Source organism: Macaca thibetana, chromosome 11 (genome assembly GCF_024542745.1).
Source record: "Macaca thibetana thibetana isolate TM-01 chromosome 11, ASM2454274v1, whole genome shotgun sequence".
Classification (NCBI taxonomy): Eukaryota; Metazoa; Chordata; class Mammalia; order Primates; family Cercopithecidae; genus Macaca; species Macaca thibetana.
In genome coordinates this window covers 56,900,351-57,044,529 of record NC_065588.1, presented here as the reverse complement: position 1 = coordinate 57,044,529, position 144,179 = coordinate 56,900,351, and positions in this window count along the sequence as shown.

The following is a 144,179-nucleotide window of genomic DNA, read 5'->3' as shown; positions in this document are numbered from 1 at the left end:
GCTTTTTAAATTTCCATCTTTAGTGCTTACTGCAGGAGCTCTTGTAAGGCAGGCCTGATAGTGACAAAAATCTCTCAGCATTTGCTTGTCTGTAGAGGATTTTATTTCTCCTTCACTTATGAAGCTTAGTTTGGCTGAATATAAAATTTCTGGGTTGAAAATTCTGTTCCTTAAGAATGTTGAATATCGGCCTCCATTGACTTCTTGCTTGTAGGGTTCTGCAGAGAGATCCGCTGTTAGTTTGATGGGCTTCCCTTTGTGGGTAACCCAATCTTTCTTTGTGGGTAACCCAATCTTTCTCTCTCAAGGAGTATCTGGCTGCACTTATCATTTTTGTCCTCTATTTCAGCCGTGCTCACTGTCCGCCTCCCGGTTTACGCCATCAGCCTCCCGAGTTCCGCGGCACGCAACTGCAGCTCCGCCTTTTTTTTTTTTTTTTTTTTTTTTTTTTTTTTTTTTTTTTTGACCTCGGTTTACCTCATCCTCCCGAGTAGCTGGGACTATAGGCGCCCGCCACCTGATTATGTGCCTTGGGGTTGTTCTTCTCAAGGAGTATCTTTGTGGTCTTCTCTGTATTTCCTGAATTTGAATGTTGACCTGTCTTGCTAGGTTGGGGAAGGTCTTCTGTATAATATCCTGAAGAGTGTTTTTCAACTTGGTTCCATTCTACCCATCACTTTTTGGTACAATGTAGGTTTGGTCTTTTCACATAGTCCCATATTTCTTGGAGGCTTTGTTTGTTTCTTTTCATTCTTTCTTCTCTGATCTTGTCTTCATGCTTTATTTCATTAAGTTGATCTTCAATCTCTGATATTCTTTCTTCCACTTGATCCATTTGGCTACTCATACTTGTGTATGCTTCACAAAGTCCTCATGTTGTGTTTTTCAGCTCCATCAGCTGTTTTATGATCTTCTCTAAACTGTTTATTCTGGTTAGCAACTCCTCTAATCTTTTTTCAAGTTTCTTAGCTTCCTTGCATTGGGTTAGAACATGCTCCTTTAGCTCAGAGGAGTTTGGTATTACCCATCTTCTGAAGCCTACTTCTGTCAATTCATCAAACTTAATTCTCCATCCAGTTTTGTTCCCTTGCTTGTGAGGAGCTGTGATCTTTTGGAGGAGAAGAGGCATTCTGGTTTTTGGAATTTTTAGCCTCTTTGCACTGGGTTTTCTCATCTTTGTGGATTTATCTTTGATGTTGGTGACATTTGGATGGGTTTCTTTGTGGACTTCCTTTTTGTTGATGTTGATGCTATTCTTTTCTGTTTTTCAGTTTTCCTTCTAACAGTCAGGTCCCTCTGCTGCAGGTCTGCTGGAGTTTGCTGGAGGTCCACTCCAGACCCTGTTTGCCTGAGTATCACCTGCAGAGACTGCAGGACAGCAAAGATTGCTGCCTGTTTCTTCCTAGGGAAGCTTTGTTCCAGAGGGCCAGCTGCCAGATGCCAGCCAGAGCTCTCCTGTATGAGGTGTCTGTCAACCCCTGCTGGGAGGTATCTCTCAGTCAGGAGGCATGGGATTCAGGGACCCACTTGAGAAGGCAATCTATTCTTTAGCAGAACTCAAGTGCTGTGGTGAGAGATCTGCTGCTCTCTTCAGAACCAGCAGGCAGGAACCTTTAGGTCTTCTGAAGCTGCGCCCACAGCCGCCCCTTCCCCCAGGTGCTCTGTCCCAGGGAGATGGGAATTTTATCTGTAAGCCTCTGACTGGGGCTGCCGCCTTTCTTTCAGAGATGCCCTGCTGAGAGAAGAGGAATCTAGAGAGGCAGTATGGCTACAGCAGCTTTGTGGGGCTGAGGTGGGCTCTGCCCAATTCTAACTTCCTGGAGGCTTTGTTTACACTGTGAGGGGAAAACTGCCTACTCAAGCCTCAGTAATGGCAGATGCCCTTCCCCCTCCATGTTTTCCATGCTTGGTAAATTTTCCTCCATTCCCGTTATTTTGAGCCTATATGTGTTTGCACGTGAGATGTGTCTCTTGAGTACAGCACACCAATGGGTGTTGTCCTTTTATCCAGCTTGCCATTCTGTGTCTTTTCATTGGTCATTTAGCCCATTTACATTTAAGGTTAATATTGTTATGTCTGAATTTGATATTGTCATCATGATTCTGGGTGGCTAATTTTGCAGACTTATTAATGTAGTTGCTTCATAGTGATTGGTCTGTGCACTTCAGTGTCTTTTTGTAGTGGCTGGTAAAGGTTTTTTCCTTTCCATGTTTAGTGCTTCCTTCAGGAGCTCTTGCAAGGCAGGCCTGATGGTGACAAAATCGCTTAACATTTGGTTGTCTGAAAAAGATTTTTTTCTCCTCCACTTATGAAGCTTAGTTTGACTGGATATGAAATTCTGGGTTGGAAATTCTTCTGTTTAAGAATGTTGAATATTGGCCCCCAATTTTACCTGGCTTATAGGCTTTCTGCTGAAAGGTCCACTCTTAGACTGAGGGGCTTCCTGTTGTAGGCAACCTTGCCTTTCTCTCTGGCTGCTCTTTACTTTTTTTCCTTCATTTTAACCTCTGAGAATCTGATGATTTTGTGTGTTGGGGTTGATCCTCTTGTGGAGTATATTATTGGGGTTCTCTGAATTTCCTGAAATTGAATGTTGGTCTGTCTTGCTAAGTTTGGGAAGCTCTCCTTATAGATATCCTGAAGTGTGTTTTCCAACTTGGTTCCATTTTCTCCATGTCTTTCAGGTATTCTAATCAGTCTTAGGCTTGGTCCTTTTACATAGTTCCTGTAGTTTTTTTTTTTTTTTTTTTTTTTATTATTATTCCTTTTTATTATTTATTTCTCTAACTTTATCTGCATGCCTTATTTCACCAAGGTGGTCTTCAAGCTCTGATATTCTTTATTTTATTTGATCAATTTGGCTATTTTTACTTGTGTTTGCATCATGAAGTCTTTTTGCTATGGCTTTTAGCACTGTCAGGTCATTTATGTTCCTCTGTAAACTTGTTATTCTAGTTAACATCTCCTGTAACTTTTAGTCATGGTTCTTAGCTTCTTTGCATTTGGGTAGAACATAGTCCTTTAGCTCAGTGAAGTTCTTTATTACCCACTTTCTGAAGCCTACGTCTGTCAGTTCATCCATCTCAGTTTCAGCCCAGTTCTGTGCCCTTGTTGGAGAGGTGTTGCAATCATTTGGAGGAGAAACAATATTCTGGTTTTTGGACTTTTCAGCATGTTTGCATTGATTTTTCCTCATCTTCATGGATTTATCTACCTTTGTTTTTTGAGGCTGTTGATCTTTAGATGGGAATTGTGGGGGTTTTGTGGTGTTGTTGTTGTTGATGTTGTTGTTGTCATTGCTTTCTGTTTGTTTCTTTCTCCTCTAATAGTCAGGCCCTTTTCTTGCAGGTCTGCTGCAGTTTGCTGGGGGTTCACTCCAGGCCCTGTTAACCCAGGTATCACCAGTGGAGGCTGCAGAACAGCAAAGATTACTGCCTGTTTCTTCCTACAGAAGCTTCATCCCAGAGGGGCAACAACCTGATGCCAGCTGGAATGCCCCTGTATGCATTGTCTGGCTACCCGTGATGGGAGGTCAGGAGACACGAGATCAGAGGGAAGAGCTGGTGCACTGTGCTGGGGGAAATTCCCCTGGTCCAGACTGTCTGGACTCTTCTGAGCCAGCATGAGGAAAGATTAAGTCTGCTGAACCTGAGACTGTGGTCACCCCTCCCCACAAGGTGCTCTGTCCCAGGGAGGTGAAAGTTCTGCTTGAAAGCCCTGGTTAGAGTTGCTGGAATTCCTGCATGGAGGCCCTATTTGGTGATGAGGCATAAATCCAGGTTCTACCAAAGAAGAAGTCTGGCCATAATCTGCCACAGCCGCTGTGCTGCACTGTGGGGAATACCACCCAGCCCAAATTGCGCAGCCTCCCTAGCACTGGCAAGGGAAACTGCCAACTAGTGCTGCAGTCATGGTGGTTGTCCTTCTCCCTGGCTACTCAGTCATCTTAGGCAGACTCCAAGCTGTCATGCTGACCAGTGGGGATTCCAGGTCAGTGGGTCTTAGCTTGCAGATTTCAATGAGAGTGAGACCCATTGAACTGCTTGGCTCCCTGGCTTCATCCCACTTTCCATGGGATTGGATGGCTCTCCTGCCACCTTGGAGTTCAGCTTAACCCTTATCCCTATAGCTGCCAGTCGGTGCAGCTGCCTTGGGTCTGCCTAGTTTTGTACTTGAGAGCCAAGGCCCTGGTGGTGTAGGCACATGAGGGAATCTTCTGATCCACAGATTGCAAATAGCTGTGGGAAAAGTGTAGAACCCTGGGTGGGTAGCACAGTCCCTCACCACTTCCCTTGGCTGGGGGAGGGAGGTCCCTTTGCCCCACACAGCTCCCGGGTGGGCCATCTCCCCAACCTGATTGTCCTCGATCTCCATGGGTCACGCTAACTGCCCAGTCCGTCCCAGTGAGAAAATCTGCATACCTCAGTTGCAGATGCAGAAATCACTCACCATTTGCATTTGTCTCAGTGGAAACTGCAGACCAGAGCTATTTCTACTTGGTCATCTTGGCCCCTCCCTAAAGTAAGCTTTCTTTTTCTTTCTTTCTCTCTTCTTCTTCTGAGATATTTGTTATGTATATTGGTTTACCTGATGGTGTGTCGTAGTTACTCTAGGCTTTCTTCACTCTTTTTTCCTTTTGGTTCCTCTGACAGGGTAATTTCAAATAGCGCTTTGACAATTAGTCTGTCCAGAGATTCTTAGAAGTTTGTGAAGTGTGGTTTGTATGTGGGATTACCATTGTAGTCCTAAGGCCACTCTCCTGGAGTAAGTAGGAGGATAGAGTCGGCATTTGTTTCTGTAGGGCTGGGCCTAGAATCTGGGTTTACTGCAGTGGGCATGAAATTGACTCTGCTAGGGCAGGCATGGGTTTCTTGTCCACAGAGGTCAACCTGAATCCTGGGTGCATGAGGGACAATATGCATCTGGGGTGAGCCTTGAACCTGAGTCTGTAGTCACTGGACTGGTTATAGAATGGGCCTTGAGGCTTGCTGCATAAGAACAGCCCTTGAGCCTGAGTCCACAGGGGGTAAGTCTTCTGTTGGGGAAGCCCTGGAGCTTATGTCCATGGGGACTGGCCTGGTGCCATCTTCTCCTGGACCTTGAATCCACTGAAACCAGATGCGCTGGGGATGATCCCAGAGCCTGGAGACATGAGTGCTGACCTAGTGCCTCAACCAACCGGGGCTTCCCTGGAGCTTGGATTTATGGCACTGCCCGAAATACTGAGGGCATAGGTCCTGGTTTGGAGGCTAGGTTTGTGAGGGATGGCCAGTAGTGTGGGATCCTGGTGACTGGCTTGGTTTTGGTGGGCCTGTAGTCTGTATCTGTGGAGGTTGGCCTGGGTTCTTGAGTCATAGGGTACAAGTCCAAAAGCTGTATCTACCAGGGTGTTCTTTGAGCCTGGCTCTGTGGAGGCCAGTCCAGCACTGAGGCTTACAGGGATGAGCTTGGACCCTGAGTCTTCTGAAGCAGTCCTAGCCCTTGGATCTGCATGGATCAACCTAGCACAGAAGTTACAGGTTGACCCTGCATGGGTCAACCACCATGAGGCTGCAAGAGTCAACCTAACACTGAGTGTGCCTGAAGTCTGTGTCCATGGAGGTTGCCCTAGAGGTCAGATTTGTTAGTACCACCTTGGTGCCATAAACCACAGTGGCCAGCATAGAGCTTCCTATCCATAGCTGTCAACCTAGCACTAGGGATGGCCTGGAGGCTGGGTCTATGTGAATCAGCCTGATGTTGGGCTGCTCTAGTGCCTGGGGTGGGGCTGGAATCTAAGTTCTTGGTGCCCAACCTGTATTTTGAGGTTGAGGGTGCTGGTGTGGTGCCTGAAAACACAGAAGTTAGCCTGGCACTGAAGTGGACTGGATCCTGGTTCAGCAGGTCCTAGCCTGGAACTGAAGTCTGTGGGTGCTGACCTGATATTGGGGAGGACGTGGAAGCTATGGGTCCTAATCTGGAGTCTGGGGCTGAGAGGCTGGCCCTGTGCTGGGGTAGGTATAAAGGCTGGGTCCAGGGGAAGTTCTAGGCTTTGCAACTTCAAATACTGGCTTGCTATCTGGGGCCAAGGAGCTAGCAAATAGGCTGGGTCCATGGATGCCAGTCTGGTAACTAGCACTGTGGAGACTGGCTTAGCCTTGGAGAAGGCTGGAAACCTAGAACCAAGGGGTCGGACTCAGTGCTGAGATCAGTCTGGAGCCTAGTACCACTGGTGTTGGTCTGGTAGTAGAGTGGGCCTTGACCCTGAGTTTGCAGGTGCTTGCTAGGGCTAAGCTTCTGGAGCTGTCGTAGCCCTGTGATGCGCCTGGAGCCTAAGGGTGAGGGGCCAGCTTAGTGAAGGGGTAGGTCTAGAAACTGAGTCTGCAGTTTGTTAGCATAGAGTCTAGAGTTGTAAGGGTCAGCCAGGTGCTGGGATGGACCTAATGCCTGAGACTGTGGGGGCCAGCGTGGCAGTGGAGCAGACCTGAAGGTTTTGTCCTCAGATACTGGCCTGGAGCTGTAAGGACCTGCTTGGTGTTAGATTTTACTACAGTAGGCTCAGTGTTGGGGTCCAAGACAAAGTCTAGTGCTCAGGTTACAGTCTTTTTCCTTGTGGAAGATATTTCTCTCCATACTGAGTTGTATGGGGTTGGGACAAGTAAAATGCAAGCAATGTAAAACTGTCCATCCCACCCTCTTTCATGCATCTTTCAAAAATCATTTTTGTACTACACTCTGGAGCTGTAATTTCTCACCTGGTTTCCACAGGTCTTGCAAAGGTACTTTTGTGCTTGAATAGTTGTGCATTGATATTTCTATAAGGGCAAGAGTCTTGGAAAGTCCTATTCATCCATCTTGCTGATGTCACTTCCCATTGTAATTTTAATATGAAGTTTGTCATGAAGTGTATCATGCAACGCTGCCTTGATGTCGTTTTAATCAATAAATATATTATCATGTAGCATTTTTTTTATTATTTTTATATTGGTCCTTGGGTTTTTCAATAGATTCATGCTTTAAGTATAATTTTAAAATCTCATCTCATTAACATCAGATTGCTGCACGTATAATCACATTCATTAGTTTAAATAGGTTATTCATTTTCTTGTCTCACATATGTAGATTTCAATTTTGAGAGTTGCTCAAACTCCTTGATTCATCACTCTTCATAATTTTCAGGCTATGAAGTTAGAGGTTACTGTAAATTTTTTTTATATCAAAAGTTACATTAGTAAATTCTTGAGATGTGACCAATATTTTCCCTGCTACTTGGTGACATAGTTGGTGCCTTTGAGAGTCCCCAAAATATCTATTTCATAAGCAAATTGAAATTTAATACAATATTTTATTTTTCTTTATTTCATATATCTTGTAAAATATCAAGTTTTTCATAAATAAGTATAAATTTACAATATAGAGCTTATGAATATAATGTAGTAGGTCAGAATCAATGATCAGTATATTAAATGAGAAAATATTTTCAAAATATTGAAGGAGCTGACAATTTCAACAAATAACTGGATTCCTTAAAAATCATTTAAAATCATATCTAAAATTAAACACTTGCTAAACTCATTGAACAGCAGCATACTTGATTAGTGAACTCAAAGGCAGATAAATAGAACATATAGAAATTGAAATGTAAATAAAATATTTTTTAAAAATGCTGTATAAAGGAATTATAAGAATCAACAAAACGTCTAATACACTTGTTATATGAGTTACATAATGAGAAACAAAAATGGGAGCAAAGGGACTTTCTGAGAATATAATGTATGAAAATTTTCCAAAAATTAAAGGTTTTCAATCATAGACCTCAGTAATCTAAGTGAACTCCAAGTAGAATACATTCTAAAACAAAATTAACAAACAAAAAATGAGCACAGTGTAGTTAAATGGCTTACAATTGGGAAAGTAAATTTGTACAGCCTCTATGAAAAATAGCACAGAGATTCCTTAACAAACTAAAAGTAGATCTACAGTTTGATCCAGCAATCTCACTACAGTCTTGTCCCAAAGGAAAATCAATCATTGTATTTAAAAGTCACATGCACATATATTTTTATTGCAGCCCGATTCACAACTGCAAAGATATGAAATCAAACTAAATGCCTATCAACTAATGAGTGGATAGAGAAAATATGGTATATATACACCATGGAATACTACTCAGCCATAAAAAAAAATGAAATAATTTATTTTGCAGTAACTTGGATAGAGATCAAGGTCATTATTCTAAGTGAAGTAACTCAGAAATGGAAAACCAAATACCATATGTTCTCACTTATAAGTGACAGCTAAGCTATGAATATGCAAAGGCATATACAGTGATTTAATGGACTTTGGAGACTCAGAAGCAGGTGGGTGAGAGGGGGTTGTGGGCTATAAAAATATATATTAGGTACAACATACACTATTTGAGTGACAGTACACTGAAGTCTCTGGATTTATCACTATATAATATATCCATGTAACTAAAAACCAATCATATACCAAAAGCTACTGAAATTTTAAAAATTAAAAAACGAGTTAATTTTAAAAAATGGCTGAAAATCAAAGACAAAGAGATAATCTTAAAATAGTCAGATGGAAAAACAAATTAACTTCAGTGAAACTGGTGTTTCAGCAGGAAAGCCAAAATATAATAATGGGACAACATCAACAAAGTGCAGGAGAAGAAAAGGGGGAGCTAACTTTATTTTTCTATACCAACATAAAACTCTGTTTAAATATTAAGGCAAAATATAGACATGTAAGACTAACCAAAACTGTATCACCAACTGTATCACCAAAACTGTATCACCCAACAGGCCTATACCAAAAGAGTTACTAGTAGTTCTTCCAGGCCTGAGAACAGTAAGCCAGGATCAAAGTAGTTAATGAGAAAAGAACAGTATCTAAAGAAAAGATGTGGCAAATATTAATATATATTGACAGTGTAAAATAAAATAATTCATTGTGTGAAATATACACACATGCACACACACACATTAGAGAGAGAAGGCTTACATATATGAAATAATGTAAAACACAGGAAATATGAATTTATTTCAAAGGTTCAAAATTTTTATTGAGTTGAGGATGTTCAAAAAATAATGATTGATCCTAACCCCATAATGACTAAGGGATGCATATGGTAGCCTCTAGTGTAATCACTAAAATCAGGTAAAAGAAAGTGTAACTGACAAGTTATAGGAGGAAAAAAAGCAATGATAATTTTGAACAATCTAAAAGTCATCAAAACAGAAAAGATACTAGAATATAAAAAGCATGAGACATATAGAAAATGAATAGTAAGACAGTAGATCTAAACAAAGATATATTATTAATTACAGTAAATAAAAAATATATTTAGTAAACATTTAAAATTGTCAGATCAGATAAAAATTTATCTCCATTTCATGTAGCTTACAAAAACAACACTCTATAAATCTGACTTTCTGTAAAACAGAATGAAAGCAACATACGTGCAAGCAGGAACCCAAAAAAGCTGGTAGCGTTACATCATATTATGGAACGCCAATTATAAGACAAGAATCTTTAATCCAGATAAATAGGAACACTCCATAATAATAAAAGGAATTACTTCCATAGGAAATATTATACATTCTCTTGATATATTTCCCAGAGTTAATCTACTCAAGGAATTACTATGCCAGTACATAAATATGCCATTCTGATCCAAAGTCTTTTCAGCCTATGAACCTGTCTCTAGGATACATATTGTTAACCAGTATGAACACTTAAGAATTAAAATTCATGAATCTTAATTGATTAGTTGCTTTATTCTTGAAGCTAGTTTGAAAGTCTCTAGGATAAATTAAGGATAAACACTTCTCAGATGTTACTTCTCAGATGACAATATTGTGCTGGATACAAATTTTTCTTATTGCATCTGTAAAAAATAGCAAAATACCCTTGGTTTTGATTGTCTGTTGTCTTATCTTCCAGAGGTATACATTTTGGAAGAGTTAATATATCACATTTACAAGTTTATTACTTACGTTTACCACATAGACATTTTTAATTACTTATTTATATATTAATTTTGGAGTAATTTTTTGGGGGGTGTTGGTGTTGATACAATGTTCCATGACATGGCTTTTTTCCATTACATTTCCTAGTTGTCTACTGCTGCTTAATGCAAATAATATTGACTTGGTTTGTTTTTATTTTCCAAGATATTCTGAAAAAAATGTGAATTTTCTATTTGGGGAATCACATTGTCTTTGGCATTTTAAAATTTAAATATTTGCACTTCGTATTTTGATTTTAAAGGTAAGAAATGGTTGCTGTAAAGCCTTTGACAGTACATGCTACAGAATTTTCCCCACACCTAAATACTAAAAATATTTTTAAAACATTTAAAAACATCATCAATACATTTTTAAAAATCTAATAACCAATTAATGGTGTGAACATTTTCAAGAAGTCATAGTTTAAAACCATTAAATTTATTAATTTGTAGAAGCTCCTTTTCAAGTAAAAAACAATACTAATAATTGCAAATTATTATCTTAACAAATTTTAAACTAATTAGTAAATCTTTTGCTTTGTCAAATCTACAAGCAGAGAATAATTGATTCAAAATTGCAAAGAATTTGTTCTAGTTACTAGAATTGTAATTGAGAATGGATACTCAAGTTTAATAGTGATCAGAGTTCTCTTGTCTACCAACTTGAAAATTTCAGAGATGTAGTTTATAATTTATCCAATACCTCCTGCTGTTATATTAAAAAACGTTTGGCTTTTGCGAGTAATCCAACTTGCCAATTAGTCCTACAGCTCTGTTGAGGGAATAAAGATATTAAACAAAGGCTGCTCTTTCATCGAGGAGATTCCCCACAGTGATTTCATGTACTGCTGAAACTCACAGATTGACATCTTATTATAATCCTACATAGCAAAGCAGTAATATTCACAACAGGTAGATACTTTGACCCGGAAAAGGGTTGAGAGCGTGAGTATAGTCTCTCCACTGCAATGAATGTTGATATTTTTTAGCCTATTATAAAAATAAAAGACATGATACATAATCTGTTCTACTGCAGCTTTATACTAATACATAACACACACACACACAAACACACACAAAAAATATCCTCTCACAATTTTGAAAAATAAATGGAAGTAGATGTAAGTGACATCAAATCCTCCTTGTTTTAGATAAGTATACTACACTAATTAATGGGCCATTTATTTGCAAATAACATTTATTCATGGGATGGTTATTATAGATGATATAGCCAAACCACTTATTTTACAAATAAGGAAACTGAGACTGATATTAAATATTAATAAAAGATATATCAAGCTTGAACTCAAACCCAGTACCTTGAATATGTCTGCAATATAATCATATAATCACTATTAATTCCTAATGCAAATAGGTATTTTCTTCTCTGAATGTCATGTCACAATTTGAGTGCTTAAAGAAAAGATACTAAGTTTCATGAATATTTAGAATTCTTAATATCTAATATAGTGTTTGGTACATTATAAGTGTTAAATATTAGTAAATAAATGAGAGATAGTCATCAAAAAAATCCATAGTTACATTTTGATTACTTAAAAAGCATACTACTTTTTAAAGCTGTTGAAATGTCACAATTTTTTTTAATATCTTCACAACATATAAAAATATGATAGTAAATTAATCATCAATAAAATTGTAATGGCACTTTATGGCCAATAACTAAACAGTTATATACTGCTTATTTTCCACTCAATGATTTAAATGGTTTAGTCTTTGAATCTTTAGTTAATCCTACCTAAGATGTAGATACTGTCGTAATCCCTGTTTTACAGATAAGAAAATATGGACTTAGAGGAGTTAGAATTTGAATGCTGCTTTTAAGAACCACATTATGATGCATATGGGTTTAATTTGAAGTACCTTAATATTGTCCTTATAAAGATGTAAATGGGATATTGAAAACACAGAATTGCTGGTTTGGGAGAGAGTTCAATTTAAAAGATATAAATTTGGGCTGGGCATGGTGGCTCATGCCTGTAATTCCAGCACTTTGGGAGGCCAAGGCGGGCAGATCACTTGAGGTCAGGAGTTCGAGACCAGCCTGGCCAAAATGGTGAAACCCTGTCTGTACAAAAAAATACAAAAATAAGCCAGGTGTGGTGGCATGCACCTGTAATACCAGCTGCTCAGAAGGCTGAGACATGAGAATCACTTGAACCTTGGAGACAGAGGCTGCAGTGAGCCAAAATTGCACCATTGCACTCCAGCCTGGGCAACAGAATGAGATCCTGTCTCTAAATAAATAAATAAATAAATAAATAAATAAATTTGGAGCCCATAAAAAAATCAAGAGGATGGCAGAGATGTTCAGAAGTAGTATAAATTGGAGGTGGGCAAAATATATCACTGCAATTTAAATTAGTAATGTGGGAGATGAATATAAGAGTCAAAACCAGATCAAGCATCCTACAGAAACATGATTAAAATGAAGAATATACTTTAGTAGCTATTTTTAAAAATTAACAAATTGTCAGATTTTGTTTTGTTTTCATTGTTAAACACAATATTCGAAGCTAAGTAACTCAGAATTAGAAATACACATTTTAGCAATTAAAGTTTCCCCTCTATATCTGTGTGTTCCACATCCCTAATGCAACCAACCACACATTGAAAAAATAAAAATAAAAAGATTATAATACAACAATAAAAATAAAACAAATTCTGTGTGTTCCACATCCCCAACGCAACCAACCAAACATTGAAAAAATAAAAATAAAAATATTATAATACAACAATAAAAATAAAACAAATTTTAAAAATACAATATAGCAAATATTTACATAGCACTTACATTGTATATGGTATTATAAGTAATCTAGAGATGATTTAAAATATATAGGAGGATGTTAAGAGGTTATATATAAATACTATATTATTTTGTATAAGAAACTTGAATTTCCATGGGTTTTGGTAGGGGATTTTTTTCATAGAGGTCCCAGAACCAACCCCCTGCAGATAATGAAAAATGACTGTGCTATTTTATTATGAATAAATCATAGAATTCTCAAAATAGAAATAGCTTGCTCACTTTATTTTTTAATCAAAAAACACATTAAATAGATTGAGTCTTCTATCATGTAGTTAGCTCACTTAATTTTTATAGCAATAGGTACACAGGAATAATTATAATTAAATTCATTTATTTTTAATTCAACAATTACTAAATAAGAATCCACTGTGTTTAAGATGTTAAATTATTTAACAACCTGTAAAAAAAATAATTTCTTGTTTCCTGTATGCTATGTTCTGGTGAGGCAAGATATCAGTTCAAATATAAATAAAGAATAAAATTAAAATTTCAAATATTGAGAATTTGTTAAAAAATTAAAACAAAGAAATGCAATAGGAAGTCGTAATTAATAGGTACATGGGAAATAATCTGCCCACTAACATCATTAGAAGAGGCTCTTTTGAATGCCTAACATTTGTGATGAAGAGTGAGTGATGAGAATGGAAGAATCATGGGAATCTATGCAGTGAGACTATGCGGAAGATGAAATATGCAAGTGCAATGACCAAGGTTGAACTGTTGAAAAGTTAGTAAGAAAGACACAGTAGCCACAGATAACTTAACGTGGGAGAAATTGCAGTGGTTGAATTTAGGCATATAGGCAAGTTAATAATAACAATTATATTATCATTATTGGGTCTATACAATATTCTATTCTATTTTTGTAGGATTTAATAAGTGTCTGTGTTTTATTCCATTGCTATGAAAAGCTATTAAAAGTATTTAAGCAAGACAATGACTGATAATCTGATATATATACTTTAGAAAAGGAAATGTCATCTTGTGTGGATTATAAACTATTGTGGGGATAAATAGGAAAACAAAGAAAGCTAGAGAGGAGACCATTGAATTAGGATATGTCAGAGATGATAAATTGGTCTTGGAGTAAAACAAGGAAAATCATGAGAAGTGACTAGATTAATAATCTATTTTAATAGTAATGCCAACAGGAGAACTAATGAATTTATCTAACTAGAGGGATACAAATTGAACAAGGGGTCACCTGAAGTTTTGGTCTAAGCAATGGGATGGATGATGCTATCTTGTGCTGCGATGGGGAAGACTGAAGAAGGAGCTGTCTTGTGAAATGGAAGTAAGAGGAGTGATATAACATGTTTTCAAATCTTTTTGTATTTTGCATTACTCTGATAAGCTTGAATAAATTATTTGGAAACCTGGAGGACCCATTTTGCTTTGTATAAAAGAGAGTGAGCAGTAAAGATGGGCAAGGGGACAAAGCAGAAAATTTAAATATAGGAAAGTCCTAACCAGGTTTAAAAACTGAAGGAAAGGAATGAGCAGCAATAGAAAGAATGGCAGAGAGTAGATGACTAATGAGCAAAGTCCCAGAAGAAAGAAGATAGGACATCAGATGCATACATACATGCATGTTATAATACTTGAGGAAGAGCAGTAAGGATTGATTTGAATGAAGTGTTGGGGGTATCAAGGGAGGAAAATAAAAAGGATACTATGCATAAACATAATCTACTGAGAATTACAAAAGAATTTAAGAGGAAATTTAAAGACTATAGTGTCTAAAATCATTGTCAAGGCAATGCCAGTAAAAAGATTGATGGAGAAGGCTGAGGACCAAACTAAAACACAAAGTCCAACATTTATAATGATGAACATTATAATTTTAAAATTATAATTTTAACATTATAATTTTAAAATTATAATTTTAACATTATAATTTTAAAATCATTAAAAATTGTACTTCATGGAGAAGTTTACAAATAAACTCTTTAGACTTTGCTATATCCTTGAAAGAGCATACTATGCATGTTCTCTGGAACAACATATATACTAATCAGCCAAAACGTATATCTATATCTGCATTTTTCTTTTACTTATAGCTAATCAAATTCATCAGTGGTTTTCTAAAAGCAACATCTTAAACAGGCACTTTGAGTTGTTAACAGCTTTTAAATTACTAAATGCCTTCTTTGAGATTCTAATATAAATATTTTATAATGGCCAACAGTCTTTAATCCATCACAGGAACAAATAATGACATGTAAAGAGAGCATAGGAAAAATACAGAAGAAGCACAGAAGAGAAAAAGAGAATAGGACATGCAAAGGAGAAAGAAAGGTCATTTAAAAATATCTCTTACTCTTATGGTACTCAGATACTTTTTATTCTCATATAGTAAAATATAATATTTGTTGATTTTCCAGTATTTTAGACACAGCAGACCCCTGTACAATTGTATAACTTATTTCAAATCAACTTCATTGTGTAACAGCCTATGTTATTAATGAGTCATTACTGGTTTTTTGTTTTGTTTCTGAGACACAATATTGTTCTGTCGCCCAAGCTGGAGTGCAGTGGCTCAATCTCGGCTCACTGCAACCTCCACCTACTCGGTTCAGGTGGTTCTCTTGCCTTCACTTCCTGAGTAGCTGGGATTACACGGTCATTACTTTTTCTTTGATGTTTTGATACAGCAAGAATGTAAAAATCCTTGTAGTAATTGAATATCAGTTAAGAATTCAGGGCATTTTAAAATTTTCAGAAAGAGAGGGAGCTTTAAGAGAGCTGATTAGAGGAATTGGCACTATGTCCCTCACAAAGAAGAATGAAAATAGTGAGTAGATAATCGCACTATGACTACAGCATCTAAGAACACCGGAATTCGGCAGATAAATGGCAGGAAACACCTAGGGCATGGAAAAAAGTGAAATGAGGCAGATGGCCCAGGTGGAATCAGCTGGGAGCATGGAGAGGCTCCTCACTTCAGAGAAAGAGTAACTAATAGATTCTCAGCAGTCCACATTGCTATTAATACTGTAGACTCCTGCGATTCTAGCCATAAGAGAGCCTCTTTACTATTGCAGACCCGGAGACTAGTATAGGGAGCTGCCTGGAGTCTATGGCATTGCTCCACAGAAAGAGTTCACAATGTGTCCCACATATGCCCCAAGACCCACAAAGCTTGTTGAAGTATGGAGCCATTTTCAGAGCTGAATCTTCACCAGATTGAATTCTAACCTGGGACCCAACAGCCTCTTCATCTCCATATCCCTGGAGGCCCATTGACACATATTTGTCCACCCAGAGGGCTGCATTGACACTACACTGGTTGAACCCAGCAACACAGCGGGTTCCCCAGCACCCTCACACACAGTGTTCTATGTACTGGGAAATGGGTCACGTAGCACACTGGGAAGGCTGTCATAGGACAAAGTAAGTCAAAGTGTGTGTTCCCCAAAGCCTGAAAGCCACCAGCCTGGGATGGTTACTACTGAGAGTAAACCCAGGTCCCAGCAAAGGCAGTGCTGTCAGGTACTTGCACATATCCTGATGACAGGATCTCCCTGTCTGCCACTGATACTACCATCTCCACTGAAACATGCTACCCAAGAGCTTAGGGATTGCTCTGCCCTGTCTACCACAGTCTGCAACTGTGCAAACCATTAAAGGCCTGGAAGACAGGCCTGACCAACCTGCCATAACCCCAGTCGTGCCTGAGCAAGTTACCTGATGACCAATAATTACTCTATGCTATGCACCACTGTTGATATCTGTGTACTCCTCCTAAGGGCCTCAGTATGATATCACCTACCCTACCACCATCACCACCACTGGTACCCATCCTCATGTGCCCTCTGGGGGCCTAGAGACTGGACTGCCCCCACTACCACACCCACTGCTAACACCAGCATATGCTTCTTGGGAGTCCAAGGGATTTCCAGCCACTGCTACTGCCATCACCCATAACATGTGCACTGGGGCCCAAAGATCCACTACCCACCTGATCCACCACTGACAGCACCTAAACAAGCTGCCTGGAAACACAGGAATTCTACTGTGGCCCATTACCACTGGGGTTTATGTATGCCAACTGGAAGCCCAAGGACAGGCACACTTGTCCTGCCACTGCCATGACTGGGACCCAAGGATTGGTTGACCTGGCATCCCTATCCTCAGCAAACCCTTACCATAGCCTTTACTAACCACTACAGCCTAAGTCACTGAGGAAATTACAGACATCATTCACATAGTTTAATGCTGATGATATCATATGGAGACTACACAACTACATGCACCCAAAATTAAGACCAAAGTGTCCTACCCAACCAGCACCATAAGTAAATATTCAAGGAAGTTATTTCTCCTGAGAGAGAAAATTGGGAAAAGTGACTGTTACACCAGATATGTATATATTAATGTAAGGACAAATGATATAGAGAAAAAGAGAAAGTATATGCAAAACAACCAGAAAATAATTTTTGAAGGATAGAAATGTTATTGATATTAAAAAAAAAATTTTATAGCCGGGCGCGGTGGCGGGCGCCTGTAGTCCCAGCTACTCAGGAGGCTGAGGCAGGAGAATGGCGGGAACCCGGGAGGCGGAGCTTGCAGTGAGCCGAGATCGCGCCAAGCACTCCAGCCTGGGCGACAGCGTGAGACTCCGTCTCAAAAAAATAAAAAAAAAAAAAAAAAATAAAAAAAAATAAAAAAAATAAAATAAAAAAAAAATAAAAAAAAAAAATTTTTAATGTAAACAAATTAAATTTCTACTTAAAATATATAGACTGGCTTAACGGATTTTAGAAACATGATCCAACTAAAAGCTACCTATGAGAAACTCATTTTACCTTTTAGACATATGTAGAATGAAAGTAAAGAGCTGAAGGAAGATATTCCACACAATGGAATCCCAAAGAGATAACAGAGACCACAAGACAAAAACAATAAAAAGAGACGAAGAAGGTAATTATATAATAATTAAGCAATAAATTCATCAGGCATATATAACAATGGTAAATATATATGCTTCCAACAATGTAACATACATTTATGCAAAGCAAATATTAAAGTGAAAGATACATTTACTTTAATGCAATAATAATCAGGGACTTCAAGTCCCTACTCTGAGCATTGGACAGATCATCTAGAGAGGAAATCAACAAAGAAACACATGTTAGGCCACAAAACAAGTCTCACCAAATTTACAAAAATAAAAATTATGTCAAGTGTTTACTCAGATAGCAATGGAATAAAACTATAAATCAATAATGAAACTTAAACTGCACAAATACACAGAAATTAAATAACATGCTCCTGAACAACTGATATAATTTAGATGTTTGTTCATATCTCATGTTGAAATGTGATCTCCAATATTGGACATGGGGCCTAAAGGGAAATATTTGAGTCTCAGAGGCAGATCCCTCTTGAATGACTTGGTAATCTCCTTGCGGTAATGAATGAGTTCTCATTCTGTCAGTTCATGTGAGGACTAGTTGTTTAAAATATATATTTTTTTGATTTTTAATAAATGTATGTATGTGCAAACATCATCAAAAATGAGTTTCAGAATATTTTCATCATTCACAAAAGTTTTCTCATACGAATTTACTGTCCATGACTTCTGCTTCCAACCCAGGCAACCACCCATAAGCTTTCTCATTTGACATTTTAAGGAATGCCATATAAATAAATTAGACAATATGCACTGTTTGCAACTGATTTATTTCACTGAGCATAACAATTGTGGTGTTAATCTATGTTGCAGCATGTACCAGTAGTTTATTTCTTTTGTGCTGAAAAATAGTCCATTTCAGGCAATATTTGTTTATCCATTCACCTGTTGAAATGTAGAGGACATTATCCTAAGCAAATTATTATAGAAACAGAAAATCAAATACTGCATGTTCTCACTTATAAGTAGGAGCTAAACATGAGATACACATGGACATATTGATAGAGACAGTAGGCCCTGGGGGCTCAAAAAGGGAAGAGGAAGGGAGAGGGGCAAGAATTGCAAAACTGCCTATAGGGTACTGTGTTTACAATCTGGGTTATGGGTTAAACTGAAGCCTAAACCTAAGCACCATGCAATACCTCCTTGCAATAAACCTGCATATACAATCCTTGAATCTAATATATATAATATACATAGCCTTTCGATCCATGAACATAGAACATGTTTTTATTTACTTACATACTTTAAATTTTGTAGCAATGTTTTGTAGTTTTAACTGTACAAGTCTTTCACCTCCTTAGTTAGGTTAATTCCTGTGTATTTTATTTGTCTTGCTGCAATTACAAATGGAATTTTAAAATACTTTTTCAGATTGTTCATTGTTAGTACATAGATTTAAATTGATTTTTGAGTGCTTACTTTGTATCCTGCTACTTTTTAAAATTCATTTATTAGTTCTCACATATTTTTATGAACTTTTTAAAGTTTTCTACACATAATATTGTAACATCTGTCAAGATAGACATTTTTTTCTTTCTTTCCTGTTTGGTTGTATTTATTTCCTAATTGTGCTGACTAGAACTTTCCATAATATGTTGAATAAAGGTGGTGAAATTGAGCATCTCTACTTCATTTCTGATTTTATTAAAAATAATTTCATTCTTTTACCCTTGATTATAATATTTGCTGTGGGTTTTTAATCTATGGTCTTTATTATGTTGAGGTAGCTTTTTTTCTATTTAGTTTATTTAGTCTTTTTATCATGAAGTGATGTTGAATTTTTTCAAATGCATTTTCTGCAAAAATTGAGGTGATTGTGTATTTTTTTTTGTTCAGTTATTGTGGTATTGATAAATTTTCCTGTATTGAACTATCTTTGCATTCCAGAAATAAATTATTTTGGTCAGTATATAATCCTCTTAATATGCTCCTGGATTCAGTTTGCTAGTATTTTCTTGATGATTTTTGCATCAATGTCTATAAAGAATATTATTATTATTATTATTATTATTTTCTTGAGACAGAGTGTCGCTCTGTCACCCAGGTCAGAGTGCAATGGTACAGTCTTGGCTCAATGCAACCTTTGCTTCCATGGTTCAAGTAATTCTCCTGCCTCAGCCTCTTGAGTAGCTGGGATTACAGGCGTGAAGTACGACACCTGGCTAATTTTTGTAGTTTTAGTAGAGATGGGGTTACACCATGCTTTCCAGGCTGGTCTTGAACTTCTGACCTCAGGTAATCCACTTTCCTTGGCCTCCCAAAGTGCTGAAATTGCAAGTGTGAGTCACCACATCCATCCTGTTCATAAACATTAGTGATCTGTATTGTTCATTTCCTGTTTTGTCTTTGTCTGGCTTTGGTATCCAGGTAATAATGGCCTCATAGAATGAGATAGGAAGTGTTTTACGTTATCCCATTTTTTGAAATGTCTAAGAAACATTGGTGCTAATTCTTAAAATATTTGGTGTAATTCACCCATAAAACCATCAAACTCAGGGATTTTGTTTAGAGTTTTTATTATTATTATTATTATTATGGTTTCAACTTTCTTACTAGTTACAGGTATATTCAGAATTTCTATTTCATCATTATTTACCTTGAAAAATGTTGTCCTCCTAGGCATTTTTTACTGAATTTAGGTTATCCAATTTGTTGTGACATAATTTTTCATAGTACTCTCTTATAATCCTGTTTATTTCTATATGATTGATAAGTATTAATGTCCCCAATTTATTTCTAATTGTATTAGTTTGAGTCTTCTCTTTTTATTTCTATTTCATCTAGTTAAAGGCTTGTTGATTTTGTTCTTTTCAAAGAATAACTTACAGTTTCATTGATTTAATCCGTTGTCTTTCTTTTTTCTATTTCATTTATGTCCTCTCTAATTTTTATCATTTTATTCTTCTGCTAGATTTGGGTTTAGTTTGCTTTTCTTTTCTAGTTCCTTAAGTTGTAAAGTTAGGTTTTTGATTTGAAATCTTACTTGTTTTTTTAATCTAACTATTGATAAAGATAAATTTTCCCTTAGCCCTACTTCTTTTGCATCTCATAAAGTTTAATGTATTTTGTTTTCATTTATTTCTAGGTATTTTCTAATTTTCTTTACAATTTTGTCTTTTATTCATTTGTCGCCTTAAGAGTGTGTTATTTAATTTCCACAATTAAAAAAATATTCCAGTTTTACGTCTGTTATTAATGTCTACCTTTATCCCATGTGGTCGGAGAGAATATTTTGTATAACTTTTTAAATCTATTGAGACTTACTCTATGGCCTAAGATATGGTCCAGCCTGAAAAATATCTCATGTGCACTTTAGAAGAATGTATACACTGCTGTTATTTGTTAGAATAGTCTTTATATCTACAGCAGATGTAGTTGGTTTATTGAGTTGCTTGTTTTCTTTATTTTCTGTCAGGTGTTCTATCCATTATTGAGAGTGAAGTTTTGAAGTCTCTGACCATTATGGTAGAATTGTCTTTTTCAACCTTCAATTCTGTTTGATTTTGTTTCACATATTTTGATGGTCTTTTATTAGGTACATAAATATTTATAGTATTTTTTACATCTTATTCAGATATTAAACACTGTATGAAAATATGATGTCCTTATTTGTCTCTTGAAATGGTTTCTTTAATTTTAAGTTGATTTTATTCTGTTAGCCACCCCTGCAATCTTTTGTTACTATTTGCATAAAATATATTTTTCCGTTCTTTTACTATCAATTTAGTAATGGTTTTCAGTCTAAAGTCATTCTATTGTACACAGCATATAGTTGGATATTGTTTGTGGGCTTTTTTTTTTTAATTTTTGCTTATTCAGCTAATCTTTTGATTGGTGAATTTAATCCATGTACATTTAAAATATTTACTGATAATGAAGGACTTACTTCTGTCATGTTGCTATTTGTTTTCTATTTAATTCATTGCTTTTTGTTCTTTTTTTCTGAATTACTTTTCATGTTCTATTGATTTTTGTAGTAAAGCATTTAAATTTATTTCTTTATTGTATATCTTCTACAGCTATTTTCTTTGTAGTTACCGTGAGAATTACATTGAACACTGAAGTTATAAAACTTAAATTTAAATTTATACATATATGACTTCAGTAATTTTCAAAAACTGTTTCTTTAACAACTCCATCTCATTTCTTTTAGTTTTTAATATTAGAAAATTATATCTTTATATATTGTTTGTTGCACATCATAAAATAATTGTTATAAGTGTTAGTTTCTTACATTATGTAAAAAACAAAAAGTCGAGTTATAGGTGTTTTACAATAATTTAACTTTCATAATTGTTCACATATTTGCCTCTTTTGAGATTTATCATTCTTTATATGGCTTTAAGTCAGTGTCTAATTTGGGGGGAATTTTTTTTTGATTGTTGGTTTCTTTTTTCCATTTCACTCTGCAGGACTCCCTTCAGTATTTGTCACACAGAAGGTCTAATGATAATAAACTCCCTGATATTTCATTTATCTGGGAATGTCTTAATTTCCTCACTTTTGAAGAAATGTTTTGCCAGATATAGGATTCTTAGCTGATAGGTTTTTTTTGTTTGTTTGTTTTTTGTTTTTTGTGTTTTTTTTTTTGCCTTTTAGCACTTTGAAAGTATTTGTTTATTGTCTTTTGACCTCCAACATTTCACATTAGAAATCTGCTCATACTTTTCTGTTTCATTTTCTGCTTGAATTTTGTTGTTGTTGTTTAAAACTGGACATTTGAATCTAATAAAGTGGTAAATCTGGAAACCTAATTCTTACTCTTTCTTTGTGTTTTCTGTTTTTGTTATTGTTATTGCTTTTGTAATTTTTGTTTTTGAGCCTCTCCTTGGACATGTCCATACACTTTCTAATTTCTTCATATATGTAATTTTTTTGAGGATTTTTGTCTTTAATGTCTAGCTCCCCAAAAAGCAAAACAATAAAAAATAAAGGTGGCAAAGAGTACCAGCCTTTTAATACCCCCATATTATTTTAGCTGAAAGCGGAAGGGTTACAACAATAGGGAGAGGCGCAACATCAGTGGAAACCTGTTTCTTTGTGTACCACTGTAATCAGAAGGAGCAATCAGGCAGGGGGCAGTGGCTCATGCCTGTCATCCCAGCACTTTGGGAGGCTGAGGTAGGTGGCTCACTTGAGATCGGGAGTGTGAGACCATCCTGGCCAACATGGTGAAACCTCATCTCTACTAAAAAAATAAAAATTAGCCAGGCATGGTGGGGCGTGCCTGTAGTCCCAGCTACTCAATAGGCTAAGGCAGGAGAATCGCTTGAACCCGTAAGGCAGAGGATGCAGTGAGCAGAGATCGTACCACTGCACTCCAGCCTGGGTGACAGAACAAGACTGTCTAAAACAGTCAGAGACCAGATCCCTAGTATTCGGAAGACAGGGTCCTTTCTGTCCACAGTGTGTGCAGGTTGCTCCAGAAACAGATGTACTTCTGCTTCCCATGTGCCTGGAGAGGGATGGATAGTCACCACTCTACAAAGAGCTGAAATTGAAAAATTAACTGCAATTTTTGGTCCAAGCCTTCCTTTCAAAATTGCAAGCCTTTAATAGACTACAGAGTTCTATAATAATTATATAGGACAGCTTGTGCCAGTGCAATAGTTTTTTAGGTGAGAAGACACATTCCTGAGGCTTCCTACACTGCCACATTCCTAGAATCCTCTCCTTTAGGAGTAATTTTTAAGTGCATACTTTTGTAACTTGATGAATTCAATTTATCAGTTTTTTTATGAATAGAATTCTTGGCCTCAATTTTTTAAAAAATCATGGTTTAACTCATTATTGCCAAGATTTTTTTCTACACTTTTTCTAAAAATTTTATAGTGTTACATTTTACATTTAGATCTATGATCTATTTTGAGTTAATTTTAGGATGTGCTGGGAAGTAAGTGGCAGATTTTAGTATTTTTTTTTTTGCATATGGACATCCAATTACCTAAGCACTATATGCAAATAAGGCTATTGTCTATCCCATTGAATTAGCTAGGCATCTTTTAAAAAAATCAATTGACACAAGAAGGGGAGCATCACACACCGGGGCCTATTGTGGGGAGGGGGTGGGGGGAAGGATAGCATTAGGAGATATACCTAATGTAAATGACGAGTTAATGGGTGCAGCACACCAACATGGCACATGTATACATATGTAACAAACCTGCACGTTGTGCACATGTACCCTAGAACTTAAAGTAAAAAAAAAAAACAAAAAACAAAAACAATTGACCACACAGGCAAAGGTTTATTTTTGAATATTTGTACTGATCCATTGATCTAACTTTGTATATAATGTCTTGATTACTATGGTTTTATAGTAAGTTTTTAAATCATGCAGTGTAAGTCTTCTAACTTTGTTCTCCTTTAAAAAATGTAAATATCCTAGATTTTAAAATTTCCTTTTAAAATTTAGAATCAATTTCAATTTCTATAAAAAGACTGACAGGAAGTTAATAGAATTGTGTTGAATATATAGATATATATGGAGAGAATTTTGCTCAAGTAACAATAGAAACACTTCCAATTCATGACTCTGTTTGATATCACTATCAAATTTTATCTTCTTTAGTTTGTTTCAGTAATGTTTTGTAAGTTTTTGTGTATAGGCATTTTACTTCTGTCAAAATTTACTTCTAATCTGTTTTTAAATGCTATTGTGAATGGAATTGTCTTCTTAATTTCATTTCATCATCAAGTACATAGAAATATAGTTTTTAAAATATATTAATCATGTGTCTTGTGAATTTGCTAAACTTCTATATTAGTTTGTTTGTGTTTGTAGATATTTGTGATTTCCTATATACATAAACTTAATTATAAATAATGTCTTACTTTTTTGTTCCAATCTGCATGTCTTTATTTTTTATGCTTTATTGTGTGGCTAAAACTACCAATGCAATATTAAATATAAATTGTGAGAGAAGAGTTTCTTACCTTTTTCTGTATTAGAGTGAAAGCACCCAGTCTTTATGAATTACCTAGGATGTTAGCCTAGATTTTTCACTGATATCCTTTATCATGTTGGAGATGTATCCTTTTATTCCTAGCTGATACTTTTAATTTTCTAATATGTACAGCTTACTACTTCCCAACATGAATCCATCATCATTTTTATCACAGTGTTACAGTTTCCTTAGTATTTTAACTACTTTATTATAAATTCCTTAAGGACAAATACAGTTTTATTTATTTTTAATTTGTTATTATTCATTTATTATTTATTTCATTTCAAAATAAATAATAAATTTTGAAGAATTTTATAAAGAATTTTATAATTCTTTGAACAATATTGTATTTATAAGATAGAGTAAATAAATACTATTTTATTGAATGGAGTTGCAATCTTTTATTCAAACTTAATTTTTAAGTTAAATAATTTTTTTAAAATTTATGTTGAAATCCTTAAGAAAGGAAGCTTTATTCCAAGACTGTTGGCAAAATATCTTCTTCTAGACATATTTTCTCTATAGATGCTTCTCTTTGTTTTGTGTTGGTATGACGGAAGATCACAGACTGGCTAATTTATAAACATAGGAATTAATTTGGCTTATGTTTCTGGAGACTGGGAAGTCCCGAATCTAGCAAGGGCCTTCTTGTTGCATCATCCCACGGCAGAAGGACAAAGAGAGAGTAAGGAAAAATGAGAGAGCATGTGTGCTCAAGAGAGGGGGCCAAACTCACTTTTATAACTGGCCCACTCCTGTGATAACATCATTAATCTATTCATGAAAGCAGAGCCCTCATGATCTAATCACCTCTTAAAGGTTCCATCTCTCAATATTTGCACTGGATATTAAGATTTCAACACATAAACTTTGGCGGGCATTTTGAAACCATAGCAGTGTTTGTTCGATGCTTTTAACCTTTCACATACAATGCAACACATTTAAACTCATATATATTTCATTTTTTAGATTTCAAATTTTAAAACGTTTTTATTTTTTGGAGACAGTGTCTTGTTCTGTTGCCTACACTGGAGTTGAATATATCTTTTGAAATGTATGTAATAATAATAAATGTGCTTAAAATAAATGTATTTCTGTTTACTATAGCTTTACTGATATTGCATAAAAGCAAAAACATTTTAAGCTTGTTCAGAACAAGGAGAGATTCAAAACACTGTATTCATCCTATGTAAAACATACTCAATCCTTTGTGAAACATTGAGATATTTAAGAAAGAGAACCAGGGGTTTTAACAAAATGTTTGAAGTTCAGGATGTGTATTCAAATAAGTAACCCCCTTGTGATTCCACTGCTATTATAAAACCTTTTTAATATTCAAATTCATGTTAAGAATTCTGGCATAAACCCAGAAAATTTTAAAAAGTTTCTAACTTCGAAGTTTGTATTCATGTTTGAAATGTATTTAAAAATTAGTAATATTATTACATTTAAAAACTTATTTTATAAGTATACGAGAGATTATAATCTTTACTATCAACTTAAATTTCCCTTACGTAGGTTTCTCATTCACCTAAAGGAAGAGAAATATTAAAAATTGAGCTTAGACAGCTGGTGAAATTACCCTCCCTTTTAGTGTGCCAACCTAAGGAACAAAATGTAGTAACCAGAGCCCATTTTGAAAAAGAAAATAAATTGTTTATTGATTGTAACCATTGATCTTGGTGAATAACTACTATTATTCACTATCATTAATCTTATCAATTTTACTCATCAATTTAATCAATTTTTAAAAGACTGTGCCTGAGTTTGCTCCAGAAAACAACTACGCATGTTTTCAAAATTAAAATTGTAAAAAAAAAAAAAAAAAAAGGTAGAAGGGCAGGTGTTTGAAAAGAAAGATTAGGGGTAAAATGAGAGGGAGAGTAGTGGGAATATGGCACAGTTCTGAAGAGCACAGGTGTAGTGTATAAAAACAAAATTGAATTAACGTAAGTTAAGGCTCTTGGTTTCCAAACACAAATAATGGCTTTAGTTTCCTTAAGTAAGAATTTTCTTACAACACAGAATCAATGGAAAATCTCAAGATCCAAGTCTCAGAAAATACAGAGACCAGAGAAAAAATGAATATCTAGGTACTAATACTTAATGGGCAAAGAATGCCATCTGAAGATTGGAGAAAATGAGGACAATGTATTTTCCCATAGCAAAGTCGAAGGTCGGCTACCAAATGACAAGGATATATAGGCTAAACAGACAAAACAGAAAGCTTTTAGGGAAGCTTTTAGATTACGTGGTCTTAACATTTACGCTCTCAGGAATTTGGGGAAAGTTTATTTCTCTCAATGTCGATTTCCTCCATTTTAGAACAAGCAATACTGTTATAGTTTGGATATACAGCTGACCCAAATTTCGTGTTGAACTGTAATCTCCAATGTTGAGGCAAGGCCTGTTAGGAGGTAACTGGAGGTCCCTCATGGCTGGTGAGTGAGTGCTAATGAGATATAGCTTTTTAAAAAGTGTGGCACCTGCCCCTGTCTCTCTCTTTCCTGTTCTTTCCATATAGCATGTCTTCAAAATTGCTAAAAAGAGAATAAAATACCTAGGAATACATCTTACAAGGGATGTGAAGGACCTCTTCAAGGAGAACTACAAACCACTGCTCAAGGAAACAAGAGAAGACACAAACAAATGGATAAACATTCCATGATCACGGATAGGAAAAATCAATATTGTGAAAATGCCCATATTGCCCAAAGTAATTTACAGACTTAATGCTATTCCCATCAAGCTACCATTGACTTTCTTCACAGAATTAGATTTTAAGACTTTTTAAGGAAACATTTAAGCTGTAGTTATTTAAAAGTACACATTTAAAGCAAAGTTAAGGTTCATTCTTTCTTGAAATCAAAGAACAAGGGCTCCCCTGATATAGTTTGGCTGTAGCCCCACCCAAATCTCATCTTGAATTATATCTCCCATAATTCCCGTTGTTTTGGGAGGGACCTGGTGGGAGATAATTGAATAATGGTAGTGGTTTCCCCCTTACTGTTCTCATGGTAGTGAGTAAGCCTCATGAGATCTGACAGTTTTATTAGGGGAAACCCCTTTCGCTTGGTTCTCATTCTCTCTTTGCCGCCATCCATATAAGAGGTGACTTGCCCTTCCCTGCCTTCCATCATGATTGTGAGGCTTCCACAGCCATGTGGAACTGTAAGTCCAATTAAACATCTTCCCTTTGTAAATTGTCCAGTCTCAGGTACGTATTTATCAGCAGCATGAAAATGGACTAATATATCCCCTTTGTTCCCTAATCATCTAGGTCTCAGAGATCTATGACTGAAAAATCAGCACCACTGTCTCTATTTGATAAAGAAAAAAATGCTTAGCTTATATTTATATGCCATTGTTATTAATATAATACCACTCTCCAAATGTCAAGAATGCTTACAGGTCAACAAGATTAATAAATGCTACTTAGTATTAGATCTCCTGAGAGTTACTTGGTTTGACTCAGGCAAGTCTCTTATCACCAAAAATAGGAAGGACTAGAGAAGAATGTGAAGATAATCTCATTCCAATTAACCCATCATCATGTTGCTATGAAAGTTACAGTTTTGTAGGATTTGTAGTCTCCATTTTCATTGAATAAGATTCATTATAGGTAGTTTTATGTAAAAACACTGGTGTTTGTGTAAATATGTAGAATGAAGAATACTCATATTCAACAAAAAATCAGTATCAGATGTTGTACTCTTCCAGCCTAGACTGTAATTGAATCTACTTTTATTTTCAGAATGTCTAGTTATCATCCAACAAAAACATTTCTATATCAAAGTATACCGACAAAACAGGGTCTAGGGACACAATTGAACTCAGACATTTTTAATGGCCTAAAAACAAGAATGACATGGTAGGACTTTATACGTTAGAATATGGCTATTGACTTATCTCATTTGGCATACGATTAGCTGTTTCTTCCATTATAGTTAGTATTTATTTACAGTGCCTCCAAAACACATTTCTGTCTACCTGTGACAACACATCCAGCCTGCCTGCCTTGATCTTAGCACTGAGGCAAAGATTCATTGGGTGCTCAAATGTATCCAGTGCTGCTGGATGCATAGATGATGATGTTTTCAGAGTACACAGACACTCTATAATCTATCAAAATAGAAAGCTCCTTTGGCTCCATATAAACTATGGTCATTTACATTTAGCCTATAATCTTTACTATTGACTCATCACTGAGCAGAGCCTGATAAACATTCTAAAAGTGATTCAATGAATTCTAAATCACATGCTGCTAAAAAATTAAACAGAAACAGTAATATCACAAAGATCAAATTCCAACAACATGAAATATCTGAAAATTAGGTCTTTAATGTAGTCACTTTTATCTGTTATTCAGGCCAAATATCAAAACTTACATTTGGATTGAAGTTATTCTTGCAGCTGCTAATCATAAACATACTTTGGAATGTTTACGTATTTTTATCCACAATATTAATAGAAGTTGAATAACGCATTTTAGGGTCAAATCATCCATTCAATGTCTAAGAAGTCACATCTCTTATGATCAATAAATCTGCTTTCAAGTCTGTTCATAAAGGTGGCATGAAAACATAAATAAGTTATTCTCTGAAAAATGTCTTGTAGCATACAGCTGCTCTGGCAAGTAATATTAACAACTAGAAGGTGATTAATATTCAATACCTAATAAGATGCTTTTGCATCAATTTCAATTAACAATAAATCCCAATGGCTGTAAAAATTTTTGTCTAATTCTGACTAGCCTCTTTCTTTGAAGATGGATCCAGAGATTCAACCAATGCTTGTGTTAGTTTCCTAGGGCTGCAGCCGTGTACTATTGATAGTGGAAGGAGACAAATTACTAGGCAGATACAGGTGGGTCCCAGTGAAACCTGACCTTCAAGCCAAAGACTGACTGAAACCTGAATGTTGGACTGCCAGTTTCAGACCGAGTTTATGACTGGAGTGAGAATTTCCTCAATGTCTTTTAGCCAATCAACGGGTGCTTTTTCCAGGCCTACCATGGACCAATCAGCATGCACTCCCCAATTCTGAGCCCATAACAACCCCAGACTCAGCTACATGTGGGGACTATCTGCTTTTGGGCCACTTCTCACATAGAGGGCTACCAACTTTAAGTCCCCTCTCATTTTGAGAGCTGTTCTGTGGCTGAATAAAACCCTTATCCACCTTGCTTACTCTCTGGTGTTCGCATAACTTCATTCTTCTTGGATGAGGGACCAGAACCCAGGACCCACAGAACAGCACGTGTGAAATGAGCTATAACACTGTAACCCTCCTGCCCTCTGCTGGTGCTTGGCAGCTGTCCCACATGACAGGAAGTGGCAGTGCGGCTGGGCCAGCCCAGGAGCCACAGGAACTGGAGTGGGGAGGTGGAACCAAACAAGCTGTAACACGGACAAGCTGAAACACCGCCCCCCACCCCCCATTTGCTGCACTGTGGGCGGTTGGAAGGAGAAAGAACTGTAGTGGTCCTTCGGGGCTCAGACCTCGGGACTCCCCAGGCAAGAGCCATAAAACCCCTTGGGCCTCCGTGTTTGTTGGCATCTCTGAGTTTTCGGGTGCAGCTGCTTCCTCCTTGTCCAGAGGCTGGCACCCAAGGCAGAAGATGTTTGTGGCACACCCGGACCAGCTGCAGGTTGAGCACAGAACCATGGGCAGGCATGGAACCTATGCCCATAGTATGAGCTGAGTGCAGCCTGCTGGACCAAGTAGGTGGAGCAACCCCAGTTGTGAGCCTGGAGCTGAGTGAGGCCCGGGCAGGGGTGCCACTGGCGGTGGCAATTTTTGGCTGGAGAAGTGGCACCAAAATGATGCTGTGTCACTACAAACTGAGTGGCTTAGGACAACAGTTGAATGTCTCAGTGTGCAGGCTCAGGGTCCAAAATCAAGGTGTCAACAGGGACATGCTTCCTCTGAAACTTGTAGAAAATCTTTCCTTGCCTCTTCCTACCTTCTGATAGTTCAGTGGCCATCTTTAACTTTTATTTTTATCTTGCAGCATCATAATTCCACTCTCTACCGTCATCCTCACTTGGCATTCCCTCTGTGTGTCTCTGTCTTTGCATGGCTATCTTCATATAAAAATAATAACTGTATCTTATTAGGGGCCTATCATTCTTCAGTATGAACTTATATTTAGTAATTAAAATCGGTGAAGATCCTATCTCTAAATGAAGTTAAATTCTGGGACACTGGGGTTTGGTACTTGCTTTCTTGATTTCTTTCTATCTCATTGTCCATACATTTTCAGTATCTTTGCAATTTTCCCTTAACTTTTTTTTAACCTCCAAATGTGGGAACATTCCAAACCTCAGCTGCTGCATTTTGGTACTCATTTTTCAGGTGAGTGCAATCAATAAGTTAACATCTCTCAAATTAAGTCTTCATTCCCAAATTACTTCTTGAAACTTGTATAACCAACTGCCAGATCTACCTGGATATATAACAAGCCCTTCAAACTTTATGCAACCAAATGTCACTAAAATTACTAATAATAATTCATGCACTTTCCAAATCCTACTGACTACTATGTCATCATCCCAACAAATCAGCACATTAGTCACCCATGTCCTCAAACCTAAAGCCTTAAGCCCATCATGGGTTCTTCTATTTCTCTTGCTTTCTATACTCAAACCCTCAATCCATCATTAGATTCGCTTTTTTTAAAAAAAAAAAAAATTATTTTTTTAAAATTATACTTTAAGTTCTAGGGTACATGTGCACGACATGCAGGTTTGTTACATATGTATACTTGTGCCATGTTGGTGATTTGCTCTTAGAGTATATCTTGATTCTAAGCACTTCTTTCTATGTTCACTGCATTTATTCCTGTAGACTGACCCATGGTCCTCTTTAACTCAGATAATTTGATTAACTTTTCAAGTAGATTCCCTGTTCCCTCTCTTTCTCACTTTATTCTTTGCAAAACAGCCAAAATAAAGAATATAAAACATCCCTTTCAAATCACATCACACTATTTTGTGTGGGAGAATTAAAATACTCATTATGACCTAGAATGTTTTACATAACTTGTCCTCAGCATTTTTTTTTTAAACCACATTAATTCTCTGTCACTTGGTCAAGCCATTCTGACTTCCTTGCTATTCTCGGGTTCACAGGCCTTTTCTTCATTGGCTGTCTCTACCTGGCATATTCTTCCTCCAGATATTTACATCCCTTGCTCCCACATTTCATTTAGATTTGTTCAAAAAATTATTATAATTCTACTCCCTATGGTGCCCCTCTCCCATCACTTTCAAATTTCATGAAGTTGCTCTTCAATCTAAATATCCTATATTACTAAGAAACAGATTAACTCAAGCAGATTTTATAGTGGGTCCTGTGATATTATACTCAACGACACTTCCTATTTTGCCATAGTGTTAAAAATAAGTATTGTTTTCTGTTTTATCAGTTAATTAAATGTCTCAATTTGAGAAGATACAGCTAAAAGAAGTAGATCCATAGCTACATCATTTATTATTTATAGCTTGTCCCTCATTTTTATTTAATAGCCTGCCAAAATACCAGAAATATTTCTCTAAATTAAAGACCCTATATGCTGTTTTCTATGCATCTGCTATGTTTCTGAAAAATAGAGCAGCCATACAAAATGCAGCTTTGAAAATCAATAGAAATATTACATTTTAAGTTATTTCTGCATACAGTTTTCTTGAAACTAATCACCAAATTTATGAAGTCTATGGAAATTTATGCTTCAAGGCAAATTTTATCTGAGTATAATTCGTAAATCTAAATCACCATTCCAAGGTTTGTTTTTTCTTTTACTTTCTTTTTTAAATGATTTGGTTCCCTAGCATGGAAAAACAACTAGCAGAGACTTTGACAAGTTGAGGGACTGTAGCATATGCATTGTAAACACACATTACTTAAAAATCAAGATATAACTTATCCCAATTGCCAAAATATTCACAGGATTAACCTAGTTCCCCCATCTATTTCCAAGGAGGCAATATGAAATAGTGAAAAGACAATGGCCTTAGACTGGTATCCCTATTCTCCCACTTGCAAGTAGCGTAAATTTTAGCAAATTCCTTAATCTTTCTGGTTAGTTTCCATATCTGTAAAGTAGTTGTTAATAATATTTATTCATTGTTCTAGTTCATATAAATCTTGAAGAAAGTTATTTATGATTTTGCATTTCTTATTTGTATACAAGGGGGGATATATGCAGATAGTGAATAGTTCACCAGACTAACTTCACTTTGACACTAACTGCAGTGTTTGTGGGGCTCCTGAAAATACCCCAGCTTCAATAATTTACTAGAAAGATGCATGGAACTTATCAAAAGTTGTTATACTCACAGTTATGGTTTATTACAGTGAAAGGATACAAACTAGAATCACCTAAGGAAACAGGTACATTGGAAAATGTCTTGGTTTCCAAACACAGACTTTCAAATTCCAGCCTTTCCTCCATAGATTCATGGACAGTGTTAACTCCTCTCATCAGTGATGTATGACAATGTGCATAGAGTATTGCCAACCAGGGAAGCTTACCCAAGCGTGGTGTCCGGAGTCTTTATGGGGACTCCATGTTCAACTACCCTTGTGGCTGACCTCTATCTCCAGCCTCTCCAGAGGTTAATCAAATACCATGTAACTCAAAATGCTCCCATACATCATGTTAGACATTCTGGTGTGAATCAAAACCCTCAGGTAAACAAAACACTCTTATCAGGCAAGATATTCCAAGGGCCCAGGGATCTCTCCAGGTAGCCAACAGCAAAAGTGACTTTTCTTAGGGCAAAGTTAAATTCTTTGCTACACAATATACCTCTCATAGTTTTGTTGTGAGTATTGAAAGTGATAATGAATGTAAAGCTTTTGAAACAGTGCCTAGCAAAAGTAAACATCCAGGAATTATCTATTGTGAAAAACACTGAAAAACTGAACATTTTCCACTGATCCCAGCAAAACTTTTACTCCCAAATGTTCTCTTTATCCTTTTGCTAAGCCCAAAGTCATCAATCAACGGCTACAAAACTGGGTAAATGCTTACTTACCCACCTCCCCATAAAAATCTTTAAACCTCTTGCTCCTTGCAGAACACTCATCTTGTAACTGATTTCATGTTGCAAAGTTTTAATAAAGACTGGAGTGAAAAACTTTTCATTATTTGTCTCTTTCCACAGTATTTTTAAAATATATATATATACACACATACACACACACAAGATGACAAGTCATTTACATATATTGTGAATTAAATTTATATTAATTTCCTTTTTTTTCATTTTTGGTCAGTATTCTTTATTTTTTCACATTTAAGCCATCTTTAATAATAGTTAATCTCAGAAATGGTGGTTTAGAAAAGTTTCTTCTGATGACTTTTAACCAAACAAGTAGAAAACAACGTTGGAGGAAAAATAAATAAAAGAGAGAGGTATTTTCAAGACAATTTAGGGCTGTTTATAGCTTCATTGAGGTAGAATTGATAAATAAAAGTTATGATATTCAAGGTATACAATGTGATATTATAAATTGCCTATAAATTATGAAATGATTATCACAACCAAGCTAATTAACATATCCATCACCTCACGTATTTACCATGTTTTTGATGATAAGTGTACTTAAGATCTACTTTCTTAGCAAATTTCAAGTATACAATACATTATTATGAGCTATAGTCACCATATAGTACATTAGGTCTCCATAACTTATTCATCTTGTAACTGCAAGTTTACACCTTTTAGCCAATGCTTTATTTTCTCCATTTCTTAACCCGTGATAACCACCCATCTACTGTGTTTTTATTAGTTTGATTGTTTTGTATTTCATATATAAAACTAAGATTACACAGTATTTGTCTTTTTTTTGGGGGGGGCGGGGTCTGGCTTTTTCACTTAGTATAATGTCCTTCAAGTTCATCCATGTTGTTTCAAATGGCAGATTTTGTTCTCATATAAGGTTGAATAATATTATAGAGAATGTGTGTGTGTGTGTGCGTGTGTGTGTATTAGATTTTGTTTATTCATTTATCCAGGGACACCAAGGTTGATTTCCTATCTTTGCCATTGCTTGGGACATTTTTTAGGATACCCACAAGTCCTCAAATCTGCGACAACCCACCATGTATCATAATTTTGAGATGTCTTTACTCAAGGTGAGGCACAGCCAGGCTAGAGGTTTTAGAATAAGATAACCCTTAAAAAACACATTTGGCTGTAACAATAATAGTTATCTGAACGCAATTAGAGAATATATAATATTTCCTAGGTTAGGTTTGTTTTAGCGACAATAAATTTTTCATATGCTTAACCTGCAGAGGACAAGTCTTGTTTCAGCTACTTAATGGCATATGCATCTCAAATTATCAATCTATGATTTTTAAATAAGGTCAGCACTAAGGCTGACATATTTCATGTAGACAGAGAAGATTCCTGAGGTCAACATGTGCCTGAAAAGAGAGATTAGCCAGCCAACTGAATTATGTGCAATAAGAAGTCATTCTCCCTGCATCAATTTATTATCTGTCCCATACCTTTCCTAAGCTACTTCAAGTCTGACACTTTTACTGACTTCAAAAGGAGTTTGGCAATGCATTAGCTTTGAGGGAACATGCAACCTGGCCAAGACATAGTACCTGCTGACATTAAAAGCAGCCTATGAGCCATATTTTAAAATAACTATCTATAAAGAGGAGATAGCTACTTGTGGAGAGAAATCAAGAGCATGTACAAGGAAAGTATGTTTGGTAATTGATGAACTATAAATGATAAATATTGTACATAATGAATATATGAAAAAGAACTACACCATTTAATTCATAACTTCCTCTCCATGAGTGTTTGGGCATAATAGTATCACTCATGAGGTGTTAATATAACCATAGGTGTAAGAAGTGGCTCTGAGTACGGTGAGAGACAATTTGCTCCCATACTGTGGCCGTCAGTTTGTACTGTATTGTCTATGGATGGCCATCTATCCTTGTATAGGCACTTTTCTTTCTAGAGAAACACAGTTACACTACTACCTTCTGGGTAGAATATACAAGGTTTTTGTATAGAAGCTCAGATTTTACACAGGGGGAGAAGAAAAATGAATAATAGAATCAGTAATTAAGTGGGGACCTTCACAGCCTTTCATATGTATAGCATTTTGTGGAAGAAAAAAAAGATTGTTTGACCAAAATATTGTTAACCTTTTAAATGGTTAGCACCATAGTGGTGAAAATTTAATGCTCCTAGCAGAAGTGCATAAAAATAGTCTTGTTTTCTACAAGTCTGCCTATGAACATCTACAAGTTCAGAACAGCTGAGAGTCATCTTAAATACACAAAATTATCTGGAAAAAAATGGATAAAGAGATAGGAATGAGCCAATGTATTATTGACTCCTTTGTTTACCCTTTCAATATAACCCATTCCCCTGCTCCTGGGGACCATTACAAATGTCCCAGGATTCTTGATATTCCTCATTGTTAATCTTTGTTATTTCATGTTTTCTTTTTAAGTTTTACTGAGGTATAACTGATGTACAAAAATGTACACAATCAGTGTATATATAATATTGTACTTTGATGAATTTGGACATATGTATATATTCATGATAACATCATCAAAATGCTACTAAACATATCCATCACCTACAAAATGTTCTTTGTAATCTTCTGTGTGTATATATAAAATTTAATATATTTGAAAGTACACAATATTATGTAATTAACTGTAGGTACTGTTACATAGCAGATATCTAGAACTTGTTCATCTTGCATAACTGAGACTTTAAATTCTTAAAAATTATTCTTTTATTATTTTATTTTTTTCTCTCTCTCTATATTTTTATTACACGTTAAGTTCTGGGGTACACTTGCAAAACGTGCAGTTTTGTTACATAGGTATACACGTGGCATGGTGGTTTGCTACACTTATCAACCCATCACCTACATTAGGTATTTCTCCAAATGTTATCCCTCCCCTAGCCCCCCATGCCCCAACAGGCCCAGGTGTGTGATGTTCCCCTCCCTATGCTCATGTGTTCTCAATGTTCAACTCCCACTTATGAGTGAGAACATGCAGTGTTTGGTTTCCTGTTCTTGTGATAGTTTGCTGAGAATGATGGTTTCCAGCTGCATCCATGTCCCTGCAAAGGACATAAACTCATCTGTTTTTATGGCTGCATAGTATTCCATGGTGTATATGTGCTACATTTTCTTTACCCAGTCTATTATTGATGGACATTTGGGTTGGTTCCAAGTCTTTGCTATTGTGAATAGTGCCACAATAAACATAAATGTGCATGTATCTTTATAGTAGAATTATTTATAATCCTTTGGGTATATACCCAGTAATGGGATGGCTAGGTCAAATGGTATTTCTAGTTCTAGATCTTTGAGGATTTGCTACACTGTCTTCCACAATGGTTGCACTAGTTTACAGTCCCACCAACAGTATAAAAGTGTTCCTAATTCTCCACATCGTCTCCAGCACCTGTTGTTTCCTGACTTTTTAATGATCACCATTCTAACAGGTGTGAAATGGTATCTCACTGTGGCTTTGATTTGCATTTCTCTGATGGCCAGTGATGATGAGCATTTTTTCATGTGTCTGTTGGCTGCATAAATGTCTTCTTTTGAGAAGTGTCTGTTCATATACTTTCCCCACTTTTTGATGAGGTTGTTTGATTTTTTCTTCTAAATTTGTTTGAATTCTTTGTAGGTTTGCCCACTTTTTGATGGATTTTTTTCTTATAAATTTGTTCAAGTTCTCTGCAGATTCTGGATATTAGCCCTTTGTCAGACAGATAGATTGCAATATTTTTCTCCCATTCTGTATGTTGCCTATTCACTCTGCTGATAGTTTCTTTTGCTGTGCAGAAGCACTTTAGTATAATTAGATCCCATTTGTCAATTTTGGTTTTTGTTGCCATTGTTTTTGGTGTTTTAGACATGAAGTTTTTGCCCATGCCTATGTCCTGAATGGTATTGTCCAGGTTTTCCTCTAGGGTTTTTGTAGTCCTAGGTCTTACATTTAAGTCTTTGATCCACCTTGAGTTTATTTGTGTGTAAGGGGTAAGGAAGGGATCCAGTTTCAGTTTCCTGCATATGGCTAGCCAGCTTTCCCCACACAATTTATTAAATAGGGAATCTTTTCCCCATTGCTTGTTTGTGTCAGAGTTGTGAAATATCAGATGGTTGTAGATGTGTGGTGTTATGTCTGAGGCCTCTGTTCTGTTCCATTGGTCTATATATCTGTTTTGGTACCAGTACCATGCTGTTTTGGTTACTGTAGCCTTGTAGTATAGTTTCAAGTCAGGTAGCGTAATGCCGCCAGCTTTTTTCTTCTTGCCCAGGATTGTCATGGCTATGCAGGCTCTTTTTTGGTTCCATATGAAGTTTAAAGTTTAAAGTAGTTTTTTCCCAATTCTATGAAGAAAGTCAGTGGTAGCTTTATGAGGATAGCATTGAATTTATAAATTCCTTTGGGCAGTATGGCCATTTTCATGATACTGATTCTTCTTATCCATGAGCATGGAATGTTTTCCATTTTTTATGTGTGTCTTCTCTTGTTTCCTTGGGCAGTGGTTTGTAGTTCTCCTTGAAGAGGTCCTTCATATTCCTTGTAAGTTGGATTCCTAGGTATTTTATTATCTTTGTAATAATTGTGAAATGAAGTTTACTCTTGATTTGACTGTTTGTTTGTTATTGGTGTATAGGAATGCTTTAGATTTGTGCACATTGATTTTGTATCCTGAGACTTTGCTGAAGTTGCTTATCAGCTTAAGGAGATTTTGGGCTGAGACGATGGGGTTTTCTAAATATACAATCATGTCATCTGCAAACAGAGACAATTTGACTTCATTTCTTCCTATTTGAATAGCCTTTATTTCTTTCTTTTGCCTGATTTCCCTGGCCAGAAATTCCAATACTATGTTGAATAGGAGTGACGAGAGAAGGCATCCTTGTCTTGTGCTGGTTTTCAAAGGGAATGCTTCCAGTTTTTGCCCATTCAGTATGATACTGGCTGTGGGTTTGTCATAAATAGCTCTTAGCATTTTGAGATATGTTCCATTGATACCTAGTTTATTGAGGGTTTTTAGCATAAAGGGGTGTTGAATTTTGGCGAAGTCCTTTTCTGCATCTATTGAGATAATCATGTGGCTTTGGTCATTGTTTCTGTTCATGTGATGAATTATATTTATTGATTTGCATATGTTGAACCAGCCTTGCATCCCAGAAATGAAGCTCACTTGATAGTGGTGGATAAGTTTTCTGATGTGCTGGTGGATTTGGTTCTCCAGTATTTTATTGAGGATTTTCTCACTGATGTTCATCAGGGATATTGGTCTGAAATTTTCTTTTTTTGTTGTCTCTCTGCCAGGCTTTAGTATCAAGATGATGCTGGTCTCATAAAATGAATTAGGGAGGATTCCCTCTTTTTCTATTGTTTGGAATAGAAACCATTTTATTTTATTATTTTATTTTTTTGAGACAGGGTCTCACTCTGTTGTTCTAGGGTGCAGTGGCATGAACACAGCTCTCTGGAGCCTTGAATTCCTGGGCTCAATGGATCCATCTTCTTTAATTACTTCATCAGTGTTTTGTAGATTATAGTACCTCATCATTGATCTTTTAAAAATATTTAAAATAAGATTATTTAAAATTAGATGTGAAACCTAATATCTGAGTGTCTGTTGGCATTCACTTTTGTATTGGTGATTTTTATCTTCCTGATAGAGATGGGAGAGAGCCAAATGCCACGGAAGTCATTGTGCACAGGGGGCTTGCCTAAACATGTCCATGATGAAAAATTCTGTCCCTTAACACATGTGCAGTAACAGAAATAAATTGATGTGGAGTGGCTCAGACTAAGGGCCCCCCTGCACACTGGGAGAATGGGGTGGAGCTACTGGGAAGTCAAACCTTATTCAAGGGGAGGAGCCTGGCCACTTCAGCTCATGTGTGGTGGCCTTGTATTCAGTCTGTGTGGTAGGGAACTGTTGGCAAGACCTCCTCACTATTTTTTTTTTTTTCCACTGACAGCTTTCTTTTAATAAATTCTGTTCTCCTTACCTTTTAATGTGTTCATATGCCTAATTTTTTCTGGCTGTGAGACAAGAACCCGAACTTTAGCTAAACTGAGGAGAAAGAAAATCTTTCATCATTACCAATGATATGTAAGACACCATAAGATAAAGCTCCTACTTCAGTACCTCTCTGTTCAAAGGCAGCCCTCAGCAACGACAGGTAAGAAAATTACTTTACAGAGTAAATAAAATTATGTTTCTAACAAGCAAAATTTAAGAAGATTGAATCCTGTTACCATATTAGTCCTAAGTTTTAACTAATTCAAAGGAATGGTAGCTTCATAAAAATATAATTTTTCCTTGATACCATGTAGATATCAGTTTGGGGTAGCTGGAATACTTGTTAAAATATAGAATAAATCACTTTTAATAGAGTACTAGAAATAAATATTTCAGAAGTTTATTTTTGCTTAGCTTTCTAAATAAGTCATATATGTTTTCCTAGGAGTAGATTAATTTAATGAGAACAGTTGTATCTTATTGCGATTAAAGACAAATGAAACACAAACAAAAATATTGAGAGAAACCAATTAAATTTGGGGTTCTCTAAAGTAAAATTAGAAACATTTTAATTAAAATAAGGTGTTATAAATACCCATTTAATAAGTTATGGATAGATATTTAATATTTAGTGAATATGTTTTAAATGTTTTATTCAAAATACAGATCCACTTAAAAAGTAAACCCCCTATTTAATAAGATATATTTCCCTGTCAACATATTGAAAAAGCAATCAATATCTCACCTGACACCTCTCATTTTGTCTCAATTAAAATGCAATACAAATCCACAAAAGCAATTTGAGAAATGGCTTGAGCAAAATAAATTCTGACAAACCAAAAAGATCACTGGTATTTGTCTTAAATCTTGCTACTGTGCGAATCTTTTTGCTGTAGCACAATATAGAAATATCTATAGCGCTACTTAATAGGAGAAAACCCTTCAAAATTAACTCTAAAGCACTGTTTTATAAAAAGAGAATAACATTTCAGTAAGCTTATTTACAATTGTGATTTAGTGACTTTAACTTGATAATCTACATTAAAAGCAAGAAAGGAAGGAAGAAGTCTACCAGTAATCATGTTTTATTAAATGTAATATTTTTTCTTTTAATTTTTTTATAGATTTTCTGCAGCTTAGTTTATACATCCAAAAGTGTGGCTTTATAACATCCACACTCTGTAACACCAAAACTTACTTGGCAATGGGAAAGAGGTTATTCTCACATCTTCTTTGTCAGGAAGTAAAATAAAAAGAAAAAAATATTTTAAAATTGATATTCATATATATGGTTATTATCATTATTTTTATTTTTAATACTAGAAATATCAGAGATCAGGTTTTGTATATTGTGTAGCTTTGGGCGCTGACGAAGAAGCATTTCTAATGACAATAAACTTAGCTTTTTACCATTTCTTGGTGTTAGACACACATTCAAAATTATAATTGACTATTAATATTTTAAAGAGTGGTTAGGCCAGGCGTGGTGGTTCACATCTGTAATCCTAGCACTTTGGGAGGCTGAGGCTAGTGGATTGCCTGTGATCAGGAATTCGAGACCAGTCTGGGCACGCGGTGAAAACCCACCTCTACTAAAATACAAAAAATTAGCCGGGCATGATGGCGAGCACCTGTAGTCCCAGGTACTCGGGAGGCTGAGGCAGGAGAATTGCTAGAACCTGGGAAGTGGAGGTTGCAGTGAACCAAGATCTCACCACTGCACTCCAGCCTGGGTGACACAGTGAGACTCTGTCTCCTAAAAAAAAATTAAGAGTGTTTACAAGAAATGGGAGACAAAAAAGAAGAAAGAAGATGGAGAGAAAAGAGATATTACCTATACAGCACACTAATATATATTAGTGTATTCAATCTGCAATATAACTCAGTTTTGACAGAAGAAGTTTACATAAAGTTAAATAACTGCTACATGTGGTAAACAGAAAGCAATTTCAAGAGTAACTCAGATATAGACTAAATTCCAATTGTCCTACTATTGATTTTATGGTTTGGCAAACCATTTGATTCTCTGAGTTTTGACCTCATCAGATATACAATGAGATAAATGATATTTGCATTAAAATTATATTAAAGAAGAAAATAACAAGTGTAAAATGCTTACTACAATGTGTAGCTCTCTTTGCAATGCCACAGAACTTATATGTTGTAACACAAAAAAAATTTGAATTCAGAGAGCTCTCCCTTTATTACCTGTACTTAAGTAATCTGTGGGGATATATATTTAATTTTTACAATATGAAAGTGAATAATTATTGAATTATTTTATAAGTATATTTTAGAATATAACTAAGTATTTAGTAAAGAAATCTTTAATTGTATTAGATATCTGAATTAATATTGTGCTAAACTTTAGAATCAATTAGAAATGTAAACATTTACGTATTGATCAAACACAGAAAATGCATTTATAATTAGTCCTCTATGAGTCAAAATTAATTATAATTTTAATAATAAAAGAATCAATTAAAATATTATCTAGCAATTATTATGTGAATTCGAATAAAAAATATTTGAAAATGATAGAAATAGCATCTCTGTAAACCTCTTTACCAAAGCAACCCTGTTCTCACATTTCACAAATGAGACAGTTTCACAGGTGGAATGTTTCTAAACGTTGTAGGTAAAGTCATCAGATATCACCCAATGAAGCCTACACGTCTTCTAGCCACTGCATGCCAGACCTATGTTCTGTTTTAGACACTATTTTTTGAAAGTTTCTCACAGACACAAGATAACTCATGCTTTTAGTAATTAGCATGTTTACAGTCAAATTCATTACCAGAGGTTCCCAGGAATTCCTTAGACTCTTTACTTGCCAGACAGTTCCTTCTATGCAGATTAAAAAGAGGGCATTTTGAACTTCATAAGTATGTAAGATGTTGGGTGTAGTGTTTATAGAGAAAAAAGCTGTATATTTCAAGGAAATGTCATTAATTGAACAACAGATTAGGCATGGTATACGAAAATCAGTATGATTGTTTACACCTGGATAATATCACAGCCTCTGTAGTCAGAAGACTTGGAGTCAAGACCTGGGTGAGCATATGGGAACTAAGAGATGTTAGTCAATCAGTGATACTCTGACATCCTATTCATTTGTTAAAAAATGCAGATTTTAAAAATCCCTATTTTCCAGGTTTGTGAGATTCAATTACAGTAATGGTTGTAAAAGGCCCTGAAAGACAGTGTATAAAACTGAGATCTCAAACATGGAACCACCTCTCTGTGATTAGGCCAAAGCTGTTTGATTCCTTTCCTTTGTGCCTTTAATTTCCCAAGTGCAAATCCAGGGTTAAAATACTACTACTTCACATGGTTTTATAAAAATGAAACGTGCTAATTACTGTAGGCAAAGAGCCTGACACTTAATAAGTGTTCAGTTAGTATTAGCTATTAAATTGTGTTATGAGGGTTTTCAGATTCCTACTAATTTTCTACTCATTCATTCTCCAAAACAAACCTAAACAAAATAAAATAAACTGTTTATACACACATTTTTTCTTTATACCATACAGTTTTCCTAAGGCAGCGATGTCTTATCATTCAACTTTGTATACTCTCTACCAGCTCATAGACTACTTTACATTATAGATATCCAATAAAATCTGAGAAGATTAATAAATATATGCATTGGCCTCACTGCCTAGAAATAACATCAGAGGAAATCCTTCTTTGGGTTCTTCTGATACGTAACTTTTATAGGATTCTAGCTTTTTTAAAAAACATTATTTTTGTTACATATTTTGTTTCAGATAATAAAAATAAATACACAAATTTACCTATAGCTTCTCTATTATCAGCTCATCTCTGAAGAAATGGGATTTGTAAAAATATACATCTTAAGAAAAGATAGGCACAAGAAAATGAATTAAAAATCAACTTGAGCCTTTTAAGCAATGACTTAAATGTTTGAAATATAAAATAAAAAGCATTGCGATATGTCTTAGCCACCAATATAATTTTGAAATTGTGTTACAATTTATATATACCAGTTTTAAGTGTAGCTATCATTTTATTTTGTATTATAGTCCATTAAAATATTATTTGGGATATGATCGAAATCATCCTTTTAGTTCTTCAATACAAATGCTACAAAAATTGCATTTGAAATCCTATGTAGAAATAAAGATCCTACATTAACCATGACAAATAAAGTAATCTGAGAAAAGCAGATACCAATATCTTGTATTTGTCTAAATAGAAATGAGAACATGTTAAAAATCGTTTCAAGACAAAGAAAGGCAACAGAAGGTTATGCAATTATTCATTGAATTCAGGTTTTCTTAATAGGGAATTCAACTTGTCCAGGCAAAACAAATCCTAATATATGGTTTGAAGATAATATAATGGAGCTAAACAATAGCCATAGACTTGCAAGCACAGATGAGCCTTATAATAATATGAATGCAAAATGAATGCTCATGTGGTTCAAAATGCAGGGTGTTAGAATTTTGAAACACTGAGCTGTGCATGAAATATCAAGAAAATATTTCTAGCTATGTTTCTAAGTATATCTACAAAGCAGTTTGCAATGTGAGCAAAATAGTGCAAAGAAAAGAAACAGTAGACTGAAAATGAGGAAGCCTGTTTTCTAGAAGCCATTCTATTATAAGACACAATAGAACCATGTCATGTCACATCCACTCTCTATCCCTCAGTCTCTTAAATAGTCAAATTAAGAGTTTGGAATGCATTGCCTTTAGGCAAAACTTTGATCATCTGTTTATGAAAAATGGTTTGTGAATTAAAAGCTGCTTGTTTCTTAAACAGTGCCTAAGTCCATATGCTCCAATAGTTATCAATGTAGAGTAAAACCCAGAGAAGCAAGGTAATTTTCATTATAGATAAATGCACATTGACAGAATTTTGACTTTAGGCCCTTTGTCGAAAAAAGTAGTTTGATTTAAATAAGTAGTCCTGGAATTCATTAGTCTCTTTCTAATACATTTTTAGAAAGAATTGTAATCTGATATTTTTAAACATAACATTACCAATGTGACCCATAATAAAATGCATTTCAAAATTATGATTTTATCTGAAACATAAAAATGGCATAATTTTCTGTTGCTGAACAGAGTATTTTCTAATTGGAGATTTTCAATCAATATTGCAATGCTAAGGCTGACCTAACATTTTGTCTCCGGCATCCTCCAATTTTTATGAGACTTATTTGCATTTCTCTGAAAGTCATTTGCAGAGGATAAAGCAACTCCATCTTGGATGTGAATCCACCATGTTAACTTCTTACTAACCCCTGTTTCAGAATGCTTATACAATTTCTGCTTTATGTACTGTTATCATAAATCTCGTCCTCAAGATAAAACAACCTTAAGCAAATCCCCTTCCCCTAGGCAGATGCAGACAGCATTCTTACCTTTCCTTGAAGGGACGACTTAAGTTGTCCCACACATCCCTTTCCTATGGTATACAAGCCCTGCGTCTGGTGGGTAATGGCACAGGGATCTGCCTTCTGTCTAGTGACCATTGCAGTCTATAGACTATGGCTCCTGTTTGTGAGTCCCTATTTTTATATATATATATATATATATATGTGTGTGTGTGTGTATATATATATATATATATTTTTTTTTTTTTCTTTCTGAGACACTGAGTGTATTAACCTCTTTCTTTGGCCCCTCAGCCTTCAGGAGGTAGGTTGCGTAGACTTGCTCACTGTGGTACATCACTTTTGCTAATTATTACAGAAGTTAATGCTCTAAAGAGAGGTGAGGAAATAATTTAGATACTGAAATCTCAAACTAAATATGAGTCTGATATGATAGCCATTTTCACTAAGGAACTACAAAACAAGCTGACCATAAAATTAATTATATTTTAATAAGCTCCCAAAGATAATAGCTTTTTGAGGGTAAATCTAATATGATATACAGGAGAAAGAAACTGAGAAAATGGGTACAACTAAAAGTAGTGAACCCATTGCTTCGGGATGATTATAATGGACTCTTGACTTGAAAATAATATGTAAAGATATTTTATTAAAAGTAAAATTTTAATACCAAAAAATAGCTCATAGGCTACTATTTAAATTAGAGTTTTCCATTTAAATATATTAAGGGCTATAGAAATCAATACAAATTATTTTGTTAAACCAACAAATAATCTACACAGGTTTAAAGATTAAGATTAAACCAACAAATCTGATTTGATTTCTAAGCCTCCTTTTAACTGTTTTGACTGGTATTTCTGTTGTTCTTATTTTATTTCCTTAAAATATAAGTATTTCCTTGATTGCACAAATTGTCAATAAATTTAAATAATGTCTCTGTTTTTTTTAAATACATAGTTGGAGTGTAGTTGCTATGGAAATCTGTTTCGCAGTTCACCAAAAAGTTACATGTATGGTTAGTGTGTGACCTAGTAATTACGCTCCTAGGTTTTATTCGTGTTATTTTTAAACATATTAACATCATAACTTATATCTGAATATTTATATAAGGATTATTGATCATAGTCAAAAAGTAGAATAATGTAAATGTCCATCTACTGATGAATAAATAAAATGTAGCATATCTATTCAATGGAATATGATTCTGCAATAAAAAGAATAAAGTACTGATTCACATTATAAGAGAGATGAATTATAAAAATGTATGCTAATTGAAAGAAGACTGTCACCAAAGGCTACATATTGCATTAATACATTAATGTGAAATGTTCAATCTATGGATTCTAAAAGTAGATTCATGGTTTCCTACGGGTTGCTAGGTTTGGAGAAATTAATGGAGAGTCACTGCTAAAGGATGTAGAATTTCTTGTTGATGCGATGAAAACTTAAACATATATCATTGAGGTAGCGCTCCTCACAAGTTGGCATTAGCTGCAGGGGTCTGCCCACAGACCCTGACCGAAATGACGGATGAATAAAACGTACATTGACACACAGATATTCTGTTTTGCCAGTCCAGCTGAGTGTCCGACTGCCTGCACACCAAGAAAGGTCTGTCACTGCGGCCAGCCCTGAGTAGCTCGCGCTCCAGGCCATTTATTTAGTATACAATTAACAACAGGAGCTTTAAGTAAACACACTGTCTGGTGACAATTTGTTTGGGGGATAATTAATATGGTCAAGAGAGTAGTTCTACCAATGATTAAAGCTCAGGTATGAGGTCTGAAGTAAATACCATTAGTGGGTAATTTCCCTGGTTGATCTCCCCCCAGAGAGGGCCATCTGGCTCAAAGGTTAGTTAATGGAGGTAGGATAAACAGACTTAACTGTGGAAGCCTATATTGTCCCTAGTATTTACCCTATGACCTAATGCTCTAAGGTAAGAGCTGGCTGCCTTCAGCCTGTTCAATTAATTCGAGTTATGTTACCTTTCGGTCTTCCAAAAGGTTTGTGACTATTCCCTATAACTTTCCCTAATATTTCCCTTTAATATTTCTGCCACCATCCTGAGTGAATCACAATACATGGCAATGGTGCATGTAAAAGTTTATGAATATACCAAAAGTAAGTTAAATTGTAAAATTTAAACAGTAAATTGTATAGCACGTTATATTTCAATAAAACTGTTAAAAAAGAGAATTAAGGTCAAAATGAAGCTCCATAAATATCCCTATAGCTACCTATTGATTACATGAATCTGAATTTTTTGCCTTCCCTGATAATGGAGAATGCTATCAAGACAGTCTGATATGACAGAATCTCTGAGGAGGAATGACAAGACCAGTGACAGTTACTGAGAACTTCAGATATGATTTAATAATGGTCTTTTAATGGGAGCAGAGGAGTTGTTGGATTATGATCAGGTAAGAATCATAACATGATTATCTAGGATTGGTGGATACAATCTTGGGGAAATTATAAAAATAAAACATTTTTGGCTAACTCAGATAATTCTCTCCACAAATGAAGAAAAGAAAGCAAGCAATATTAATTAGAGAATCAACATTAAGCCATACTGTGATGTACATCACAGGCAATATGCTAATGAGGTTGCAAAGGAGAATGAAATCTCAACATTTTATATAGCCACATAGATACAATTCATTGCATACGTGTTTTCAAGATATAGCACTATTTGCCACATATTCTTTCATAGTTCTCCCTAACTTTACCTGATAAACAGGATTGCCATTTGTGTTAGATAATTTCCTTTATTTAAAGGAAAAGAAAATTTTTATTTTTATGTAAAGCTTGGAACAAGAACTCTACGCTAAACTCCCATGGTGACAGAAATGGGTCTTATCTTCCTTGATGTTTACATTTCAAAGAACATGGCTCCTAGACCCTCAAGAAAAACATTACTGAGTTGTAATGTTGGCAAGACCTTATTTAGACTTTAAAAACATGTACATATATAAAAGAGACAAAGAAATGATTTAGAATTACATGTTTTCTTAAGGAACTCTTTTTAAAAAAAGGGAGAGGACAAAAGGTCACTTTTCCTTTTGAAAGCACAGACTTTTTTAAAAACCCTCATAGCACCAAAAAGGAATTTGTGGCTAGGAGTGGAAAGATTATTAGAATTTGAAGGTAGGAACCATCAGAAGAGCTGACATGTTTATTAAAGAGTTGATAAGCTCTAGTTCATTCCAGAAGCTTCAGGAATGAAAATAAAATCATTTTCAACTTTTCTATTCCTGAGTGTCCCCTGGAACAGAAATATTATGCTAATAAACAGTGAAATAGTAATGTCAACTTAATAAAGGAATTCCTTAATTAGCAAACTGTAGCCTTTGGGCCAAATCCTGCCTACAGCCTGTTTTTGTACATCCTACAAACTAAGAATGCTTTTATATTTGAATCGTTGAAAAAAACTTTAAAGAATAGTATTTTGTGGCACATGAAAATATGCATTTCGAGTTTCAGTGTCCATAAATCAAGGTTTGTATAGTCACATTCATCCTTTACATTTTTTTTTTCTATGACAACTTTCACACTGCAATGACAGAGTTGAGTAGTTGGGACAGAGACTGCTCTGCAGTACCTAAAAGACCTTCTAGATTAAGTTTGTACAACTTATGGTCAATGGGCCTCATGCAGCCCAGAGCAGCTTTGAATACAGCCCAGCACAAATTCTTAAACTTTCTTAAAATATTACGCAATTTTTTGTGACTTTTCCTAGCTCATTAGCTATCATTAGTGTTAGTGTATTTTATGGGTGGCCCAAGACAATTCTTCCAATGTTACCCTGGGAAGCCAAAAGATTGGACACCCCTGTTTAGATCAAATATAGTGTTCTGATTCAAACCCTGCCTAAAAGTGAAGATGTGAAATCATTTTCGGGGCTCTTCAAGTCTGTTTTATAAGAACCTATCTAAATAAGCTTTAAAGTTCTGTAAAGGTTAGGTAAAATTATTTTTAGATTGAAAGTGTTCAACATCCAAAGCTTCCAAATAGACCCCACACCTTCTTGAATTGAATTGAAAAGGATAAACTGTATCATTTGCAGGGATAAACTAGAAGAATCCCTTCAAACTCAGTGAATGGGTAAAAGACAATAAAATCTCTGCTATAGGAAATGTATTGCTTAAATATAGTAAGAAAAAGTAAGAAAATTAAAAAAAAAGAAAAAGACATTTCAGTCTAGAATGATGGATTATTAGTTTAAGAACCACCTACTGTTAAATTTTCAAATCTTTATACACTATGTATTGGAAGCTGAACATAAATGTACATTAAAAAAACTCATGAAAATATATTAATAATAGTAAGTTACAATCCAAAATGTTGGTACTGATATCAAGAGTAAAGTGTACTTTTTAAAAAACATTGTCTTGAAAAATACTGGGAAATCTTATTTTATAAAATGCCATATTTCCTGCAGCAACAATCAAAAACAAAATAAAACTTTTGTAATGATTGCTCCCATTTTCAGTTTTTCTAGAGTCCATTTAAACAGAATTCATTAATACTAAAAAATGCATTTTAAAGTACACTGATTTAAAATTTGCATGGTCCATAACCATGCCCAGTAAGTTTCATTATAATATAAGAATCATTCTATTTCTAAAATTATTATATTTTTAAAAGATACAGCAACTTTGAGCAGTAGCTTCCCAGCTTGAGACATACTCTTCCTTGATGTAATCTATTAGTACACTAAAGTGATTGTCTGTATCTTTTGTTAACACTTAAAGCTCTGCAAAAGTTGCTACTTTATTCTCACGTAGAAAGAAAACATATCTTCCCAAGTGACAGGAGGGTAACAGCAATTTATGTTACATATTTTGCTGAAATGATCTAATCCAATTTGATTTGAAAATAACAGTAAGTTAATTGTATTAGTTGCCAATGAATAGATGTGGGCAAACGTTATTTCTACACAGCTTGGATACTAGGATATTAGGAAACAAATCTAAGACAAAAATCTGCCTCACAGATATTAAATAAGCACTAGGAAGCAACCATAGAGTTCATACAACCTGCGTTTTAAGTTTTGTAAGATACCAGGCTGTGTGTCTCTGTGTCTACGTGTGTGTGTGTGTGTGTGTGTGTGTGTATGAATGTGTGTGTGTGTTTAAGACTTTGTTTTTGTTAGGTTTAGATTGACAACAAAATTGAGAAGTGTATAGATATCCTATAAACCTCCTGCACCCACACATGCATCCCCTCCAACTTTATCAACAGTTCTCACTAGAGTGGTACCTTTGTTATAACTGATGAAGCTACACTTGGTATTCTTCATTCTGTAGGTTTGCGTAAATGGATAACGACACATGTCTAATATTATAATATCATTCAGAGTGTTTTCAATGCCCTAAAAATCCTATGCACTTTATTGATTCATCTCTACCTCCCCGCTAACTTCTGGCAAAAACTAATCATTTTACTGTCTTCTAAGTTTTGCCTTTTCTAAAATGTCATTTAGTGGAATCATATAGTATGTAACATTTTCAGACTTACTTATTTCATTTAGTAAGATGCATTAGAGTTTCCCTAAGGTCTTTTAATGGCTTTATAGCTCATTTCATTGAGCACTTAATATAATATTCCATAATTAGAATGTACCAGTGTATTTATCTATTAACCTATTGAAGTTTATCTAGGTTGCTTCCAAGTTTTTGCAATTATGAATAAAACTGCTATAAACATACATCTGTAGGTTCTTGTGTGGACATGTTTTCAACTTTTTTGGGTAAATACCAAAGTATGTGATTGCTGGATTATATGGTAAGAGTATGTTTAGGTTTCTAAGAAACCCTTATATTGTCTTCTGTAATGGTTACAAAATGTCACAAGGTGACAGTGTCATTGGCATTCTCACCAGCCATGAGTTCCTGTTGCTCCACATCTTCACCAGTACTTTGTTCCCAGTGTTCTAGATTTGGGCTATTCTAAGTGTGCAGTGGTATCTTATTGTTTTACTTTCCATTATCCTAATAATATATGATGCAGAGTATCTTTGTATATGCTTATTTGACATCCGTATATATTTTTTGGTGATGTGTCTGTAAAGGTTTTTGGTTTTTTTTTTTATTTAAGTTTTATTCACATATAATTGACAACATTTTTATAAATTTAATGTGTAAAATATGATGTTTTAATGTATGTGTATATTGGGAAATGGTTACTCCAATCAAGCTAGTTATTATATCCATCAGCTCATATAGTGATCTCTTTTTTATTGTTGTTAGCTTGTGTGTGACAAGAACACTTAAGATCTACTCTCTTAGCAAATTACAAGTATACAATACAGAATGAATAACTGTAGTCACCATACTGTACATTAGATCTCCAGGACATCTTCCCATTTTCCCCACCCCTCAGCTCCTATTTACCAGCATTCTACTTTCTGCTTGCTTCTATGAGTTTGATTCATATGTAGGTGAGTGAGTTCATGTAACATTTGCCTTTCTGTGTGTGGCTTATTTCACTTAGTATAATATCCTTTGGGTTCATTCAGGTTGTCTCAAATGGCAAGATTTCCTTCTTTTTTTAAGGCTGAATAATATTCTTGTGTATGGTGGTGGGTGTTTGTGGGGGAGTAGATGGGTGTGAGCGTTACACTTTATTCATTAATCCATTGGTGGACAATTAGATTGTTTCCATTTCTTGGCTATTGTGAATAATGCTGCAATATGCATGAGATCACAGACATCTCTTCAAGGTAATGATTTCACACACACACACACACACGTACACTTACACACACAACACATATATAAAATTTCCCCACAGTGGGGAAATAATGCCTTCTTCAATAAGTTTTATTGGAAAAACTGGATATTCACATACAGAAATTGGACCTTTATCTCATATCATATGCAAAAATCAAGTCAAAGCACTTAAAGCTTTAAATGTAAGGCCTGAAACTGCAAAACTATTAGAACACAGAGATAAAGCTTCTTGACATTGGTCTGGACAATGATGTTTTGGATATGACCGCAAAAGCACAGGCAGTAAAAGCAAAGATAGACAAATGTGATTGTATCAAATTTAAAAAGCTTTTGCACAGCAAAGGAAGTAATCAATAGAGTGAAACTATATCCTACAGAATATAAAATATTTGTACACCATACACTTGAGTAGGCCCAATTAAATTGGGTTGTTGGTTTCCTTATTGCTAAGTTTTAATAGTTCTTTGCATGTTTCAGATAGCCGTCCTTCATAGAAGTCCTTCCTAAGAGGTATTCTACAAATATTTTCTTTGAGTATGACTTGTTTTATTATTCTCTTCAGCGTCTTTTGCAAAGCAAACATTTTCTATTTCAATGAAGTCCAGCTTATCAATTATTTCATTCATGGATGTCTTTGGTGTTGTATCTAAAAATTAATCACTAACCCCAAGTTTAAGTACATTTTATCCTATCTTCTAGGAGTTTTATAGTTTTTCATTTTACGTTTAGATCTGTGATTTGTTTTGAGTTAATTTTTGTGAAAGGTGAAAGATCTGTCCATATTTGCGTGTTTAAATGTAAATGATCAGTTGTTCTAGCACTTTATGTTGAAAAGACTCTCTTTGCTCCACTGTATTGTCTTTGCCTCTTTGTAAAAATTCAGTTGACTCTATTTATGTGGGTCAGTTTCTGGGCTCTCTATTCTATTCCCTGTATTTGACCATTCTTTGGTCAACATCACACTGTCTTAATTACTATATTTTATTTTAAGTCTTGAAGTAGGGTCAGTCCTCCAATTTTTTTCTCTCCTTCAAATTTGTGTTACCTACTATATATAATAAACAAAATATATATAAACTTAAATGCCATATGAGTTTACTAATAAACATAGATAGATAGATAGATAGATAGATAGATAGATAGATAGATAGATAGATAGATAGATAGATAGATAGATGGATGGATGGATTTCTTGAGGAATATTAAACTCACAGAATCACAGGGCCCCACAATTGGCTATCTGCAAGCTTAGGAGCAAGGAAACCAGTTCGATTCCCACAGCTGAAGAACTTGGAGTCCAATGTTTGAGAGCAGTTAGCATCCAGCATGGGAGAATGATGTAGGTTGGGAGGCTAAACCATCTAACATTTTCATATTTTTCTGCCTGCTTTACATTCACTGTCAGCTAATTGGATGGTTCCCACCCAGACTAAGGGTGGTTCTACCTTCCTCAGCTCACTGACTTAAATGTTAATCTCCTTTGGCAACACCCTCACAGACACACCCAGGATCAGTACTTTGCATCTTTCAATCCAATCAAGTTGATGCTCAGTATTTACCATCACACCTACTTTAGGACTTTTGCCTTTTTGTATAAACTTTAGAATTCATTTGGTGATATCCACAAAATAATTTGCTGGGATTTTGATTGGAACTTCATTAAATCTATAGATGAAGTTGGGGATAACTGACATTTAACAATACTGAGTCTCCTGTTCCATGGACATGACATGGAATATCTCTTTGTTTATTTAATTCTTCCTTGATTTCTTTTATCAGTATTTTGCAGGGTTCCTCATATAGGTCTTATGCAAAATTGATTAAATTTATAACTATTTCATTTTCATGTGTGCTAATTAAATGATATTGTGTTTTCAATGACAGATTCTATGTGTTAATTGTTAGCATATAGGAAAGTGACTTACTTTTATATATTTACTTTGTATTCTGTAATCTTGTCATAATTTTGCTATAATCACTTACCAGCTCCAGGAGTATTTATGTCATTTTGATGTTTTACATAGATGATGATGGCCATTATTCTAATAGAAGACACAAGGTTGACTTAAACAATTCAATTGGGAAGACATAACATGTTTTTGACAAGAGAACAATTCTTTTTTTTTTTTTCATTTAGTATTGAGAAGGGGTCTTGCTCTGTTTCCCATGCTGGAGTACAGAGGCACAACTATAGCTCAAAGTCTCAAATGTCTGGGCTTAAGCAATCCTTCCCCTCAGATTCCCTAATAAGTGCAACTACAGAAGAACAACACGGCACCTAGCAGAGAACTCAGTTCTTTAGATGTCTTTTTCCCCTTACTAAATTTATAAATGTGATGCAATTCCAATAAAAATGCAATGCATTTATCTCTTGGAACTAGATTATATGTAGTAGGAAAATAAATTAATAAAAAAATTGTCAAAATTCTGGGGAAAAGAGCAATGTGGGAAGCTAATCGCATCAAATATTTAAAACATTATAAAATCTCTATAGTCAAAGCTTTATGATATTGCCAACTGGTAGAGAAATGGACCAAAGTTTGTGTTTCAATAATAAATCAAAAAATAGAGTCATATTGTTATGAAAATTTCATAAATAAAGATAAAAAGTCTTATTTCAAGTGATGGGTACATTTTGGACTTTTTAATAAATGACAATGAGCTTCAAAATCAAATCAATTATTATAAAAAATTAACCAGATTACATAAAAATAGTAAAGAAAAATATTTTTACACTCTACTCAATTTTTGGCTAACAGTTATGCTTAGTAATATTTGAGTATGTGAATCTACTTTTCCAATTATAAATTACACATTGAATGCTTAAGTATGAAAAGAACTATACAAATTTCATTAATATTTTTAAAAGTGATTCAAAATTTAAATGCTAATATTTTGAGTTTATTGGTTTAAATAACATATTAATGACATTAATTTTACTTTTTAAACTTTTATTAATGATGCTACTAAAAATGTTAAATAATATGGTGTTTATTTATATTTTTACTGCACATCACAACATTATTTTAAAATAAATCTTATCATTAATGATAGCCCATATCACATTTCCAATGTTTTAATTGATGAGCTACATATTTGGCCAGTAAAAACTAATTTCCAACATTTGTTCTATTATTATGAAAGACACCAGTGTTTATTGAGACTAATATGACCAAGGTATAGATAATGGCTATCAGTAACATTTACCTTTGTAGTCTTTGGATTAAATGCTAGCTGATCATCTCTGGATTATAATTTGTGATTAGCACCTCACTTTTTCTAGAATGTGGTTTAAACAAACACATATATTTGTACAATTATGTTTCTGTAGAAATACTTCAAGTAATTTACAGGTATTGTAACTGTCGTAGCCCCCTTGAAGCACTGAGATTTAATATGATGAATTCTGGCAATAAAACTTTATATATATGTGCTAGTCTGTTCTCACACTGCTATAAAGAAAAATATCTGAGACTAGGTAATTTACAAAATAAAGACATTTAATTGGTTCCACAGGCTTTACAGGAAGCATGACAGCTTCTGCTCAGCTTCTGGAGAGGACTCAGGAAACTTACAATCTTGGAAGAAGGCAAAGGGGAGCAAAGCACATCACATAGCTGGAGTAAGAGGCAGGTAGAGAAGGTGGAGGGAGGTGCTACATGCTTTTAAACAACTTGATCTCACAGTAACTTTCACACTCACTATTACGAGAGCAGCACAACGCAGATGGCACTAAACCATGGGCAACCACACCCATAATTCAATCACAGCCCTCTAGACCTTATCTCAAACATTATGAATTACTATTCCACATCAGATTTCTGGAGACATGCAGACACAAATGAGATCATTCTTCCCCTGGCCCCTCCCAAACTTCATGTTCTCCTCAACATTGCAACATACAATCAATGCCTTCCCAACTGTCCCCCAAAGTCTTAACTCATTTCAGCATTAACTCAAAAGTCCAAAATTCAAAGTCTCATCTGAGACAAGGCAAGTAAGTCCCTTTTACCTATGAGCCTGTTAAATCAAAAACAAATTAGTTACTTGCAAGACACAATTGGAGGGGGAGGGTATAGGTATTGGGTGACTACTCCTATTCTCAAAGAGGGAAATTGGCCAAAAGAAAGGGGCTACTGGCCCCATGCAAATCCAAAACCTTAAAGGGAAGTCATTAAATCTTAAAGTTCCAAAATTATCTCCTTTTACTCCATATCCCACCTTCAGGGCATGCTAGTGTAAGGAGTGGTCTCTCAAAGACTTGGATAGCTCTGCCCCTGAGACTGTAGAGTTCAGCCCCCACGGCTGCCATCATTGACTGGCATTGCTGTTGAGTGCTTACTGGTCTTGCCGAACCTGATTACAAGCTGCCAGTGGATTTACTATTCTGGGGTCTAGAGGACAGTGACCACCTTCTCACAGCTCCACTAGGCAGGGCTCCAGTGGAGACTATATGGGGGCTCCAACCACACATTTGCCGTCTGTACTACCCTAGTAGAGGTTGTCTGTGAGGACTCCTCCCCTGAAGCAGGCTCCTGGCTGGATATCCAGGCTTTGCCATACATCTTCTGAAATCTAGGGGGAGGCTCCCAAGCCTCAACTCTTGCACTCCGCATACCTGCAGGCTTAATGCCACATTGGAAACTGCCAAGGCTTATTATTTGTACCCCCTGTACCTGAACCCCATTTAGCCACAACTGGAGCTGGAGTGGCTGGGATGCAGGTAGCCATACCTTGAGACTGTGCAGCATAACAGAGCCCTGGTTCTGGCAGAGGAAACCATTTACTTCTCCTGTGCCTTGGGGCCTGTGATGGAAGGAAGGAAGAGGCCACTGCAAAGGTCTCTGAAATGCCTTGGAGGCCTCTTCCCCATTGTTTTGGCTGTCAACATTTGCCTCCTTTTTACTTACCCAAATTTCTGCAGAAAGCTTGAATTCCTCCCCAAGAAAGTTTTTTTTTTTTTCTCTCTCTCTCTCTCTTTCTCTCTCTCTTTCTTTCTTTCTTTTTATACCACATGGCTGGGCTGCAGATTTTCCAAACCTACATAAGTTTCAGTTTCAGGACTTTTGTGTGTGTGTGTGTGTGTGTGTGTGCTCACACATATCAGCATAGGTTGTTAGAAGCAGCCAGGTCACATCTTGAACTCTTTGCTGCTTTGGAATTTCTTCTGCCAAATACCCTAAATCATTACTGCCAAGTTCAAAGTCCCACAGATCCCTAGGGCAGGAGCATAATGTCCTCAGCCTCTTTGCTAATGCATAAAAAAGTCACCTTTGCTTCAGTGCCTAACAAGTTTCTTATTTCAATCTGAGACCTCTGCAGTCTGGCCTTTACTGTTCATAACACTATCAGTATTTTGGTCAAAACAATTTAACAATTCTCTAGGAAGTTCCAAACCACTTTTAAACAACCAAATCTCATGACAACTGACTTGCTCACTATTATGAGAACAACACCAAGGCGATTGTGCTAAACCATGAGAAACCACTCCTATTATTCAGCTGCCTTCCACTAGGCCCCGCATCCAATATTGCAGATTATAATTCAATGTCAGATTTGGGTGGGGACACAGATCTAAACCATATCAATATGTTTATAACCTTTTGTCCATTGTGAATTATAACATAAATGTAACAAAACATGCAATAGTAGAACCACATGGTTTTAAAAAGAATTTTTGTCTATACTTCTCATTGGAAGAGACCTAAAACAAAATGATGTAAGCATAATAATAGAGGGAGGGTATATTCTTTCTTCTTATATTATTATTTTTTGTGCCAAATGTAAATATGTAAATAAATTTTTGTGTTATAGGATACACATGTTTTAGTTTTTGTTTCTATATTACTTTTATAACAGATGATATAACATAAAAACTTCAGATACAAATATTTTGAGATAAATTTTCTAAATAGTCAAAAATATATTCACTGATTCTTAGATTCTTAGGGTCCTTATAATTTTCTTTTCAAGTAGTTACTAAATATGTGACCTCTTTTATTGTTCTACATTATTTGATTCTTAAAATTGATGGTTTAAAAATACATTAATAAATTTGATGACTATTTTCATTTTAGAAATATTTTATATTTACATAAAATGGAAAAGGTAGTGCAGAGAGTTCACATATATGTCATACCCAGGGTTCCCTAATATTTTGCCAATGTGGTACTTTAGTTAAATTAATAAACTAATAAAGGTATATTATCATTAATCAAAGTCTATAGTTTCTTCATATTTTATTAGATTCTTTGTAATGTCCTGTTTTCCTATTTTTAGGATCTCATCCAGGATATCATATTACATTTAGTCATCATGTCTTTGGTTTATCTTGGCTGTGACAAGTTCTCAGAATTTACTCATTGTTGATAACTTTGACATTTTTGAGACATATTGGTCTGATACTTTGTAGAATGATACTTTATTAGGATTTGCTGAGGTTTCCTCATAATTAGTTTGGGGTTATGTGTTTTGGGGAAGAAGCTGACAGAGATAAAGCAACATTCTCAACACATCATATCAAGAGTACATGCTATCACCATAACTTATTAATGTTAACCTATATCATGTGCAAAAGTATTAATTGTCAGGTTTCTCCACTGTAAGGTTTATTTTCTCCTCCTTTCTATGCTGTAGTCTTTGAAAGCAAGTGTCTGGGAATAGCATACACTTAAGACATGGGGAATTATGTTCCAATTACTTAAGGGAGGATGTATCTACATAATTCATTTGAATTCTTCTATATTAAATACATTTATTAAGTACAAATTATATCTTCTCTACTAAATCATAAGCTTTTTGAAGTCATGTATCTTAAGACTTTGAGAACTCTGTGACAAGATGGCTGACTAAATGCAGCCAGGAGGATCATCTGCCACTGAGGAATTGGGAAGTCAGGAAGACTGGTGCACTCCTGCTGCAAATCTTAAGAGGGAAGTCATTGAGAGTGGATGGACAGAAGACACAGATGCTGGGCTAAAGGTGGAGGAAGCTGGGAACCCCATATAAAGCTGCCGCACACCAAGACTTGTTTCTGGGGAAGGAATGAGTTGAATAGTCAAGGAGAGATCCACTCTCTACATGGACCTCTGTACCCTGTCAGCAGGAGAACCCATGACACCATAAATACTGCTTAGAGAGGTGGTAGAGGCAACACTCCAGCCTATGCAGAGCCCAGATGATTTGGTGTAAGAATTTCTCCAGTAAAGCATGGCAAAGGACACCCAACCCTCAAGACTTGCCATGCTCCCCTAGGAGACTTTAGCCTTAGAGAATCTGTCTGACCTGAGCAGAGTAGAATGTTCTTGCCTATAAGATGGGGCCAATCAGATATGAGCACCCCACTGTGTGCTGGCCATGCTCACTTGCAGTCCAGTCTCATATCCCAATTGGAGTTCCTCCCAGGAGCCCACATCATTGCTGCTTTGCCAGCAGATTGTGCCTGACCATTGGAGAGCTCTACCAGAGAAGGCTCCACCAATGCACACTAGTACAGCTGCAGCTTTCCCCCACTGCAGCCTCCCCAAACCACTTCGTCAGGACACAGTAGCCCACAGCCACCCTCCCACTGCTTTGCTGGCTTGTGTGCACACAGACAGACCTTGTCTCCCCTTCCCCACTGGTGTGAATGTGTACCCACTGGGCCACAGCTGACAGAGTGAGTGCATACCCCTGGGCTCTCCCCCCACCAGCAAGAGCCACTGCCAACCCAGGTGCCAATACTGCCACAGGTACAAATGTTCACACAGAGGTTGGTGTAGCTAACAGCACCCTGCAGCAGCCAATGAGCATGCACCTCACTGTGCTGCCACTGCTGCTGGCATGTGCAATTGAACGCAAATCATGCAATCATGCTGTCACCTCCCGGATGAAGCACTTTGACAGGTACCACCCATAGGAGTGTTGTGGCCAGCAGTCCGGGAATACCACAGCGCCTCCAGCACAGCAGGTTACTAACCTTGAGAGACTAGAGAACAAAGTTGTGGGCTTAATACCAGTGCCCCAGAGTTTGATCATGCAGACCAGGAGTGCTGAGCTAAGCCTTGTCTCCCTATAATCTTCCAAAAATGAAGCCAGTTGACTAAACCCACCTTATACCACAATCAAACCTGTAAGGGCAACAGAGAAGATCCCAACCAAAGGACAGCAACATCAAAAACTGAAAGAACATAAGCTCACACAGATGAGAAAGAACCAGCACAACAACTCTGGAAACTTAAAAGGCCAGAGTGTCTTCTTACCTCCAAATGACCACACTAGTTCCCTAGCACTGGCTCTTAACCAGGCCATAATGGCTGAAATGACATTGAGTTTTAGAAAAAAGGCAAAACTCAATCCGAACTTTTTAAGGAATACAATAAAATGAAACAGGAGATGAAAAACAAAATGGCCACCTTAAGAAAGAACGAAATTTTTCTGATAGAGCAGAAAAACTCACTTCAAGAATTTCAGAGTACAATCACTACTATTAACAGCAAAATATACCAGGCTGAGGAAAGAATCTCAGAGTTTGAAGACTGGTTTTCTTTAATAAATCAGCCAAATATAAATCAAGAAAAATGATTAAAGAATAAGTAACAAAACCTCTGAGAAATATGGGATTATAAAAGAGACCAAACTCTTAGAGGAAATGGAGAGAAAGCAAGCAACTTGGCAAACATATTTTAGGATATCATCCATGAAAATATCCCCAACCCCATTAGAGAGTTCAGCACTCAAATTCAGAGAACTTTTGTGAGATACTACACAAGAAACCATCATCAAGGCACATAGTCATCAAATTCTCCAAGATCAAAATAAAAGATGAAAAGTTAAAGAGAGCAAGAGAGAAGGAGAAAGTCAAGTACAAATGAAATCCCATTAGGCTAACAGCAGGCCTTTCAGCAGAAATCCTACAAGCCAGAAGAGGTTGGGGGCCTATATTCAGCATTCTGAAAGAAAAGAAACTTCAATCAAGATTTTTGATATCTAGTCAAACTAAGCTTCATGAGCAAAGGAGAAATAAGAACCTTTTCAGACAAGCAAATTCTAAGGGAATTCTTTACCACCAGACCTGCCATAAAAGAGGTCCTGAAGGGAGTGCTAAATATAGAAAGGAAAGACAGTTACCACATACTACAAAAGCACACATGTACTATTGACACTATAAAGCAACTACACAATCAAGTCTGTATAATAATCAGTTAACAACATGATGACAGGTTCAAATTCATACATTTAAATATTAACCCTGAATGTAAATGGGATAAATGTCCCAATTAAAAGGCATAGAATGGCAAGTTAGATAAAACAGCAAGACTCAATGTTATGCTGTCTTAAGAGACCCATTTCACATGTACTAACACCTGTAGACTCAAAGTAAAGGGATGGAGAAAAATCTACCAAGAGAATTAAAAACAGTAAAAAGCAAAGGTTACTATTCTAATTTAACAACAAAAAACAGACTTTAAACCAACAAAGATAAAACACACACACACACACACACACACACACACACACAAGGAAGGGTATTACATAATGTTAAAGGTTCATTTCAACAAGAAAACAGAAATATTGTAAATATATATCCACCCAACACAGGGGCACCCACATTCATAAAGCAAGTTCTTAGACACTTATAAAGAAACTTAAATTACTACACAATAATAGTGGGAGTTTTATTTATCTATTTTTATTTATTTATTTATTTATTTATTGAGATGGAGTCTCACTCTGTGCCCCAGGCTGGAGTGCAGTGGCACTATCTTGGCTCACAGCAAGCTCCACCTCCTGGATTCACACCATTATCTTGCCTCAGACTTCCAAGTAGCTGGGACTACAGGAGGCACCTGCCACCATGCCCGGCTAATTTTTTGTATTTTTAGTAGAGATGGGGTTTCACCATGTTAGCCAGGATGGTCTCAATCTCCTGACCTCGTAATTTACCCGCCTCAGCCTCCCAAAGTGCTGGGATTACAGGTGTGAGCCACCGCACCCGGCCAATAGTGGGAGATTTCAATAGCCCACTGACAAGATTAGACAGATCAGCAAACCAGAAGATTAACAATGATACTGGGGATATGAACTCAATACTTGACCAAATGGACCAAATAGACATGTATAGAACACTCAATTCAAAAATAACAGAACATAAATTCTTCTCATCTGCACATGGTACATACTCTAAAATTCACTACATAATTGGCCATAAGATAATTATCAGAAAATTCAGTAAAACAAAAATTATACCAGCCACACCCTTGGACAACAGCACAACAAAAACAAAAACCAGTGTTAAAAAGATTGCTCAAAACCACAGAATTAGATGGAAAATAAACAACTTGCTTATGAATGACTTTTGAGTAAACAAGGAAATTAAGGCAGAAATCAAGAATTTTCTGAAAATTAATGAGAACAAAGATACAATATACCAGAACCTCTGGAACATAGCTAAAGTAGTGTTAAGAGGGAATTTTATAGCACTAAATGCAAACATCAAAAAGTAAGAAAAATCTCAAATTAACAACCTACCATGACACCTAGGGGAACTAGAGAACAAAGAGCAAGTCAACTCCAAAGCTATCAGAAGACAAGAAATAACCAAAATCAAAACTGAACTGAAGGAAACTGAGATACAGAAAAACACACAAAAGACCAATGAATTAAGGAGTTTGTTTTTTGAAAGAATAAAGCAGATAGACTTCTAGCTAGACTAATAAAAAAATGCAAATCCAAAGAAACATAATCAGAAATGTCAAAAGAGACATTACCACAGGCCCTACCAAAATTTAAAAAAAGGAAAAAACAAAAAACAAAAAACCACACTGAGATGACTACAAACAACTCTATGTACACATACTAGGAAACCTAGAAGAAATGGATAAGTTCCTAGAAATATAAAGCCTCTCAAGATTGAATTATGATGATATTAAATCCCTAAACAGACTAATGTTGATTCCTGAAATTGAATCAATAATAAAAAGCCTACTAACTATAAAAAGCCAAAAATCAGAGAGATTCACAGCTAAATTCTTCAAGATGTGTAAAGTAGAACTGTTACTATTCCTACTAAAACTATTCCCAAAAATTGAAGAGGAGGGACTTCTCCCTAACTCATGCTATGAGGCCAGCATCATCTTGATACCAAAACCTGGCAGAGACAAAATAAAGAAAAATAAATAAATAATCAAACAAACAAACTTCAGACCAATATCCTTGATGTACATAGATACAAAAATCTTCAAAAAAATATTAGCAAAAAGAATCCAGCAGCAAATGAAAAAGCTGAACTATCACAATCAAGTAGGTTTTATCCCTGGGATGCAAGGTTAATTCAACACACAAATTAGTAAACGTGATTCATCACATAAGCAGAGCTAAAAACAAAAATCACATGATCATCTCAATATATGCAATAAAGGCTTTCAAATAAATTCAATATCCTTCGATGGCTAAAGACCCTCAACAAACTAAGCATTGAAGAAATATACCTCAAAATAATAAGAGACATTTACAACAAACCCACAGCCAACATCGTACTGAATGGGCAATAGTTAGAAGAAATCCTCTTGAACAAGACAAGGATGCCCTCGCTCACCACTCTTACTCAACATCATATTGGAAGTCCTAGCCAAAGCAATCAGGCAACAGAAAGAAATAAAAGGCATATAAATAGAAAGAAAGGAAGTTAGGTATTCTTGTTTGCAAATAATATTATCCTGTATCTAGAAAATTATGTAATTTCTGATCAAAAACTTCTTGATCTGATAAGCAATATCAGCAATGTGTCAAGTTAAAAAAAAATGAATACACAAAAATCAGTAGCATTTCTATATACCATCAACATAAAAGCTGAGAGCCAATTCAAAAATGCAATATTATTCACAATAACCACAAAAAAGAAGAAATGCCTAGGAATACAGCTAACTAGGAAGTTGAAAATCTCCACAATGACAGTGACAAAACACTGTTCAAAATAATCAGAGATGACCCAAACAAATGGGAAAACAGTCCAGGATCATGAAGAGAAATAATCAATATTGTTAAAATGGACATACTACTCCAAATAATTTATAGATTTAATGTTATTCCTATCAAACTACCAATGACATGGCATTCTGCACAGAATTAAAAAAAAAAAAATCCTATTTGGGCCAGGTGTGGTGGCTCACGCCTGTAATCCCAGCACTTTGGGTGGCTGAGGCAGGTGGATCACAAGGTCAGGTGTTTGAGACAAGCCTGGCCAATACGGTGAAATCCTGTCTTTACTAAAAATACAAAAAATTAGCCGGGCGCGGTTGTGGGCGCCTGTAGTCCCAGCTACTCGGGAGGCTGAGGCAGGAGAATGGCGTGAACCCGGGAGGCGGAGCTTGCAGTGAGCCGAGATCGCGCCACTGCACTCCAGCCTGGGCTGGGCGACAGAGCGAGGCTCCGTCTCAAAAAAAAAAAAAAAAAAAAAAAAAAATTAGCCAGGCGTGGTGCCAGGTGCCTTTATTCCCAGCTACTTGGGAGCCTGAGGCAGGAGAACTGCTTCAACCCTGGAGGCAGAGGTTGTTGGGAGCCGACATACCACCACTGCACTCCAGCCTGGGTGACAGAGCGAGACTGCCTCTCACAAAAAAAAAAGACTATTTTAAAATTCACATGGAACCAAAAAAGAGCCCAAATACCCAGGACAAGCCTAAGGAAAAATAAAAGGTAGAGGCAACATATTACCTAGCTTCTATGTTAAAAAGCTACATATAGTATCCAAAATTTCAAGAAACTGTTTCAAAAACAGACACATAGACCAATAGAACAGAATAGAGAGCCCAGGAATGACTTTGGACACTTATAACTACTTGATGTTCAACAATGTCAACAATAACAAGCAACGGGGAAAGGACTCCCTCTTCAATAAATGGTGCAAGGATAACTGGCTAGGCATACACAGATTTAAACTGGACCTCTTCCTTATATGATGTATATTAAAAAATACCCTCAAGATAAATGAAAGACTTAAATTTAAAACTTAAAACCATAAAAAACTTGGCAAATAATCTAGGAAATACCATTCTGGACATAAGACTGGGCAAAGACTTAATGATGAAGATGCCAAAAGCAATCGCAACAACAAGAACAAGAACAACAACAACAACAACAAACCTGACAAATATGGTATCTAAAGTGCTTCTGGGTAGCAAAAGAAACTATCAACAGAATAAGTTGACAGCCTACAGAATGGAAGAAGCTATTTGCAAATTATGTGTCTGACAAAGGTCTAATACTTAAAATCTATAAGGAACTTAAATTAACAAGCCCCAAACCACCTCATTAAAACATGAGCAAAGAACATGAACAGACATTTTCCAAAAGAAGACATACATGTGGCCCAATAGCATATGAAAAAAAGTTCAACATTACTATTCATTATAGAAATCTGAATCAAAACCACCCTGAGATCCCATCTCACATAGGTCATAATGACTATTATTAAAAAGTCAAAAAACCACAGATGCTGATGAGGCTGTGGAGAAGAGGGAAGACTTATACGCTGCAGGTGGGGATACAAATTCGTTTAGCCATGTGTAAAGCAGTTTAGAGATTTCTCAGAAAACTCAGAACTACCATTTGGCCCAGCAATCCCAATATTGGGTATATACTCAAAGAAATATAAATTATTCTATCATAAAGACACATGCATATGTATGTTTATCACGGCGTTATTCACAACAGCAAGGACATAGAATCAACCTAAATGCCTACCCATGGTAGACTTGATAAAGAAAATGTGATACATATACACCACAGAATACTACACAGCCATAAAAAAGAATGAGATCATGTCCTTTGCAGCAACATGGATGTAGCTGGAGGCCATTATCCTAAAAAAAACTAACACAGTAACAGAAATATAAATATGCCATGTTATAGGTTATGAGTAGGAGTTGAACTTTGAGTACATGTGGACACAGAGAAGGGAACAACAGACACTAGGGCCTACTTGAGAGTGGAGTGTAGAACAAAGGTAAAGATTGTAAAACTACCTATTGGGTACTAAGCGTATTACTTGGGTGACAAAATAATCTCTACACCAAACTCTCATGACATGACATTTACCTATATAAAAAAATCTGCACATGTACCCCAAACCTAAAATAAAAGTTAAAAAAAGAAAAACGAAGGACCCTGTAGTCCTAGGACTATCATAGTTTATACAAAAAAATATGTTTTTCCATTAATATTAAGAGAATGAGGAATACAAAAGTTACTACTATTTATGGAGAGGAAAAGAAAACTTTCCCCCAATTTTAAAAGGAAAAGAGTCCTATATAGTTTTTCTTATGTAATATCTAAATCATTACAAACCTATGGGTTTCAAGAATTAACTTTCTTCTGAATTTTTTAATGTACTCCTTGCAGGTAATGCCTTCAGAAGAGTCAACTGCAGTTACAGTGGCCAGCTTGTTCATTATTTTTTGATATGGCCAGTTTACAAGATGTTCAACAACTGAGTGTACAACGTTTTGCTGCAGAGTAAGAAGGCCAAGTAACATGGGCAGTGGGGAATGTGAGAGAAATACAAAAATATACTCTATAGGGCTATAAACATATATCTCCTTTTCTACAATAGGGGAAGGGCTACAGAGATTTGATAGGCAAGAAAGATTGACATGTAGAAGGCTTTCCTAATATATATTTGCTTTAAAATTAATAGACTCAGGGTCTTGTGGTTATTTTAACATCATTGCTGTTTTCACTGTTTCACTTCACTTGACTTTTTTATATATAATCATAAGGACTCATACTTGTTAAAATGTAATAATCTAAAGATTTACATACATGTATGTTTTATTATAAATTTCAGAAAGACAAGGGCGGCACAGGCCCTAAATTATGAGTCTGTGAAAGACTTGAAATTGAGAAGCTGGAAAGCAAAGTGAGCATATCAGAATGTGCAGACTTAAATACTGCTGTTTATAAGATCATTTTGTTGTGACTGCTAAACTATTCTGTGGATAGAACCATTATAGGAACACTTTTACACTGTTGGTGGGATTGTAAACTAGTTCAACCATGTGGAAAACAGTGTGGCGATTCCTCAAGGATCTAGAACTAGAAATACCATTTGACCCAGCCATCCATTACTGGGGATATACCCAAAGGATTATAAGTCATGCTACTGTAAAGACACATGCACATGTATGTTTATTGCGGCACTATTCACAATAGCAAAGACTTGGAATCAACCCAAATATCCATCAGTGACAGACTGGATTAAGAAAATGTGGCACATATACACCACGGAATACTATGCAGCCATAAAAAAGGATGAGTTTGTGTCCTTTGTAGGGACATGGATGCAGCTGGAAACCATCATTCTCAGCAAACTATCACAAGAACAGAAAACCAAACACCGCATGTTCTCACTCATAGGTGGGAATTGGACAATGAAGTCACTTGGACACAGGAAGGGGAGCATCACACACTGGGTCCTATTGTGGGGAGGGGGTAGGGGGGAGGGATATCATTAGGAGATACACCTAATGTAAATGACGAGTTAATGGGTGCAGCACACCAACAAAGCACATGTATACATATGTAACAAACCTGCACGTTGTGCACATGTACACTAGAACTTAAAGTATAATAATGATAAAAATATATATATTCATTGATCACACCAAAGTCAGAAACCTTTCCACCTGTCTTCTTCCAAGAGTTGTATAGTTTTAGGGTTTACAGGTAGTTCTTTAATACACTTTTGGTTGATTTTGTAAATGGTGTGACATAAGGGTGCAGTTTTTTTCTTCTGCAAATGAATTACCAGTTTTTCCAATACCATTTATTGAAGAGACTATTTTTCCCCATTGTGTATTCTTAACATCTTTGTTTAATATCAATTGATTATATGTATATGGATTTATTTCTAGACTGTCTCTTCTGTTCCAGTGGTATATTTTTTTTGTTTGTTTTTATTCCAGTGTCATGCTGTTTTGATGTTTATAGCTTTGTAGTGTATTTTGAAATCAACTACTGTGATACCTCCAGCTCTTTTCCTTTTCCTCAAGATTTATTTGGCTATCTAAGGTCTTTTCTGATTCCATACAACTTATAGGATTGCTTTATTCTTCTATTTATTTATTTATGTTTTTCTTTTTCTTTTTTTTTTTTTTTTTTTTTTTTTTTTTTTTTGAGACGGAGTCTCGCTCTTGGAGTGCAGTGGCCGGATCTCAGCTCACTGCAAGCTCTGCCTCCCGGGTTCACGCCATTCTCCTGCCTCAGCCTCCCGAGTAGCTGGGACTACAGGCGCCCGCCACCTTGCCCAGCTAGTTTTTTGTATTTTTTAGTAGAGACGTGGTTTCACCGTGTTAGCTAGGATGGTCTCGATCTCCTGACCTCGTGATCCGCCCGTCTCGGCCTCCCAAAGTGCTGGGATTACAGGCTTGAGCCACCGCGCCCGGCTATTTTTCTATTTCTAAGAAAAATTTCATTGGAATTTTTATTGAGTGAGCATCGAAACTGTAGATTGCTTTGGGTAATATGATCAATATGAATTATTCTAATCCCTGAACACAGGATATCTTTCCATTTATTTGTATGTTTTTCTATCTCTTTCATGAATTTTAATATTTTCCAGTGTACAGATTAACAGTAAGGCAACACCACAATTAAAAAATGGGCAAAGTAATTGAATAAAATTTTATCATAAAGAACATACAGATGGCCAACAGGCATATGAAAAGATGCTCAACATCACTAACCATCAGGGAAATGCAAATAAAAAACACAATAAGATATCACCACACACTTGTTAGAATGGATGCTATCAAAAAGATGAACGAAAATGTGGCACATATACACCATGGAATACTATGCAGCCATAAAAAAGGATGAGTTCATGTCCTTTTAGGGACATGTGTGCAGCTGGAAACCATCATTCTCAGCAAACTATCACAAGAACAGAAAACCAAATACTGCATGTTCTCACTCATAGGTCTCATAGGTAGGAACTGAACAATGAGATCTATTGGATACAGGAAGGGGAGCATCACACACCGGGTCCTATTGTGGAGAGGGGGTAGGAGGGAGGGATAGCATTAGGAGATATACCTAATGTAAATGACGAGTTAATGGGTGCAGCACACCAACATGGCACACGAATACATGTATAACAAACCTGCACGTTGTGCACATATACCCTAGAACTTAAAATATAATAATAATAAAAAAAAATGACGACAACAACAACAACAATCAAAACACCTCACATAATTGCATGTTCCTTATTGGTTCAATCACAAAACTTTTTAATGTAATTGTTATAAGCTTAACATTTACAATTAACAAATTTTGTTCTTGTTGGAATCTCCAGAATATTCAAACTCACAGTAAAGCTAAATTGAGCCAAAGATTAACTGGTACTATATAACAATTATACGGATTAATTATATTATTAAATGACTACCCCCAAATCATTTGTTTTGGTAGGGAAGGAGAAATTTAAAAAATAAATAATAAACTAAAACAAAACAGCAGAAATTTATTTAATCTTTTATTAAATACTGGACTCCGTGGAACAGATTTTTATTTTTCTTGGCCACATGAAGATTTCCCTAGCATTTAAGAGTCCCATAGATTTCAATGGAACTGATCTGCAAGATAGGGAGTGAAGTGAAAAACTAAACCTGTCTGATGTTTCTGCTTTTGTCAGATATTTACTTTCTTCATTTGTTTTACTCTTTGTCAGGACAACTCCAAAGCAACACTTTATATCAGAAAGTTACTTTCTTGTTTCACCTTTCAACTGCCTGATTTCCAAAGGGAGCGGTTTTTGCTAGGAGTAATTAAAGATAGACCTGAAGAAGCTTAGTGAGTCTTACAATCATCTACACAGTAGTAAATGATCAGATCAGCTTGAGGAAATAATGAAAGCACTGGCATCATGTCTATCCTATTCACTTCATTCAGAAATTATTTATTCCAATTCAGAGTTTCTGCTCATCAGATTTCTTCAATGATATGCATGTGACAAGAAAAAAATTTTCAGTTTTTATAGAAGTACATGTGTAGTGCCTGCAGTTCTGTTATTTCACCACCCTTCTTTCTTCCACAGATATTTGAAAAACAGACCTTATTTATTCCTGCCCCAGGGGAAAAGACCCTTCCTAAAATATGAAAAAAAATATTATTGGTCATTAAACAAAAACATGTAGAAGAAAGTTTGAATAGCTACTAACACAGCAACTTTTAGGATGAGAACTAAATATAGAAATCTCTAGAATGAGATTTTTTGGTCTAAATCAGGGATCAGCACACTATAGTCCACATACCAAATCTAATTTAATAGCTACTTTTGTATAGTTCCTATTGATATTTTTTTACATTTTTAGATGGTTAAAAAAAAGTCAAGACATTATTTCTAACATAAAAATATGTGAAATTCAAATTTTATTGTCTATAAACAAAGTTTTATAGGAACATAGCCATGCTCATTCATTTGTGTATTGTTCATGGTTGTTTTTTTCAATTCAGGGGCGGAGTTTAGAAGCTGCAACAAAGAATATATGGCCTGCATACCTGAAATACTCACTACCTGGTCCTTACCAGAGAAGAAGAAAAAGTTATCCAACCGCTAATGTAAACTTTTCTCATCCACTCTCTTTTTTAACGTTACTAAACATGATCATGTATCATGATAATGTGCCTGACTGGCTCCAGAGCTTCACTCTACCTGCATACTACAGTCAGTAAAATACTTACCTTCATTGTTACTGAGTCATTGTTTACACAGGAAGAAATGTTAAGAAGGCAACACGGTATAGAGTGATGCGAATTTTGAAATCACAAAGAGTGGGAATAAAGATACACAAAACAGATAAGAGAATGGGAAGCGATAAAAATAACACAATTTCACGGTTCTTATTTCACTCCAAATGCTATTCCAAATACTTTTTACAACTGTGAATCCATTAAAGACTTACAACAATTTATTGTTATTTACTAATATTGGTCAATTTTATAATGTAGAAACTGAGGCAGAGAAAACACATACGATGACCATGTCCTGTATCCAATAGATGACAAAGCCCACAGTCAAAGTCAGAAAGTCTGTTCTTGACAATTTTGTCATTCTGCCTGATTAAGGAGAAAACTCCAATCTTACATTTGCTAGTTGTGTCGTCTTCTTTTAATGAAAAAAATATAATTAATTAATTTATTTATTATGATTTCATTAACAAACCTTATTTTATTTTTAAAAGTTTCATTTTAGGTTCAGAAGTATATGTACAGGTTTGTTTTATAGGTAAACTACATGTCACAAGGGTTTGGTGTACAGATTATTTTGTCACCCAGGTCGTAAGCATAGTATCCAATAGGTAGTTAAGTTGTGTGGTCTTAAAGAAGTTAGATATGCTCTCTGAATACTGTCATTATGGTCTGCATGTAGAATTACAATGATTAATGCAACTTTGTATAGTTGAAAGAAAATAAGACATTTCTAAGAAGTTAAATTAATTAATGCACATAAAGGACCTCTCCCAGGACCTGTCAAATTGTAGATACTAAATATAATTATCATTTTCTCCATAGGTATCGTCAGCATCAATGTCATCGCATGTTAAAGAAAAATATACATGGAAATGCAAAGTAATGAATATCAGCCCCTGAAAACTGTAAAAGAGATAGAGAAAATAAGATCAAAGACATAGAAGGATGACCATGAGAGAAAAATCTAGTTGATAAGACAGACATGTAATCCATCATTTATAATAGCACACTGACAAACAACAGAGACATTTACAAAGTGCTGCAGGAAAGAAGCAAAGAAAGAAAGGCCTCATATTCACCTTCAAAAAGAAGATAAAACTACTCAAAGACAATGAAACTGCAGCATACGTATCGAAGTTTGAATAAATGTTCACTATGCAGTTGAGAATAATCCATACTAAAATAACAATTTCCTAATTTCCAAATGAAGGAGGGAAAGAATATGTGTTACTTGGAGCAGTCTGATATCTACATCATGTGGTTGGTGATCAGACAATGAAAAAGAGGAGTTGAGATGATCCCTAGATACAATAAGTAGAGGCAGATTTTGAAAGCTCAGTGCCACGATAAATAACTTGGAATGTATGTAAGCTTGGAGAGCCATTAAAAAAAATTGGCAAGAAAATGGTATTATCGAGTTTGTCTTCATAAAGAGCATTAAGATGATGGTGAGGAGAATGAATTACAGAATGGCGGTTCCACAAGGAAAATATACCAGTGAAGAGGTCACTGCAACATTCTGAAAGAAAGAAAAGAAAGAAATCGTTTTGGTGCTGGGGAAAAGGAGAAACTGGTAATATATCAGAAGATACTTAGAATCCATTTCGACTTGGTGTTCCAATTCCTTTCCCTTGTATGCTCAGTCAAAGAGAGGTGCTTTCCTGGTCTGGGGCATACCCAAACAGTTTGAAGGGACTGGGGCATGTGAATGTTATGGAAAATATTCCTGACTTCAATGTGAGACATAGAGAAAATATATAACATCAGAAATTGCGCCAGAAGTGGAAGCCATATTATAAAAATGACAGTGGAAGAGTAAGGGTGATAAGTACATGAGGGATATATGAACTTAAGTGATCACCATTTCATAAAAATATATACAATGCTTAACACATATGAATATGTAAAAGGAAAGCGTATTTCTAGTGGAATGCAAATGCCTTCTTATCAAAATGTATTTCATTTACCTTTGTAATTTCTGCCTTTGATAAGTACTGAACAAAGGGGTTAGAACCAGTATTACAGATACTGAATAATTACACAGTGGATTGAATATAATTAAAATAAACTCTCTTTGGACTCAGAATAAATATGGCTTAAGAGATTTTTATTTAACCATAGGCTGTTCATTTATTTCATTTACCGTATTTCAAGAGAGCACCTGAGAGTAGTGAGTGGCCTTCTCATTGTGATGATTATGGAAGGCTGGATTTAAGTAAGTTAAAGAACTGATCCTGATAATCACAAAAACAGCCAAATGACGGTTTTTAAATACTATGCCACAAAATTACAGCCATTTAAACGTCTTCGTTTTATGGATTTCTAATAATTATGAAGAAGAATGTACAGATCTATAAAAGGGTGAGAATATAACTGAGTTTACTCCATTTATAAGCATATAATATAATCCCATATATCATAAATGATAAAATATTTATTATGAGTGAGTTTATGCTTTCTTTGATATGTAACAGACATCAAATCTCATTGTAGGAAACTGAAAAGAATTCCTGAATATATTCATGTTATTTATTTTTTCAATATTAACAAAAAATTTCATAAGTTGCCATAGGTTACAAAAAGGTAAATAAATTCTACTTAGAAAGTAATATTGCATGTGAGCACTATATGTTCGTATTTAACAGGATGACAAGAAAATGTAAAAATTTAGGCGAATTAGACTATCTCTGGCAATTGCTTGTTCAGTGTTGAATTCTAACAGGACATGAAAACATGCCGTGGGAACATATGTTTCGGGAAAACCTATAAAATATTTTATTCTGAATAGAATTATTTCTTTATATTCAATCGATTTTTTTATTGCAGTAAAATTCACATATATAAAATTCAACATTTTAAAGAGTAATTCAGTGACTTTTATAACAGTCACTATATTTTCAACCTTCACCATTATCTTATTCCAGAAATTTTTCTTTACTCCAAAGGGAAATCTATATCGATTAAAGCAGTCACTCCCTATTCTCATCCTCCTCCAGCATGTGGCAACTGCTAATTTGCTGTTTTGTCCCTGTGGATTTGTCTAGTCTGGATATATCATATAAGTGGAGCTATAGAATAAGTGACCTTTTGTATCTGGCCTCTTGCCATCATTTTTCTAATGTTAATTAATGTTACAGCATTTATTAGGATTTCTTTCCTTTTTATGACTGAATAATGTTCCATTGAATGGTATACAATATATTGTTTACTCAATGTCCACCACTTGACATTTGGATTGATTTCCATCCTTAGCTATTGTAAATAGTGCTGCTATAAACATTTTTGTAGAAGTTCTTTTTGGCCACCTGTTTTTAGGTCTTTTGGGTACATACCCTGGAGGGGAATTGATTGGCCATATTGAAAGACTATGTTTCACTTACAGGGGAAGTGTCAAACTGTTTTCAAAAGTGGTTGTGACATTTTACATTCCTATCAGCATTGCATAAGGTCTAATTTCTCTAAATCTTCAAACACACTTTTAATTTTCAACTTTAAAATGATTATAGTTATTCTTTTCGGTGGTGAGGAGGATCTCACAGTAGTTTTGATATGCATTTCTCTAGCTATTAATGATGTTGAACATTGTTTCCTGTGCCCATTGTTCAAATATATTTCTTCTTCAGAGAAATGTCTACTCAAGACTTTCACAAAATTTTAATTGGGTTGTCTTTTCGTTGTTAACTTGAAATAGATTTTTAAAATATATTCTGGATAATAGACCGTTATCAGATATATGATTTATGAATATTTTCTCTTATTTTGTAGGTTGTATTTTTATTCCATTGATAGTGCCCTTTGATACACAGAAATTTTAAATTTTGATCAACTCCAATTTACCTTTTTCATTGTTTGTGCTTTTGGTAGCATATCTGAAAAAACGAGTGCTAAATCCAAAGTATTGAAGATTTAACCCTATATTTTCTTCTGTGTTTCATAGTTTTAGCTCTTATATGTAGTTATTTGATCTATTTTGAATTGCATTTTTGTACAATGTGGGATCAGTATAAAACTTTATTTTTCTGCCTAAGGATAACTAGTTGTCTCAGCACCATTTGTTGAAGAGACTATTCTCTTCCCATTGGGTGATATTTGCATTCTAGTTAAAAATGAATTTGCCATAGATGAGAGAGTTTGTTTTTGGACTCTCAATTCTCTTCCATTGATATATATGTTCATCCTTACACCAGTACCATACTGTTTTGATTACTGCAGCTTAATAGTAAATACTGAAATAGGTACTTTTGAAAAAAGTTTTTATGGGTCCTATTTTCAAGTGACACACATACTTCTATTCATATTGGTGACAAATCAGTTATTTGACCATATCGTATTGAAAGAGAGAATGATAAATTTAGTCTAGCTATACAGTCATGAGGTAAAAGAAATTCACTTTTAGAGAGCATCTAGTCAATTGTTACCACACTCATTAATATTAGCCTTGCATTATATGGATCCCAAGACACATAATCCCCCCAAGGGTGCCACTGAAAATTAATTTTTAAGCTTATTTATAATTCTTCACTACCTTCAAGGTTAATGTTGTGAGAGTAGTCAATATGTAACATCCACACTGGACAGGTAACCACTGAAAGAAAATATACTATTTCAGTGTTAATCATGTTGCCCCCACAGGTATTGATGCTGATATATTTAAAATAAATGTATACAAAAGTAATAAAAATACTTGTTTATGAGATTCTATTGGCATCACTTATTCTTGGAAAATGAGACTGAGTCATTTTTTTGGAAAATATTTGTTGCATTATATATCTAATAATAGAATACATAATTTTCATGGACCATTAGTAAGTTTATTCATCGTATAATGCATCATTTATGATTTCTGAAAACCAAGACTTTTTAAATCAATAATATCTGAAACCTACACCTTAATCTTCTGGCATCATTTACATACAAATTATTTAAGCACCCTGGAATTTAATTGAAAATTATAAAATTAAATGATTTTAAAGTTTTTTGCTACGCCATTTTCCTCAGAACTGCTCTTTTTTCCCTCAACAATGTACTTTCTTCTTTTTCTAGTTATGACTCTTTCAAAGATCTAATTTGGTGCTGGACATTTCTCTAGGTCTCATCATTTATAGATTTTCATGATGCATCACTGGCTTTTGCCCTTAATTTGATAATTCAGGTTAAAAAACATCTTAAGTCACTTTCTTACCTATAATCCCACAACAATGTCTACTACCAGTTACAGAAGAATATGAACCTAACAATAATTTTGGAGAAAAATTATCAATAAAAACTAATGGTTTGAGGCGGGGCGCTGTGGATCACGCCTGTAATCACAGCACTTTGGGAGGCTGAGGAAGGCAGATCACGAGGTCAAGAGATGGAGATCATCTTGGCCAACATGGTGAAATCCCGTCTCTACTAAAATACAAAAAATTAGCCGGGCGTGGTGGCACATGCCTGTAATCCTAGCTACTTGGGAGGCCGAAGCAGGGAAATTGCTTGAACCTGGGAGGAAGAGGTTGCAGTGAGCTGAGATCCCGCCACTGCACTCCAGTTTGGAGACAAGAGCAAGACGCCGTCTCAAAAAACAAACAAACAAACAAAAAAACCAAACAAACAAAAACTAATGGTTTGAAAGAGATATCTCTATAGGAATGGTTGTGATTTTTTGTTTTGTTTTGTTTTTGTTTTTGTTTTTGAGTCAGAGTTTCGCTCTAGATGTCCAGGCTGGAAGTGCAAGAGTATGATTTCGGCTCACTGCAACCTCCGCCTCCTCTGTTCAAGTGATTCTTGTGCCTCAGCCTCCCAAGTAGGTGGGATTATAGGCACCCGCCACCAGCCCAGCTAATTTTTGTATTTTTGGTAGAGACAGGGTTTCACCATATTGGCCAGTCTGGTCTTGAACTCCTGAACTCAGGTGATCCGCCTGCCCCAGCCTCCCAAAGTTCTGGGATTGCAGGCATGAGCCACACACCTGGCCACGATTAAAGCTTTCTATAGTGAGCTAGAGGTCCCTAGAATAATATCAATCACAGGAGCTATTTATGAACCAGGCTTGGGAATTTTAAGGGTTCAGGTAATGTTAGCAAAAATGAAGTCATTCCACCTTTTGTCAATGTTTTTCCCAAAATTGTAAAATCATCATATGTTTCACTTGGTTTTTTTACACAACATGATTTTTAAAATGCAAATTCATTCCTAAATCTAACTATATTAATATCAGCTATTCTTGCTAATGATCAAAAGAAGTTCATGTTTGCTTGCAGCAATGAGCTACAAACAGTTGATGGCATACTTGTGTATAGAGATGTAATAATCTTTGAAAATATTATACAAATAGTGTAAAATGTACTCCATATTGGTACTGTTCTACCAGATGTGGTGGCTATGTGGACAGTGGGGAAGTCACAAAAACCCTTAGACTCAGACACTTCTTCAGCAAAAATTTATTCAGTGCCTATTTTGTGTTCATATTCCATACAATGCAGCTGGGGATCCAAAAATAAATCTAAAATGTTTTGGAACAATAAAAAACTTATAATTTAGTAGCGAGTCATATAATGTTATCAAATGAGTGAAATCACATGACTCATTAATTAAAAAATCAACAGATGTTTATTGAACAATTAATATGTATCAGTGATTGGCTCTGATAAAAATATATTTGAGATTTATTGGAATCTCAAGACAAAGAGGGTCTCCCTCTCCACTACAATGCTTATACAAGTCTTATAAAAGAAGTAATACATGAGTTACAACTTCAAAGATAGGCAAATGTGATCCAAGCTGACAGGAGGTGGTAATGATGGAGAAAGACATTTAAGGCAAGAGGAAAAAAAAAACTAAGCTGTTATAATAAAGTCCTCCATTAAAGTACTTCTAAGATTTCTTTTTGATTAAAAATTTAATATTATTAAATGGAATGCGGGACAATGTCAGATTAAAGTGGACTGAACTTTGAGTACATGAAAAATGAGAAGAAATGTTTTAGGTATTTTATTCTCTGTCATGGAGTCTTACAATCGAACTAGAAAAAGATTAGAAAGAAACATTCAACATCAGGAGCATTAAAAAAAAAAAAAAAAAAACCCAGCCATGTCATTCAACTTTTTAAAAAGTTTGACTTCTCATATAATATTAAGAATAAGAAATTAACATAAAACTATTTGTTAAAATGTGATGAAAAATAGTACCATGTAGAGGCATGCAGAAGATTGAGAGCATACGTTTTTATTTTTGCAAGCACTCAATTTTTTATAAATTGTTTTGAAATGTTTTATGAATTGAATTTTATGAAAATGAAACAGAAAAGTATTTTGGTCTCTCATTTACTTTTGCAAGATTTATTGCAAGAGTACAAAGTAATTAAAAAATATGTTAAAACTCTTGTGAATTAGTCTTATATGTCAAAACACAATTGAAACTTCAAATAAATGATTTATTTTCATCAATCTCAAAAAGGCAAACAATATTTAAGGCAGAAACAGCCCCCCCCCCGGCATTTTTTTTTTGTTGTTGTTGTTGAGACAGAGTCTCACTCTCTTTCTAGGTTGGAGTGCAGTGGCACGATCTCAGCTCACTGCAACCTCAGCCTCCTGGCCTCCCGGGTTCAAACAATTCTCCTGCCTCAGCCACCTGAGTTGCTGGGACTACAAGAGTGTGCCACCACGCCTAGTTAAGTTAATTTATGTATTTTTAGTAGAGACAGGGTTTCCCTATGTTGGTCAGGATGGTTTCCATTTCTTGACCTCGTGATCCGCCCACCTCAGCCTCCCAAAGTGCTGGGATTACAGTAATTCACCGCGCCAGGTCCCCGATATTTTACTGTGCCAAATAAATGTTATATGTCATTTTTCAGAACTTTAAATAATGGAGAAATACAATAAGAGTGGATAAAACACTTCAGACCCTGAAGCAGTTCTTATCACATTCCTTTGCAAATGGTAGGCATTTAAAAAATATTCACTGATTGATTTTTAAAACTTTAAAATAAACTTCATTTTTCAGAACACTTTTATATTTATGTACATTACACAGCTTTTATAGAGTGCCCATAAACCACATACACAGTTTCTCCTGTTATTAAATTTTATATTAGGATGGTATACTACTTACAATGAATGAACCAATATTGACACATTATTGTTAAATAAAATCCCTCCTTTATTCAGATTTCATTTTATCTAATATAATTTTTTCTGTTCCAGGATTTCATTCAGGATACATTACATTTAGACATCACATCTTCTAACATTTCTCCTAGCTATGACAGTTTCTCACTCTTTGCATCTTTGGGGGTGAACTTGAGACTTCTGGGGAGTACATGTAAAGCAGTATGTAAAGCTTTAAATCATGTAATATGTGAAGCAGTAGTCCCCAACATTTTTGGCACCAGGGACCAGTTTCATGGAAGACTATTTTTCCACAGACGGTGGGGGATAGTTTCGGGATGATTCAAGGGCATTACATTTACTGTGCACAGGATTTCTATTATTATTATATTGTAATATATAATGAAATAATTATGCAACTCACCATAATGTAGAATCAATGGTGCTCTGAGCTGAAGGTAATGGGAGACTGTGATAGATCATCAGACATTAGATTCTCTTAAGGAGCGCGCAACCTAGATCCCTCACATGCACAGTTCACAACATGGTTACTGCTCCCATGAGAATCTAATGCTGGAGCTCAGGCAGTAATGCGACTGATGAGGAGCGGCTGTAAACACAGATGAAAATTTGTTCGCTGGCCCGCTACTCACTGCCTGTTGTGCGGCCAGGCTACCAGTGGTCTGTGGACAGGGGTTGGGGACCCCTGCTGTAGAGTATCACTCTGTTGTGATTTTTCTGGTTTATTCTCATAACTAGACTATGCTTATAGGTTTGGAGAGGGAGAACATTGAACTGTTTTTATTTCATTATAGGATGACATGACTTATAATTGTGGATGTTGACTTTGATCATCTGGCTGAAATAGAGTATATTCGGTTTCTCCACTGCAAAGCTACAATTTTTTCCTCCCTATTCATATGGCACTCTTTGGAAGGAAGTCACTTTGTGCAAACTACACCTAAGGAGTAAATGGTTATACTTCCTAGAGGGCAGAGTTTCTACCAACAATATTTGGAATTCTTCTGCATGGGACATTTATCTCTTCTCCCTCATTTATTTATTTATTAAATCATTGATCTATATTAGTGTGGATCTTATATTAGTAAGTATATATTTATATTATATTTAGGCTTTTAAACCAATATCAAAACTGCTTTGGTGGTGGTTCAAATTGTTCCATCTTGGACCACTGGGAAAACTTTCAGTTGAGTGTTGTTTCTTTGACAGCTTATTACTGTGTTTGCTTGTTGGTTGATTGGTCTTTAGCACTTCCTTGATCTCTGGACCATTACAGAAAGCTCCAGGCTCATCTTTTATAGTTTCTGCCCTAGTCCTAGGAAACCTATGTATTCAAGAATACCTGATTTGTCTTCATGGATAAAAGTATAAATATCATCAATATCTGGGTATGAGGTATACTCACTGCTGCCAGTGAGTTCTTCCTTGTAGGCATTTCCAGCTGACAAAGCAAGGAAATAAATGTTTATATACTTATTCAAGTATATATAGATATTTATAAACAGCTGTCTATGTAAAGATCTGTATCTATATAAAGTATCTATATAAATGTAATCTATGACCACATCAATAGTTCTATCTTCTTCCCCTTACTTCTCCGTGACCTTCCATTAGAGCATTCAGAAATATCCCACCATCTACCCCACATTTATATAAAGTCTAAATTCATATACATATGTAGCACTATAAACATATTTAATTCATACTTCCCTAGTAACAACTTTATTGACTAGAAAAGTGGGCTTCTGTTTAGACTTTTTGTTGTTGTTGTTGCTTGTTTTGCCTTAAACTGTAAAGACTCCACCAATTCCCAAAGTTATATAGTTCAGCATTTTTCCATTTCCATCCACTTCAGTGAGGTTGTTTCATACATTTGTTATACAGTTTGTTTGTTTTGACATATACTGAATCCACCCTGAGATAATCCCACAAAAACTTACAGATTTGTTTTCTTTTTTACTTTGGGTATATTCAGGTTCACTCTTCTGTACTGGAAAGTTCTATGAGTTGTTAAATGTCTAGTGTCATATGGCTACTATTATAGCATCACACAGAATAGATGTAATGCTCCAAATTCCCGTGTGTCTTATCTACTTAGCTCTTCCTCCTCTTCCCCAAACCTCTGGCAATGGTTGATATTTTACTGTCATTATAATTTTGTCTTTTCAACATTTTGAGAATGTCACATAGTTGATATCATACAGAATGTAGCATTTTCAAACTAACTGCTTTTAATTAGTAATGTGCATTTAGGATTTGTCTATGTATATTTATGGCTTTATAATTTTTATTTTATCACTGAATAATCAAGTGATAGAAATATACATATGCAATGTAAATTTGTATGGATATACTGTAGTTTGTTCATGCATTCATTTGTGCAGGATATCTTGATTATTTCCAGTTTGGGGTGATTATTAACAAAGCTGCTATAAACTTCCACAAGCAGGTTTTTCTGTGGCCGTAGGTTTTCAAATAAGTTGGGTAAATACCTAACAGCATATTGCTGGATGATACAAGAACACCATGTGTATGTTTAACCCTGTAAGAAACTAACAACCTGTCTGCCGAAATTCCTGAACCATTTTGCATTCTCACAATGAATTAGAGTTCCTATTGCTCTGCATTCTTGGAGATAAGGATGCTGTCAGAGTTTTCGATTTTAACTATTCTAATAGGTCTATGTTAATTTTGGTTTGAAATTTCCTAATGAAAAATAATGTTGGGTCTTTTCATATTTGTTATTAGTATATCTTCTTTGGCATGGTGTCTGTTAATATCCTTCTCCTATTTTTTTTTTAATACGGTAGCTGATTTTCTTACTATTATGTTTTAAGAGTTTGGATATGTTTTAGATACAAGTTTTTTACAAGAAAGATATCTTAGAAATATTTTATTTCAATCTATGCTTAACTTTTCATTCTCTTAATACTGTGTTTTACAGAGCAGAAGTTTTTATTTTTCATAGGGTTCAACTTTTCAATGTTTCTTTCATGGATTATGCTTTTGGCATTGTATCTAAAAGTTAATTTTCAAATCCAAGGTCACTTAGATATACACATATACTCATAAAAACATAAAATTTTATTTATTAGTTCCAGAATTTTGTTGATTCATTGGAATTTTCTTCATAATTATGTCATCTACAAAAAAGGGATAGTTTTATTCTTTCATTTGCATTCTCTGTCTCGTATTTCCTTTTCATTGTCTTAAAAAATTCCCATTATTTTCAATTCCTTTCCTAAGTAATACTTCAATTACCATGTGAAATAGTAATGGTAGGTGAGGACAATTTTGCCTCATTCCCAAGAATATGGAAAGCCATCTGGTTTCTCATCATTCAGTGTAATATTAGCTGTATTCTGTCTGTAGATTTTTAAAAAATCAAATTGGGAAAGTATCTTCTGTTACTCTTTTGCTAGGAGGTTTTTTTTTTTTTTTTTAATGATGAATGGCTATTAGATTTTTGTCAAATGCTTTATTCATCAATTGATAAAATCATATGATATTTCTTCTTTTTCTTGTTGATATGGTAGATTGTATTGATTTTTGAATGTTGTACCAACTCTGCAAACCTGGACTAAAATCTCTTTGATCCTGGTGTATAATCCTTTTAATCACTGTTGAATTTACCTTGTAAATGTTTTGTGAGAAATTTGCATCTGTGTTAATGAGAAATATTTCCCTGTAGCCTTCCTTTTTATAATAGCTTTATCTGTCTTTAATATTAGGTATTCCTAACTCATGGAATAAGTTAGGAAGTATTACTTCTGCCTTTATTTCCTTAAAAAGTTTGCATAGAATTGATTTTTTTTTCCTTAAAGATTTGGTAGAATTCATTAGCAAAACCATCTTGTTCTGGTGCTTTAATTTTTGGAGCTAATTAATGATTCAATTTTCCTAGGCCTGTTCATATTGTCTATTTCTTATTGTGTACATTTGGTAGTTTATATCTTTCAAGGAATTGGTGCATTTCAGCTAAGTTAATAAATTTGTAGACATAGTAGTTTTGTAAACCTTATAATGTCCATAGCCTCAGTAGTGATTATCTGTCTTTCATTTTTGATATTTGCAACTTGTGTCTTCATTGTTTCTCTGGTAATGTCTCCAGAGGTTTATAATGTCTGTTGATTATTTTTTAAAGATCAGGCTTTGGGTTTATTTAATTTTGTATTGTTTTTCTGCTTTCAATTTTATTGATTTCTGCCCTAGCATTATATCTTTTGTAATATTTGCTTTGGGCCTAATTGTTTTGTGTGGAAGGTGGAAGCTCCAATTATTGATTTTAGATCCTTTTAGTCCTATGAATTTCCCCTTTAAATTTATCATTGCAACACACAAATCTTGATAAATTATATTTTCAATTTAATTTTGTTCATTAAAAAATTCTCTTGAGAGCTTTATTTGACCTGTGTGCTATTTATAAGTGTATTATTTAACCATCACATATTTTATATTTTTCTTACTGTTACTGATTTTTATCTCAATTTCATTGTGGTTTGAGAATACACATTATAAAATGTTGACTCTTTTAATTTTGTTAAGATGTGTTTTATGACCTGGAATGTGGTCCATCTTTGTTAATGTTCTATTTGAATTTTAAAGGAATGTGTATTATGCTTTTGTTGAATAAATCATTGTGTAAATGCCAACTGGATCATACTGATAATGCTGTTGAAGTCTTCTATATCCTTACTGATTGTTTATCTGCTTTATCAATCACTAAAAAAGGAACATTAGTCTCTCACTGTAGTACTGAATTTATATATTTCTTTTGCAGTTTTATCAGTTGTTGCTTCACGCACTTTGACACTCTTGTTAGAGAAATACACATTTGAAATTATTACGTTTTCTTGGATAATTGACATTATGAATTAAACTCATTTTTCTGTGTAATCTATTCTGATGTCAGCTTTATCCAAAATTAATAGAGGTACTCCAGCTATTTTTGAATTGGTGTTAACATGGTATACATATATCTTTACTTTTAACTTGTGTGAGTGCTTATATTTAAGGTAGGTTTCTCAAAGACTACATATATTTGATGTTTCATTCACTCTGAAGATCTCTGTCCTTTAATTGTTGTATTTACCATTCACATTTAACATGATTATTGATATAGTTGGGTTCATATCTACCTCTTTCAACTGTTTCGTATAATTGTATTTCTTTTGTTATTTCTTTTTTTCCTTATGTGGTTTTAATTGAGCATTTTATTTCATTTTCCTTTTTAGAATAATATAAATCTGTGTGTGTGTGTGTGTGTGTGTGTGTCCTAGACTTTGCAATATACATTTTTAAATAATGTAAGTTGACTTTTAAATAAAACTACCTGCTTCTCTATTCTTGTGTGTTGTCTACCTTATCCATTAGGGCCCTAATATCTTAGTCATTGTTATTTTAAACTATCCAATAAGTTCAAAATCTTTATCAACTTAAAATCTAATTCTGAATCAGTCTCTTTGGACCACTTTTTGTTTGTTCTTTTAGCATGTTTTTAATTTTGTGTTTAATCTTGGTCATTATGTATCAGGTAATAAAAACTGGGGTAAACAAACTTTTAGTATTAGGTTTTGTTTATTAGGCAAGAGTTTGAACTTTCTTTAATTTTTGTTGTTTCTCTAGGACCAGAGCCTTAGAATTCCTTTAGTGTCTTCGTTGTCTTATCTGTTGACTTTGGGTTTTCCTAAGAACTTCTTTTGAGATATAAGTTTGAACTCCTTTAGCTATAACTTTTATCATACTGAAACTCTGTGACTATGATGATGAGGTATGAGAGAGAAGTGTATCTTTTAATCTTTTAATTAAACATCAGTCTTTTGTAGGCCTCAGTACATGGACTATGACCTTTCCACATATATCTTAGCTTTCTTCCCCTCTTCCCTTAGCTGAGATCAGAAAGTCAAAAGGGGCTAGGCGCGTTGGCTCATGCCTGTAATCCCAGCACTTTGGGAAGCCGAGGCAGATGGATCATGAGGTCAGGAGCTCAAGATCATCCTGGCTAATATGGTGTAACCCCATCTCTACTAAAAATACAAAAAAATTAGCTTGGCGTTGTTGGGGGTGCCTGTAGTCCCAGTTACTCGGGAGGATGAGGCAGGAGAATGGCACGAATCCGGGAGCTTACAGTAAGCCGAGGTCGCACCACTGCACTCCAGCCTGGGCAACAGAGCAAGACTCCATCTAAAAAAAAAAAAATCCAAAAGGAGCCGGAGTGGAATAAATGATCTTCCCCTACATGAGATAAGACTACTCTCTAGTCTTTTTCCTAGAGAGTAGTAATTTGTTACAGAAGACATCCTTGGACATTTAATAATGTTTGCTTTACTCCTCTTCTTGCCAGAGCCATGAGGGTATCCTTACTGGCTTCTGTCATAATGCCTGGTGGAATTATTGTTAATTATGCTAGGAGTGATAATGCATGAACACAGAGTACCATCTTTAAACCAGTACTTTAGGGAGTATCTTTTGAAAATGGATAACTTTCCTTTTTATAACTTATATAGATACTATTAAATAAAAACTTTAGATAAATTAAAGGTAGCTGAGTTTATTCGAGCAAAAACTATATGAATTGAGAAGCACTCAGAACCAGAAGAGGCTGAAAGCTCCAGCAACATGGACAGACGGTATTTGTAGACAGAAAACGGAAGTGACATACAGAAACAGCCTGATTGATTATAGCTGGGCATTTTCCTTATTTGAGTGTGTTGTGATAAGGCATTTGCCTTATAGAGACATGATCTGGTCAGCTGGTAGCCTGTAAATAGCTGAAGCTCACTTGTTGTGATTGGCTGAGACTGAGCTATTTGTTACAAGAATGTACTCTTAGGCTACAGCTTGTTTACAAACTAAGTTAGGTTTCAGTTTGCTCTGTAGGGATTCAAAGTTTCGAGGTACCTCAGGCAAAACTTAATTGAATTTAATAATACAACAAATATGTTTTATTTTTTAAAAAGTATGTGAAAATCAAAACATCCTGAGAGCCAGGCACCTCGTATACTGCAGAAAGTGAAATTTCACAGCACATTAAGAAACAAATAAAAAAGAAAAGTGGGAATGTAAAATGATAGAGCAGCTATGGGACACAGTACTGAGATTCCTCAAAAATTTCAAAGCAAACCTACCATATGATTCAGCAATTCTGCTTCTAAGTATACATTCAAAAGAATGAAATCAGGATCTTAAAGAGATACCCACACCTCCATGTTCCCTGCAGAACTATTCACAATAGTCAAGATATGGAAACACTTCAAGTGTTCAACAATGGATGAGGGGATACAGAAAATCTTTGTGTGTGTGTGTGTGTGTGTGTGTATGTGCGCGCGTGCACACACACATACAGATAGATGATAGATAGATAAATAGATACAGATCTGTAACAGAATATTATTCAGTCTTAGAAAGGAAATCCTGCCATTTGCAACAACATGGATGAACCTGGGGGACATTATGTTAAGTAAAATAAAGCAGTAAGAGAAGGAAAACTATTGCATGATTCCACTTATGTGAATTATCTATACTAGTAAACTCATAGAAGCTGAGAATACAATGGTGGTGGTCAGAGGCTGAGGATGGTGGAAGAAATGGGGAGTTGTTCTTCAATAGGTATAGTTTCAGTTATGCTAGATGAGTAAGTTCTAGAGATGGGCTATATATAGCATACTAGCTGTAGTTAACAATAGGATATGGTGTATGTCAAAATTCGTTGAGGGTAAGTCTCAGGTTAAGTGTTTTTATTCACACAAAAAGGGAGGAGGAACACAAGGCAACTTTGGGAGGTGATGGATATGTCTATTATTTGATTGTGGTAATGGTATCACAAGTGTTTTCATATGTCCCAAATCATAAAATTGTATACATTAAATCCACGCAATTATTTCCCTATCAAAATATACCTTAATAAAGCTATTTAGAAAAGGAAATTTATGAATATCATTTGATAGGTTAAGTCTTATTTGAATGTGGAGCTGTTCTAAATACATTAGGTATTATTTACTTTCAAAATCTATTAAAAACTGTTTTATTAATATTTGAAATTCTAATAACTTGATACCAAAAGTATCAAATACAACACATAGAAAAAAATGCTTTTATTATAAAGCTTGAAAACACTTAAAACTCACAATTGAGTTATATATGATTTAAAAAGGTATTTTATTACCATACCAATTCACTCTTTGCTATTTTGAGGGTGTAGAAGTGGCTAAGAGATATGAAATTGGAATGGGTTTTAAAAAAAAGAGAGAGAGAGAGAGAGTTCTACTGTTTTCATCAATCCTCAGTATTAATAGGTACCAAACAAAATATTGGAAACTTGAACCAACAAACAACATAGATGGTTTTGATCTAATATTGTTATGGCTTAGTCAGACAAGAAATGACGTGCTATTGTGTTTCCTGTAATCAGACCATTTAGTATAAACCAGTTTTTCATTTTGAAATAAAGAGTATAAACAAAGTGAGAAACTAATACAAAAAAAAAATCACCTAAAATGTTTTGGCAAGATTGGGTAAATTATGGCCTCGTGGATTTATCATTTCAGATAAAAAGCAGTACAAACCCAAGTGGCATTAAACACTGAATTTTTAAGAAATAATCATGCTTTATCCTTTGGTTCTAATGTACTGTATAAATTCACAATCCTCTCTAATGGCCTCTGCATTTCTCATTTCCTTTACACAGTGGGGCAGTATTATTTTTGCAATCCTATTCTGAAATAGAACTTTGGATACAAAGAAAAAATTATGTATATATTTGTAATTTGCATTTTGCTATTATTTAAAAGAGACATAAAATAGGCTATTTTCTTGAAGAAAAAAAGTATAGAATTATTGTTATTTCCACATTTTCTCCAAATGTAAGTCATATCCCACCCAAATAGAGAAGCTGCAATTCTATTTTACTTGGTGGAACTAATTTAAATATCTAATTTTTTAAATTTCTAAACTCAAAACTTAATAATTTTTACACATATAAATTTTCTTAAATTTTACCCAGATTTTCATGTTATGGGTCTGAAATTTTTAGCTAGCTTTGTAGTCTCTTGAGATCAAAAGGTTATTACTTAAAGTAAACCAAAAAGAAAACCTATGAGTTTGTGTGTATGAAACAAAAGAACCTACATAATTTGGTCAGTAGAATTCAGCTTCTGTCAGAGCAAGGCAGAAAAGGGTGGAGGTCAGTTCCTAGAAGCAAACAGGAAATATCCTTCATACGGTGTGTGCTGATGTTGCCACGTTGATACACAGAACCAATTGAACCGGTTACTGACTTCTCAGCTGTAATCAGAAACCTCACATCATACATAGACTAAAACATATTTCTTCTTTGTACTTTTAAGGTTTGAGAGACTTCAGTGAAATTTTCTTTTTATGTCCTTTTTGTGGCCTTTGTTTTTGGAGTCTGCCACAATATCAAAAATATAAAAATGAGAACAACATTAAGGCCAGAGCATATTATAAACAAAATATATTTCTCAAACATTTTATTTTCTCTTCTTTTCTTTTGAGACAGGGTCTTGCTCTGTAACCCAGGATGGCATGCAGTGGTGTGGACACAGCTTTCTGTAGCCTCAACTTCCTGTGCTCAAAAAATCCTTCTGCCTCAGTCTCCCAAGTAGCTGGGACTACAGGTGCACACCACCATACCCCACTAATTAAAAAAAAAAAAAATTGTAGAGACAGGGTCTCAATCTGTTGCTCAGGCTGGTCTCAAACTCCTGGGCTCAAGCAACGCTCTTGCCTTAGTCTCCCAAAGTGCTGGGGTCACAGGCTTGAGTCACCATGCCTGGCCTCCAAACATTTTCTTCACCTGCTATATATCCAGATTGTGTGAGCTTTCTAGGTAGCCCAACAATAATGAAATTCTTAATATGATATCCTGCTACATATAATTTTAAGAAGAAGATTTTTTCTTTCCTGAGACAGGGTCTCACTCTGTCACCCAGGTGGATGTGCAGTGGTGTGATCACAGCTTACTTCAGCCTTGACCTCCCAGACTCAAGTGATCCTCTCACCTCAGTCTCTCTAGTAGCTGGAACTACAGGTGCATGCTGCCATGTCTGGCTAATTTTTTTTTTTTTTTTTTTTTTTTTTTTTTTTGTTTTGTGTAGAGATGGGGCTTCTCCATGTTGTCCAGGCTGATCTGGAACTCTAGGGCTTAAGTGATCTGCCCACCTCAGCCTCCTAAAGTGCTGGGATTATAGGTGTGAGCCGCCACACCAAGCCAAGAGGAAGATTTTAATTTACACTAATATGAAGAATGTGAATGTGTATACTACACAAGACCTTCAAATACATTTAGTTGCCTTTCTTCTAATACACATACACATGCACACATACACACACACACACGCACACATACATTACATGAAGATTTAGAGGCTAGCTTTGGAACGTATATTACTTTGCTTTTAAAATAATTTTTCAAATATTGTATTTTAAAATTATAATTGCACTATATCCTGAACATGTCATCAAACACAATATTAAATAATCATCAATGGATTAACTTGAGTGTTCAGATTTCAATACTCGTGGATCTGATTAGCAAATAGCCGTCTTACTCTTTGCAGTGTATTGGAAAAATTTGAGAAAATATTTCTACTTTTTGCATGACTTCAAAGCATTAATTTCTGTCTTTTTATATTTATTCCCTTCTGCTCGCCCAGGAAAACAAAAATTCCAAACAAATCAGGAGCAGATGTTTTTTCCTGACTTCCAGTTGGTGAAGCAGTTCAATTCTGGAAATAACATAGCTTCGTGCACTTTTTTCCCCTTCATTTGGCTGATGGTCCCTTTCTATTGTTGAATTGAAATCCATTCTTTCCTTGAGGGCCTATTCATATCTCTAATGCCAAAGTGTGAATGGTTTATAATAAGCCAGGGCAGGGGTTTTATTCTACAGCTGTTTTCAGTTATTCAAAACTACCATGCATGCAAGAGAAAATACTAACCTTGGACAATGTCATTGCTTCCTCCCAACCCCCAACCCATTATTACCAATGAGCCATTGTGCAGATTCTGCTACTTAAGCAATCTGTTCTAGTTATAATCATGGCCATTCTGTCCCCTAACAAGCACACTAAGTCCATTCCTTCCAGCAACTGGTTGTGCTATTCAATCTAGTTAGTTTTTATGATGCAATCTTCTGAAAATATTGCTTGCTTAAAACAAAATGAACAGATATTTGAATTGTAGATGCTTGTTTGCAGTTACGTCATGGAGTGGAAATAAAATCAATATGTCATTATAAAGGAGCATCTAGCAAAAGATACCAGAAGTGTGTAAACAAATGTGAATCAACTACCAAAAGATTGCTGGAGACAAGGGTAATATTACCTCATAACTATAGGACAGTTTGTATCGGATTATGATATGAATCCAAATAAAACAAACTGTATAGTTTTTCAAAGGACAGACAAAATGTCACTATTTTTAATTCCAGAAGGAAGGAGATGTAGAGGGAAAGGATATAAAACAAACTCTTAACAATGTGTATAAAAGTTACTTTGACTTCAATAGAGAAACATTTTGTAATGTGATTATGGTTTGCCACAGACTGCAGAAAATATGCTGTTTGGTGGATTCCTTTTTATGTATATATCTAACATACAAATGTATTATCATAATTCTTGTTATTACTGAAGGAGTTAAAGGGTTAGACAACATTCAAACACTGTGTTTCTGCATGTCTTGTGAGCAGGTTACTTTGTCCTTTATTATTTCTAAAGATGTTTGTATAGCAGATGGTCTTGGGAGATAGAGACATCTCCAGAGCCAAGAGAAGGTTACTTACTGCATTATATATGAATACTTTCCCTCTAGATAAAAGGGCAATATAGCTTATTAACTATTATAAAAGATTTAGGTTCCTTAAACAAAGTGTTTCCCTCGTATAATGTCACACATTATCATGTGTAGGTGGCATATGGTCCATTCTGTGGCATTCTGTGAGAACAGGAACTTTTGGAACAGATGCAAGAATGCTGATATTCTGGCTACTGTGATTTCTATGAGTAATAAACTGGACTTCATCTTTGATCCAGTAGTCTTTTGTCTTCTACCAGCATCCACAAAAAAATGTGGTAGACTGATTTGTTAGCTTCCAAATAGGATAAAATCTCAGACCCTTCATGGTTCTTGATAGTCAATATTCAGAAGTAAAGACGGTTAGAATTAGTGTCACAAAGAGGAGGTATAGTAGTGTCACATTTTGAATTTGGAGACACTTTGAAAATATTGACCTTTTTAAGATGGTCAAGGTATGTCCTAAATTATGTTTTTTTCCAAAGAAAAAGAAATGTATGCAAATAACACTTACACAAGATGAATATTACTGCATATTACCTTTTTCCATGCTAATCCTCTAAACAGACTTGCTTAGTATCATCCAGTTGCCACAATCCAGTCAATATACATTCACTTTCATCTCTAGCCCTTAAACTTATAAGAATTATAAAGACGTTAATGAATTATGAATACATTATGCAATTAAATTAGGGGCAGGTATACAAGGAAAAGTGAGAGGTGATGCAATAAAAATTATTGAGATTTTTCAGGCTTATTTATTGAGATATTACACAATTTATGTACCTTACCTAACAAGAAAATTGAATCTCTGTAATCCTGGAGATTAGAAAATTTTAAATTAAGTATTTACAATAATACAAATACAGTAATACAAATTGAGTCTGCATAAAACACTGCAAAATAGGCAATTCTGTTTTATGGATGAATAAGATGACACTCCAGAAAAATTAAGGAAACATACTTAAAATGCTTTCATTTTTACATGGAAGAAATGAAAATGTGGACTCATTTTTGTTGTACTTAAATTTTCATGTGTTTTGACACTATTTCACTGTAAGAAACTTAAGAGCAGAATGCAGCATTGGCTGATTCAGATTAATCAATGCTGCAAAGACATAGCAGCTATAACAGAAGTATATACTGAACACCAGTATATTAAATATCAGTGTGTACAGTGAACTGCACGTGGGCATGTGGCTCTTCCACAGCAAATGTGAACACACAAAAGAGATTATAAGAAGTGAAATGCCCATTTCAATGCAGCCTAAAGAACTGAACTGAGGAACACATATAAACAACTCTCTGGGGATTCTCTGAAATACTTTCATGAGGGACTGGCCTTTCTATAATTGTTAGATAGAGAAAAATAGAGATAGCATCTTATGGCTCTGGTTTTAGTAGTCAATTCTGGTGGCAGGGGAAACAAAGAGTTATATCTCTCTTGTCTTCTCCAATTGAGTATAAGTTTTTAAGGGTAAGGTCTCTGTGCTTGTCATTTGTGCATTCCCAGAAATTAATACAGTGATTGTTCCGTAACAGCTACTAAATAAATGTTTAATAAATTAATTAATGAATAATGATAAGTGAAACATTATCTATTACTCTAAAGCTTAATATAGTCCCAGTGTTAAAGTTAAGGTTGAAAACTTACTTTAAATAACATTAAAACTATCTGACTTTTGATTGAGATAAAATAAAGGCAAAGCAGAAAAAAGTGAATATTAAGCTACTAGATTGTTTTGCTTGAGGAATCACCGATCAGGATTTGCAATGCAAGAGGTATCTTCATGATATGATTACATTAGATTCTTTGTTTTAATAATTAGCAAGTTTTCAGCAAGCATAGGTTAGACAGCGAATTTGTGTCGTAAGTAGCTTTGAGGATGCTATATCCTATAGTATTATATAAAGATAAGTAAATAATAGTACAGCCATGAATTGTTACAAAATCTAGTAGAGAAGAAAGAGACATAAACTAATAGTAATAATGCCATGCCAAGGACAATGAGCAAGCTTAGTACAGAGGAAAGAGTGGCACCAGTGTATCAGAAAAGGCTCTTTAGATGAGATAATGCTGGAGATGAGTGACTATCCCCATGACAAAATGGTGTTCACCTACACAGTTTCATACCTAAGTATTTTCACTTCTCCATGAGAGACCTTATCTGTAAATACTTACAATCCCTTTAGGCCCTCCTCATTCTCCCATCAGAGCACACTGAAATGCATTTTATCTTTTTAATTTTCACAGAAACCTTGCCAGTGTGTGTGTATGTTGAGAGGGAGTCAGGGAAGCAGTAACAATTATTACTGGCTTAATAGTAAGAAAAGGAAAACATAGTAAGAAAAGTGACATCAGCAAGGTGGCAGAATAGGAGTTCCCTAGCTCCAGTCCTGCTAAAGTAAATCCAACTAGCAACTATCCACAGATAATAATATCTTCATGCATATTCCAAACTGAGGAGTGAGGCTGATACAACCTTTTAAGCCATGGAACTGAGAAAAGTTGCATTAGAAGACTAAGACTTAGTTTCACCTTGACCATGCCTCCCACAAATTGGCATAGCACCAAACAGAGAGGATCCCCCTAGGCTCATAGTTTCGACAATGGAAAAAATTGCTGAAAACAGACATCTAGCATCCCTAGCATTCTGGGACAATTCAAGGGGGCCCATTTCTGTATAACTTGTCCTAGTCTGTTTTCTGTTGCTATAACAGAATACCACAGACTGGATAACTTATGAAGAAAAGATATTTATTTCTGACAGTTCTAGATGTTGAGAAGTTCTAGATGTTGAGAAGTCCAGTGTGGGGCTTCTTGCTGTGTCATAACATAAAAGAGGGGCATCGTCCCGGCATGGTGGCTCACGCCTGTAATCCCAGCACTTTGAGAGCCCAAGGCGGGTGGATCGCGAGGTAAGGAGATCGAGACCATCCTGGCTAACACGGTGAAACACCGTCTCTACTAAAAAGACAAAAATTAGCCAGGCGTGGTAGCGGGCACCTGTAGTCCCAGCTGGTCAGGAGGCTGAGGCAGGAGAATGGCATGAACCCAGGAGGTGGAGCTTGCAGTGAGCCGAGATCATGCCACTGATCTCCAGCCTGGGCGACAGAGACTCAGTCTCAAAAAAAAAAAAAAAAAAAAAAAAAAAAAGGGGCATGGTGAGAAGGCAAGAGCTTGTGTGTTAGCTCAGGTCTCTCTTCCTTACCCTACAAAGCCACAAGTCTCATTGAGAGGTCCCACCCTGATTACTTTATCTAATCCTAATTACCTGCCAAGAGCCCAAGCTCCAAATACCATCAACATATTAATTAGAGTATTAAGTTTCCAATATGTGAAAATGAGAGACACATTCAAACCATAGCATCACCTCAAAGGAAATATTGGCCGTATCGGCAGGTGTAGGCCACTAGGGGCCAGCTAGAAACCAAGAAGCAAGATGGAGTTAATAGTGCCTGGACTTTGGCAGTTGCTCTGCATTCCAGCCAACAGAGGTGCCTGACTTAAAAAAAAAAAGCAGGCAAGAGAATCACTCTACAGAAAGCATGGCCAACAGGTCTGCCAGGCTCTAGTCCTTTGTCAGGTTTTCTGCTGAACTTTTGTCCCCTGCATAAGGCTTCTCTAGGCCAGGAGACAAAGCCTATGATTGTGCATATATGAAACTACAAGAAAATAAAATTATAAGCCAATATCTATAACAAAAATAGATGCAAAAATCCCCACGAAAATACTAGTAAACTGATTTCCACAGCACATTAAAAGATGTACCACAAACAAGTGGGACTTATCCCTATGGTGCAAGAATTGTTCAACATTTGCAAGTCAATAAATATGATATACCACATTAACGGGTTAAAAAATAAAAATTGTACAATTATCTCAATAGATGCAGAAAAAGCATTTCAAAATAAAATCAACATTCATTAAGGAAAGAACTCTCAAAAATATGTATATAAGAAATGTATCTCAACACAGTAAAGTTTATATATGAAAGTTCACTGCTAACATACTCAGCAGTAAAAAAGTTGAAAACTTTTTCTTTAAAATCAAGAAAAAGACAAAGATTCCCACACCCTCACCACTTCTTTCCAAAATAATACTGGAAGTCCAAGTCAGATGAATTAGACAACGGAGCCAAAGAAAAAACATCCACATCCTAATATGAAATGAAGATGTGAAAATGTCTCCATTTGCTAATTCCATGATTTTGTATATAGAAAATGCTAAAGATCACACAAACACACACACACACACACACACATGCACACACAGAGAGAGAGAGAGAGAGAGAGACAGACAGACAGAGAGAGAGAGAAGATTGTTAGAACTGACAAACAACTTTAGTAAAATTTTAGGATAAAAAATCAAGATATAAAAATTAGTAGCCTCTCTATACACTAAGAACAAATTATCTGTGTTAGGCTGATCTTGCATTGCTATAAAGAAATACCTGAGACTGGGAAACGTATAAAGAAAAGGGGTTTAATTGGTTCACAGTTATGCAAGGAGTACAAGCATGGCTCTTGCATCTGCTACCTTCTGGGGAGACTTCAGACAGATTTTACTCATGATGGAAGATTAAGCAGGAGCAGCTATATCACATGGTGGGAACAGGAGTAAAAACAAGAGACAGTGTAGTGGGGGAGGTACCACATGCTTTAAAATTACCAGATCTTGCAAGAACTCACTATTATGAAGATAGCACCAAGTCATGAGGGATCCGCCTATGACCCAAACCAGACCACACCTCCAGCACTGGGAATTGTTAATTCAGCATGAGATTGAGGCAGGGATGAATATTCAAACTATATCTTTTCACCCCTGACCCCTGCCAAATCTTGTCCTTCTCACATTGCAAAATACAATTATGCCACTCCAACAGTTTCCCAAACTCTTAACTCATTCCAGGATTAACTCAAATGTTTAAAGCCCAAAGTCTCATCTGAGACAAGGCAAATCTTTTCCTCTTATGAGTTTAAGAAATTCAAAACAAGTTATTTACTTTCAAAATATAATGTGAGTACAGGCATTGAGTAAGTATTCCTATTCCAAAAAAGATAAATCAGCCAAAAGAAAGGGGCAAAGGACTCTGTGCAAGTCTAAAACCTACCAGGGCAGTCACTAAATCATAAACCTCCAAAATAATCTTTGACTCCATGTTCTTCATTCAGGTGCACACTGGGCATCCTGGGCACACTGGTGCAAATGGTATACGTCAAAGGCCTTGGGCATCTCTCTCTTTGTGGCTTTGTAGGGTGCTGCCCCAGTGGGTGCCCTCACGGGTTTCCATCAAGTACCTGCAGCTGTTCCATTCTTACGGGGCAAGCTGTCAATGGATCTACCATTCTGGGGGCTGAAGGATGGTGGCCCTCCACATAACTCCAATGGGAAGTGCCTCAATTTGGACTCTGTGTGGGGCTTCACATTCCCCTCCTCACCTTCCTAGGAGGGGTTTTCTGTAAAACTCCTCCCTTGCAACAGACTTCTGCCTGGACACCTAGGCTTTCTCACGCATCCTCTGAAATCCAGGCAGAGGCTAAAAGGCATTCTTAAACTCATCCATTCTGTGCACCTACAGGCTTACCATCACATGGAAGCGGGCAAGGGTTATGGCTTGCCTTCTCCAAAGTGGCAGCCCAAGTTGTGTTTGGGCCCTTTGAGCCAGAGCAGTTGGAATGTGAAGAGCACATTCCTGAGGCCATACAGGGCATCAGGGCTCTGGGCCTGGCTCATGAAACCACTTTTACCTCCTCGGCCTCTGGGGCTGTTATGGGAGTGCCTGTCACAAAGGTCTTTGGAATAGCTTCAAGATCGTTTACCGCAGACTTGGATATTAGCACTTTGCTCCCTTTTCATTATGCAAATATCTCTAGCAAGTGGTTGCTCCACAATCTACTTGAATTCCTCTCCCAAGAAAACCTTTTTCTTTCTCTGCCACATGGCTTGGCTGTACATTCTCCAAACTTTTATACACTGCTTTCTTTTTAAATAGAAGTTCTATTTTTAAGTTATTCTTTTTTTTTTTTTTTTAGGTGGAGTCTTGCTCTGTCACCCAGGCTGGAGTACAATAGCATGATCTCGGCATCACAACCTCCACCTCCCAGGTTCAAGTGATTCTCCTGCCTCAGCCTCCTGAGTAGCTGGGATTATAGGCACACACCACCATGCCTGACTAATTTTTGTATTTTTTTTATTTTTATTTTTAGTAGAGATGGGGTTTCACCATGTTGGCCAGGCTGGTCTTAAACTCCTGACCTCAAGTGATCCACCTGCTTCGGCCTCCCAAAGTGCTGGGATTACAGGCATGAGCCACTGCGCCTGGCCTAAGTCATTCTTTTGCTTCTGCATGTGAATATAGGCTGTTAGAAACAGCCAGGCCACATCTTGAATGCTTTGCTGCTTAGAGATGTCTTCTGCCAGATACCCTAAATTATCACTTTGAAGCTCAACATTCCACAGATTCCAATAGCGGGAGCACAATGCAGCTAAGTTCTTTGCTAAGGCATATCACGGGTGACATTTACTCCAGTTCCAAATAAGTTTCTTATTTCCATATGAGTATGTTAGCAGTGAGCTTGCCTATATGACCTTTATCGTGTTGAGATACATTTCTTACATATGTATTTATGGCCTCCGTAACAGCAGCAGAGGCCAAGGAGGGAAAAGTGGTTTCAAGAGTCAGGCCCAGGGCCCTGATGCCCTGTTTGGCCTCAGGACAGTGCTCTTCACCTTCCAGCTGCTCTGGCTCTAGTTGTGGCTCAAAGGGCTCCAGACACAACTTGGGCTGCCACTTGCATACATGCATAAGACTCTCTCATTTGAAAATATGTCATAAAGCAATTGTAATAAAAGTAACATGGTATTGACATAAAAACAGAAACATGGACCAATGGAAAATGATAGAAAGCTCAGAAATGAATCCATATATTTATAAGAAATTGATTTTCTACAGAGTTACCAAGTAGACACAGTAGGAAAAGGACAGACCTTTCAATAAATGTAGGGAAGTCCAAATTAAAATCACAATTAGGTATCAACTCAGACATATTAGAAAGGCTATGATCAAAAAGATGCAAGATGAGTGTTGATAGGATGTGGAGAAAAAAACTGAATACAGAAGCAAAAGAGTGAAGTTAGATCATTATTTCACAGCAAATATAGACATCAACTCAAAATCAATTAAAGAGTAAAATGCAATATCTGAAACTCTAAAACTACTAGAAGAAAACATAGGGTAAAAGCATTGGTCTAGGCATAACTTTTTGGATATAACCCTGAAGGCACAGATGGCAATGGCAAAAAAAGACAAATGAGGTCGCATTAAACCTAAGAGCTTCTGCACAACAAAGGAAAATCATAGTGCAGAATTTGCAAGCTATATCGGTCTGACAAAGTGTTAACGTTAATATATGAGGGACTTAAAAAAAAAAAAGAATAGCCCAGGTATAAAATAGGCAAAGGACCTAAACAGATATTTCTCAAAATAATACATACAAATGGCAAATAGGTTTATTAAAAGAAAATGTTCACCATCACTAATTATTAGTGAAGTGCAAATTAAAATTGAAATGAGATATCACCTCACACATGTTAGAATTGCTATGATCAAAAAGATGCAAGATACTTGTTGAAAGGATGTAGAGAAAAGGAAACCCTTGTATAGTGTTGCTGGAACTGAATATCAATGTAGCAGTTATGGATTAAGGTATGAAGAATCCCCCAAAAAAACTTGAAATAGAAATATTATATGATCCAGCAATCCCACTTCTGGGTATATATCCAAATAAAATGAAATTCAAATGAAATGAAATGTATATCATAGAGTGTCTGCACTTCCATGTTCATTACAGCATTATTCACAATAGCAAGGCGTGGAATCAATTAAAGTGTCCATCAACAAATGAATGATTGAAGAAAAGGTAGTATGTATACACAACAGAATACTATTCAACCTATTAAAAAAGCTGTTATTTGAAATAACAGGTAAACTTGGAGGACATTATACCAAGTAAAATAAACCAACCACAGAAATACCACATAATCTGACTTACATGTGAAATTTTAAAATGTCAAACTGACAGAAGTAGAGAGTAGAATAGTGGTTACCAGACACTGGGAGAGGTTGGGGAGATGCGGAAATGTTGGTAAAAGGGTACAAATTTTCAGTTAGATAGCAGTAATACATTTTTGAGTTCTACTACACAGCTGTTGACCATATGTAATGATAATTTGTTGTATATTTCAAAATTTTTTAGAGTAAATTTCAAAAATTTTACCACAAAAATGGTGAGATGAAGTGTTAAATACGTTAGCTTGATTTCATCATCCCACATTGCTTACATATATCCAAACATCACATTCTATAATGTAAACATTTACAATTATTTTATATGTAAAATTCATATTAATTTTTAAACAGAAACACAGTAAAGTCAAATAATTTAAGTTTGAACTTCTGTTAAATTTTAAAATCTATTTAAAAAGTTGGTGAATTTTAATTAAATGTGTCAATTGTTAAGATTAAATTTAAATTAAGATTAGGCAATTGTTTCTCAAACTAATCCTTAGACGTCTGTATATTTATCAAATGTGTTTGAACTAAATGCTGAAGGTTATATGTGGGAAAATTTTATAAACACTAGCCTCCTCCTTTTTGGATCAGAGCTCCCCTTCTTGTTTGTTTTCTATATTGTATTTCTTTCTAATATTTCCTAAAAATAAATATTTGATGATATCCAAAGCTTGAACTCTACTTTACTCTCTACAGAATAACCTCTCTATTGTAACTTTTCCGAAAATTTTCCCCAATTTGACATTCTTCTTAATAAACAATAAATAAACTTTGATTAGTTTTGTAATCTTTATTTGAATATTTCATTAGTGATCATTATGGGACCTCAGATATATGTCTGTGTATGTTTGTTTGCATGCCTGTTTGTTTATACTATAATATCTCTAACTTTTTTGTCATATGAAAATTCTTCAATAACATATTAATAGTTTATCTTTCTACATGATACACACAGCCTGTAATAACAAGTAAACCAAATTTAACTCAATTTATTTCATTCCATTCTGACCATGTGATACAAATTGGCACTTAATTTAGGACAAATAAAATGTATGACAATACAAATTTTCTAACTTGGGAAATCTTAGAAATAGCAAGATATATTAAATGACTTTTAAAAACAAATGTATAGTTTTTCAATTTCTAGTCAATGCTTTGTAATTAATGTAATTCTTAGTTTTTTAAGTAAAATTGACTATCAAAAAATCTATAGCAAGAGAGGATTCTTGGAAGATGGTGGAGCAGAAAGTATCAGACCTATGTCTTCCCACCTAGATAGTTGCAGTTTGGATAATATAGATGAAATGAAAAAAAGCCATAGGAAAATAAAACCTTAAAAGACTAAACTACAAATAGTTGGAAAACCTGAATAGAACTACACGTAGTGAGGAGATTGAATCAGTGATCAAAGTGTTCCAGGAAAGAAAAGCCTGAACCTGATGTATTCATTGGTGAATTCTACCAAACATTAAAAGAAAAACTAACACTAATCCTTCTCAAGCTTTTCCCAATACTTAAAGGTGAGGGAATGCTTACAAATTTATTCATTGAGGCCACCATTATCTTACCAAAGCTACATAAAGATACAACTGGAAAATAATAAGACAGCTCAATGTTTTTTTGTGAATATTGAAGAAAAATTCACAAGAAAATCCTAGCAAACTAAATTCAGCAGCATATTAAAAGGATTATATAAGACGACCATACAGATTTGTTATTGGAATGAAAGGGTGGTTGAACACATGAAAATTGATCAATGTAACAAGTCACATTGACAGAAAACACACACACACACACAAAATGATCATCTCAATTTTTGCAGAAATTGGATTTGACAATATTCAACTCCCTTTCATAAACAGTCAGCTAACTATAAGCAGACATAAAATATTTAAATATAATACAACTTTATATATGAAAAACCTACAGTGAAAATTATATCAATTGTGAAAAGCTAAAAATGTTTTTCTAAGATCAAAAACCAGGCAGGGATCCTCCCTTTTACCACTTATATTTAACATGGTACTGGAAATTCTAGCCAGAGAAATTAGGCAGAAAGAGAATTAACAGGCAACAAAATTGGGAAGGAAGAAGCAAATTTATCAATTTATCTCTTCTCATATATGATACCATATCATATTTAGAAAATTCTAAAGCTTTGAGAAAAAAAAATCTGTTAGAACTAAAAATGATTTCAGCAGAGTAGTAGGAAACTAACTCAACACACAAAAATCAATTGCATTCTATTAAGTAACAATGTATAATCTAAAAAGAAAATTACCAAAGCAATTTCACTTATAATAGAATTAAGAAGAATAATACACTTACAAATTAACTTAAGCAAGAATTTACTGGCATGAATACAAAGACTTGTGTAGTGGAAACAAACATTATTGAAAGAAATTTAAAAAGATATTAAGAAATTAAGTTATATACACTCTTAAAAAAAAAACTTAATTTTTTTTTTTGAGACAAAGTCTCGCTGTGTCTCCCAGACTGGAGTGCAGTGGCGCGATCTTGGCTCACTGCAAGCTCCAACTCCCGGGTTCACGCCATTCTCCTGCCTCAGCCTCCCGAGTGGCTGGGACTACAGGCGTCCGCCACCACGCCCAGCTAATTTTTTGGGTTTTTAGTAGAGACGGGGTTTCACCCTGTTAACCAGGATGGTCTCAATCTCCTGACCTCGTGATCCGCCCGTCTCGGCCTCCCAAAGTGCTGGGATTACAGGCGTGAGCCACCACGTCCGGCCAAACTTAATTTTTTAGGATGTCAACAGTACCCAAACAATCTACAAATTCAATGCAATTCCTTTCAATATCTTAATTATATTTTTCTTTCAGAAATAGAATGACCATTCCTATAACTTATATGGATTTTCAAGGAACCCTGAATGGCAAAAACAATCTTCAAAAACAACAGAGTTGGAGGAGTCATATTTCCTGATCACAAATTTTGCTACAAAACTCTGCTATTCAAACAGGGTGGCACTGGAATAAAAACAAACATTTAAAACAATTTAATAAAATAGAATGGACAAAGAAAAAAACTCTTGCATATCGTCAAATGATTTTGATAAAGATGCCAACACCATTTAATGCCGAAAAAACAGTCTATTCAACAAAAGGTGGTGAGAAAACTGGATGTCCACACACTAAAGAATGAAGTTGAGCCCTCGCCTAACACTATATACAAAAATAAACTCAAAATGAATCAAATACCTAAATAAAACAAATAAAAGTGTAAACCATTTTGAAGAAAACTGGACAAAATCTTCAGTATATTGGATTTTGCAATGATATTTTGGATATGACACCAAAAGGCACAAAGAGCAAAAGAAAAAGTTGATAAATTTGACTTAATCTTTTTTAAGGAGTATCAAAAGGCACTATATACACAGTAAGAAGGCACCTCACACAATGAGAGAAAATATTTCCAAATCACATAACTGATAACTTAATGTCTATAATATATGGATAACCGCTAAAACTCAACAACAAAAACAACCAACCTGATTCAAAAATGGGCAAAGGTTAGGCACCATGACTCACTTTTGTAACTCCAATACTTTAGGAGGCTGACATGGGAGAATCACTTGAGGCCAAGAGTTTGAGACCAGCCTGGAAAGATAGCAAAACTCCCATTTCCACCAAAAAAAAAAAAAAAAAAAAAAAAAAATCCAGGCATGGTAGTGTGCTCCCATATTCCTAGCTACTTGACAGGCTGAGGTAGGAGGATTGCTGAAACCCAGGAAGTTGAGGCTACAGTGAGCTAGGATAGCACAACTGTACTGTAGCCTGGGTGATAGAGGTAGACCATGTCTCAAAAAAAAAAAGGACTGAAAATTGAAATACCCATTTCTTTAAAAGAAACATGCAAATGGCCAAAGGCACATGAAAAGATGCTCAGTATCACTAATAATTAGGAAAAGTATATCAATCCACACTGAGATACTACTTCACACCCACTAGCATACCTATTTAAAAAATCAGAAAATAACAAGTGGCTTTTTAAACATATACATTCTGCTTCATATAGATGAAGCTGAATATTTTAGATATCAGGAGATTTGTATTTGTTGAGACAATATAATAGTAAGCTCTTCTTTGAAACACAATTATAACTCTACCATCTTTTTTTTTTTTTTTTTTTTTTTTTTTTTTTTTTTTTTTGAGACGGAGTCTGGCTCTGTCGCCCAGGCTGGAGTGCAGTGGCCGGATCTCGGCTCACTGCAAGCTCCACCTCCCGAGTTTACGCCATTCTCCTGCCTCAGCCTCCCGAGTAGCTGGGACTACAGGCGCCCGCCACCTCGCCCGGCTAGTTTTTTGTATTTTTTAGTAGAGACGGGGTTTCACTGTGTTAGCCAGGATGGCCTCGATCTCCTGACCTCGTGATCCGCCCGTCTCGGCCTCCCAAAGTGCTGGGATTACAGGCTTGAGCCACCGCGCCCGGCCAACTCTACCATCTTAATAATTCCTCACAGAGTCAGTCCAAGAAGGTAACCAAATCTCACTGACTTTGCTCCAAAACAATTGCACTAAAATACAAAGGATGCTGTTTATAAAGATTCAAAATAGGTAATAATAAAATTAGGCTTTTAACCACTCATTATTTATTCACATCCCCAAAGTTCCAAGTAACTATTAAACTTATAATTTTTAAACAAGGTATTACATTTTACCTGAGTTAAAATTATTTTCAAATTTTAATTTTTAATTTCTATCTGTTTGATTTCAGAATAACATTCGGAGGCTCTTCCAAGACACTACCTTCCGTTTTTATTTTTTTTTACTTCTTTCTAGGCAAATTGATCAGTGGTGTTTTGAGGATTGGCTCTGTGCCCAGTTTCCACAAATGCCAAAGACTTCTATGCACCAAGTTAATTAAAATTGACTGCTTGTTTTAGGCAGAAGAAACAGACTGGATGCTGGATAGTTCTAAAGAGTGATTGAACAATTTAAGCAAACAGGATAACCTGCCTTCAAGCTAAATAATAAAAATACTTTATTATGTTGTCTTTGCTCAAATAAAAAGCTTTTTAAAATGTTGTTTTTAATCGAAAAATGTGAAATATATACCTTAGTCAAATTGAAAATGCTATATTACTCATTAAAAAACAAAAACATATGCAAACCATCACTCTCACAAAATCTATAAATTAGACTTTCTGACGGCCGATGTTTTTTAAAAAATATTTGCTTAGGTTACCAATATATGCTAAATTTATTTTACTACTTTCTATGTCAAAAGGAATATTTTCTAAAATTAGGTTCATATATGTTATCAATTAACATCTAATTTTAAAGGAGGAGACAAAATTTGGAAGCTTAGGAAAACCCCAGCAAATTTACTTTTAATACAGTGAATTAGTATGCAAATGCTTTTAAATAACACTCTAAATGCTTGTGGAAATTCTTTTTTTTTTTTTTTTTTTTTTTTTTTTTTGAGACGGAGTCTCGCTGTGTCTCCCAGGCTGGAGTGCAGTGGCGTGATCTCGGCTCACTGCAAGCTCCGCCTCCCGGGTTCACGCCATTCTCCCGCCTCAGCCTCCCAAGTAGCTGAGACTACAGGCGCCCGCCACCACGCCCGGCTAGTTTTTTGTATTTTTAGTAGAGACGGGGTTTCACCATGTTAGCCAGGATAGTCTCGATCTCCTGACCTCGTGATCCACCCACCTCGGCCTCCCAAAGTGCTGGGATTACAGGCTTGAGCCACCGCGCCCGGCCGCTTGTGGAAATTCTATAGATTGTTTTGCACTAAAGACAGTTACCAACTTACATACTTAATGTATGATGTTAACACGGCTTGATGAGCTGAGGCTTGACTCTGTAACCACAGTTTGGTCACTTTTGAGGCAAGAAATGGAAGACTGCTAACATGTACCGAGAGGTTACTAATCGGCAAGGACACTACCAGCTACAGTATATTTAATGCATATTATTGTTTTAATTTCCTCTACAACATTATGAAATGAATATTCATGTGCACATTTTACAGATAATGAAATAGAGAAGCAGAAATGGAAAGTAACTTTATCAATGCCAGAAAAGCATAAGGATTAATTTGTACGCGTTAATATTAATTTAATTATTTAATTAATTTTGAATTTGAATGAGTCCCTGAATTCATTCTTTTCAGATTGTTTAACTGTTAGTTATGTAGAATGAATTCTTAATTGGGATACCCTAAAGACCCAGTGATATTCACTATCAAGAACCAATGAGCTACCTAAAGCCAAATGCTTTCTAATTGCCAATTTCTTTATTCACTTGTTCAGAATATAAATATGTTTGAATGGTTTTTGATGCAAAACATTATGTTAGGTTAAGAATACACCTCGTTGGATAATGCTGATAATAATAATATTAGTAATTATGATAATATTGATGTGCATAAGGCAAAATCTTTAGAAAAACCCTTATAGTCAAACAAATTGCATTTTCTTTAGCTTACTGCAGAAAGAACTTAATCTAAGGAAATGTAGATGTTTCAGAAAAAGGAAGTTTACATGAATGGCTATAGGATTTGAGATTGTCTTGGATGGTTAAAGAATAAGAAATTGGAGTCCTGGGCCAGGCTCACTCCTGTAATACCAGCACTTTGGGAGGCCAAGGCGGGTGGATCACAAGGTTAGGAGATAGAGACCATCCTGGCTAACACAGTGAAATCCCATCTCTACTAAAAATACAAAAAATTAGCCGGCAGTGGTGGTGTGCACCTGTGGTCCCAGCTACTTGGAAGGCTGAGGCAGGAGAATGGTGTGAATCCAGGAGGTGGACCTTGCAGTGAGCCGAGATTGTGCCACTGCACTCCTGCCTGGGCAACAGAGCAAGACTCTCTCTCAAACAAAGAAATAGGAGGCCCGGATTGAATCTCTTAAGAAGTGGGGTTAATATGGATGTATGATACCTTGGCAACCATTTAGTTGGTGGAAGAACTAAACAGGTACTAGAGTTATAGTACTAGTAAAAAATAATAATAAAATAAAAAAAGCGGAAATTGGCCATTTTTATCTCAAAAGAACTTGTTATTTTTATAGTTATGGAGAACCTTGTCCCTGTCTTGTTTCTTTCAGCATAGCAGCATGGCCTTGTCTATGACTTGATATAAAAATGGCTTATGTTCTCTGGTTATCAGCTGAAATAGTCTCAATAATAACCAATGCTGGTTTTTTTTCCAACTGTTCACTGTATGCCTAGCATAATTCTGAGCTTTTTACCTGTGTTAATTTTAATATTCATAAAATACATAAGATAAATGCAATTATTATATTATTTCAAAAATAGAGATGGTGAGATGCAATTATTACATTATTTTAAAAATAGAGAAAGTGAGACAGAGAAAGGATAAGCAACTTGACCAAAGTCACACACCTGGTAAGTAGCAAAGCTAGACATAAATACTAAATATTAACTTCCTTTTATTTCTCTGTATCATACAGTCACTGTCCATTTGTCATTATTTTTCCTAACATGCTATTGCTTTATGCATCAACATATCTCCAGTATATTTATAACTCATAATTTACATGGAACTAAATTAAAACTGAATTCTGATCATATCATTTTCTCTTTTTAAAGTATTTTGTTAGTTTCCATTGGTATAGAATAAAGTCTAAATTTTTGAAACTATATTCAATCTTTGTATTATATAGTCTCACTCTTTTCCACATTCCTAACATAACTTTCTGCCCCTTTCACGCACCAACAAATACTATGTTATAATAGATTTTTGCCAATGGTCTTCTACCTTCCTGTAGGTGCTATTCTCATTAATGTCTTGTTTTTAACAGCTATTTTCTACTATGTTAAATACTTTTGTCCATGTCTATCTTAGAAACCTAATTCAATTTTCAAGCTCAATTATCACTCTCTCTGCAATGTCATCCTCAGTACTCTTAAACAATTTGTCATTTATTATCATGATTCCTCTTTATCACTATTGCGATTTAATTTGTGACTGACAGTATTAGTCAAATGATAGCTACATAGTTAGTGCTCATCTAATATTATAAAATCAATGAATAAAGAAAAAATTAAGTAATATATTTTGAGGAGGATAATGGATTGCATCTATACCTATTTATTATAGGCAAAAGACTTTCTGAAACTTTTAAATCTCAGTTCATGAGCAAATAAAATTGGTGTGATCAACATTCTATCTTAGTATTTCCTTGTTTCAATGAAGATTGCCCTCAATAGTATGTTATTAGGTAGAAATATTTTATCCAAATACTGGAATGAGTGGGCATATCTCACAAAATTGAAAAGATGGAAAGAAACTTAGATATCTTCAAATCTAAAGCCCCTATTCTAATATTAAAATAAAAATCTTCTAAGTCATTATTACTTGAGATAAATTTGAGTTGCTAATACATGTAGGAGGAATTAAAAGAAGTTTACACATTTCCCCATCATTACCCCAACACTGCCCTTCTCCCAGATTGAACAACATGCAGCGAAAAGGAAGCTGAAGGAGCTCACATGCTCCCAATGGTAAAACCCACATATCATCCCCATCTCCATCCCTCATCCCCACAACTAGGGCTAGAATATAACCTTGTCACCAGGGCAAATTGGTTAGGAGACCAACTGTGAGAGGGATGCTATAATTAAAAAATTTTTTTAAAATGTTAATAATCTTTTATCAATAGACCTCTGGGACTAATTATATCACCTTATATATCTTTATGTCATTAACAACAAAAAACCAGGCCTCCTTTGTATTCCATATCTAATGTAACTTTTATCCTTTTTAGCCTCTGCATGAAAATTTTCTGTCTATTGTTATACGCATTGCAGATTCCATGAATCATTTTTACTATGGCCTCTAAAGCTCACACACTACCATCAGCAATACCAGCTAAGTCTTCAACCACTTTTCGGAATATTCCCTTGACTTTCTCATTTTTATTGAAATTTTGACTATCCTTTGATGACATTGCATCTCTTGCTACCTTCTCTTTGGCGACTCTTTCACCTTTTATATCCTAACTACCTTGAATTACATGCCCTTGTATTTTATCATCTTCTAGTTCTACTTGTTTCAGTCATCTGTACATCTTTATGGGACATATTTATGATAACTGCTTTAATAGCTATGTCTGCTAGTTCAATATTTTTCTCCTGATGGGGGTTATGCTTTCCTATTTTTGCATGCATAATTCTTGATGGGATGCAGGCCATGATGGGTTTTATATTTTAGGTTCTGGTTTCTATACTGGCATATGATTAAATTACAAGAAATTTGATTTATTTTGAGACTTTCTGTTAAGATTTGTTATGGTGAATCCAGAGCAATCTAATGACTGTCGAGAGAAAATCTAAACCACTAGTAAGGTGATATTCTTCCTAGGATTTTCTCTCATGCCCCATTACCACGATATCTCCCCTTCTGGCTCATGAGAACACAAATTATTCCTAGATTCCTGTGAGTTCCTGAAACTGTTTTCCCTACTACTTACAGGTGACATCTTATTCTTTCTCTAGTTTGTGTCATGTCCTCTTAAGCATGTGGCTATCAGTACTGAATCAAAAAATTAAAAATTTCCTAATATTTGCAGAGCTTGCTGTAATTGTGCTTACTTTGACTATGCTAGGGCCCTGGAAATGATCTCTAGGTAGCAAACTACTACTCTTCTGAAATTCATTTGTTTTCATTCTCTGAGGAATCACAGTCCTGTGCTGTATGTTATCCAATTTTGAAAGTCTTCATTTCATACATGCATTTTGTCCACCTTTTAAGTTGTGTATCTACTCCCTCTTACTCTGTCTTGCCCAGAAGTAGTTTCTATATATGTTGGGTTTTAATTTTCAGATTTTTGAGGTTCTCAGATTTTCTTTTTGTCATGAACTATTAATTTGTATTATTTCTAGAGAACACGATCTTTACATTACAGATTTTTTTATAGTAAAACGTTTTTAAGGCCTAGTGTATAGTCAGCTTTATAAACGATTCCATGTTAGCTTACGATGCATGTGTATTCTGTAAATGCTAGGTCCAATGTTTGCAAATCTTTTGTCAGTTTTATGCAGTTTGTTATTTGTATTTCTTTCTGAATTTTCAATAATTTGAAAAAGAATCTTTATTCTTTTTCTGTCACTTATACTTTTTGTGTGTGTTTTCTTTCCTCAGCAGGGCAACTTTACTTCTGCAGAAGGGTACTGTCTGCATCTGAGGTGATCGCAAGAGCACACCGAGCAGGGTAGGGCAGGGGTTTTTATCCCTAAAGCAGTTCCTGTTCTCGCATCCTTTCCCCATTGGCTGGAGTTGGACCGCACAATCTAAGCTGACCCAATTAACTACTACTTTCAATTGAACATGGCTAACTAGGAGGGAAGGGAGGGACTGTCCATTACCAATTAGGTGGAAAAGCACATCTGGGTGAGGGAAAGGCAGGAGGAGTTGTTTACAGAACAAGAAAGAATGAGGAAGTTTGAAGAGGAACTTATTGTTCCTGATAATTTTCCCCTTCTTGCTTTTATAGTTTTTCCTCTTCAAATTTTTCTAACATAATTTGGCTGTGTTGCTCTTGGTTATCTAGGAGTAGGAGTTTATCTGAATAGGGTGGGGGAGAATTGAGGGAGGTTTTGGTAACAACTGTTTCTATAAGCCTTTGCAACAACCCACCAATACAACCTACAAGAACGAGTATACCTGTAACAATTGCAAGAGAAGTAAATATTGAAGTCATGAGTAAAAAAATTGTATATCCTCATATAAAGTATTTCTTATTTCATCAGTTGTTGTGATACATTATAAAGCTGTCAAATAAAGCAATAATTTTAAAATATTTTGAAAATACTAATTTTAAAATCTGAATTTAAAATTGCTAAGTTGTTCCATTTACATTTAACACAATTCTTGACAAAGATATATTTCTAATATGTTATTTGTTGTTTTCCATTTAAGCTACTTGTTTCTCTTTTTCCTCTTTTCCTGTCATCTTTTAAATTATTTCTTCCTTTTTACTTTGTGTAATTCAGAATTTATATAATTTGCTGTATCTTCTCTTTCTTACGCCTAATACGTTTACATGTATGCTGACAAAGTAAAAAGCTAATGAAAATACTTCTACCTACAAAACAATGCAATAATTTTGAATCATTTTAATGTCAACTAATATTGTTATTAACATTTAATGCCAGTTCAATATTTTTGTCCATTTTTTAACTTTTACATTTTGACAGTTCTATTAATGTATTATGAATTCAATGTTCATTTTATTGTAGCATACGTATCAATTTCTTTGTTGTCATTTCTTACTGCATATCACTCATTTTTTTCTGAGATTATATTTCTTCCTTTTCCAGGAGGTTTAGACATTTCTTTGGTGAGGATTTATGCATGGAAAATGCACTTGCCTGAAATGCTTTCATTTTGCTTTGGTGCTAAAAAGTCAGCTTTTCTAATTAAGGTACTCTTGTGAAAGGTATTTTTTCTTAATATTTTGAAAAGTAACATTCTACTTTTTTCAGGCACCTCTTTTGCCATTGATAAGTCTGGAGTCAGGCTATTATTGATGCTTAACTAATCAAACTCTCCTTTCTGTCCTATTTATCTTAAAACTTTTCCCTGTATTAGGTGTTAGTTTAACTGCAACAAGTCTAAGGATGTGTGTGGATGTTTTCTTAATTTGGTTCATAATATCTAACTTTTATTGATTTTTAAAAAATTTCTAGGAAGTTCTCTTTATATGTTAACTTATTTCTTTACTCTTTCTTCCACTTTTTCCTTCTGAAGTGCTATTTAGATGAGTCTGGAACCTTTTTCATGTTCCTTCCGTTGTTATTTCTAATAATATTTTCTGTTTAATTTTTGTCTTCTAAATAATTTCATCAGATCTATTAAACAGTTTACTTATTCAGCTACATCTATTGTTTCTGTATTGAGTTTTACTTTTAATGTAATTTTTATATTTAGAAGTTCTAATTTGTTCTTTTCAAAGTTGCCTAATATTTTATAGTATAGGTTATTATTTAGGTTTTGATTATATATATGCACTAACCACTTTATTATATTCATATGATACATATAATTCCATTATCTGAGATCCATAAACACCTAAACCATGCTGATAGATTTTTATTTATTTCTCCCAAATATCTCTCATAATTGTTTTTTTTGTGTGCTTTACATTAAATTATTAACTTGTGGTTCATAGAGTTTATCTATTAGAATTTTGAAAGGCCTGATTTTAGATTGTATTTTTTAAAAATTGAATTGCTTCTACTTATGAAAAGCTCTATATCCAGGCGAAGCCAATTTCTTTGACTAACTTTTGTTTTGAGGGGCTTTATATTCTTGCCCTTCCAGAGAATGTAAATCCAAATGAAAATCGCTTCAGAGAGCCCGGCTTTACTTGTGAATTCTCATAGGAATTTTTAGGAAAATGCTATCTTCCTTTGTATTCAGATTTTATGATTTATTTTTATAGAAGCGGTGGCTCTTTAGGAGTCATATCTTTATATAGGAGTCCTAGTTCTAACTCATAATTTATGTAGGTTCAAACCTTAGTTTTCAAAAAAAGTAAGACCAAATTGTTACTGCCAACCCATGAACAAAAATAATGTCGAAACAGAAAACTTCAGTGCTAGCTAAGCTCAATCTATGTTTGTCCTGGAGGCATTTACAGATCTTCATAACCTAGGAATCTGGGATTTAATAACTTTGGGGAACACGTAAGTAGGTCTACACCTCAAATCCTTTTACCAACACAGACTTCAATTTATTTCGTTGGTGGTCTGCTGTTATTTTGAGTGTTGTGTGGGGTCCAAGGTACTAGAGGGTTTCCAGCTCTACTCTAGGCTTCCGGCTGTCCCCAATCACCTGTGACAAAGAGATAGTCTCCACATGCTTTTGCAGGTCCATAGTAGTGAACTGATGTTTCCAGTTACTCAGTGGTAGACTCATGGTGGGGGAACAAGGTTTCTCAGTTCTTTTCCAGCTTCACTCTTCAGCTGGTCCTACGTGCCTGAGCCTTTCAAATCATTTCTTACATCTATGAGCTTTTGGGCATGACATTGTTTTCTGCTACTACCCGGATGGAACATACCTTTTATCTTCAGGACCCTGGGCCCAAGCGATATTCTGCTGATCTTCCATGTAATCCAAAAAGTAGATGATTTTTGCTTCTTTCTCTCCCTTAGAAGTGGTGGATTTTGCCTAGGATTTGGGGCAAGAATGTTTCCCACCCTTTTTCTAGTGGTGGAATGTTTTGATTCTGCCTTCTATTGGGAATGAATCTTCACCTAGTCCTAAGCAGTAGAAGATTTTCTACTTCTCCATCAGTTTAGAGATTTTTGTTTGTATGAAAAAAGACTCCAGGAAAGTGGGCCAGATTTTTTCTCATTGGCAGCCAATCCCTACTTGCCTGTTGACTCCACTGTTGGGGGTTCTCTTTGGTCTCTTGCTCTGCCTCCAATCTTGTTCAATAGTACCTGGTACTAGTCTGTAGAAATCAACTTGAAAGTGAGTGCTGTTCAACAGTAATGAAGTTTCTCTTATAGAAGATGAACAAGTTCTAGAGATCTGCTGTGCAACATTGTGTCTACACCTAACAATACTGTTTTGTGCATTTAAAATTTATTAAGAGGGTAGGACTCATATTAAGTGTCCTTATCACAGTTAAAAATATTTCTCTTTAAAGAGAAAAGAACAGAAAGTGGGTGCAGACCCAGTCTGGCTCACCCAATTATTCTACACAATCTGGGTCTCCCAATTATTCTAAATCATCACCACTCACACTGAGCCCATAAGAATTTGTTAAAATTCAAGTTCCTTTTCCTTATCCTCTTTTAAGACGGTCACTTCTTTCTCCTGGCGTTGCAAAAGATGAAATGGTTTGTGTGTTGTGTCTCTCATTGTAGAGTTGGGCCACTGGTATTCAATTCTTTTGTTTGCTTGCCAACTATGCTCTCTAAGGGGATGAAGAAAAATTATGACTTCATAGATTGTTTAGCTTGTTCTTATTCTTAAATTGAAATTGGAGCTATACTAAAGTAATTTAGAAATAGTTAATATATCAATCCAAATACAGTTATATGGTATACAACTTAATTTGATCATACATATTTCTTTCATTAAGATTTAATAGTTTTTCATTTGTTTTAACTAATTCTTAGAAATTTATTTTTAAGAATTTTATTATATGCAGATACTGAAAATGAAAGTTTTCTGATATCAGTTCTAGGTTATAGGTAATAATGTGTTCTAAGTCTATAAACTTTATATCAATTATTTATCAATTTGAAGTCTTTTAGCTTTTACTATTATTACCTTTTGTTATATTTATGTTATTTAATTACATCATTTGAAATAAGAAATTGTTGAAAAAAAGAGAGTGCTTTATCTCTTCCTTTTCAGTGTTTACATCAATTATTTCATTTTCTTATCCTTTTATCATACTCACTAAAATACAACTCCCAAACATGTTAAAAATAAAAGTCATAGACAATGTCTTCGTTTAGTAATATTCCCTTTATTATTAAACATATATTGCCTCTGTGTGTGTGTGTGTGTGTGTGTGTGTGTGTGTGTGTGTGTGTATTTTGGATTTTACCTTTTAAAATAATTTTATTTCATTCTTAAAAGACTTGCTTCTGTACAATTATTATACAACACAATGTGGTTGGATTTTATCTGTTACTTTAGTCAGAAATTCAAAATGAATTTCTACATTCTTATTTTATGTCAGTATTATAATATAGTTCAGACCTTCTGGATCAGTATTTATTGGGGAAAATTCACAGAGATATGAGTAGTAAGAGGTTTCCCTGTTGTCCATTGCAGTCTGAGCAATGATCAAGTAGGCCAAATTTTCAGAACAAACCCTCAGGCTGAAATGTTCGTAAGTATAATTCAATCCAATGCATTATTAGAGAGCTGTGCTCCACGCATTTGGTTCACAGCAATACAACAGAGAAATCAAAATCCATAACCAGTGCTTACTGTTTGGGAAAGCTATAAGATGATCAGAGGCCAACTGACAAGATTGCACTTGCATGACCTTATTCTGGCATCCCAATATTTATGATAGTAGGATCTTCTTTCTATTGCAGGTTCAGAGGCTACAGTGTTAGTTTGGCATATGATATGATAAAACCTGTGAATAAAACCATAAATGTAGCATTGTATAATATTAATCACCTTTAGCACTATGTTGCATCCATCTTCCGTAGAAGGACCATCAAGTTTTGCAGAGAGCCAGCTTGCGTGGAAACACTCAAGAAAGTTTACACTAAACTCTCTCAATATGTTTTAGAATTAATGTTATTCTGTTTTTAAAAATGAATCCAGGAGATTTATATGCATTTCTCAGACAAGGCATATTTTAACTGACCTTGTAATTATCTTAAGTGGATATAGCATAGCTTTAAACGTGTCTCGTTCTGATAGGTTTTTAAGGTAATTTTAATCACTTTTCCAATTTTTCTCATGATAATTGATCTCATCAATTCTCTCTGGGTCAATTTTGGTTTAAAATTGTTTTCACCATCTTTAAAAATTTGTTGTCACAATGTTTCATGGGCTACTTTTTATATAAATCTTATCTCTCTTGTCTCTTTGGGTAATATTTAAGTTTTAAATCATCATAATCCATCTTGTTATGATATTTATGTGCCTTCTGGTGTTTTAAGATAAGTAACTTTTGAATTCATTAACATTATTAAAACTTGTGTTTTTTTCTATTTTATACATTTTCATTTTATATTAGTATATTTCCTGGTCCATTTAATTTTTTCCATATTATTTTATAAAATTTTCATATTACTTCATAAATAAGTTCATTTTCATATTATTTTACTAGTTTTTAAAAAATATATGATCTCTATGATATTAATTGTGAAATTTGGCAGTAAAAATAAGACTATTTCTGAGTACAGATTTCACTAAGTTCCATGTTTCATGGTACAAAAAGCATTTACTATTTGACTTTTAGATCATTAATAGCAATCCTTATAATTAGTTCATTTCTTTTACTTCAGAATAACCAAAATGTATTTATCAAAATCCATATGTTATGATACATTATTCTCATTTGTCCATTCAGACCTTTTAATTTTATTTTGTTTTCATTTTTTATTTGTGTTCATTACATGACTATCACTATCTCTCTATCTAATTTATATGTCTATTTAACTACATGCTACATTCTTACTTCTCATTAAAGCACTTCTGTGCCCAAAATTAAAATCAAGAATTAGAACATTGAAAATAATTAACATCTATGTATACATCTTTCATATTTCAAGTAGTTTCTAATTTCTATTATGATTTCTTTTTTGATCCATGAATTATATGTAGGTGTATTTTTTAAATTTACAAATTATGTTTTGACATTATAATTTTTGTTTCTGATTGCTATATGTCTTGAATGCATAAGCTACATGATTTTTAATTTTTGTGCTATATAGTAGGTGTATATATTTATAAGTTACGTGAGATATTTTGATACAGGCGTAGAATGCATAATAATTACATTATGAAAACTGTGGTGTCTGTCCCCTCAGACTTTCATCTTTTATGTTGCAAACAATCCAATTATATTCTTTTAGTTATTTAAAAATGTACAATTAAATTATTATTGACTAGTGTCATCCTGTGATACTATCAAATACTAGGTCTAATTTTGTTCTTTCTAACTAATTTTTGGACCCTATAACCATCCCCACCTCCCCCACGCCTGGCACTCTCAGCCTCTGGTTACCATCCTTCTACTCTCAATTTCCATGAGTTCAATTGTTTTGATTTTCAGAACCCACAAATAAGTGAGGACATGCAATCTTTGTCTTTCTGTGCCTGGCTTATTTCATGTAACATACTGACCTGCAGCTTCACCCATATTTTTGCAATGACAAGGTCTCTTCTTCTATGGCTAAATAACACTCCATTTTGTACTATATTTTCTTTATCCATTCATCTGTTTATGAATTTGTTCTGCTTCCAAATCCTGGTTATTGTAAACCGGGTACAATAAACATGAGAGTGCAGATATTTCTTTGATATACTGATCTCCTTTCTTTGGATATATAGCCAGCAGTGAGATTGCTGGATTGTATGGTAGCTCTATTTTTTGTGTTTTGAAGAAACTTCAAACTATTCTCCATAGTGACTGTACCAATTTGCATTCTCATCAAAAGTGTATAAGTGTTCTCTTTTCTCTATATCCTTGCTAGAATGCGTTATTGCCTGCCCTTTAGAGAGAACCTACTTAAAGTGGAGTGGGGTATCTCGTTGTAGTTTTGATTTGCATTTCTGTGATGATCAATGATGCTGAGAAACTTTTCATATACCCATTTGCCATTTGTATGTCTTCTTTTGACAAATATTATTAGATGTTATTCCTATAGAATTATTTGAGCTCACTATATATTCTGGTTATTAATCCCTTGTCAGATGAGTAGTTTGGAAATATTTTCTCTCATTCTGTGGGTGGTCTCTTCACTTTGTTGATTATTTCCTTTGCTGTGCAGAAGCTTTTTAACTTGATGTGATCCTATTTGTCCATTTTTGCTTTGGCTAACTGTGCTTATAGGCTATTACTCAAGAAATCTTTGCCAAGATCCATGTCCTGGAGACTTTCTCCAAAGTTTTCTTGTAGTTTCATAGTCTGAGTTCTTAGATTCAAGGTTTCAATCCATTTTCATTTGATTTTTGTATATGGTGAAAGACAGGGGTCTAGAGTCATTATTTTGAATATGGATATTCAGTTTTCCTAGCATCATTTATTGAAGAGACTGTTTGTTCCCCAACGTATGTTCTTGGCAGCTTTGTTGAAAATGAGTTTACAATAGGTGATGTGGATTTGTTTCTGAGTTCTCTATTGTATCTCGTAAGTCTGTGTGTCTGCTGTTTTTATGCCAGTACCATGTTGTTTTGGTTATATAGCTCTGTAGTATAATTTAAAGTCAGATCACGTGATCCACTCAGTTTTTTTCTTTTTACTGAGGATAGCTCTGGTTATTCCGGGTCTTTTTGGGTTCCATATAAATTTTAGTATTGTTTTTTCTATTTCTGTGAAGAATGTCATTGCTTTTTTGATAGAGATTATATTGAATCTGTGGATTTCTTAGAATAGTATGGACATTTCAACAATATTGATTATTCCAACAATGAATATCAAATAACTTTTCTTTTTTTTGCTTTCTCTTCAATTTTCTTTTTCATTGTTTGGTAGGTCTCATTGAGAGATCTTTTATTTATTTGGTTAGGTTAATTCTTAGGTACTTCACTGTATTTCTTGCAATTGCAAATGGGATTACTTTGTATTTCTTTGCCAGAATGTTTTCTTTTGGCATATAAAAATACTACTGATTTTTTATCTTGCTACTTTACTGAATTTATCAGTTCTAATAGTTTTTTGGTGAAGTCTTTAGATATTTACAAATTTAAGATTATATTATCTGCAAACAAGGATAATTTGACTTGTTTTCTAATTTGATGCCCTTTTTAACTTTATACTGTCTGATTGCTCTAGCTAGGACTTTCAGTACTATGTTGAATAACAGTGGTGACAGTGGGTATTCTTGTCATGTTGCAGATCTTAGAGGAACAACTTTCAGGTCTTCTCTATTCAGCATGATACTAGGTGTGGGTGTGTCATATATAACTTTTATTATGTTGTGGTATTTTTCTTCTAACCCCAGTTGTTTTTAGGGATTTTATCAAGCAAGAACGTTGAATTTTATCAAATGCTTTTTCAGCATCAATTGTAATGATTATATGGCTTTTGTCCTTCATTCTGTTTATACAATGTACCATATTGATTGATTTGCATCTTTTTTTTGAGACGGAGTCTCGCTCTGTAGCCCAGGCTGGAGTGCAGTGGCCGGATCTCAGCTCACTGTAAGCTCCGCCTCCCGGGTTCACGCCATTCTCCGGCCTCAGCCTCCCGAGTAGCTGGGACTACAGGTGCCCGTCACCTCGCTCGGCTAGTTTTTTGTATTTCTGAGTAGAGACGGGGTTTCACCGTGTTAGCCAGGATGGTCTCGATCTCCTGACCTCGTGATCCACCCGTCTCGGCCTCCCAAAGTGCTGGGATTACAGGCTTGAGCCACCGCGCCCGGCCAGATTTGCATCTATTGAACCATCCTTGTCTGTTTTGGATAGATCCCACTTGCCTGATTAACGATCTTTTTAATGTATTGTGGGATTTGCTTTGTTAGTATTTTGTTGAGGATTTTTGCATCAATTTTCATCAGAGATGTTGGTCAGCAGTTCTCTTTTTCTTATTGATATGTCTTTGTCTGACTTTGGTATGAGGGTAATATTGGCCTTGCAGAATTAATTTAGCAGTGTTCCCATTTACTTTATTTTCAGAACAGCTTCAGTAGGATTGGTATTAGCTCTTCTTTAAAGAAAAACTTGGTAGAATTCAGCAGTGAAGCCATAGGGTCCTGGGCTTTTCTTTACTGGGAGACTTTTTATTACAGCTTTGATCTCATTACTTATTTTTGGTCTGTTCAGGCATGGATTTCTTCATAGTTGAATCCTGGTAGGTTGTATATATCTAAGAATTTATTTTCTCAAGATTTTCCATTTCATTGGCATATAGTTGCTTATAGTAGTAATTAATAAGTCTTTGAATTTCTGTGGTATTAGTTGTAATATCTCAGTTTCTCATCTGTGATTTTATTTATTTGTGTCTTCTCCCTTTTTTCTTCATTTCTCTGGCTAAAGATTTGTCATTTTTTTCTGTCTTTTCAAAAAAACAACTTTTTGTTTCATTCATCTTTAGTACTGTTTTCTTCATTTATTTCTTCTCCGATAATTATTATTTCCTTTCTTCTACTAATTTTGTGTTCAGTTGGTGCTTGATTTTCTAGATCTGAAATATGCCTTGTTGGGTAATTTATTTGAAGTTTTTCTTCTCTTTTGATACAGGCACTTATAGCTATAAATTTTCCTCTTAGAACTGTTTTGCTGTATCCTATAGGTACGGATATGTTGTGTTTCCATTATCATCTATTTCAAAAAAATTTTCAATTTTCTTCTTCATTGACCCACTGGTCATTCAGGAGCATATTGTTTAATTTTCATGTGTTTATACAGTTTCCAAAATTCATCTTATTCATTTCTAGTTATATTCAATTGTGATGAGACAAGATGCTTGATATAATTTCAATTTTTTGAATGTATAAGACTTGTTTTATGACTTAACATATAGTCTATCTTTAATAATGATCCATGTACAGAGGGGAATAATGTGTATTCTGCAGTCATTGGATAAAATATATTGTAAATATCTATTAGGTGCATTTATTCTACAGTACAGATAAGTTTTATATTTCTCTGTGATTTTCTGATTCAGAGATTGTCCAATGCTAAAAGTGGGAATTTGAGGTTTCCAGCTATTACTGTATTGGGGTATATCTTTTTCTTTAGCTCTAATAATATTTGCTTGATATATCCGAGTGCTCTTGTGTTGGATGTATTTATATTTACAATCATTATATTCTCTTGCTGGACTAATCCCTTCATCATAATATAATGACCTTCTTTGTCTCTTCTCACAGTTTTTTCATATATTTTGTGATATAAATATAGCTACTGCTGCTCTTTTTTGGTTACCACTGGCCTGAAAAATCTTTTTCCAGCTTTTTATTTTCAGCCAATGTGTATCTTTATAGGTGAACTGTGTTTCTTGTAGGTGAAAGATCATGAGGGTCTTATTTTTTCAACCATTCGACCACTCTATATCTTTTGATTGGTGAGTTTAGTTCACCTACAGTATTATTGGTAGTAGGAACTTACCTTTGCCATTTCATTTGTTTTGTGGTTTTGTGCTATTCTTTTTTCCTCACTCACTGTCTTCCTTTTAGTGAAAGTGACTTTCTCTGGTTATATGATTTAATTTCTTGTTTTCCATTTTTTTGTGTATCCATTGTATGTTTTTTGATTTGAGATTACCATTAGTCTGGCAAATATTATCTTATAAGCCATTATTTTTAATGGATGACAACTTCATACTGATTGCATAAACCAAAAAACAAACATGCAAAAGAAAACTAATAAAAACTTTATACTTTAACTTCATCCCCTCACTTTTTAACTGCTATTTCTCTTTATGTTTTATTACACTGTCTATATCTTAAAAAGTTGCCGTAGTTATTATTTTTGATTTATCATTTAGTCTTTTGATTTAGGGTAGAAGTATATACATACTGCAATTACAGTGTTATAATATTCTGTACTTTTTTGTGTGCTTACCACTACCACTGAGTTTTGTACTTTTAGATGATATCTTCTTGCTCCTTAACATCCTTTTCTTTCAGATTAAAAAAACTACCTTTAGCATTTTTTGTAGGAATGTCTGATATTGATGAAATCCTTTATCTTATTTTTGTCTAGGAAAGAGTTTATTTCTCCTTCATGCTTGAAGGATATTTTCACTGGATACAGTATTCTAGGGTAAAAGGATTTTTTTTTCCTTCAGCACTTTAAATATGTCATGCCACTTTTTCGTGGCCTGTGAGGTTTTCACTGAAAAGTCAGCCACCAGATGTATTGGAGCTCCTTTATATTTGTTTCTTTTCTCCATCTGCTTTTATAATTCTTTCTTTACCCTTGATCTTTGAGAGCTTGATTATTAAATGCCTTGAGGAAGTCTTCTTTGGGTTAAATCTGATTGGTGTTCTATAACCTCCTTGTACTTGAATATCTATATATTTCTATAGGTTAGGGAAATTCTCTGATATTATCCCTTTAAATAAATCATCTACCCCTATCTCTTTCTCTACCTCCTCTTTAAGGTCAATAACTCTTAGATTTGCCATTTTGAGTCTCTTTTCTAGATCTCATAGGCTTGCTTGCTTTATTCTTTCTAATTTCTTGCTTTTGTCTCCTCGGACTGTATTTTCAAATAGTCTGTCTTCAAGCTCACTAATTCTTTCTTCTGCTTGATCAATTCTACTATTAAGAGACTCTGATGCATTCTTCAGTATGTTATTTGCCTTTTCAACTTGAGAATGTCTATCTAGTTCTTCTAAATTATTTTAGTATCTTTGTTAAATTTATCTGATAGAATTCTAAATTTCTTCTTTGTGTTATCTTGAATTTCTTTGAAACTCCTCAAAACAGCTATTTTGAATTATCTGTCTGAAAGCTCACATATCTCTGTTTCTCCAGGACTGGCTCCTGGTGACTTATTTAGTTCATTTGGTGAGGGCATGTTATCCTGTATGATGTTGGTGTTATAGATAGATGTTCATTGGTGTCTGGGCATTGTTGAGTTGAGTACTGATTGTAATCTTGCAGTCTGGGCTTGTTTTTGTCCATTCTTTTTGAGAAGGTTTTCCAGATATTTGAGGAATCTTTGGCCCCGGGCCTAATATCACTGTGGTTTTTGCAGACTCATTGAGATACCACCTTAGTGGTCTTGGAAAAGATCCAGATAAATTATCTGGATATCAGGCAGAGACTCTTGCTCTTTTTCCTTTCTCACAGTCACTCTTTGTGATGAGCTGCCTGGAACTAGGGGTGTAGTAATGCAAGCACCTCTGCTTCCACCGTTACTGCCACTGTGCTGGATCAGACCTGAAGCCAGCATAGCACTGGGTCTCTCACAAGGCCCTCTGTAACAACTAGCAGGCTACCACCTATGTTCACTCAAGACCCTGGGACTCTACAATCAGTAGATGGTGAAGTCAACCTGGTATGTTTACTTCCTTTCAAAGTGGTGAACTGCCACAGGCCCTGGTCAGTTCTAGAGATGCTGTCTGGGAGCCAGGAATTGGAGGAAAAAAAAAAAAAAAAAAAAAAAACTTAGAAATGTACCTGATGTTCTATTCCACTGAAGCTAAGTTGGCACTCAAACCAAAATACGAAGTTCTTCCCACTCTTCCCTCCTTTTTCCATAGGCAGAGGTTCCTCTCCATGTTCCCTCCATCGCCCCATGCTCACAGAGGTTTCTGCCAGGCTACCACGGCTTTTCACTTAAAGCCCAAGGGCTCTTCCATTGGCTTGTGGTAAATGCTGTCAGGCCTGGGATTCACCCCTCAGGGCAGTGGGCTTCCCTCTGGCTCAGGGCAGGTCCAGAAATGCTGTCCAAGAGCCTAGGCCTGGACTCCGGTTCCCCAGGAACTTTCCTGTTGCTCTACCTAACTGTGATTGAGCTGGTACCTAAAGGGCAAGACAAAGTTCACTTTATGATTTTGTCTGCTTTTCTCAAACAGAAGAGGTCTTTCACCATAGTCACCATAGCTAGGAATGTGCTGGGTCACACCTGAAGTCAGCGTGCAAAGCCCAAGGCCCATGGCATACTACTTGGGCATCACCGCTGGTTATTCAGGATCCAAGGATTCTCTAGTGAGTAGGTGATGAATTATGCCAAGACAGGGTCATTCCCTTCAAGGCAGTCGGTTCCCTTTCCATCCAGAATTTATCTACAAATGTCAGTCGTGGGCTAGGATCTGGAACTGGGGCCTTAAAACTCTACCCAGTGCCCTATCCTACAGTGGCTGAGTTGGTATCCAACATGCAAGACAAAGTCCTCTTTACTCTGCTCTCCTCTCCTTAAACAGAAGGAAGGAGTCACTTTTGTTGCTGGGAGCTATGCTACCTGAGGTTGGGGGAGGAATGGTGTAAGCACTCCCTTAGCCACCCCTGTGGGTTATTCTCTAGGTCATGTGCCACCCTATTCCACTGGCTCTGAGCGCAACCCAGCATTCCTTGTATTCTAGACTGAGTTTCAAGTTTACCTGGGACCCCAGAGCACTTCAGCTGTCGATAGTGAGGCTTGCTAAAAAACTCAAGTTCCAGACACTGGAATGAATGATTTACCTCTGGCTAGGTCTGATCCAAATGCTCACTCTGTACAAGGGTACTGGCTGAACCCAGTACAGCCTTGCTCTCCACTGTGACAAGGCAGCACTAGCACTGAGTTCAATGTAAAGGCCCCCCAGTGGCTGTGTTTTTCCTCTCCCAAGTGCACAGACTTTCTCTGCTGGAAGGCCACTGCTGAGGGATGGGGGAGTTACAGCATCAATGATTCAAGCTTGTCTCTTCTACCTTCTTCAATGCCTCTTTTAGCAATATAAAGTTAAAACCAGGTAGTATGATTGCTCTCATGAGTTTTGGTTCATGTGATGCTTGTGTGTGTGTGTGTGTGTGTGTGTGTGTGTGTGCATACAGTAGTTAAAATTCGGTGTCCCTGTTGGGGAGAGATGAGTGGTTTAGGCTTGTATTCTGTTATCTTGCTCAACCTCCCCATACAATTCTTACTGCTATTTAATTGAGCAAGAGCAATGGAGACCTGTATTTTTTGAAATGTTTAGCATTTTTAGAAACTTCATTTGTTAAAGTGTCATGCATATGTCCCTTAAAGTAAGCTTGCAGATACAGCAATTTTATATTTCATGGTTCTGTTTTTCTTTAGTTTGGTTTTGTGAATATAGATAATTTACAGACTGGGTTGATAATGATTTGTTTTACTACTACTAATTGCCACTATGTTATTACCATAGGAGAGAAAATAATTGATATCTTTTCTTTATTTCAAGATCATATAAGTAGGATATTAAAATTCAGAGTAGTGGTAAGATAAACTAATAGCTATGAAGTTTTAAGGGAAACTTTTTTTTCCATTTAGAATTAAGGATGGCATAAGCAACATTCCTTGCTCTTTTGTCGGTGAACAGGTAATTTTTTTTAAGTCTATCTTTTCCTATGGGATTGAGAATTGGATGATTTTACTTAGGATGGAACACAGTTCAAGCTTCCTGCCTCATGCAAGCCAAAGTATCCAGGTATTGGTTTTTATTACCCTTCAATTGCCAAACTCACCAAAAGCCGAAAGCCTGTTGAAATAGCAACTTTTGCCTATAACTCTTTTTATCATCTCTCTTAATAATTTGCCATTGGGAATATTCATTCCAGCATTATAATATTAACTACACAAGTAAAAACACATTTGTTCTATTTTGTAAATTTCTAGATGTCTTATTAAAAGAAAAATCTTTAAAAAATAAACCTTATAATGTATTCATAAAAAGAAATTCAACAATCTTTCTAAAAGTGCTTTTATCATATCTTCCCTTGAAACTTAAAATGGCTCTTTTGTGTTTCCTGAATCACTTTTTTAAACATTAAGTAGTTTTATTTTTTTTATTATAGTGATGGGGCCTTGCTTTACTGCCTAGGCTGGTCTCAAACTCTTGGGCTCAAGCAATCCTCCCACCTCAGTCTTCCAAAGCCCTGGGATTAAAGTCATGTGCCACTGCATCTGAGTAATTTTGAGAACCATTATGAGGTGAACTCACACAATGCATTTCAATTTTTTCCTTACTACTTCCATTCTCTCACCTTTACCCCTGTCAGGTCAACATGCTCACTTTTCCTAAACAAGTGATACTATTTACTTTATTTATACCATTTCCAATGCTAGAATACACCTCACTTAGAATAATTCCCTTCCTGCTCTATTAATCCAAAATCTGACCACGTTTTGCATAATCAATGCAAGATTTTTCTTTTTTTAGGGGGACTTTTATGACTCTGCTGCTTTCATATTAATATACATAGTATCTTCCTGTTGCTATCAATTTTTTCAGATCTTATTTTACTCATGTGAGGATATGAACTTGGTGACTGGATTGCCAGATTTAATAAATAAAAAATAAAAGCACAGGACCCTTTAATTGAAATTTCAGATAAACAACAAATTTGATTTCTTTGGCAATTCAACTTAGTGAACAAACATATTTTAAATAATTACTTTATGTAAAATTATTCATGTGGTAAATACAAATGTTAAGAAAAAATAGATACTACTTGTTAATTTTTGACCAAAGTAAATCTTATACACAATATTTAAATCTACCCCATTGTTTTAGACACGCTTATCAGATGCAGTTATGAGAAAAGTTGTCTATGAAATGCATTACTTGCAAAAATATAATTTTATTTTTAAGCAAAGGCACTTGTGAAAGCCTCTTATATTTTCTTGATATTTATTAGTCAAAAATAATACTTAAGGTATAATATTTATTCTTCCCACATGGTAGTCTACCTTTCTGAGAGTCGTTGTCATAAAATAGACTAAACGTGGTTTTAACAACTTAATAGTAAGAGTCCTCCTTTTATTGGCCTTGCTCGTTTAAAAATTGCTTATTGTTAGTGGATAAGACATTGGGGTAGGCTTTCTCTCAGACATTACAAAGAATATTTGTGGGACACATGGACATTTGTTAACAAGAAGCATTACAGAACATCTTTGAAAAAAGTTTATTCCTAATATTCAATGGAAGTAAAAACTTTCCTGTAGGAGAGGGTGATTTTTAAAATAATTTCTGAAATGTTTTTCAGCCATATCTTTCTGCAGGATGTTCAATAGAGATGAGCCAGAAGCCCGCCTGCAAATGCATTTAGATACAAGTGTTTTAACATCAGAGTTACATCATCAGACATGAAAGGGAATTTGCATAATATTTAGTCTAGCATTTGTACTTTTATAAATTAAAAAAGTGTGGCCTAGAGAAGGTAAATTTTCTTCACAAACATTAGAAAACTAATTAATAGTGTAGCATAAATAGCAATTGGTGTTTGTAACTGCTACTTAGAAATCTTTCCACAACTACACTGTACCTCTTTTATTGGAATATTAGCATGTAATAAAAACAGACTGACTCAGAATAGATACTTTTCCCCACAATATGTGAATTCCCAATAATTAAAGTGAGCTTTAAATGGTCTTTTCTTAAATTTCATTTAGTTGTCTTAAAGTCATTTCACCTATACACTGTGCAATTTTTAAAATGTTTTTTTTCTAATTTTTATGTCTTAAAGTAACTGTTCATTATTTTTGATATTCTATAGTTCATAGTATTGTTGAATTTTAGGGCTTACATTTTTTAAAATGACTCTTATTTTTCAAAGTCATCAATGCCTAAGTCAACATGGAAATATTAAAAAACAAGAGGGGGAAACAAAATACAAACCCGAAAAACAAAAACAAAACAAGTAATATCTTATTGTAAATATATTACTTTGCTACATTGTTTCTTAGTTTGAACTATAAAATAGTCTCTACACAGAAATCAGAGGAAATGAGAAAGTAAAACACTGAAGAAAAAGCTGGCAGCACAATAGCTCATCAGCACATATATTTATAGAGGGCACAGAGCTTTGAGATTACATCAGTAACATGTGGTTCTGCCCCCATGAGTTTGTTTGCTGAAATGACAGTTCTTCTACTGTGTTTTCTCTGGTTTAAAGGACTTGGAAAGTCAACACCACCTCAAACTACATTCTTTCTGTTTCTCATGTCTCTGGCTTTCGGATGATTGGGAGACCAATGTTTGGCTAACTGCCCTGTGAACCATAGAAACTCCAGATTTTTCTGCCACCATTGTAGCTGTTCTCACCCCTGTGGTGAAGCTTTCCCACTCAAAAGCTTTGTAGTTCATGTGTGGCATGAGGTAAGAGAAGTTGGTACAGACCATGTCCCAAAAAACGTCTGTCAAACAGTGCTGTTGTTTCTTTTGGCAAAAAAGTCCTCTGCATTCTTCACAGAACAAACATCACCTATTTTAAAGCTCTTTAACCCAGCCGCATGCATGAACTAAAATGAGAACTTAAAACCAAAACACTTAGAATGATGGGAGAGTTCCATTTAGGGTAAAAAATAATAAATGCAAGTTGGGCACAGTGGCTCATGCCTATAATCCTAACAATTTTGGAGGCCAAGGCAGGAGGATTACTTGAGCCCAGGAGTTCAGACCTGCTTGGGCAACATGAGGAGATCCCATCTTTACAAAAAATGTAAATATTAGCAACACACAGTGGCACATGTTTGTAGTCTCAGCTACCCAGTAGGCTGAGGTAAGAGGATCACTTGAGCCCAGAGATTGAGGCTACAGTGAGCCGTGACTGTGCCACTGAACCCCAGCCTGGGCAACAGAATGTGACCCCATCTCAAAAAAAAAAAAAAAAAGAATAAATGCAATTACTTTTAAAAAAATATTTTCTCTATGAATATAATCTTATATAGTCAAGTTTTTCTTGCTCAGAATGTGTCAGGAGATTTTGCAGAGGCAATGTCTCTTCCTCACTTAACTTTTTTCCTGGATAAGTCAGAGAAGTACACTTGGAATTCTGTATATCAGTTTAAAAGGAAGTATTTTTCAAACACTGTGAAATTGACTTTGTATCCTGTTTCTCACCATTGCTTTCTATCCATGACAACAAGAGAATCTGCTTCTTCATTTCTAATTTCTAAGCCTATAATATCAGAAGGAGGACAAGGAATAAATCAGGGATGCTATTTGATTGTACCTAATTACCTTCTTTCCTTGTAAGGCAAGTTCAGGCAAGGAAGAAACTTATTATTTGCCTCAGTTGCTGTGTTTTTCCTTTTGATTAAAAGAAAGTTTGCTAATGCTTTGTAATAAATATATTTTGTCTAGGTTTCTCCGGTATTAACAAGTCTATTATTCACATTCTCATGTGAACAACACATTTCGCTTTATAATACTTCTTACTCTACTCAGGCATATAGTAGCATCGACAATGTAATATAAAATCTTATCCATACTGGGACAATACAGTTTGTATATCCCAATGGGCCTTAAACATAAAGAATGCTTTAATAACTCTCCATATAAACATCTTCTTAAATATATGTGCAGTTGTTCATCTCATCAATATCATTTAAGTGACTGCCTAGAACAGGCGCTCTATATATTTTTGTAGGTGTTTTCTTCAGTGAAACTCCCCTCAGACACAATCATTTCCTGCTGCTTTGCTGCTAGGCAAGCACCTTTCCTGCTGAGCTCTGTCAGTCTCTCGGTGGCTTTTTCTTCATTTCCTATAGAGCTGTCAGTTCTCAGAGATCAGATGATGTAATTGTCTCTTGAAGTCCCTATTTTTATCTAGTAAAAACTCGAATCAACTTGAGTTTCCATTCACATCTATGAATCTATCCTTGGAAGAAAATGCGGGAATTTCAGAGATATGTATTTTTATAACTATAGGACATGGTGTCTCCAAGTCTAATTTGCAAAGTACACAGGAGCAAACATGTGTCTTTGAGGCTGAAAGACCCCACGACTACTGAGATTAATGACAGTTGTGCTGAAAGTTTCATTACATATCATGCATTGCCACTGTTACCTCCCTGACTGCCAATACTAGTGTAATTTACATAGCCGGAAATTTGGAAATGATCAAGGAGCACAAATATGACTGTGCACATGAGCACACAAAGCATGTCACCATCACAGAGAGAACATACTCTCTTTCTGATGTGTTGCTTTAAAAGATAGAAGATAATTTGAAAAAGTTGGTGCCCCTAAGGTACGTGGCATAAAGGGCATGATGATCTCTGTACAGTAGGGTTACCTTGGTCAGACACTTGGGCAGCCGAAAGCAGCTGAGGCTCTGACAAAGTCATTCATCTCTTATGGTCTTGGCACCTCTGTTATGGAAGTTGGAGGCATGGGGGTAACTTTGCTGAAGCCTGACAAATTCACTTCATCTAGCTTGTTAACTTGCCCAACTCATGGCCACTGATGCATATTTGTGGTAAAAACCTCCAGGATGCTAACAGTACAATAAATATTCATTCAATGAATGAATTCCAAGTGCTACAAGGTAAAATGGTGCCTTTCGAAGTGCTGTATATTCTCAAACAACAATGTTAGTGTGTAGACTCCACATTTTATCAGCCTTTAGATTTATTTTTATAGCCAGTTCTCTATGGTGCAAACTGCTACCAGGAAAACTGGGTCAAAAGTTATCTATCCTCCAGGCAAGCAGACTTTGGAAACAATCTGGCTTCTGTCAGTGCCAATATAATTAAACAAAGAGGATTATGGAGAATAGATCAATGGTTGCCAGGGGTTAGTAATAGTGGGAGGGGGTACTGTGTGGAAGAGTGATGTGGTTTTTATAAAAGGGCCACATAAGGAACTTCTGTGGTCATGGAGATACTCAGTATCTTAACTGTGATGTTGAATGACAGATGAGATGAAATCGTATACAACCAACACACACACACACACACACACACACACACACACGAGTAAAACTGGAGCACTTTGAATAAGAGTTATTGATTGTATTAATTTCAATATCTTGGTTGTGATATTGTTACCATTGGTGGAAACCTGGTTAAGTGTACACTATTTCTTAAAACTACGTGTGAATTTATAAATTTCTTAATAATAATATTAATTAAACATTAATACCCAAAGGAAGGAGACTCATGCCCTACCTCCTGTCTTTTAATGCCCTCACATACCTCTAGGTACATTCTTGGATGCAAATATATAAAACACATTGCCAACTCTGTCAGCAATATCCAAACTATAAAGGATAAAGGGCATTTTAGAGATAGAGTATATAAATATAACTACTATATCAGAACCCAGGTCTTGGCACAGATAAAATATCCTATTTCATGTATTGGAGAAAACTATACTACACAATATCTCCAGAGAATTTAAGGGCAATTTAAAGAAAGAAAGCATAAGAAAAAATTATAAGTGATGGAAAAATCATATTGGTCTGTTTTTATATTACTTCTATAATTTTAATCATTGTATGACTTTGACAGTCACTTAATCTTTCTGATAATTTGTTGTCAAAAGAAAAATAGTATCTTCTTTCATAGGTTTGTTGTGGAGGTTACATAAAATACTGCATAAGAAAGCACCTTGCACAATCTCTGATACATAGCAAGAACCTAATTTATTTTGGTTGGATTGGAATTGTATCGACTGACAGGAAAAGAAACAAATATAAGTCATTGGAAAGAAAAAAAAGAAGGATTTTTTTTTTGTGATACTTTAAGTTCATGTGCACAACGTGCAGGTTTCTTACATATGTATACATGTGCCATGTTGGGTGTGCTGCACCCATTAACTCATCATTTACATTAGGTATATCTCCTAATGCTATCCCCGCCCCCCACAATAGGACCTGGTGTGTGATGATCCCCTTTGTGTGTCCAAGTGATCTCATTGTTCAATTCCCACCTGAGAGTGAGAACATGCGGTATTTTGTTTTCTGTTCTTGTGATAGTTTGCTGAGAATGATGGTTTCCAGCTTCATCCATGTCCCTACAAAGGACAAAAACTCATCCTTTTTTATGGCTGCATAGTATTCCATGGTGTATATGTGCCACATTTTCTTAATGCAGTCTATCATTGATGGACATTTGGGTTGGTTCCAAGTCTTTGCTATTTTGAATAATGCCACAATAAACATACGTGTGCATGTGTCTTTATAGCAGCATGATTTATAATCCTTTGGGTATATACCCAGTAATGGGATCACTGGGTCAAATGTTATTTCTAGTTCTAGATCTTTGAGGATTTGCCACACTGTCTTCCACAATGGTTGCACTACTTTACAGTCCCACCAACAGTATAAAAGTGTTCCTAATTCTCCACATCGTCTCCAGCACCTGTTGTTTCCTGACTTTTTAATGATCATCATTCTAACTGGTGTGAGATGGTATCTAATTGTGGCTTTGATTTACATTTCTCTGATGGCCAGTGATGATGAGCATTTTTTTCATGTGTCTGTTGGCTGCATAAATGTCTTCTTTTGAGAAATGACTGTTCATATCCTTTGCCCACTTTTTGATGGGGTTGTTTGATTTTTTCTTGTAAATTTGTTTGAGTTCTTTGTAGATCCTGGATATTAGCCCTTTGTCAGATAGGTAGATTGTAAAATTTTTCTCCCATTCTATAGGTTGCCTGTTCACTCTGATGGTAGTTTCTTTTGCTGTGCAGAAGCTCTTTAGTTTAATTAGATCCCATTTGTCAATTTTGGCTTTCATTGACATTGCTTTTAGTGTAAAGGTCATGAAGTGCTTGCCCATGCCTATGTCCTGAATAGTATTGCCTAGGTTTTCTTCTAGGGATTTTATGGTTTTAGGTCTAACATGTAAATCTTTAAATAATGGAAATTAGCATCTTACTGGAAAACTGTTAGATAAATTAAGATTGAAATAAAAGCTAAAGGCAAGACCAAAATGTGATATTTGGATCTTAGGCATGATAGGCAACTTCTTGAATGATATTTGTCCTTTTAGTTTAATTTTAATAAATCAAAACACTATAAAATATTAGTGTATCCAGTTATTATCATATTGCATGACACATAGTGAAGGCCCAAATTTTTTTTAGCAAACAAATTACTTACTTGATAGTAGGTCAATTGAAAAAAATGGTGGGCATTAATAACTATGAGCACTGCAAAGTAACTTCAAATAATGGAATTAGACTATATTCTTGGTAAATATTTTAAAAAATAATAATCTGATATCTTATTTGGGAGGAGTTTTGGGTACTATGAGTTTAAAAGGCAAGGGAACAATGTTGTAAAATCTAATAAATCATATAAATATTTATAAAATATAGACTCTTAATTTAAAAAAAGTAATCTTTGTCATCTAGTCATTTGACAACATAAGATATTCTTACAGAAGAATGAAGATGATTATCCAAACACTCTCCGGTGGACAGAAACTAGATGTCTCACGGTATGGCCCATTTGATCAGGTGTTCCCTATGGTAAAATCCAAACTCACATTTGGTTTCAATATAGAAGACATAAATTATTTTATCTTTGAGACTTGGAGTGGGATTTTATGTGAGAGGTGATATTTGAGCTGGATTTGAATTTCAAATAATATGAAAAGGAAGATTCTGTGAACAAATATATGGAGTTTATAACATTTTGGGAGAAATTACTAGCAGTACTTTGTGAGAGCAGCTTAGTTTATGCAGATAGAAGAGGAGGCTAAAAAGTATTTTGGCTCCAGATACTAAAGAACCATAAAACTCATTAAAGTACTTTAAAGCATGGGGGTAACACTAGATGGATGTTGCATAAACATATTTTTCGCTATGTTGAAGAAAGATTAAGAAAGGGAGACAAAAATATTGGGAAGATCAGTTAAAAGGTTATTAAATTAAAAAGGGTACAAAATGATAAATGGCAATTGAAGAGAAAATTAAGAGAGAAAGCCAATTCAGGAAAGAGTGTGTGTGTGTGTGTGTGTGTGTGTGTGTGTGTGTGTGTGTGTGTGTGTTTTCAAACTGATAGACTTCCAAAAATAGCTAATTATTTAAAAGGGAGAGTACAGGAAATGAGAGAAACAGAGAAACCTTATGGTGTGCTTTTTTTTTTTTTTTAAAAAGGGTAGATAGTGATAGCGTTCATAAAGACAATAATAATAGTAATAGTAGTAGTAGTACATGTATTATTAGTAATAGTAACAGTAATTCCTTACTCTACCACAAACTCTATAAACTGAATGGTGTCATCACCAATTGTCAAGTGGCATTGAATACATTATGTAACTTCTATGAGATTTAATTTACTTATCTTTAAACAGGGTAAGATCATTTGACATACAATTTAAGTGAAATTAAAGATCTCCATTTTAAAAATTAGAGAAAAATTTCAAAGTCACTTATCTGATAAACAGAGTCAGGGTATGATTTCTAAGTGTATTATTCTGTCTTTAAGGAAATGTGAAGAGTGGGGAGTTGGAGAAGGATTAAGAGATAGCTGGATGGAACAATCACCATGAGGATGGTGATGATGATGATGATGACAATGACAATAGTGGTGATAACAATACTTGTAGAGTCTATGTGAGGAACCAGACATTGTTCTAAGTATTTTACATATATTAATTCATGTATCGCTATTGAGAAACCTATACATTAAACACTGTCATTATCATCTCCAATTTAGAGGGCTCCATGGTAGCCCCCAAGTAGGTATGTCCATATCCTAACCCTGGAAACCTAGGAATGTGATTTTGTTTTTGGAAGAGAGGTCTTCTCAGATTTTACTAAGTTAAATATTTTGAGATGAGAGTATCTTAGATTACACAGATTGTTCCTAAATATGCCCTTACATGAGATAGCAGAAGAAAAAGCCATAGGAAGACAGAGGCAGAGATTGGAGTGAGGTAGTCACATGAACTGCTGATGGCCACTAGAAGCTGGAAAAGACAAGGACAAATTCTCCCCTAGAAACTGCCCTAGAAACTCCCCTAGAAACTGCAGCACCTTGATTTTGTGTTTCTGGCCCACAGAACTGTGAAAGAATGATTTCTGTTGTTTCCAGCAACCCATTTTTTGGTGGCAGTTTGTTACAGAATCCCCTGAAAACTAATGTGCCAGTTATCAATTTATTGCTTCTTACTTCCAAATTCAACCTTCCTTTCTGCTCTGTGGAAATTGTGATGGGCTCTGAATATTTCTTCTTTGCAGTTGGAACCATATTAAGCTTTGCCAGTAGATGGCAATGGACAGACATTATAGGAAGAAAGAGCTTCTCTTCTCAATGCTGGTGTTTTCCTCTCATTTATCCTCCTTTTTCTTTACCCTCTCTTCCTCTCGTTCCTCCTTCTTCTTCTTCTCTTCCTCCTCCTACTCCTACTCTTTCCCCTGCTCACTCTGCCTCCCCATCCTTTGTTCCTTTAACGTCATGACTACCAGTGGTTTCTGTGAACATCCAGTGGAATTCTCTAGCATTGAGTTTCAGCTGCAACCCCACAGGAAGATTCCCAGTGAGACTCCAAGAAGCCCCCAGTGTAGACCTCCCAATCTCAGCCTGCCCATACTTCAAAGAGTTATTGCTTGTTTGCTGAATCTGGACACAATTCTCCATCCACCAGCCTCTGCCTAGATAATGTGATCAACTCTGTCCCAGGGCTACCCAGTGAACTTCACAATCCATTTGGCTATAGCCTCATCTTCTCTAATGAGATCTGAATCACAACTGAAGGGAGTGTGGACCCCTTATACATTTATTCATTCCTTAGGTACGCTCCTCAGCCCTTGGGTATTTAGAGTTCTCTTTACACTTTATAAGTAATTGTGATATGGTTCCTAATTCTTTATATTAAATAGCCCCTTTTCTTTTTTTTTTTTTAATTTATTTATTATTATTATACTTTAAGTTGTAGGGTATATATGCATAACGTGCAGGTTTGTTACATATGTATACTTGTGCCTTGTTGGTGTGCTGCACCCATCAACTCGTCATTACATCAGGTATAACTCCCAATGCAATCCCTCCCCCCTCCCCCCTCCCCCTCCCCATGATAGGCCCTGGTGTGTGATGTTCCCCTTCCTGAGTCCAAGTGATCTCATTGTTCAGTTCCCACCTATGAGTGAGAACATGCGGTGTTTGGTTTTCTGTTCTTGTGATAGTTTGCTAAGAATGATGGTTTCCAGCTGCATCCATGTCCCTACAAAGGACACAAACTCATCCTTTTTGATGGCTGCATAGTATTCCATGGTGTATATGTGCCACATTTTCTTAATCCAGTCTGTCACTGATGGACATTTGGGTTGATTCCAAGTCTTTGCTATTGTGAATAGTGCTGCAATAAACATACGTGTGCATGTGTCTTTATAGCAGCATAATTTATAATCCTTTGGGTATATACCCAGTAATGGGATGGCTGGGTCATATGGTACATCTAATTCTAGATCCTTGAGGAATCGCCATACTGTTTTCCATAATGGTTGAACTAGTTTACAATCCCACCAACAGTGTAAAAGTGTTCCTATTTCTCCACATCCTCTCCAGCACCTGTTGTTTCCTGACTTTTTAATGATTGCCATTCTAACTGGTGTGAGATGGTATCTCATTGTGGTTTTGATTTGCATTTCTCTGATGGCCAGTGATGATGAGCATTTTTTCATGTGTCTGTTGGCTGTATGAATGTCTTCTTTTGAGAAATGTCTGTTCATATCCTTTGCCCACTTTTTGATGGGGTTGTTTGTTTTTTTCTTGTAAATTTGTTTGAGTTCTTTGTAGGTTCTGGATATTAGCCCTTTGTCAGATGAGTAGATTGCAAAAATTTTCTCCCATTCTGTAGGTTGCCTGTTCACTCTGATAGTAGTTTCTTTTCCTGTGCAGAAGCTCTTGAGTTTAATTAGATCCCATTTGTCAATTTTGGCTTTTGCTGCCGTTGCTTTTGGTGTTTTAGACATGAAGTCTTTGCCCATGCCTATGTCCTGAATGGTACTACCTAGGTTTTCCTCTAGGATTTTTATGGTAGTAGGTCTAACATTTAAGTCTCTAATCCATCTTGAATTAATTTTCGTATAAAGAGTAAGGAAAGGATCCAGTTTCAGCTTTCTACTTATGGCTAGCCAATTTTCCCAGCACCATTTATTCAATAGGGAATCCTTTCCCCATTTCTTGTTTCTCTCAGGTTTGTCAGTGATCAGATGGCTGTAGATGTGTGGTATTATTTCTGAGGACTCTGTTCTGTTCCATTGGTCTATATCTCTGTTTTGGTACCAGTACCATGCTGTTTTGGTTACTGTAGCCTTGTAGTACAGTTTGAAGTCAGGTAGCATGATGCCTCCAGCTTTGTTCTTTTGACTTAGGATTGTCTTGGAGATGCGGGCTCTTTTTTGGTTCCATATGAACTTTAAAGCAGTTTTTTTCCAATTCTGTGAAGAAACTCGTTGGTAGCTTGATGGGGATGGCATTGAATCTATAAATAACCTTGGGCAGTATGGCCATTTGCATGATATTGATTCTTCCTATCCATGAGCATGGTATGTTCTTCCATTTGTTTGTGTCCTCTTTTATTTCACTGAGCAGTGGTTTGTAGTTCTCCTTGAAGAGGTCCTTTACATCCCTTGTAAGTTGGATTCCTAGGTATTTTATGCTCTTTGAAGCAATTGTGAATGGAAGTTCATTCCTGATTTGGCTCTCTGTTTGTCTGTTACTGGTGTATAAGAATGCTTGTGATTTTTGCACATTAATTTTGTATCCTGAGACTTTGCTGAAGTTGCTTATCAGCTTAAGGAGATTTTGGACTGAGACAATGGGGTTTTCTAAATATACAATCATGTCATCTGCAAACAGGGACAATTTGACTTCTTCTTTTCCTAACTGAATACCCTTGATTTCTTTCTCTTGCCTAATTGCCCTAGCCAGAACTTCCAACACTATGTTGAATAGGAGTGGTGAGAGAGGGCATCCCTGTCTTGTGCCAGTTTTCAAAGGGAATTTTTCCAGTTTTTGCCCATTCAGTATGATATTGGCTGTGGGTTTGTCATAGATTGCTCTTATTATTTTGAGGTACGTTCCATCAATACCGAATTTATTGAGCGTTTTTAGCATGAAGGGCTGTTGAATTTTGTCAAAAGCCTTTTCTGCATCTATTGAGATAATCATGTGGTTCTTGTCTTTGGTTCTATTTATATGCTGGATTATGTTTATTGATTTGCGAATGTTGAACCAGCCTTGCATCCCAGGGATGAAGCCCACTTGATCATGGTGGATAAGCTTTTTGATGTGTTGCTGAATCCGGTTTGCCAGTACTTTACTGAGGATTTTTGCATCGATGTTCATCAGGGATATTGGTCTAAAATTCTCTTTTTTTGTTGTGTCTCTGCCAGGCTTTGGTATCAGGATGATATTGGCCTCATAAAATGAGTTAGGGAGGATTCCCTCTTTTCCTATTGATTGGAATAGTTTCAGAAGGAATGGTACCAACTCCTCCTTGTACCTCTGGTAGAATTCAGCTGTGAATCCATCTGGTCCTGGACTTTTTTTGGTTGGTAAGCTATTAATTATTGCCTCAATTTCAGAGCCTGCTATTGGTCTATTCAGGGATTCAACTTCTTCCTGGTTTAGTCTTGGAAGAGTGTAAGTGTCCAGGAAATTATCCATTTCTTCTAGATTTTGCAGTTTATTTGCATAGAGGTGTTTATAGTATTCTCTGATGGTAGTTTGTATTTCTGTGGGGTCGGTGGTGATATCCCCTTTATCATTTTTAATTGCGTCGATTTGATTCTTCTCTCTTTTCTTCTTTATTAGTCTTGCTAGTGGTCTGTCAATTTTGTTGATCTTTTCAAAAAACCAACTCCTGGATTCATTGATTTTTTGGAGGGTTTTTTGTGTTTCTATCTCCTTCAGTTCTGCTCTGATCTTAGTTATTTCTTGCCTTCTGCTAGCTTTCGAATGTGTTTGCTCTTGCTTCTCTAGTTCTTTTAATTGCGATGTTAGAGTGTCAATTTTAGATCTTTCCTGCTTTCTCTTGTGGGCATTTAGTGCTATAAATTTCCCTCTACAAACTGCTTTAAATGTGTCCCAGAGATTCTGGTATGTTGTATCTTTGTTCTCATTGGTTTCAAAGAACATCTTTATTTCTGCCTTCATTTCGTTCTGTACCCAGTAGTCATTCAGGAGCAGGTTGTTCAGTTTCCATGTAGTTGAGCGGTTTTGATTGAGTTTCTTAGTCCTGAGTTCCAGTTTGATTGCACTGTGGTCTGAGAGACAGTTTGTTATAATTTCTGTTCTTGTACATTTGCTGAGGAGTGCTTTACTTCCAATTACGTGGTCAATTTTGGAGTAAGTACGATGTGGTGCTGAGAAGAATGTATATTCTGTTGATTTGGGGTGGAGAGTTCTATAGATGTCTATTAGGTCTGTTTGCTGCAGAGATGAGTTCAATTCCTGGATATCCTTGTTAACTTTCTGTCTCGTTGATCTGTCTAATGTTGACAGTGGAGTGTTGAAGTCTCCCATTATTATTGTATGGGAGTCTAAGTCTCTTTGTAAGTCTCTAAGGACTTGCTTGATGAATCTGGGTGCTCCTGTATTGGGTGCATATATATTTAGCATAGTTAGCTCTTCCTGTTGAATTGATCCCTTTACCATTATGTAATGGCCTTCTTTGTCTCTTTTGATCTTTGATGGTTTAAAGTCTGTTTTATCAGAGACTAGTATTGCAACCCCCGCTTTTTTTTGTTCTCCATTTGCTTGGTAAATCTTCCTCCATCCCTTTATTTTGAGCCTATGTATGTCTCTGCGTGTGAGATGGGTCTCCTGAATACAGCAGACTGATGGGTCTTGACTCTTTATCCAGTTTGCCAGTCTGTGTCTTTTAATTGGAGCATTTAGTCCATTTACATTTAAGGTTAAGATTGTTATGTGTGAACTTGATCCTGCCATTATGATATTAACTGGTTATTTTGCTCGTTGGTTGATGCAGTTTCTTCCTAGCCTCGATGGTCTTTACATTTTGGCATGTTTTTGCAATGGCTGGTACCGGTTGTTCCTTTCCATGTTTAGTGCTTCCTTCAGGGTCTCTTGTAAGGCAGGGCTAGTGGTGATAAAATCTCTAAGCATTTGCTTATCTGTAAAGGATTTTATTTCTCCTCCACTTATGAAACTTAGTTTGGCTGGATATGAAATTCTGGGTTGAAAATTCTTTTCTTTAAGAATGTTGAATATTGGCCCCCACTCTCTTCTGGCTTGGAGAGTTTCTGCCGAGAGATCTGCTGTTAGTCTGATGGGCTTCCCTTTGTGGGTAACCTGACCTTTCTCTCTGGCTGCTCTTAAGATTTTTTCCTTCATTTAAACTTTGGTGAATCTGGCAATTATGTGTCTTGGAGTTGCTCTTCTCGAGGAGTATCTTTGTGGCATTCTCGTATTTCCTGGATTTGAATGTTGGCCTGCCCTACTAGGTTGGGGAAGTTCTCCTGGATGATATCCTGAAGAGTGTTTTTCCAACTTGGTTCCATTTTCCCCCTCACTTTCAGGCACCCCAATCAGACGGAGATTTGGTCTTTTTACATAATCCCATACTTCTTGCAGGCTTTGTTCATTTCTTTTTCTTCTTTTTTCTTTTGGTTTCTCTTCTCGCTTCATTTCATTCATTTGATCCTCAATCGCTGATACTCTTTCTTCCAGTTGATCGAGTCGGTTACTGAAGCTTGTGCATTTGTCACGTATTTCTCGTGTCATGGTTTTCATCTCTTTCATTTCGTTTATGATCTTCTCTGCATTAATTACTCTAGCCACCAATTCTTCCACTTTTTTTCACGATTTTTAGTTTCTTTGCGCTGGGTACGTAATTCCTCCTTTAGCTCTGAGAAATTTGATGGACTGAAGCCTTCTTCTCTCATCTCGTCAAAGTCATTCTCTGTCCAGCTTTGATCCGTTGCTGGCGATGAGCTTCGCTCCTTTGCCGGGGGAGATGCGCTCTTATTTTTTTGAATTTCCAGCTCTTCTGCCCTGCTTTTTCCCCATCTTTGTGGTTTTATCTGCCTCTGGTCTTTGAAGATGGTGATGTACTGATGGGGTTTTGGTGTAGGTGTCCTTCCTGTTTGATAGTTTTCCTTCTAACAGTCAGGACCCTCAGCTGTAGGTCTGTTGGAGATTGCTTGAGGTCCACTCCAGACCCTGTTTGCCTGGGTATCAGCAGCAGAGGCTGCAGAAGATAGAATATTTCTGAACAGCGAGTGTACCTGTCTGATTCTTGCTTTGGAAGCTTCCTCTCAGGGGTGCACTCCACCCTGTGAGGTGTGGGGTGTCAGACTGCCCCTAGTGGGGGATGTCTCCCAGTTAGGCTGCTAAGGGGTCAGGGACCCACTTGAGCAGGGAGTCTGTCCCTTCTCAGATCTCAGCCCCGTGTTGGGAGATCCACTGCTCTCTTCAAAGCTGTCAGACAGAGTCGTTTGCGTCTGCAGAGTTTTCTGCTGTGTTTGTTATTGTTTACTGTGCCCTGTCCCCAGAGGTGGAGTCTACAGAGACAGGCAGGTTTCCTTGAGCTGCTGTGAGCTCCACCCAGTTCGAGCTTCCCAGCAGCTTTGTTTACCTACTTAAGCCTCAGCAATGGCGGGCGCCCCTCCCCCAGCCTCGCTGCTGCCTTGCCTGTAGATCACAGACTGCTGTGCTAGCAATGAGGGAGGCTCCGTGGGCGTGGGACCCTCCCCGCCAGGTGTGGGATATGATCTCCTGGTGTGCCTCTTTGCTTAAAGCGCAGTATTGGGGTGGGAGTTACCCGATTTTCCAGGTGTTGTGTGTCTCAGTTCCCCTGGCTAGGAAACGGGATTCCCTTCCCCCTTGCGCTTCCCAGGTGAGGCAATGCCTCGCCCTGCTTCAGCTCTCGCTGGTCGGGCTGCAGCAGCTGACCAGCCCTGATCGTCCGGCACTCCCCAGTGAGATGAACCCAGTACCTCAGTTGAAAATGCAGAAATCACCGGTCTTCTGTGTTGCTCGCACTGGGAGTTGGAGACTGGCGCTGTTCCTATTCGGCCATCTTGCTCCGCCAGCCCCTTTTCAAATCACTATGTGGATCCTGTCTCTTGATTGGACCCTGACAGATATATGCATTTTACATAAGAGAAAACTGAGGAACAAAAAGGTTAATTGACTTGGCCAACTTGACCCAGCTAGTAGTTAGCAGAATCATTATTCAAACAAACTGGCTTTGACATTTGTTTTCTCAGCCACTGGTTTGTACCAAACTGACAAGAATGAACTAGATATTTGACATATTAAATTAAATATAGAGAAATACAGTATTTGATTATAAATACAGTATCTGGGTCATATTTATATTAGTTATTTAACAATTATAATATATAGATTAAGAGAGGTAAAGGGAAGAATTATAGATTTAGAAAATGTAAATAAAATAATCTATCATTCCAAAGGAAGTGTTTGGAGCAGTGAGTAAAAACAAAAAAGAGTGGCTCACAGGTAGGAGATACCAATAAATTTGTGTCATTTGTCCTATAAAGTACTGTCCTTCATGATGTCTTTGAAACATGCTAATTAGCTCACAACATTTGAAATTCAACAGGTTTCACATAACAATAAAGCTTTTAGCTTCTCTGAAAAAAATTAGACTATCACAACCTCAGAGAGGCCTGCTCAAACTGCTAAAAATTATTTCATATCATACCACACTATTTTGTTAGTTCTGTACTTTGTTTTTTTGTGTGTGTTCTTTGCTTATTTTTATATTATTTATCTTTGTCTGTTGATATAAAAATTATGTGAGACTGTGTCTTGTCTTGTTTATATTTGCTACTACTGTTACTCAGTACCTAGAGCTATTTCTGATATATATCATCTCAATAGTATTTTATTAAGAATATAGAATCAAAAGCCAATTTCTTGTGGGTAAAGGGCAAGTCAGTGAAGTTAGTAAATACATATTAAATATATCAAAATGGCTTTTTACTTTAAAAGAAAAATAACAAAAAAATTATGTTGCATACTTACATATGCATGCATTCTGATATATAAAATATTTTATTTTTGTTACTGAAACACATTAGAAATATGGAAAGATAATGACTATAACTTTTGATGTTTAATAAATATTTTGGAAGAGCATCTTCTAAGACTTCAACTAAATTGATCTATTATCAATAAACAATCTAACAAGACATTCCATTTTTTATTCGTGAACTACTAAAATTAAATTCTACACACATACAAAACAACAAAGCACCAATAATAGTCATTACATTCATTCCCATCAGTTGAATCTTAAATCTAGAAAAAAAAAAAAAAAAAAACATTTCCTAGTGCTCTAGTGCTAAAGAACTTTTAAACAATCTCAACTCTTATTCTTGAAAATTCCTACATGATCAATTCTAATAACTTTTTAAAAATCGTATATTGTATCTGGATAGTTCCAATTTTCCTCTTTTTATAATGTTTTCACACTTTGAAACATATCACCCATTTTTATCGTACCATTTCTCTTTACTAAAACCTTTCTGCTTTGCTCCAAAACTGAAACTCAATAATTTTAAAGATATTTTTAAAGAAAAGGATTATGTCATATACTTATTCTAAAAAGCCCTTTTGCATATTAAATGATGCCTTTATTTCCATATTAAGATACAGAAATAAGATATATAAACTTCTTTATGTAAATATATATTTATATGAATTATACATTTGCTAAATTATATTTTTGATTTTTGTTTATCCATTATTAATGAAAAGAGGCTACTGCTAATACTTAATGACAGCTTCTTTATGGTGTTCTTGCAAAAAGATAAATGAAACACAAGTCAATGTTACTTTTAGTCATCCATAAATAGATACAGCCATAAGCACAGATATTTAAATTCATGAACCTTATATATGCTGAAGAGATTATTCATTGCCATTCTTTGGTTAAAATTATTTTCTGGTCATGAGGAATCTATTTTTTTATTGTTTAAAATCTTGTATTTTGACAATTCAAAAACTGTTTAATCTCCCATGTTTTTCTCTTATCTTTGTGCTGCTTGCCCATATTTATTCCTCATGGTTCATTTATTTTATTCTCTACTTTATAATCTCATCTTTTTTTCGAATTGTCAGCCTACATTGACCTCTTTAAAATCTGAAGACTGACCGAATATGTATTTGTTTGAGAACAAAGATCTCGTATCTAGTAACTGTCTCAACTCTTCCATTTGCTTTACTTTATTCACCTTTTCATAAAGGCTGTTTCTCTCTTTGAGTAGGGGGAGAGCAGAAATACACAGTTGTTGATTAACACATGGAAAATGGGAAAGGCCATAACTAAATATGCTTGAATTTTGAGATGATAATGGAATTAAATAGTTTAAGAACAAAACCAGTCTTTGAGTACAAATCTATCATAGCCATAAAAATGTTGGCTTTATTTCTAGTCTTTTCAACTCCACTTCTAAAGAGAGATTTAGGTATACTCCACTTAATCCCTCTTACTTTATATAGTTAAATATGCAAAATTATGGATATTAGTAGTGTACATTTATGAAAACGTGTCTATAGTATCTAATTGAATGTATGCAAACATTTATAGTATATACTTAAATGTGTAGCAATACATGTAGCAAAGATTTGTATGTATAGATTATTGTTAGAAACCTTCCAGAGTATTTAAAACAAGCCTTAAGACCTATATATAATTTTAGAAATTTAAATCTAGGAAAATTTTTAGGAGGTAGGTACTCATTAGCATACTGGAATGAAAGTTGAGGAAACCTAAGAATAGGGAGATTAGGCAAATTGAGTAAGGCCTCTTAGTAAATAAATCATGGTGGTGAGATTTAAACTAGGCAATGTAACTCCAGCATTTGTCCTCTTAAACATTATGCCATACCATGACAAAATTCAGAAACTATTATTTAATGTCACTGATCAATGGATGGAGTATCTCAGATATAAATAATAATTAACTATGAAAACACTTATATGTACAGAGAAAATACATAAAAGTTAATCACAGTTTATGCATGTCATTCCTAATGAGCTTTAAACTTAGATATAAACCTTGAATAAAGATAGCTTTTGAGGAAAGTTGAAACTAAATTAATTACTATGGTGTCTGTATATTATAACTTATTTGCCACTTCTCATTTGCTGAATAACTCTGAAAAAAATAAGAGTTAAGCCCAGACGTGATGGCTCACACCTGTAATCCTAGCACTTTGGGAGGCCAAGATGGGCAGATCACCTAAGATCAGGAGTTCGAGACCAGCCTGGCCAATATTGTGAAGCTCTGTCTCTACTGAAATACAAAAATTAGTCAGCATGATGGAGGATGCCTGTAATCCCATCTACTCAAGAGGCTGAGAGAGGAGAATCGCTTGAACCCGGGAGACAGTGGTTGCAGTGAGCCAAGATCAGGCCACTGCACTCCAGCATGGGTGGCTGAGCAAGACTTTGTCTCAAAAATAAATAAATATATAAATAAGAGTTAATTGCCACTTAGAAAGTACTTAATATATTTCCAAAGGTTGGGGAAATTTTTCCACTATTAACCATGAGAAAAGTCACTGCTGAGACTTAATGGTATCTTCTTTTTGGTGTTCTTACAAAAAAAGATAAATGAGACACAAGCCAATCTTTTATTCAGAGTTGAAATGCTGAGATCTCTTGACCTATTTAATACATAATCATAAAGCGGAGATAAGAACTACAACAGAATTACATGTCTTGAAGAATATGAACATGTACGAATCTTACTTCTGAAAGATTATTTTCTACACCAAACAACACTATAGAATATGAAACAAAATAACACTTGATCTCTTTTTGTTCACTGCAAATATATCTTCTTTCCTTGCTCTGGGCTCTGTTGTAAAGCATGGTATGCTTCTGTAATCCAGCTTATGTATGAGGTTATAGTAGCAAAGTTAGAGAATTTTTTGTAACCTTTCATTCTACAGTTTTAACGCCTTTGTTCTTTGCCCTCTGATGGAAACAGATTCTCATATACATTTCATTGATTCTTTAATTTCCTAACCTTAACTTGGAATCCATTTTACAGCCTTATAATTCTTTTAGTTTATAGTAACAAAATAGATGTCATCAATACTTATAGACCTCTTTAAATGATTTATGAAATCAGAGAGGGTAAGTTAGGTCCCTTTTCAGTGCTTGTACAATCTCACATGCAAGTGATTATATACAACATTTTCACAGCAGCTTCTCTCCATTCCTGCCATCTTTAGGTTCAAGGACAACTGTTGTAAACCCTTCTGCTATGACTTTCATAAATCTGTAGTAATAGTTTTTTTAAATATGCATCATACCAAATGTTAACAGCAATTTATGAACTGATAAAGGTATGTTTCCTTAACATCAATAGAATGTAAATATATTATAAACATGTATTAAAAGTTTAACAGAAACTAGGTTTTTCCTTTTGTACCAATTTATTATTTAAAAGCAAGGTAGCAATCTCCTTGAGCTTGAGAAGTTTTTGTTTTTGTTTTTGTTTTGTTTTGTTTTTATTTCTGAGAATCTCTCTGTATCTAGGATTTGTGTTTTCCTTCATACTTATTTTCTCTTATACTTACAATACTTATAAATATAAC